At 53.9% G+C, this 142,225-nt stretch overlaps 1 protein-coding gene across 3 annotated transcripts; it reads right to left on the reverse strand.

Moving 5' to 3' along the window:
* Positions 1-11,862: 11,862 nt before the first annotated feature.
* Sh3bp4 (SH3 domain binding protein 4) lies at positions 11,863-77,999 on the reverse strand. 3 transcript variants are annotated; one of them, XM_076866123.2, is made up of 5 exons: positions 77,837-77,999; positions 25,502-25,744; positions 19,555-21,914; positions 14,095-14,283; positions 11,863-13,776 (listed from the first exon to the last, which is right to left on the reverse strand). In XM_076866123.2, the coding sequence occupies exons 2-5, from the start codon at positions 25,617-25,619 to the stop codon at positions 13,552-13,554; spliced, it is 2,892 nt and encodes a 963-aa protein (XP_076722238.2). In that variant the 5' UTR covers positions 25,620-25,744; positions 77,837-77,999; the 3' UTR covers positions 11,863-13,551. The 3 variants fall into 3 exon arrangements, with proteins under 3 accessions (XP_076722238.2, XP_076722239.2, XP_076722240.2); XM_076866124.2 differs by lacking the exon at positions 77,837-77,999 and adding an exon at positions 75,677-75,726; XM_076866125.2 differs by lacking the exon at positions 77,837-77,999 and adding an exon at positions 26,530-26,550.
* Positions 78,000-142,225: the final 64,226 nt, after the last annotated feature.

Here is a 142,225-nt window from a genome sequence, read left to right on the forward strand (position 1 = left end):
CATCTCTTTAATATTCATGCAGCTCCCCCAGGGCCCTTTTAAAGATTCACAAGCTGCTTCGATGTCGTCTAAAGGATCGAGCTGCGGGAAACAGACCCCTTTTCAGATGTTTCAGAGCTGTGATAACAAAGGATATTCATTTTAAGGAAACCCGGATTTCAATTTATCCTCAGAACTTTAAAGAAAGGACCCACAATTCCCAGAATCACAGCTTCCGAAATACTTCCTGGTTTTTCCCTTGCGTGGATAGAAAATAAAAATCAAAGCTACTTTGGATGATGTAAAAAATGCCATCTGTGTAACCATGAAAGAGCAGCATGATCCAGAACCATCCCGGAGCACTAACCGGAGCTGAGCGGAGGTTCGCGTGTTCAGAGCTTTCTCTTTTTTTGGAGACTAAGAAAATTTTCCTCTTCTTGGACTGTGGGTAATAACTTCTTTCTCCGTGCGCTAAACGCGGTCTAGACAGTGTCCACCATGCTTGGGACGGCCATTCTGTTGTGAGAAGAGGGCGACAAGGGAAGGCTGTCCTTTACTGTAGTGTCTCTTTAAAATATGAGGTTTTCAAATTAATACTGCTGGAGTCCATGTAGAGATGGCAGAGGATGTTCAAGGGGGAGAGAGCTTTTACTTTTATATTATATATATATATATATATTATATACTTTTATGTTGGAGCTTTGCTATGCACTGGAGAAACATCATGCTGCACAAAAACAAGGCAGCCTGCAGGTTCCCGGGGGCCTGGGGCTGTTTGCAGGGGGTGACGGGAGCGGGTGAGCCCAGGAGGCCAGCTGTGTCACAGAGGGAGGCACCGTCCCTTAGCGTCTCAGACAGCACGGCAGGAATAAGTGGGTTTCCCCTTCTCAGACTTGAGTTCTGTGCTCAGGGAGACCTGCTGCTGTGACATGGGCACTCCTCCTACCTTGCAGGCCTGTTGACCCCCAGCCCCAGACTCTCCCCGACTCTGCCCACTGCTCCTTCCAACGGCCCGGCTGGCGAGCGTGCTCCTACCCTGCCCACCTCCAGTCCCTGGTGTCCTGGTGGCTTCCAGCAGAAGGGCTCAGAGACACCTGTTTTCTTCATAATGAGGTTGGTGATCAGAGGCCTGTCTCGGGCCGGGGACTTGTAGACAGCAGAGGTAGGCTGTGACAGTCGGTGCCCAGAGTCGAAGTGACCCAGGCACGCTTGGTTACTTCATTTCTTCTTTTCTTGCACCTCAGTTTTACTAAAGTGCGTTTTGCTTCCATCAGGACCCTTCATGCAGTCCCAGCTGTCCTGTGCTGGTGTCAGAATGAGACCTGAAGAGGGAAACGTCACGTCACGGCTCTCATTCTGGATTCCAGGAGCCTGGGTGCAGCCAGGGGTGGTGACTCAGGCTGCACTCTCACAGTGCAGGTATTGGGCCAGTTTTAGGCCCAACTGATCCTCTGATCCACGCTCCAGCTCTGGAGAAGACAGACTCAGGCACACTCCCCCAAGCCACAGGGGCAGACTCAACGCGGGGCCCACAGTCTCTGCTGGCCCCTGTCCTTCCACATTAAAGGAGTCTCTGCCGTTTAGGGTGACTTTCAGTCAACCAGAGGCCCTCCCCACCCAACCCAGGCTTTCTGTAACCAGGGGGCTGCACGTGCTGCAGTCCCGCCCGACCACGTGCAGGGGACTCTGGGCAGTGCTATCAAGGATTGAACCCAGGTGCACTCAGCCACTGAACCACACCCCCATCCCTCTTTGTATTTATTTAGAGACAGGGTCTTGTTAAGTTGCTTAGGGCCTCCCTTTTGCTAAGGCTGGCTTTGAACTTGTGATCCTCCTGCTTCAGCCTCCTGAACTGCTGGCTTCACAGTGTGCACCACCTTTGCCTTTCTTCCTACCTGTAAAGTGGACCCAATGCCCAGGGGTGCTGTAGTCACATCAAGTGTGGATCAAAGCCAGATCCTATGGACAACCTGTTAGATGTGAAGAATAAGCCCCTTCCACCACAGAGGGCTGGATGAGGTTCCTGGTGCACCCCACCAACACAGTCCTGCAGCCTGGTGCGACCATATGTCACAGGTAAGAACTGCATAAGAGCCATGGGCAGCATGTCAAGGCAGCCAGCATTGACCTGGGGACCGTGGTCTCCCACCTGACTGGGCGTGGCTGCTGGCTCACCCAAGAACTAAGCTTGGAATGCTAGTTTTTTCTATCCAGGTCATTTCCCCAGCACCTTGGCTGGTGGTTAGCTTTTATGCATCATGAACCTGTGTAAGAATTAACTAAAAGCCTTGGATACCCTCCTTATAAGCTAATCAGGCCAAAATTAACAAAATATCTGTGCACCATTCTGAGGGTTCCAAAGACTCCTAAAACCCCCCGTGGGCCCTGGCTGGAAAAAAACTCTTGCTCTAAACACACACAATCAATTTTGATTATCTGACTACATATGCCCACTTTGTTGATTAACAGCATGTAAATTAGGTACTTGTTTGATTTTTAATTTTGCAAATTGGGGTATTCGTTCTGTTCCTTGGGTGCTTACAGCCAGTTTCCAATTGCTCTCATTTCATAAATTATGATCTGTAGCAAAAAATATGGAATGATGAAAATGATGTTGGCTCAGAGTAAGAGACTAAACAGGACGACAGAAACTGGGCCCCTCAAATCCTGATCTCTGGGCCCCGGGACCGAGCTTCTCATTCTGGAAGTGCTGCGTGGGCCTGAGAGATGACGGGTGCCACACTCCTGTACTCAGTGTGCTCCTCCCCTGCTGACTTGGAGACCCCTGCACATGGTGACGGGATCTGCTTCTCCCTCTTGGTAGTAGTATTCCATTGTGTAAAAGTACCCACTGGATATATGTGCTGCAGCTGTTTATTAGATCGTCCTGTGATTGACAGATGTTTATGTTGTAACAAATTTTAAAACTACTGTTGCTCCCTAGGACTCTGTCCCAACTCCATGCAGCCCCTGGAATGTCAGAGAGAATTCAGACCAACTGCCTCTGCTTGGCGAAAGGGAATTAAAACCACTAGACTTTGGCAAACCCTGCTCTACCTACCTTCACTAAAACATCCAAAGTCCAATATTATGATTTTTTATATTTGCCATTTTTGATTATGCAAGTCACCATTTCCTTGTCATGCTGGGGTTTCTGACTCACAGAAAGCATCACCTGGGTAGGGTAGGAAAGGGGCACAGCAAGGACCTGGGAGCCAGGCTGCCTGAGGGTGGATGTCAATCACACTTGCTAGCTGTGTGAGCTTGGGAAAGTTCTTAGCCTCTCTGTGCTTCCCTTCCTGATCTGTAAAATGAGGATAGTAAATGTGCCTACTTCATACCACATTGTCAAGATCAAATGAGGAAAAATCTCTAAAGTGTCAGGACTCTGTTGGCCAAGGAAGTGTCTAGAAGTCTTTTTAGCCTGGGTGCCTAGGAATAAGCTTGGGTGGGGAGTGCCTGTGCGGGTGCCCAGGAGGCCCTCTGCACAGCCCGGGGAGGACCAGCACAAACCACAGGGAACCAGGCCTCTGCCCACACGGTGCCTCCATGGAGACAGCAGCCCATTCCCCAATTCACAGCTGTGGAAGAGCGGCAGACGTCCCCCTGGTGGGCACAGGCTGTCCTGCTGGGACTTCCTGCTAAGGAGATGAAGTCTCTTCCCAGGACTGCAAAGCACAGCCTGAGGCAGCGGAGGCGGGACTGTTGCTAGGTGCAGAGGGCGGGACTGTTGCTAGGTGCAGAGGGCGGGACTGTTGCTAGGCGCTGGAGGCGGGACTGTTGCTAGGCGCTGGAGACCTGCTAATCCCTCTTACTGGGCAGCCCAGGAGTCCAGCGACCTGTTTGGGTGGGAGAAGACTCCCTGAAAACAATGGCTGGGTTTGAATGAAAGTTCAGCAGGAAGCGACTGCAAACAGGGACAGGGATGGAAGGCAGGAGGCTCAGAGCCCGAGAGCTGTCTGCAGGGCTGCAGCTGAAACAGGAGCCAGACTCGGGGACCCACAGCCCGCCCCCGTGCAGAAGAGGAAGTCCATAACCTGAGCTTGTCCTCACACGCTGGGGCTCCTAGGAATCCAAGAAGGCTTGCTGACAGGCAGATTCCCGAGCCCACGAGCACCCAAATCAGCAGGCTGGAGAGCCTGGGCCATCTGACGCTCCTCCTGGCGCCTCTTATTCAGGTGGCTCAGGGACTGCCCGTAAAGAAAGGAGCAAGCCAACGGTCTGATTCCTAGGCTGGTGTCCAGGGCGGCTCCTCCCAGAGCTGAGGGCAAAATTATATGGGAGCCCAAGATAAAAATCATATTTCATTCAGCCAGAGCTCTGTTTAGACCTGATTGGTCTGCAAAATGCCCAAGTAAGACAGAACAGCGCACACTTACATGGTGAAGCAACGACGCGGACAAGCTGCTTTCTTTGGAGAGAAATGTGAGTTCGATGCAGAGCAGAGCCTTATCTTTGAGGGAGAGAGATCTGCTGACTACACCAAGGGACTCCAGTGATATTCAGGGCAGAATTTTGGAATGTCACAAACATGGGTATGGATCTCAAGCACGAGGCACAGGTGTTCTTGTTTGGACAGTGTGAGGCCCCTGGGCATGGCACAGTGCTGCCAGTTGCCAGAGCCTCTGTATGTTTTACACAAACCCAATATTTGAAAGGTGAGGGCCAGCTCCGGGGGTCCTGGAGCGTGCACCCACCTCCAGGGCCTGGGGGAGTCTCTAACTAGGTCATGGGCCAGAGCCTCTCCACACAGGCATTACCTTTCCTGTCTGATTTCCTAACTCATCATCATGTGGAAAAGTGATAATTAAGAATAAAGGTGGTGTTCAAAATGCCCTGCAGAACCGCAATCTGATTTTCCTAAGAGGTTTTTAATGCACAATTCTATCTGGAGGAATTCACTGGCAGCACAAAGAATCCCCCACCCCCACCAGCCTCTACATACGTGCACAGGGCTGCGTTGGTGTAGTTCAGGCTGCTATGCCGACGTCAGTGTGGAGTCTACTATCAACTCCTTTTTGTGCTCAATTGTTCCAACCAGGCTCAGAGTCAAAAATGAAAGTGAGGCGATTCTCTAGGTCTTTCCTCTCCCAGGAAGGCAGGCCTGAGCTCTGCAGTTGCCAGGCAACCACCCGCTCCTACTCCTACCTCTTGCTGGGCTCAGGTGTCAGGGCCACTGTCCAGGGAGGACCTGGACAACCGCTCACTGGGGGCTGCAGGTGATGGCGATGCACCCAGGACTGCTGATCACACCTAAGTGGGGTGATCTACACCTTGGGTGTGAGCTGATTTTGCACTTGGAGTGCAGAAAAAAATGTGTGGGTGTGTGAAAAACAGAACAAGAACTTGTCATCCCAAAGTGTGAGTTCCAGCTGAGCCAAACACGTAACATCATGGTGGGAAGAGCAGTAGACACAGAACTTTCTAGAAAACTTCCTACTCTTCAACACAAAACTTGCACTTGTTGAAGAAAACAAAGAATAGTGCCGGTGAAGCCAGAATCAGACAGGGAGTCGGTAGGTAGGTGAACCGAGTCAGGTCAGATCAAGGAGGCCAGTGTGAGAGAGTCTGGGAAGTTGGAGAGGAATCGAAATGCCTTCAGAGTCCTTCCTCCACCCTGTCAAGACAACCTGTGCTCCGCTCCGACTGTTGCTACGGTAACCTGTCTCAGGAATCGCCCCTCCCTACAGGGAGTTATCAAGTTATTAATTAATGTGTCCTGGGCCGCTCCATCCGGTCCTTACCTGGCCCATCTGCTTCTCACCTTTTGGCCATCCCACCCAGCGACTTCTGGGCCTGGGGAGGAACGCAGGAAGGAGAAGAGAACAAAGGAAGCCTAGGACACTAAAAAGACAGAACACCTCGCCTCTGGGGACACCAGGACACCAGTTATGGCCCCTCCTCCCTTCCCAGAGAAGTCTCTCTCCCCTTTTAAATACACCCTGCTCTCTATGCCTGCCTCCGCATGCTTCTGTAAGGTTACACTTCAACATGGGGGAGCAGCACTCGTCCCTGGTAGCCCACGGTGTCACCAGGTACACAGAAAGCCATCTAGGCACTAATACCCTGAGTGGCTCTGTCATCCATCCCAGGACTGATTGACGATTTGCATCCACTCGTTGAGGTCCCCCTTGCCTGCGTCTCTCAAGCACGCTGCTGTGAGACAGACCTGGATTCTCTAAATGGTAAGGACTGAGGTTATGGGAAGTCAAAGGATGGGGTCTTCCTGGGGATGGGGGAGACCCCCGAGGAGCCTGGCTTTCAGAGCTGAACCCTGAAGAGGTCAGCATGATCAAGGTCAAAGTCAAGGTGCTTACCACATGCAGCAGCAGTTGGCCAAGGCTGGTTCTCCACAAAAGGGGTTTAGGATAGGTTAATTGGGTAGTTTGCCAAAGCCCCTCACCCTATGCTCTGCCTCTAGGAAGTGTCCAGAATTGTCCTGATGAGAAAGGTTCTGTGGCCCAAGGACAAACTGCCACAGCCATGTGTCCCAGTGATGCCGTAGCAGGGCCAGGAGCCTGCACCCACAACCTTGTGGCCCTACAAGGTGAATGCTTCTGGCAACTTCCCCACGTCCTTCTGCAGGCTGCTGACCTCCCCAGGGGACAGCTGGGCACATCTCTGCAAGGGAAGCTCCCAGTTTGTGCTTCAAGGGCTCCAGACATAGGATGCAGGTCTCCAAGACGCAGAGCGGCCTGAGGACAGATGAAGACCCTCCTAGGGAGGAGGGGTGCAGGGAAATGCAGACCATGGGAACAGGAGGGCATACCTGTATCCCTCCCATGACTCACAAGCCACCCTTGAAAGTGGCATGGGTGTGTGCCTGCGGCCAGGGAGGGCGTTAGAACAACGGGCAGCGCGGCTACGACCAGTCACCCAAACAAAGACCAAGTGGAGGCTTAGCCTCCGATCAGGAACGGAGATCTGCATACGCGTGGCTCAGGGGGAGCCTCGGGGGTGTCCATGTGCAGATGAGTCAGGCTGCAGGTGGGCAATGGGCATCCTCCCGTCTGCTCCTGCCAGGGGGCCGCCAAAGGCAAGGGGACATGCAGGGGTGTGAGCTGATATTTGAGGAGGATGCTGTGGTGGCTGTGGGGAGGGGCTGGAGGAACACTACGGGGAGGGGCACAGCCACCGTGAGGGAGAGGAGCCCAGGAGGCTGGAGCAGAAGTCAAAGCGCAATGTGGTGCACGGGGGTGAGCAGCCTGGGGACGCGGTCCAGTTCCCAGCATCTCCTGCCTCTCTCTGCATCTCTGAGGCGCTGACCTCAGGTCTGACGTCTCGGCTCCACCTTCTGTCCTTTACAGAGCCGACCCTAGACCTCCACCCTCCACCCTCCTGTGTATCCTCATCTTACTTGGCTCGTCTAACCACAGCCGCTAACCCTCCTCTCCCCACCGCCAGGCAAAGCTGTCCATCCACCAAGTTCTCCATGTTCTCAGATGTGACCAGCTGGCCACTGCTCTCCTGCCCAATTCAATGTTGATTCTCCTCCTGTCTCCCATATCCTGCCCTTCTCTTTCTGTTCCTGGACCTCCCCAGACCAACTCAGGCCCGCCTCTGGGACCCCCAAAGCCTCCCCACCTCACCTTGAGCAGACTCAAGGATCCTGAGTCGGACATTGAAGGCTATTTACCCCTGGCCCAGCTTCTCATCTGTTTAGTCTGTTTGGGTTGCTATGACAAAATACTTGAGACAGGGAAATTTATAAAGAACAAAACTTCTCAAGTTCTGGAGGCTGGGAAGTTTAAGTCGAGGCAGCAGCAGGTTCAGGGTCTGGTGAGGGCCACTCTCTGCTCTCAAGATGGCGCCTTGTTGCTGCCTACCCCAGAGGGCTGAATGTCATGTGAAGCCATCGCTGCGTGAAGCCTCCTTTGAGGCCCTTGGTCTCCCTCCCCACTCCCAGGGGAGGGCCCCTTCAGACCTAGCATCTCTTAACACCATCACATCGGCCCTGAAGTTCCATTCCTTAGCCCCCCGCCTTGCTCTTTTCAAGCCCCTTAGACTCCAACTTTCCTGAGCTACGGCTGCCCTGAGGGGTTGGTTCTAGGACCCCTCGCCTCAGTAACAAACACACTTAGAGCCCCTCACACCACAGCAGCTGGAGCACCATGTCCGCAGCACCCTGTGCGTCTGGCACCTGGCTTTCCTTCCCATTCTAGCATTTTCTAACTCCCCTCACAACTCTTTGGACTCCTGATTTAAAGCGTGTGATTTCCAAGTATTGGGGGATTTTCCAGAAATCCTTCAGTACAGGATCTGAGGGGTATGCATGGGGGTTGATCCAGGACCCCACAGATCCCAAGATCCCAGGGTGCTTAACCCCACCTATAAAACGGCGTGTTTGCACACAACCTTGGCATATCTCCTGGGGTGCGTGAGACCATCTCCAGATCCAGCTCCAAAGGATGTGGATGCTATGTGAACGAGCAGTCCTGACAGCGTATGGAGAAGAACAATGACAAGAAGTAACCGGGCACCTTCTCAGGACAGATGGGACTTTTCCTCCATGTACCAACCCCCCACGCCCTGTGCTGGGGAGTCAACCCTGCGCCTCAAGCATGACATTCGGGCGCTCCAGCACTGACCACATCCCCAGCCTTCCAAATACTTCCTTTATGTGGTTAGTTGAACCCGTGGACTGGGACCTGCGGGTCCGAGGCCCTCCAGGATTACCCTGCTCCTCTTGCCCTGGGGTCCTTGTAAACCACCTCTTTCCCCACAGCACGTACCTTCACCTGACCTCACACCTACTATGGATCTGATTTATAACGCGGCTCCCATGGGCCACGGCAGGCACCCTCCCCTTGCCTAGCCCGCTCGGCGGACATTGGTGGACCCTGCTTGTGCCCCCGTGTTTGCTCTGGGCCTGAGGGTCGCAAATGCATAAACGCTGGCAGCCAGGAACTGGCCCTTCCTTCCCTGGATGCCCCTTGGATGCCCCACATGCCCAGGAGGGCCATCGGTTAACACAGGCCGAGGAGCAGTGCCTGCCCCCCGCAGCTTCGTCTGGTGGCGTGGCGTGGGCAGACTGTCGCTGCTCCCCAAAGTGAAGAATTTGTCCACATCAGCAGTCAATACACGACTGAGAGCCATACAGGTATTCTTAAAGGAAGTAAACAAATTAAAATGGAAAATTAAGCAAAATGACTTAAGACGCTTCAAAACCCATCCACAGCCAATGAGGTCCTTCTGGCTCCTTCATTAGAAAGCAAATTAAATCAGAAAAACAAATCTTTAAGAAAACCCCCCTTGCCAGTGAGGAGCACAGAATACTGACACCTGCAACTTTGAAACAACGTGCCAGCAAGCCTGGGTGGCTCGTGTCCCTCGGATGAGACCTTTCTTTTTCACAGAAACAAGGGTGAAAGGACATCTTTATTCTCATCAACCTCTAGCTGAACATGAGCATTTCCTTGGAGATGCAGGAGCAGAGAACTTGACATTGCAGACCTGTGCTCTCGGACCTGCCCCGTCTCTGGGTTTTCGGGGAGGCGGGGCCCACGGCTAGCCTGCTCAATTGCACAAGGAAGCACCGCTACTGTAGCACAATTTAAAAAAGAATCTTTGGTAACTGCGTAAATAAGACGGCTCTCCTTTGTTCACCCAGGTTTTAGTTTATGCATTTACATAAATCTGAGGCGCTGTTGCCTTTATCCAATTGCCCAAGAGCTCCACAGCAGGGTTAGGTAACTTCATTTCAATCTATTTTGCATAAAACCAAATCAATGCACCATAAATCATGGACTAAACTTAAAACATTCTCCTTGTGCCAAAAAATGATGTACTAAGAAATGTAGTGTCCTGGTGTGTACTTCATGGAGCTCCCTCCCTGCGATGGCCCTCAGACCTCCTAGAATCTAGGCTGTTCATTGGCAGACACGTCTGCACTTATTTTCCATGTTGGTGGTAAACACAGCATGAAGCCCCACAGTCCGAGCCATTTCACTCTCGAAACTCATTTCTATCACAGTGAGGACCAATTCTCTCCTGCGGCATGTGCTCCTGGGATTCAGAGATGAGGCGTCATCAAAGGGCTCATGTGTGGTCACGTTGGCAGGGACAGGAGAGGGCCACAGGCTGGGCACAGGAGGTGGGTGTTGGGACACTGTGGCAGGGAGGGCAAAGGGAGAAAGAAGAGGTCTTAGGAATGGCTGCGGGACCTGGTGGCCGCTGGAGGAGAGGGGACTTGGGTACAGGCCCACATCTGATTGCTACTGCAGCTGTCGATTCTCAGCAGGTGCTGGCCACTGCAAAATAAATGACTTGGCACGTGCTCTGACTTCACAGGGAAAGATCAAGGTGAGAATCTATCAGGGACACAATCTTCCCTCCACAAACCAGAGAACAAATCTTTTCAACCAAGTCTTTCCCCTGAATATTTGATCCTAAAGAACCCCTACAAATTCCATCACTTGTATTTATGATTATCAGCATCAACAGACTGCAGAGTCTGACGGAGTTCCTTGGGCCAAGAGAGAGAGAGGGTGGTGAACTAAATTGTGACCCAGATGTGTTGGAAGCCTGAACCCTGAGACCTGCAGCTGTTCCATCCTCAGGACCCAGGTCTCTGCAGATGCAGTCAAGTGAAGACGAGGTCATACTGGGTCAGTGTCCTTAGGAGGAAATCTGGACAAAGACAGATGGCCTTGTGACAGTCTGGTTTTGGACTTCTGGCCTCCAGAACCAAGAAAGAATGCATTTCTGGTTTCTCCTAAGCTCCCTTTCTTATCAGCTCCATGCAAGTTATGAGACCACGCGGAAATGTGTCCTTAACCGTAAAATGTGTGTGAGGACATGTAGGAGCTGGTACATCTGGCGATAGCCTCCTGCTACTATAACAAAAATCCAGAAATGATAATTTATAAAGAGAAAAGTTTATTTATTTATTTATTTATTGCCCCAGTTTTTGGTGGTTTTAGTCCTTAATTGATGGGCTCTGCTGCTTTTGGGCAGCACAGCACAACATGGCAGGGGGTGCGTGGTGAAGGAGGCCCATCCACCTCGTGGCCCAGGGATGTCCAATAGGGGAGGAAACCAGTGTATCCCACAATCCCCTCAAGGGTATGCCCCAACAGCCTCACCTCCTCTCACTGGGCCCCACCGCTTGAAGGCTCCTCCTCCTCCCAATTCTGCCACTCTGGGGACCCAGTCCTTACCATGTGGGCCTTTGGGATGCTGCAGATCCAAACTTCAGCAACTGGAATCAAGCTACGTACAGAAGGAGAGCGCCGAGCTCCGGGCTTCTGCTCCTGTGCTGAGCCCTGCCGTGGGGGCGCTCTGGCCCTGCTCACTGCCCCAGGCATCCTGTGTCAACGCTGCTTCTTGTGCCGTACCCGGACCTGCTCTCCCCAGGTCTGTCTTGGTCCAGCTGGTGCCCACCCCAGCTTGGACCCTGGGTTGAAGTCATTCTCAGCAGGCTTTCCATTCAGCACCCGCCCTCCCCTGGCCTCCAGGAGAGGCCCTGTGCCTGTTCTTCCCCCAGCAGCGCAGTACTTCTGGGCTGGGGGCTCTGAGCCTGCTGCAGTGAACACCCCCAGGACTGAGCACCCCCAGGCGATGCCTGGCACACACAGGGACAGCCAGCCAGCCCTGCGGTTCACATAAGGAGCTGGGGGCTGCCACCTCCAGGGACATGGGCCAAGAACAAGGCACGACTCCAACTTGTCTCCTGGTGACACAGATTCCCTCTCAGTGTGGCAGTGACCTGTTTCGGGAGCAGTACAATTAACAGTGGGAAAACAGGGCTCCCCCTCCAGCCGTCACTGCCGTGGGGGCTCAGGGGAGGGGCCGTCAGTCTGCACAGGTGCGCACAGTAGACTGTGCTTTTGTTTTACTTAAAGTTCCACTGGATGGGGACAGAACACACACACACTTAACAGGTTAAAATATCCAAATAAAATTTACTGCAACTTTTGTAGAATTTGATTTGTGCTACAAGACACGTTGCATAGGAAACTATTTAAAGCCCCTGAGGAAAAATATCCATGGTTTAAGGTGCAACTGGTTTGTCTTCTTTGGGGAAAAGGTGAGAGGTGATCTCTGGGCAGATGAGGGTGAGGAGCACGGAGGCAGGACGTAAGGTCATCTGTGCGATGATTGGGGACTTGTGTGGCTTTATTCTTGCAGCATGAAGTATGGAGTGTTTGTATTTCTGTCGGTTGGTCTTGAGTGCCGCAATCAGTGGTGCACGACAGTGTTCCAGCTGAACAGGGGATGACACATCCATTAACTAAGTAACATGTGTCAGGAAAGTGCGAGGCTCGGCGTCCCCAAGGTGGACACCCTTACTGGGGCCATCACTCTGTGACCCACCAGCATGAGTCCTGCCTCTTGCTCCTTCCTAGGGGCTGCAGCTACCGGGTGGCGGCAGGATTCGACCCAGCACAACCCAAGCTCCTCGACAGCCAAGCTCGTGACTATGTGGGAAAATGTTCAACCCACCCGGAGGGTCTTGACCTTGTGCCCAAACTGTTTTTATCGACATGATGCATTTCAGAGGAGATGCGGGTGCACTGGGAAGGGAGAAGTGTTCCACTTAGACAAAATGCACTGTGGAGTTTGGCAGCTGTCACCTCTGCACCCGGTGCACAGCACCACCTGGGAGGTGACCTGGGTCTCTGCTGTGCGTGCAGGAAGAGCATGGAGCCTCCTGGTAGCTGTCCCGGATCTGGTGGCTCCAGATAAGCAAGTCTAAGTGAGTCTTTCTGTCTACCCTGGGGCTGCAGAGCACCCGTGTCCCCAAGGGAGACACCACATGATGGTCAAGAGCTGCAGGACCTCCTCACGTCCAATGGCACTGTCCTTTTGAATGACTCATGGCACACAGGCAGGGGCCACAGGAATGTCACCTTCCAGCTGCTCTCTAAGCTATTAGTGGACACATCTCAAGGGCAGACTGTGGGGTAACTGCCCACCCACCGAAGCCCACAGAGACTGCCATGCTCTGTGGGTGGTCACTGACTACAGCAAGAGGCAAAGGCAGAGGGCCACAGAAAGGTCGGTGGAGTGGCCGCAGGTGGGGAGCACGGGTGGGCTGTCCACTCACTGAAGACCCTCCCGCTGCCCGACTGGCCTGCGTGTGTGGGGGCAGTAAGTGAGAAGGGGCCCACAGAGCTTTCCCTCCCTGTTGGGGTGGAGACGTGGGCTGGGAAGCAGAAGCACCCACGGCCTTTAAATACCTATATACATCTGTAACATAATTTAAAAAGTGGTTCGACAACATAAAGACCTCAACAGCATCTGCCCCTACTAAGATTTTTTTTAATCTTTATAGTCCATTAAAAAATTAGATCCCAACTTTCTCAGGTTCCTTCCCTGGTCTTTTTAAAAAAAGTGATTTAAATTTAATTCACACTTACACAAATAGAAAGCTATCTGATTGGCAACAACCTGCAGCAGAAAGCCCCCTGGCTGTCCCTGCACGCAGAGAAGGGCAGAGCCTCATGTGTCCCTGTCCCCAGCATGGGGCTGGGTGGCGACCCCCTCCGTGGGAGCAGTCTTCCCACTCCCCGCAGCCCCTGGTGGCAGCACGGGGCTCTGCGCTCGCAGCCTTGTGCTCAGGGCGCCTGTTCAGATGACCAGGTCATCGTGGTCAGCGGGGCTGAAGGCGGCTGCTCGCAGGATGTCCAGCGAGTTCACCAGGATCAGCGTCCCCGTGAGGTGTTTCCAGCGCTTGGTGATGGGGTTTTTCATCTTGTCCAGGCCTATGTGCAGTTCCTGGATGACATCCCGGTAGCTGTCCCCGATCTGGTGGCTCCAGGTAAGCAAGAAGTCATATGCGGGTTTCCACATGGCCTGGGAGATGGAGTCCCAAAGAGCAAAAGCAGGGAAAGGAGAGAAAGGTTAGGGTGGGCGTGGGGGGGCAGCGCAGCTGCCTCAGTCCCTAGACACCCCGCAGGGGTGAGAGGAGTCCACGGAGAAACGCACAGAGGTGGACAGCATCCACCCGGCCCATTTCTGCGGGAGGCCTCCCCAGACGACCCCAGGACACCCTGACTGCTTCTGCTCTGGGGGCCAGGCTCGGACGTGGCTCACCTGGTTCCATCGCCACACCTGCCACTACTGCACCCAGGGTCCTGGGAGCCCAGTCACCGGGAGCTAGGCCTCGCTCACCTCACTGTCCACCACCCCATTCCTGTCGCGGTGGGGAGACTCGTAAGCGTCCATCTGTTGCTTGGAGACCTTGGCCAGCTTCTCAGCCAGCTCCCGCCAACGCTGCGCCACCTCCACGGCTGTGGTCAGGAGCACAAAGTCCTGGATGAGCCTGACCACCAGGCCCTGGCAGTCCATCTTCAGTAAGGCCTGGGGAGCGAGAGGCACAGCGTGAGGGGGACAGAGCCGGGCCTGGCTTCACGGGGAATGCCCATGTGGAGGGGTGCTGTCACCCGCAGCTCTGAGGTCATGGAATCCCCTGGCCCCAGGGATTTCCCAGCAGGGACGGGACCGTGTGCAGGGTGGTCAGGGCTGGACACCATTTCCCTCCAAGGTTCAAGTCCCAGAACCTCAGAGTGGGGCCTTACTGGGAAACGGGCTTTGCAGCTAAGATGAGGTCTGTGTGGACTGGGGGCCACCATGACTGAGTCCTTAGGATAAGAGGCCACCCTTTGAAGTAGGTGCCAACTCTGCCCCATTGGGCAGCTCACACAGGGGACAGTGAATGGGCTTCCAGAGCCTGGAAGGTGAGAGTCACATTGGCCTCCAGCTGCTGGTCCCGGGCTTCCCCTCAGGGTGTGGCCCAGTCACCAGGGTCTTATTTAACAGACAAGAAACAGACACGCCTGCCCCCTCCTGTGTCCTGTCCAGGCCCCACAGCTGGGGGCGCAGAGTGGAGGCAGGTCCAGGCCTCCTGGGGCTCGGGCCACTGGCCCTTCCAGCTCTGGGGCCCCAGGTGACATCAGGAATTGAGCCAATAAAACCCTGGTCTGCACAGGTTATGGTTCATTTCAACTACCGACGATTTCAGAAAGTGGTCGATATCCATTTGAACTTTGATATATTAGAACTAAATTGTTTTAAGAAAATAAAATGTTTACTAGGCTTCGAAAGAGAAAGAGATCATCTAAGTGTACGTGCTTGTGTGAGTGGGGGTGGGTGTGCGCAGGGCTGCTGGGGCGCCAGGTGACCGACCACAAGGCCGACACGTAGCCACCAGGTGTTCCCATTCAGCTCTGCTCGCACCACACCAAACGCGGGTGCTCAGCTGCCTGCTCCACAGGTGCCTCACGTTCTAGGTAGCAAGACAAGTCACCTGCTTAGGAGTCGAGCTACTCTTGGCCCAGGCCAGCCAAGCCAGTCTACTCTCTGGTCATCTCTGGAAAGGAGGGTGACCAGGCCCTTGCCTCCACTTATGCCACCAGCCCAGCGTTAGCTCAGATGGTTACGAGGCTGCCCACAGGATCGGGGGCCTTTCTGCATTACCTTAAGGGCACGTGCCACGTCTGAGCAACGGACACGGTTCACAGCAGGAAGCTCCGCTCTGGGACCCCAGCCCCGAGACTTCCTCTTCTTTTTTCACACACAGGTGAGCCAGAAAGTACCCAGTGAAACCACACAATGCCGACTTCACGGGAACTGTGTTAGTTTGTGGGAACTATGATTTAAGTCGGGGTAAGCAAACTTCACCTCCAGAGGGTCAGATCACAAATCCACGGGGCTTTGTGGGCCACAGTCTGTTGTGACTTCTCTGCAGACAAGGCCTGAGGCTGCTCTAGGTGGCAGGCAGACAAAGGGCCCAGTGGGAAGACACTCCCAGGAACAGGCAGCCCCAGGGCCTTCGCACTGGCCTGGTTAAGAGGCTTTAGGAAGCACAGTGAGGTGCCCTTTGGGTTTGCTGGAGGGGACCCTCATGTGCCTGGCAAAGGCACAGTCACTGGGTACTGCCTCCTCTGCAGGATAAGGTGGGTTTCCCGACTCACAGGCATCCCCCGGCCCTCTACAGCCCCTCCCCTCTAGCTTTCCAGTGTCTGGGGGACACCTCAGTCCCTGCTCCGCTCTGCAGACGACACCCTCCTGGATGTGCGTCCTGCAGTGACGCCTTCCCCTTCTCTCTCACAGGAGCGTTGTCTCCAGGACGCCCGTGTCACCCCGTTTATCTCCCACAGCTGGATGAGGCAGCCACCGGCTACGGCCCGGCACCGAGACAGAGCTTTCCCGTCGTGGCTGGTTGGGGGCCAAGAAAGGCCAGGGCAGCAGGGCCCTCACCCCGACCGCCAGGAGGGAAGTGAGAGGGAGAAAAGCCGCCGCAGGCGCCTGCACCAGCCTGCCAGGGTCAAGGGGCAGGGACGGTCCTGGACTCAAAAGCTGCGGGGGACCAGGAACAGATCTCGTCACGTCCCCTGCCTCCCCTTCGACACGGACCCCTCCCAGGGCCCTCAGGTGCCAGGGAGAACACTCACCACCCAGGGGGCTCCACCCTGGCCCCCAGCCCCTGATTCCAGGACCACAGCCCCCACCCTGCCAAGCCGCAGGGCCTCAGCCCCGCTCCACAGCTCTTAGCCTGCCTGGCCCCTGCCCAGGCTGTGACTGCAAGCTGACGCCTTCCCATGGCCACCCCATCCCCAGGCCCCACTGGCCTCTCATCTCCTCGGCCAGGGCCTTCATCTGTCCTGGGCTCCCACAGAAGTTCATGCCAAGATTTTCTCACAGGAAAGCCCAGCAGCAGGCAGTGACGTCCAGTGGGCCCCGAGCCCAGCACCCACTCCTGGCTCTGCCTGAAGCTGTGGCCAAGACCCCTCACCACCCCTGGGTGGCCCCAGCCCACCTCAATGACACTCTGACTTCACAGTTCTTCAAACCCACGGTGCCCACGTCAGTGCCCACCCAGCCGGAGACCCTCGTCAGCAGAGGCCCCAGCGGCCCCTCCCAGGCCTTCTCCACCCCAGGGGCTCCAGGGCTGTCCACCCTGGTGCCACTCCCCCAGCATCATCCCCCCTCCATCAACAAGGCCTGGGTTGTCATCAGGGTTGGGTCTCATCCTCTGCCATTCTGGACAGTCATGGCCCCTGCTGGGCAGCTGGGTGGCCAGGATGGGGGGGCATCCTCTGAGGCACAAGCACCGTGAGGAGTGGGCAGAGACCCTGGGTCACAGGAGTTCCCCCAACCCCCAAACGGTGGGCGACGGACGGCAGTGTGAGGGATGAGAAGCTGAGGTTCGCAGTGCAGCCTGGACCTGCCACAGAGCCACTGCCCCCCACCCCCACAACGTCTTCAGTCACTTGCTGTCTCAGTCACTGAATCCTGAGCGTTTCCCAAGCCAGGTCCTCACTCCATGGAGCCAACAGACCCTACCGTGGGCGGGCACACGAGGACAATTGCATGGAGCTGGACATGGGTCCACCCTGGTCCAGGAGCTGCTTCCCTGTGAGATGGCTTGGACGTGGTGGTGGTGGGGGAGGACAGGCTTGGGGGCAGGAAGAGTTGGTAGACAACCCTGGCTGGTGGCACCTTCTTCTTCCCTGTGTGGCAACCTCTGCCTTCCTAGGTCACTTAGACACCCCTTACTAAGCCAGGGATCCCAGAGACCACACAGAAGGCATCTTGAAGACGGGAAGTGGGTGGGGGTCTGGCTGGAGCTCCTGGGAGTGGGACTACGGCTGGAGGAGCCCGACTCACCAGTGATTAGAAGCCTGGGCAGTGCCGCCCGCTGCCAGTGCCCGGAGAAGCCAGCCGTGGCTTTGGGACTGTGGCCAACATTAAGAATTTCCGGCTCCAGGGTGGTGGCTGTGCCAGGCAATGGTGGGAGGGCACTGCAAGGTCAGTTTCACTTGACTGGCAGAGACTCACCTTGCCTCAGCAAAAGTAAGACAAGGTCAAGATGGTCTCCTGTCCTTGGGCAGAGGAGGGTGGAGGGGGCTCAGAGGCACACAAAACCCCCAACCCTCCCGACTAACTCAAGGAGACAGAAATCCTCTCCAAAGTCACCAATGGAATATAACGAGTTTGGTCATTTAAGTCACTGGAACTGAGCACAAAAGCCACCCCGTCACTGTCCTCAGTGGGAGGAACTGTGTGCCTTCTCGTCTCTCACCTCTGCCCACTCACATTCTCAGCTTCAGCAAAGAACAATCAATATCGTTTATGTTCCATGAAGGCACCTAATTCCACAATCAACAGGAACGCGGCCTAAGGGCTCTCCCGGGGAGCACAGTGGAGCCAGGTGCAGCCACGGAGACCCAGACCTCAAAGTCTGCATGTTTCCCAACATGACCAACTACGAGGTCAAGGCCAGCAAGCAGGCCCGAGTGGTGAGAGGGTTCCAGTGAAGCTGGGCAAGGTGAGCCGCCTCCTTCCCCATCACCTGCCAGAGCCCCAGCGAGCTCTCGGACTTCACGCTGTGCCTGATGCTCCGGGATCTGCTCGGGGGTGTGCTGCAGGGCAGAGGGGTGGCAGCTGGAGAGAGCCACTGCGTTGGCCCTGGGGGTGAGCCACCCAGGTCCCACAGAGGTTCCCTGCTGCCTCCACTCACTAACCAGCCTCGGCTTCCTTCCACTGAAGCCACTGCCACTGCTGCCCGGGACCTCCTGGCTGCCCAGGCTGCCCTTTGAACTGCCCGTCTCCCTCCTGGCAACCTCCGCAGTTGGCCCCATGCACCCTGCAGTACTGAGGGCCACTGTCCAGGGTCTCCTCCTGTGCCGCTGCCTACCAGGCTGCCACACATGCTCTCTGCAAACAGAGGTCCGTGGCTCCGAGGGGGCAGCTGGGTGTGGGGGGCGTGACCCTTGGGTGCTCAGGTAGGTCAGTTCAGGTGCACCTGCCGGGTGTGGAGATGCACTGCAGAGGGCAGGTGTGGGGCGAAGGCAGTGAGGCTGGCACGGGGAGCGGCTCCTACTAGGACAGGGGGCGGGATGGCTGCTGGATCAGCAGAACCTGGGAGAGGACCCGCAAGGTCACGACTGCTTCCCACAGAGGGACGGGTCCCCACCTGCAGGACGCAGCTGAATCCACTTCTGTCACATAGAGAGCTCAGGGGACACTGTCCATCCCAGGGACAACCAGGGAGCCAAGGGTGACTACCAGTCAGGGGTGGGGTCCTGTAGGGAGCGGAATTGGGAAGCCCGGGCCACTGGAGGACTTGCAAACAGCTCTGGAAGCGCCTCCAGGTGGCCTGTGGTCAGCGCACATCCACAGTGTGACCTGTCCCCTGTTCGTTCCTTAGAACTTGGGACTGATGGAGGGGTGAGGTTTCAGGTGATCAATCAGAGGTGATCCCTGAAACTTAAAACTCAGGACTCTCCCTGTGGTCTGCCATTTGTGCCGGCCAAGCAAAGGCTGTCCCCACCCCAAATCCAAGGCACCCAGGAAAGGGAGGAGGGAGAGCAGTGGAGAGGGAGCTGGAGGAGACAGGGTGAGAACTCACCCGGACAAACCGGGCAGCGGAGAGGGGTCCTGGCCACTGCTGCCCCCACCCACTGGCTCCATTCCAAGACCACCAAGGGGCCACGAAGGCAGTGGGGTCTCCTCCTGGGCAGCTCTGGACCCTGCAAGCATCCCCCAGCCCAGCCACAGCTCTGCCCCAGGGACGCCGCCCCAGAGTGGCCAGGGGTGGAGAGGGGCCCACTCCCACCACACACTCACCATCACGAGCTCCTTCTGGAAGGACTTCCGGTCTTTGTTCTCGGGGTTGTTACAGTCCTCCTTCAGCTTCTCCAGGACACAGGCCACACGCTCGGGCTCGCTGTCCAGCTCCGCCCGGCAGAAGAAGGTGAGCGGCAGGCTCCCGTAGCCCAGGGCGTCCGCGAAGGAGCGCCAGCTGCTGATGTTCTCCATGAGTAGGGTCCGCACTGAGGCGTAGATGTAGGTGAGGAACTTGCAGGGCCGGAGGATCTGCTCCAGCAGCACCGAGGTGCTCAGCTCGGGGCCCGAGAGCAGGCTGGGCCTGGCCCTCCCGACCACCAGCACGTTCTTGGCGTGCACCAGGCCCACCTTGCCCTGGTAGTAGCCTATGTACCACTCCTTGGTCCACAGCTGCCCCTTCAGCCGGATGCGCTCCTCGCTCAGCAGAGCCACCGTGTCCCCCTTCTTGTACTCCAGCAGGTAGTGGTTCTTGCTCTGCCTCACCACCGTCTTGAGCAGCTTGCCGAACTTGAGGCTGGACACGGGCCGGTCCTGAAACATCGGGTACTTGGTGGTGGCGGCAAACGGGGACAGGATGATCTTCCCCACCTCGTTCTTCTTGAGAAACCGCCTCTGCCCAGACGGCTTGATGGCACTCTTGGGTGGAGGCTGTGGCGTCTGGATGCAGAACTGGGTCAGGATGGCCTCCTGGTCATCCTTCACCTGCACCCGCAGCGTGAAGTCCGAGAGCTCGCCGGGGCTCTGGCAGGTGATGGGGAAGACGAGACGGCTCACCTTGCCCAGCTTCACTTGGAACCCTCTCACCACTCTGGCCTGCTCACTGGCCTTGACCTCGTAGTTGGTCATATTGGAAAACATGCAGACTTTGAGGTCCTGGGGCCTGGACAGGAGGAACTGGTGTTTTCCCCACAGATGCAGAGCCACAGGGGCAGGGCTGGGGGCCTGCCGTGTGACCTCGCTCACCAGGAGCATCTTGGGGGCGCAGTCGTGCCCGAAAATGGTCACTACCGTCTTGAAGGAGGGGTGGATGTGTTTGGGACCGTAGAGACCCACGGTGACCTTCTTATTGATGAAATCCCACACAGTGGAAGGGTAGAGAATGTTTGGGCCGTGGGCCACAATGGCCAGGTACATGCAGGGCTCCAGGTTGTCCAGCTGCACCTGGACGGTGTCCCCATGGCTGTAGGTGAGTGGGATGGGCAGATATGGCCCTTCTTTCAAGTCGCTCCTCAGACACTGGAGACCTACTGTGCTTTTGCTAAAAATGTCATTTTTCACCTCAGCAGAAACCTTCATCTCCAAGATGAGGAAGGTGTTCACCTCCAGGTTGCTGAGCTTGACCTCCAGCACGGGGCTGATGCTGCTGGACTTGTCGCTGTTGAGCTCCAGCGGGGGGTCCAGTAGGGCTCTCATGGAGATCTGCTGCGTCTCCCCAGGGGCGACGTGGCCCTCGGGCACGTGGATGCTGATGTTGGTGTCTGGGAGCTGCACGGCGCCCCCAGAACTATCCAGCTTGTATACAATGTTCGTCTCCACAGCTTGTGTCTGGCCCCAGCCTGGGCTCTGGCCGAGCAGATCCAAGTCGTGGCAAGACCGGGCCAGCTTCCGGTGGTTTAGCCACGCAGTCCTAAAGTCCTCCCGGCTCTGAAATTGCTCGGGAGCAGGGGATTTCAAACCTGTGAAAAAACTCGATGTGGTGGGCGCATCTGACTTGGCTTGCAGAACGGAAAGCTCTGAAAGGCTATAGGATCGCTTGCTTCTAAAGAAGGGGTTGTCCCGTTTGACCGGCTGCTCGGTGTGGAGTCCATTGGTGGCCGGGAGCTCGTCGAAGATGTTGCCGGTGCTGTTGGTGGTCGCAGAACTAGATTCAGTGAACGAGGATGTTCCGGTATCAAACAGCAGCAGGTCCACGGTGCTTCTGGGAGTCAGCTCGTCCAAGCCGGGCATCACCGGCACGTTCCCGTTCAGGAAAGGGTTTGTTTGGACCCCGCTCCAAAAAGGGTTATTACTGTGCGCTTTGCTGGATCCCTTCTGATCATCTGTCCACCCCCCGAGCAGATCCAGCTCCGTGGCCACCTCGTCTGGGCTGTCTGGAAGATTGTCTATCATGCCGCTGTCGCTCAAGGTGGAGTTCCGGTAGTTCAAGGGCTGCACGTAGGAGGAGGGAATGTAGCCCATCTCGGTGGTGTTATGTGCGTACCACCACTCCCCACCCGACGTGTCCAGGACGTAGAGGTGGTCGCCCTTGGAGAACTTCAAGGTGGTGAAGTTGGTGGGGCAGTAGTCCTTGATGGCGATCACTTCCTTTGCATTTCCAAAAGGGGTGGGGGTATCGGCCAGCAAGGCACTGGGAGAAGGCACTGCACAGACACAACAGAGACGTGAGGCAGGAGAAAACACATAGAAAAAGGCTGATGTGCGAAGGGGGAAGGCCTACAGGGGAGACCACGGCCTGGAGCACACAGAACTTTCTGCACCCCGTTCTATATAGCAGGGGCGGGGTGCAGGTGAGTTTAGGGGAAACAGCAAATGGCTTTTAGGGAAAGCCAATGGGGCGGGAGAATGTACAGTGGCCTGGGACAGTGCTGGGTCCTGTGGAACGCCATCGGCTGTACGTGTTATCTGTGGGACCGAGACAGAGGACAGCACTGTGTGACAGAGGCCCAATGGGTGTGTGGACAGGGGAAGGCACGGGGCGGGGCGTGGGGAGCTGTGGGCTGTCGAGGGTGGGCCTGCGGCTTTACAGCTTCCCCCAGCTACAGTCATGGGGCGCAGTCCCCGCCTCTTTCATTGCTGCCAACCACAGCGTTATGTAACCACTGGGGTTCAGCCCACGGCTCCCCCACCCTAGCATCTGGAGTTTGTGAAGCTGAGGATCTGAGGAGCCTCCATTGCAGCAGGGCCTGGGAACATCCTGTGGGGCCTTCCCACTCCTGTCCCCAAGAGCATCCTCATCTCCAGGCCCAGGGACCGGCTCCCACAGGCCTGGCCGCTGCCGCCCGTCCATCCTGAGCCTACACCTTGTCCCACTGCGCCCCTCCACACTCTGTGGAGCCCTCACAGACACCTCTGGGTCAGAGCTTTCACGTGGGCCTTCTCCCCAGGAAGGCTCCGTGTCCGCCAGAACACCTATGCTCTGTACCTGTCACAGAGGCCTGGCAGGGAAGGGAGGCGAAAGGCCCTCCCCGACAATTGGACATTCTGTTTGTTTGGGGGTGTCCCCGGCCCTAGCAGGGCCAGACCCTTGCTCCTGGATCAAGGTGTTGGCCCGAGGCCAAGTCAGAATTGCCCCTGGCTGGGCCCTTCTGCTGCGGGATCACAACAGAGCAGATCTGCACCAAGGGGGGCGGGGGGAAACGAGAGGAAGACAGCGGGGAGGGGGCAGGAAGCCCACTTTCCTCGGGAGGCCTGCTGCCCGAGTCTACTGAAGCAGACCAACAAGAGAGAAGCACCACTAACTCTGGGGTAGCGCAGTTCTACGGGACCCGGGAGTCTTCAGGTTAAGGCCCAAAGACCCGCAGTTACAGTGGGTGAGCAGACACCGCCACGCAGAGGCAGGCGCGCTAGGGTGAGCGCCGGGGAGCCCAGAGAGCCAGCGGCTGTCCGCAGACCCTTCCTGGCCCCTTGGCTATACTCCTTTCCCCTTCTGGAGGGAGCACCCTAAATTCTTCCACCCAGCAAGGTCAGGGTGGTACCTTCCCGGCTGGCTGGGGGCTCTGGCTCCTCTGACCCACCCGAGGGGAGAGGGATTGTAGCTTCTCCCCGCTCCTTGGGAGAGGAAGGACGAGAGGGGAGGGCAGAGGCCAGGCAGTCTGTGCTTCCTTTTGAGGTCTCATTTTCTCAGCCCCAAGAATGGCTTTGAGGGAACAGGGAGTTCAGGCTGAGATCAGTGGACTTCTGTGACCACCAGCCTCTCTCCTGTTCCTGTGGCTGGTCATGGTCTCCGGCCACACAGACCCTACCATTTCCTCGACACATCCACTGGAAATAAAAATGAAAATCAAATGAGACTTGCATAAAGCTCGCCAGCCTTTAAAATCCTGTTACGGTCCCTCCAAAGTTATAGCCTCATTATTGTTCCTCTGGAGTAATTAATTCCCCTACAGTAATATCTCCAGTATTAAAAAAAAAAAAAAGCCAAAGCAATTAGGCATGCGTTGTGCATAGCCCAACGCGTATCAATGCGAATTATCGTGTTCGTTTTGCCAGACTGAAGAATGAGATGGCTTTACTTAAAATTCCAAGCACTCTCCTCGGAAGAGGAGCACAACAGACTTCGCCCAAGGATCAGATGCAGCCGAGGGGAAGGGCCCTCCTCCCGTGGGGACCCCACCGAGGTGGGCTGTGGTGGGACTCTCTGTGTGTGGCCTCCATCAGTCACTGCCAAGGGGCACCCGGGGACACATCCCATCCAGTGCCAGAAATCCCTGTCGAATCCCATTTAATAAAGTCTGGGGAGCGTGCCCATACTCACAGTTACCTTGATTTTAATACCAAAACTTCCCTGAGCGTTACAAGTTTGGTGCACTGAATGATACATTTTCTCTCCTCTGCCCAGGTGGTCACAGCAAAGCACTGATGAGGGGAGAAGACTTCCCGGCAGGAAGCCTGGCTGCAGTGTGCACTCCCCTGGAAGTCTGCACCTGGATGGTGCATGGGCGGCTGTCGGCCGGCCCTGGCCATCAGACTCCAGAGGGTCTCACGTGGGTAGGGGTCCTGAGGTCCCATCTGACCCGATTCTTGGCTGCCTTCTCCGCCACTGAACCGGCCCTGCTCACGCTCAGGATTATTATCATTATTTTAAAACACTGGGCTCTGTTCACTGCTTACTTTAAGGCCTATAGCACCCAAGTTAGCCTCCCGTTCTCCAGCTTTAAACCTGCCTGCTTGGCTATAAAGGAAGAAAACAATGCCCGCTATCAGGCTGAGAAGTGACTGGCTTGGTTGTTTATGGTGACCCACACGAACCCTGCTGCCGACTGCCCTGGCAGTTCCAGGTGCTGGTCTTATTCAAAGTGATGCTTGGGGCAGCAAGTGTGAACCGGGGACAGGATGAGGGAGATGCTAGGGATGCGGTGGAGGGCAGCTGCCAATCAACGGGCAAGCAGCCAGGCTGCTGCGGACTGCAGAGTGGGGGCACACATGCATCTGGAGGACTGTGGGAAAGTCCCTCCTGCCCAGCCGTGCTCCAGGGAGGACCTGGGTGATCCACTGCGTCAACGGCTCAGAAGGCCAAAGCCCGTGACAACAGACCACTGCTGCAGCTGCCAGGGCACCAGGGAGCACGCGATACCGGATGTGGCCTAGTGAGGGCAGGGTGGCTGCCGAGGAAGCCGGGAGTCTCCAAAGGGTCTCAAGATCGGGGTCCTCCTCAACCCAGCCCTATGGGGCCACCCGCCAGCGAGCCCAGCGACTGAACCCTGTGGCCACCTTCTAGGCACGGGGACACGCGATTCAATGTGGCTGGCCGGCTGGTTCTGTAAAGCTGAACCAGCACCCAGGCATGTCCACCTGGTCACCCCGTCTGTGGGTGCTTTCACGGACCGGCTGTGGCAGAGAGCCGGAGGCCAGGGCGAGACTCGAACAAAGGACAGACCCTGCGAGGACAGGTCTCTCCGCTGCCCCAGGGCACCTCCTTCTCTTCTGGTGGTTCCCAATATTTCACCTACTTAACACCCTCCTTGCCCTAGATGTCAGAACCACCAAGCTACTTACTGTCACCAATACCGTCCCCAAGAGAAGAGACATGTGGACAAAGGAGGGGTCCCATCAAAACCGCCTCCCCACACCAAACACCCAGACCCGGGGCCGCTGCAGGGGGAATTTGCAACAGGATCCAGAGCTGCAGTCCAGCTGAGCGTGAAGCCGGTGCCCGCTGGGTAGAGGGGCCCTTGGGTCTGAGGCCCCGGCAGCCCCAGTCCTCCCCTCCGGGCTGACCAGGGCTCACCTTTGACATCATTAAAGCTGGTCTCTGAAAACCCTTCACTCAGGTCGACCAGGGTCCCCTCCGACTTGCACCGAGGGAGGCCACTGGAGTTGGCTGCTCGGATCCGCTGGGCCGCCATCTGGAAACCCTGGGCCAGGGGTCCACTAAGGGCACATGTCTCTTCCTCTGCTTCCTGGAGCAGCAACGGTGCTTCTGTCTCAAGCAACCCAGCTGCGCAGCGGCAACTCGGCAGCGTGCTTCTTCCTGAAAGGACAGGAGGAAGAAAGTTCCCCTGAGCAAGAGCAGCGTGGCTTCGAGGGTCCCTTCAGGGGAGGAGGGAACGCCCCAGGCCATTCCATGAGAGGCCGTTTCTCTCCTCCTGGCCCGGGAGCACAGCGGCCTGCACTATGCCCACTTTGTGCCATCTCCTCAGCCCGCTGGGCATGCGGCCACTCCTCCCGGGGCACAATGGCGCTTGTGAGATGTGCCCCAGCACCTGGTCAGCCCGTTCAGCAGTCAAAGGATGACACAGGACCGTGCAGGCCACGCTGCCAGATCCAGGGCTCTGGAAAGCACAAATGGCCTCATCTGTCCGGAGGGCAGCTGGTCCCCTGGGAGGAGCAGTGTGAGTGACCTGGCACCTGGGCAGCAGTGAGCGGGCAGCACAGCTGCTCTCAGGGCCTGGAGGGGTGCTCCCTGCCACATCCCCAGCCTCGGGCCCCAAATGAATGTGGGAAGCACAGTGGCCACAGGGATCTGCAGCTTGGCACGTGCACGTGAAAACAGGGGCGTTTACTGACCCTTGTGCTGCTACCAGGCAGGGGAAGGGGCTCTGTGGGAGGCGTCTGCCCTCGTGAGACAGGGACACAGGAAGGAAGCACCGGGAGAGGGTCTGGACACAAAGAAGGTGGCTGGTGGCTTGTGACACCGGCAGCTGACAGAGGGCAACTTTCACCCCACGTGGCCCCAGGTTCCCTCTGCCAAGTTGGCCACTCAGGAGCACCCGAACAACGCGGGTGTGCCTCGGGGACACGCAGGCCGCAGCGCACCTCTGCAGGAGAAGAGCGGCTTACACGGCAGCCTGTGGCTCTGGCACGCTGTGTGCTCAGCGCGAAACCTGCTGAGCTTCCGCCCCATCTGTGACCTGGGGCACAACAGCACTGACAGAGCAGGTCTGTGTGAAGAGCGAACAGGGTGATCCATGTGAGCCAGGTGCAGGGAGAGGGAGCAGCGTCTCCGCGATCGTCACCTCTGTCACCACCGCCAGCCCCAGTGGGCGAGAGACCCCGTAATTGCAAGACCCCAGAAGGACACCTGCACCAAAAGCTCTCCAGGAGGGTGAGGGCCGTGCGGAGAAGTGCATGCAGCCCCCGAGCTCCCGGGCTGGAGCTCCATGCTCTCTGTACAAGAGGACTCCAACTTGGTGCTGGCACAGGGACAGGTCCCGGAGCAGGGGCAGCCTCCTGGTGGGGGCCAGAGGCTGCCCAGGAGGTGCGACGGCGAGCTGACATCTGGTGGGGCCAGCAGGGAAGGATGGAGCTGGGTGGGCTGGCCTGGCTCTTCCCTGCGGTGCGGAGAAGCAGCTGAGAAGCCACTGGCAGGGGATGGACCTGTTGCCCCGAGTCAGTGCTGAGACAGAGGCAGCAGAGGCCTGCAGTCCTCCAAGAGATTGGTGGCACTCACAGAGGCTGGTGCCTGGGGCCTGTAAGCCATCCTCTCCTGCCCTTGGCTGGAGAGGAGCCAGGTGCTGAGGCTGCATTCACAGCACCGACGCTGGCCTCAACGCACCCGTTCACACACAGCCCTCCTCCCAGCCGTGGGCATGTGTCCTGCGGTCCTCAGTGCTGTGTCCCCAGAATGACAGCTTTTTCTCCAGGGCTGGTAGCAGACTGCCCTGGGACAGAGTCCTGACACTACCTCCAAGCAAGGGCAGGGACACTCAACTCCTAAACAGCAAAGAAAGAGGCAGCCAGCCCCAGTGTGGAAGAGGCCTGGCTGGCTGTGTCCTCCAGAGACCTTCCCTGACCAGTAGGAGGAGGATGGGGGTCAAAGGTGAAGCTGGGCACATCCCCAAACCAGAGCCAGGTGCAGGTGGAGAAGCCCACTGAGCAGCCCCCGGCCTCCCTGGTGGTGGAGTCCTCTAGCCTCTCCTGCTCCTCAGGCTCCTCGGTGCCCGCCTGCTGACCTTCTCCCCAGCTCGGAGCTCACCTCTCCTTCCTGCCATCCATCCCTTGCGGCCTCTGGTTGCTCAAAGCTGTCCTCTGAGGTCATGCCACTCCCCTGCACAAAACCCTCCAGAGGCTGTCCACATCTTTACAGAGCCAGGCTCTGCGGGGCCTGCGTGCTCCTGCCTGCCCTCCGGTGCGTCTGAGGCTTCCCTCCACCACACACCCCACCCACGCTCTGCCCTGCCCTGCCAGTCCCAAGGTGGGCCACGTGGGCCCTGGACCAGCCCAACCCCCATGGGCTTCCAGGAAACCCAGGGCCTCTCCCCCTCCTCCCAGCTCTGCGAGTCCCGTGACTCAGGATGCTGCCCCTGTGAGCAGAGGCTCCAGACCACTAGGTGCCACACCCCTGAGTGCTGTTGCTCTGGGAGAGTGACAGGGCCACGGTGCTCACCCAGCTTCAGTAGGAGCACAAGAAGGCTTGCTAACCTGTCTGCCCTGTATGGAGACGTGTGTGTGTGAAAATGTCTGCATACAGCACTTTCTAACATCAGGAAGGCAACATGAAGAGGCACTTAGCACCTGCCCTCCGGAACTCGTGCCAGGAGTGAGCAGGCGTGTGACCAGAACAACCCCAGGAGCCGTGAACTGACGCCTGGGCAGTCTGGGCCCCTCGCGGCACAGGCGGACCCGGCTGGGCTCCAACAGGCTGAACCACAGCCAAAAGGGTGGCTTGAGTTTCCAGGGCGCAAACCAGATCCTGGGGCCGGTCCCAAAGCTCCTCCCCCAGCCCGCCACCTGTCACTGGCAACTTCTGCAACCAGCCCAGAAGCCAGAGCTCTCTCCTGGTCACACACACCCTGGCTGCCTGACATTCCGCATGACCTCCCCCTGCCCGCTCTGAGCACTTGCACCCCGGCTTTGACCTCGATCAGTCATCTGCTCCTTCCTGCGCCCAGCTCTGTGCTCCCCCCAATCAGTGGTCACCACCAGGCCCCACCCCCACCAGGACTTCTGAGCTCTCCAGGCCCCGTGTGGCTGCTCCTGCAGTCTCTGCCCCGCTCCGCCTGGCTCCGTGCGGTCCCTGCAGGCCCCAGCCCCCAAGCCCGTCCACTCCAGGGCCTCTGCACAGGCTCTTCCTGTAGCTGGGAAGGCCCTGCCCAGACATTCTCCAAACTCCATCGCTCACCACACAGGGCCCTGCTGAAATGTGTGGGCCCCAGAGCACCCTCACCCCACCTTTTTCCTTGCTTACCACCTCTAGGGTGCTGTCTCTGGCCCATTTCCCCAGGAACCCAAGCCTAGGAGACCCAGGACTGTGTGCTTCGGTTCCTGCCCTGTGTGCAGCTGGGGCTTAGACACAGGGAATGAGTCTAAGTACAGAGATCAGCGGTGCAGAGGCTCTTCGGTGGCTACCCTGGGGTGATCTGCAGGCACCCGATGGCTGATGCGGGTTGACCACGCCGCAGGCTGAACCCAGGAACCCTCCTGTTCTTGAAATCTAGGCTGCATTTCTAAAACACCAACAGGGTTCACGTCCCCGGATGGCCCGGCTCTATAGGCCTGGTGATCACTTGTCCTGAAACCTGCAGCCACACGGCCTACTCTTGGTCAGCGCGGCCAGCGTGGGTCTCAAGGCCCCGAGGAGAGCAGGCAGCCGCTCCGTGGGCCTCTGAGGGGTGGAGGAGCAGGAAGGGGCACAGTCCCATCAAAGTCCCAGTCCCACTTAACACTGGTGAGTTTTTCTCCCTTGTGTCCAGGTCAACACATTCAGAGAAAAGATAGACCCCAAGAACGAGGCCCCTGAGCAGTGGCACCGCGTGCAAAGACAGAACCACTCGGGCTCCAGTGAGAAACCCAGGTGGCCCTTCTGCCCTGGCTCTGCCTGAGACACAGTCCACCAAGCCGACCCAGAAGAGGCACAGGACGTGGGCAGGCAGTGAAGGAGGCCTCGTGGGCCTGTGTGCCCGGGGCGGGTCCCGTGTCCCACAGCCGTGAGGAGGGTGCGCAGAGGGCAGCGCTATGCTGGGGAGCACGGGAACACTGCCCTGGGTGCCGGTTCCATTCATGCCCTGAGACCACCGGTGCCCACGTCTGCTCACGACACGGGAGCACCCTGCCGTTCCTCAGGCTTCCTCCAGGTTAGCAGCGCAGCCTGGGCTTCCTGGGCTCCAGGCACCAGCCTCTGCCCACAGAACCCCTCACTCCCCAAACAAGGTGCTCCAAGGAACGCCTGTTTCCAGGAAGTCACTCTACAGGACCACAGGGCCACCGACCACCACAGGTCAACACCCCAGCTACCTCCCGCAGAACGACAGCAGAGCCATGGGTAGACCTCCAAGTCTACGACTCAGGCATCGACCCAAGTGGAGAGCCCCCTGCTGCAGAGGGGCCCCACCCCAGGATGCTGGATGCCGCCTCCTTCTGAGAAGAGCAAGGCTGGGGACAGATTTGGGTACCACTGCCCATCTGGTGAGTGTTCGACCCATGCCCTGCCCTCTGGGTGAAAGAGGGAGCCTCCGAGGCAGAACCAGGCTCTCCAGCCCCTGGGCCCTTGTACAAGGCCACGTCAAGGTCACTGGGCACCCACTTCTAGGAACCGGGCTCTGTGGTTGTCACTAGGTCCGGGGAATTAAGCACAGCTGGTTCTGAGGAGCCCACATCTAAGGCTGGCTGGTGACTCGCTGTCCCTGCAGAGCTGGCAACAAGGATGACCTGCTGCAGGCTCTCGGGAGGCAGAGGCCAGTAAGCCTGGCCAGGCAGTGCCCCCACTGGCTCTCCCCACCTTGGAAGGTGAGGAGGCTGGGGGGCTGGGACACCAGGAAATCCGAGTGGGGGTGGGGTCACAGGGTGGTGGTGGGGGTCACAGAGAGGAGGGGAGGAGGGTGACGTGCCTCCATAGTGCAGCCTCCTCTGCCCGCGTGGTGCCTAGCTGCGGGGCTGCTACCACCAGCACACTGGGCTCCCCGTGCCTGAAGGACAGGAAGACCTCGGGACTCCCCTCCCGGCAGTCTGCAGGAGGCAACCCCAACTCCCGCCTGGACACGCCCGGCTCCCCCTCCCGTCCCTGCTCTGCAACCCTCTCATTTGCCAACGACCCCCGATCAGTGCCCCTTGCAAAGAGAAGGCCTCCTCGGGCCTGCGCACTCCTGGCTTCACCTCGGCCTTCTCCGCATATGAGCTGCCCTCGCCCCGAGCACCACAGCGGCTTCGTTCCCAACTCCCGGTGCCCTTGAAAGCTGGTCACCTGGCTGCTCTCCCCACACCCAGCACGTGCTGCTTGGGACCCTCCGTGGGTGGACGGAGGTCTCCTGTCTGTCCATGCTTTAGGGACCACGGAGACCCCGGGGAGTGAGGCGCCTCCCTTCCCTCACTGCCATCAGCTGGGGAGACCCCAAAGGACACCCACAGAAGAGCAAGGGGCTCCCGCTGGACAGGACACCAAGGGCAGGGTTCCCCCGCATCTTCTGGGCCCTCGGGAGACTGAAGCCCAGCGCCATGGCGGTTGCTGATCGTGTCATGTGTCCCATGCAGGGCGCTCTGCACTGACGCCCAGTCTGTCCCCAGCGCCCTGCTGCTCAGTGAAAACCAGAGTCTAGGGACTAAGCCACGTGTGGCCCAGAGAGGGCCGTCAAGTGTGAGATTCGGAGGACACTAGCTGCGATTGGTGGCTCGCGGTCTGCCCAGTCCGGTCATGGGAAGGCCGACCCACCCTGTGATGCAGCCCACGGCCCACCGGCCAGCAAGAGGGTCGTGTAATCAGCCCAGACTAGAACTCCCCAGCTCTGGTCCCCAGCCAGCGACCAGGAAGAAAAAGCACAATCATCTCTGAATCCTAGAGGTGGCGAGAGGGGCTGGTCACGTGCCTGGGCTGGCTGGCGCTGTCCAGGGCTCCTGGCTCCTAGACACACAGCTCAAGGCTGCACCAGGGCACAGGAGGACTTGTTTCCGGCCCCAGTCGCCGATGTGCCAAGTTCCCTAAAAATTACTACCGTGCTCCAAGTTCACACGTGTTTGACAACTGTTTTCTACCTCCACCTCAGACAGACGGACAGCTGTCCTAGGACTTGAGTGATGTTGACAGCTGCTCCCCTCTGGAAGCGCACAGCAGCCCCACCCCACCCAGGTGCAGAAACTGAGCTGCACTGAAAGGGGCGTCCTGGGCGTGGCTGGGGCTCAGGGGCAGAGCGCTTGCCCTGCACGAGTGCGGCACTGGGTTCCGTCCTCAGAACCGCGTAAAAATAAAATAAAGGCTGGGGGTGGGGGTGCATCTCCAAGGGTCTTTCCTGGGCAGAGCCCACCCAGGAAAACAGCTGAAGGGGAACAGACCCGCACCCCAGCATGCCGACGCCTTGATTGCATGCAGTCTGTGGGGCACTGCCTGGTCGAGGGGACAGTGCAGGGAGAAGGGTCCCACGGCCTCATGCCTTGGTTGGTGGGCTGACCAGCCTACTGAGAATCCAGCCTCCAGCACAGTAAGCAGCGGACCAGATCCTGCGATGAAGGACAGAATTTCACTCCTGAAGGGGCCCTGACCAGGATCCTAGCCAAGATCTCCACAGGAGTGAACGTCAGCAGGCCACACCTCACCAGGAGTCACTGAGGGACGAAGGACCGCAGGTTCCTGTCCCTCCTCCCACCCCACTGCCCTCAAGGACAACCGTGACGTACGAGTGGAAGCAGCCAATCACCCCAGGCGCACTGACGTGCCAGCTGGGGCCACGGCACCCGTCATCGAGATGCCACTCATCTTAGAATACTTAATAGAATGGGAAAACCCGTACAGTGCCATGCGGAGAAAAGTCCAAATTTTACAGTGAAACCTATTCTAAGAGGTGTGCGTCTGCTGGAATCAGCAAACTCCGCACAGGATGCTGACATTACTAGTGACAAATGGGGTTAACCTCCTTCTCCTCAAGTTTTCTTCCTTCTTATAATTAGAAAGTGCTTCTTATGGCATAAGGGCCCATTCGTGTTCCCACACAGCAAGCCTTGTCCCCGGCAGGCTGTGACCCCACAAGGCCATTTCTGCGCAGGCACAGAGGTCGGCTGGAGCAGTGATCCTGAGCGCTTTCAAACACCCTCTGAGTGCGCGGATGGAAACTGGCCTCCCAGTCCAGCTCTGCGGTCTGGGACGAGTACGTCTGTCCTTCGGCTCACGCCTGTTTCTCTGGGCATTATGATTCCACCACCCGTGGTCACAGGCCACCAGAGAGAGCAGATCTGGGAGCGACAAAGCGAAGTCAACAGAGGAAGTCTCCCAAGCCAGCCAGGCCGACCCAGCCAGCTGGCCCGCGTCGCAGCTCTGCTGCCTGCTTCCCCGGCAGCTCCACGAGGCTCGCGGCCACACGGCCAGCAGTGGCCTTCGTCATGCCTAAATGCACACGGCACTCTGGGCCACTTCTGTGGACGCTTTTCTGTGGAGTGTGAAGCCGTGCCAAATGCTGCCTGGAAGGTCGTGGTCACTCACCCTCGACAGCGGTTCCAGAAAACCTTGCCAATCTCCCGAGGGGGAGCAGAACAGCAAAGGGAGACTCACCTTCCTGTGACCGTGGGTCAGGAATGGTTCACGCGGTCTTGTGCCACGTGCTGTCCCTCCATGGACACACACGCACACCAGCGGTGGCCCGTGACAGCCTATGGCTGGTGAGGCTGCCACCTGGGGTGTGTGAGCACTTGCTGGGCTGCCCAAGTGACGCCAAGGTCATCCAAGGACAGACTTCTCAGAAACTGTCCCCTGGAGCGATGGGTGGCTGTCTGCCACTAATTTCCTGCCCGTCCACGGCCATTGTGTGTCCTCTGCTCTGTTGTTTTAAACTTCCTCTCCTCAGCTGCCACAGCCTCCCTCCCTCCCTCCCTGCCCACACTCATCTGTCTGCTGATCTCAACGTGCCCACGATGCCCCCTCCCCAGCAGGTGAGGGGCTCCCTCAGTGAGTGAAGCACCTCGGACTCTCACAGCTGTTTACTTCCCTTTGCCTAAAGACGGGTCTGTGTGCTGACATCGGTGGACAAGGAATTTATTCTCTTTTCAGCCAGGAACTTCACAAAATTAATGAGTGAAGAGCAAAGCGATCACTCCTGCACAGAGTCCCTGGTCACACGTCCCTTCTGACCCACACGATGTCACCTCCATGCACGCTGGTGCATAGAGACACAGGGCTATGCTGGGCTGCCCTGGGTCACTGTCTGCCGACGTTCACAGCAGTAACCACTCTTGTGGGACCACGACAGCCACCCAACGTGGAAGAACTAGTTCCCATGGGCCCTTCTCCTGCAAAGCCCTGTCAGTTGTTTTTGCCTGTTTTTTCCTTCCAGATGAATTTTAGGATAATGCCATTAAATGTTTCCCCACCACTACAAAAAAAGCAACCCGTAGTCACTCGAGGGTGAATGACCACGACCTTCCAGAAAGCATTTGGCAAGTGGTTTTTTTTTTTTTTAAATTCCACTGGTAAAAACTAACATCTTTATGCTATTTCATCTTTTCTTCAAGAAATATGGTGGTTAAACGGTGGGGGTCAAACAACCTCTATTGCAAAGACTCAGTTCTGCTGTTGTGGTCCAAAAAGAGGCAAATGTCTGCGGCCATGTTCCATTAAAACTTTATTTATAAGCTTAAGTGGTGGGCCCTGATGTCAAGGCTAAGAGCGTGTGTGACTGATGGACTCAGCGCTTGGCTCCCCCAGCTCCTGGCTGGGAGGCTCAGGGCAAAAATAAAAGAAAACATCTCCAGAGCATTTGAACTAGATGGGGGTTTTGCTGCTGTTGCCCCGGGTGCCATCTTTTTCATATTTTATTTTTAGGGAATCACTGCTGCAAAAGAGAAGTCGATGACTTCTACATCTAGGCATCTTCAATGCAGCACCTAAATCCTGCCTTAAGGAAACTCCCGTGGAGCATCAGCACCCACATGGACGGCCTCTGCCCTCTGCCTCTTGGCCCTGGGCCTGCCCTTCCGTGGGTCTCTGCATGGCCGCCGTTCACCATCTCTGACTCCCTCCACCTTCCTGGACCTGTGGCTTCTCCCTCCAAGGACCATAGATCGCACCTTTGGTTTCTTTCCCGTAGTCTGGTCAGTTATCAATTAAAAATATCACATAACATTTCCAACTTGAAAATTTAATTTTCTGTTCTTTGAAACGGGCCTCTATCCAGCGGCCATGTCTGCCATGGCATGCGGCTCTGGGCCCAGAGGACATTCCTTCCTCTTCCTCCAGCTGTCAGGTCCAGGCCCCCGGCCCTGGCACTACTGCAGCCAGGACTGATATGCCAGCAACCGGAGGGAAACCTGGGGCCACAGCAAAGCAGTTGTAGCCCCTCTGGCCAGCCCCACCCACCCCCTGCTCTGATGAAGGGGAACGGCCACGTGTGAACTACCCACAGAGTAGAAGCTTCATCCCAGGTAACCGTGTGTCCCCATCCTGCAGCTCTGCGCCACTCGGACACAGGATTCCTGTGCACGGCACCCTGGGGTGCGTCTCTATGTGGTGGCACCATCCTGGAGAGCTACCTTGATGGACAACGCGCTACAGACAGGCTACCCCTGAGTTCTGGTGTGGCCAGAGCTTCACTCCACCCTTCAGACCACTGGCCTCCGCTGAGGCACACATTTGTTTCAGCCCCCACCCCCAACCGTCCCCTTGGGTCCCCCCAGAACACCCCAAGAAGCTGCCATCAGCTCCTCTGTCACCCACCCCTCGCCTGCCAGAGTGGCCTGGTGGCTTACACAGGCTCGCAGTAAGTTCTTTGGGCTGAGACTGGGCTCAAACCATCCTTGCATTCCCACTAGCCCGGAGGAGACCCCCAGGGCAGCAGCGAGCACTGGCCCACGCTCTCTGCAGCAAGGCCGAGGTTGGCAGCTCTCAGCCATTGCCACCCGGGGAAGCCTGGCCTATGTGCCTCATGGTTCCCATCTACCAGATGGAGGGACAGACCAGCGAGCTGTCCATAGACAGGGCACTGTGCCAGTGAGCAGGACTGGCTCACACCTGGGCCCCGTGCTTCCCGCAGCCCTCCTGCTCTCCCGCGGCACCTGCGAGGTCTGCAACGCAAAGGATTCATCCAGGCTGGGCTCCCAGGGGCCACAGAAACGGGGCCGTCGAATTTCTCTAGGGCCACTGTGGGAAAGCCCAGTGGTGCATTTTCAGAATACAGAATGTAGCCTTAAATGTCAACGTGGGATAAGGGGGCAGGTGGAGGGGAGAGCAGGATGGACAGCTACAGGCAGTTAACACTCGAGTGGAAATTCACAGCCCCTTGACAGGCAGGAGGGGAGAGGAAAGGGCCACCTGGCCATGACCAGCAGCGATGACCTGAGATAACCTGAGCACCTGCCACCACCACTCAGCCCTCAAAGGCCTCTCCACACAAGAGAACAAAGAGGGGGGGACAGCTAGAGGTGTAGTTCTTTAAATAACCCAACAGGAGACAGTAAAACCTGGGTGAGGGACAGGAGGACTGTGCACCCCACAGTACTCAGCAAAGAGGACCCAGGGGAGGGACCTCGCACACTAGGGGATAAAATGCCCAGGTGTCCCGGCCACCCAGCGCTGATCTTGGAGGAGGTCAGTACAGCTCGCTTTCTGCTCCACCCTGTCCGTGCCTCAGTGCATTCTTTGGGTTTCAACAGGTGAGCGTGTTTCTCGGTCACGAATCCTAAGAGCCACCTCCTTCTGTAGCTCCAGCATGGCGGGCTGGGTGCCGGGAAGGCTTCAGGACAGCCACTGCACCTCAGCCCCAACCAGGGGCTCAGGGTAAGGACAAGAAGCAGGCCATGCTGTGACAGCACTGTGGCCAGCCTAACTGCCACCAGGCAGGGAGACCAGCAGTGAGGAGCCAGGGTGTTCCACTGTCCCAGTGCCCCCTGCAGGAGCTGTGTCCCCTGGAAGACACTGATTCCCAAGGCTGTAAACACAATCTCACTTGGAAATAGGCGCTCTGTTGATGACCGTGTTAAGGTGAGATCACTAGGGGCCACTAATCCAGCGCCACCATCATTCTCACTTAGAAGGAGAAAAATGTGGGCGTAACATGCACAGAGGATGGTGTGAAGCCACAGAGAAAAGGTGGCTGAATGCATGCCACGGGGTGCCTGCACCAGAGGCTCCTGCCTCCAGCCTCCTGCCTCCAGGGGCCAGCTGGGTCAACGTGGTTTGGAACTTCAGGCCTCGGGCGGTGAGACGGAGCGGCCCTGCTAGTTGAGCCACCCAATCTGCAGGGCGGCTGCGAGCTGCCCGGGGTTTGGTCAGCAAGGGGCTGTACATCGGACGGGGTGCTGGCCTGGCAATGTGCGGCCATCCTGCTCTGCTCATGGGCCCCCAGCCCGACATCACCCAGGGACCTCTCAGCTCTCACCACTAAGTGGCCACAGGGGAGGCCAGCTCGCACTGCCAAACGCTGGGTTTGGACACAGCCCCCCTCCTGACTGGGTGGCCCCTGCTCCCAGCACGCCTCTCCCTGTCCCTCCTTGTCACCTCTAATAAGACTGAGACTCCAAGATGTGCACAAAGTCAGACTCAGACACAGGACAAACTTCACCCTCCCCATGCTTTCTAGACACACTCTCCTCAGACCCCAAACCACGTCCGTTGCCCAGTCCTGCTCCCCCACATTCCTGAGGGATGAGTCCTGGCAGCTGACCACACTTTGGGCCTAGAGGGCACGAGTTAACGCTTGCTAAGCCGCCTCAAGAGCCACGCAGAGCCGTGTCCTGAATCCCAACCCGGGACACTCACACCACGAGACACCCGCAGGCAGGCACAGCGCAGGCCAAGACCACGGAGCCCCTCGGGCACCACGGCACAGCGGGAAGCGCTTCTTCCAGGATGACCGGGGCTGTTTGGGTAGGCGGCCAGCACAGCAGCACACGTGCCAACCGAGACCCTCACTAGCAGCGAACAAGCTGCCCCGCCTGTCCCTGCACTGCAACCTGCACAGCGGAGGAGGAGCAGGCCGAGGCAGAGCCACAGGACAGTGGGCAGAGACCCCACCTCTGCCCACAGCGGCAGGCATGCCCTGTCGATCGATGGCAGTCAGGATCTAACCGCAGGGCTGGCACGAACCGAATCTCACCTTTACTGAATCAAGAGGCGCCATTCTGGACAGAGGCCAAGGAAGGGGAGAGCTGCCCGGACACCTCTCGTGAGCAGATCCGTCCCCAGCAGGCTGACCCCTGCAGCCTGAGATAAGCCAGACGGAGGCCTGCCACGTGCTTCTGCCCCCAGCCCCTCGGCCCGGCAGGCCCAGCGGCTCCCCTGACCTCGGTGAGGTTAAAATGCCCACATGTCCTCCTCGTCCTCAGATCGTAGTGGGGCCTAGGCTGGGCAGATGGCAAGGCACAAAGTTGTCAGATGGGCGTACAGAGGTGCCCAGGAAAGCAGGGCAGGGACAGGAGGTGCAAAGAGTCAGGGACACCCCATGTGGCCAGCAGGTGCGGCCAGCAGGGATCTGTGAGTGTGCCTGGGCTCAGGAGGGGTCTGGGGGCTCTCCGGGCACAGGCAGAGGAAGAGCCCCCCTCACAACACAGCAGGAAAGGTCCCTGCTCAGCCGGGGGACCCTGGGACGCTCAGCTCATGCCTTCCTCAGGCTGACACGTGGGAACAGGAGAACACGGAGGGAGACCGTGGTGGCCCCGGTGCCTCCTCTGGCCCTGCTGAAGAATCTCAGGGAACAAGTTCCCAACCATCTCCGCCGTCACCAGCGCACACAGAGTCTCCGTCAGCAAACTCAGGCTGTCTGGGAAGACTCGGGGTCCCTCTGTGGCCGTCAACCCCTGAGCTGTGCTGAATGCAGGGGACCCCGGGGACCGGTCTACTCAGGTCCAGGCCCCTCCTGTCTCTGCTCAGTCAGCTGTCCACAGGGTGCTCTGAGCACCGGCCAGCGCCCTGTGACACCCACACTGCAGAAGGAAGTTTCAGGTTCCCAGACGTTTGAAACCCACCAGCTGCTCCGCTGAGGTGAGTCTGGGTCACAGCTCTGATGTCCTGGGCTCCCCTTGTAACAGGGTCTAATCACGTCAACGTAGCTGCTGATTTACTGGCCTGTCTCTCCGGCCACATCACAAGTTCTGGGTCGGCAAGGACTGAGTTGGCCCTCCCGACTCCCACCTCCAGGCCTGCCACATGATGGCCACCACTCCACCTGAGTGGCTGGCACAGAGGGCTGTAGGCCACACGGGAATGGAGGCTGCTGGCCTCCACGGCCCCACTTCCACCTAGGGCAGGCTCAGTCCTGAAGCTCAGGCTGCCAGAGGTGGGGCCCCGAGTTTCAATCCGTGGTACCCAGCATTCACCAGGAACAGAGGAAAGCAAGGCCAGGGCTGCTCCCAATAGCCTACAGACACGCTGAAGGCACAGGCTGAGCAGAGACCAGAACATGGGGGCAGGCTGGACCGTGTCCCCCAAAGCTACCTCCTGAGATGAGGAGTGCTCACCCAAGGCAGGCGCAAAGACAAAGCTCTCAGCTGTGGAGAAACCTCGTCAGATCCTTCCACCTGCCCTCGGGCTGAGGTCTGTGGGGCCCGGAGCTGTGGTCAGTCAGGCCACAGGCCCATGTCCTCATCTCAGGATCCAGCATCGCTAGCAAACCCGGCGTGAATCACAGGTCTTTCAGCGGGGCCTCTGTGACACACCTCTACGCAGCAGAGATGGACAGATGGACACCATCTGGGTTTCCCAGAGGGAGAAGGGCTTGGGGGCCTGTGCTGGGTGCTACCTCAGGCTGGTTTTCCTCACGGTTCTCACAGAAGGGAAAGGGCCCCTGTGACGGAAGCCAGCCTAGGGCAGCCCGGAGAAGCCCTGTGGTCTCCCACTGGAGCTCCTAAGGAACAGTATTCTTTTTGCAGGTAAGAAAGGAACCTGGGCGGAAAGCACTCTCCTCCAGCCCCAGCTGTGGCTCCTCTTGGTTCACACCACACTTCTGGTTCTTTCTGGAACATTCTCTCAGGCCTCTTGGCAGAGTCCAGTGCCTGCAGCCGACAGCCCGTGCAGCGCCAGGGGGCCAGGCCGGCTGGGCAGGGAGCCGCCTTCCTTCCAGGGTATAAACATCCCGCAGTGGCCAGCGGCTGTCCTCCCTCCCCACCTGCCCTGGAAGAGCCCAGCTCAGGACTCACTGAGGCTGAGAGGAGGGCCACAGAGTGCCCGCCCCGAGGGTGCTATCCCGGGTGAGCCTCCCGGGGGACCCCAGCCTCCTGCTCCTGCAGGTGTCCTCTCCCAGCACCAGGGCGTGTCCTCCCACCTCCTCTCTTCTGCCTGCCCGGGGATGTGCAGAGGCCCAAGCACCCGCTCATGCCCGGCCTGTGACCTGGCAGGCATTCTCCTGGGGGCCTGTTCCCAGCCACACCACCCCAGAATGGCTCCTCGCAGCAAGCAGCCCTCTGAGACTTTCTGGACACAGCCATCCTCCCGGCAAAGGGAAAGTGACAAGTGGCTAGGCCATGCACAAAGGACAGGGACAGCAGCCTGGCGGCCGACACGGGTACTGCGTGCTCGGTGGCTCCACTCTCGGGTGTCCTGCATCTTGACTCACCCGCTCCGGGGCCAGGACAGGTGGCTGCAGCCCAGGATTAGTGGTGGAGCCAGAGGGCTGGGACAACAGCTGCAGGGGACATGCCTGTCCTGGCCCTCCCAGGGGTCTCGCCACTACCCAGGTGCCGTCACTCCAGGAACAGACAGCGACAAGACAGTAGGGTTCCAACCGGGGGAGCTAGAAGCAGCCCCTGCCTGGATGTGAGGGACCAGCACAGACCAGTCTTTGATGACTCGCCCTCTGCGAAGCCAATTAGCCCGCTCCCGGCCTCACTGCCTCCCGGCCTCATTGCCTCCCAGCCTCACTGCACTTGTCCCCAGCCGCGCCATCCCCCGGCCTCACCGCACCTGGTAAGATGTGTGTCAACCTCCAAAGCCCGAATCCCAGCAAGGCAGAGGCAGCACTGAGGCCACCGGGGCCATGCCCGTGTCAGGCTGGTGACTCCAAGAGCTGGCAGGGGTTCCTGGGCACCACTGCGGGTGTCCACTCCATGGGCGAAGACAACATGTCCTTCAGGATCCCAAAGGGAAGGGGACAACTCACAAGGGGTAGGTGCAGGACACCCTGGGAGAAGTGACATCAGGGGAGAGAGAAGGGTGGGCAGGATCTGGAACCCAACAGGGACCCTCAGTCCAGGGAAGGGCGTTGGCCTCAGGCCCTGCTTTAGCGTGTTGAAGGCTCCCTCCTCCCTCCATCAGCAGCCAGGAGCCACCTGAGGCTGCTTTCCACAGCAAGCCGCCCCGCCTGGCTGTCCTGGCGCAGGTGGTCCAGGGGCACGCAGCCGCCTCAGTCTGGCCACTCCACGTTAACTAAACCCAGTGAGTCTGCAGGGGGCACACCAAGCACAGGGCCCTGTGTGGCATTCAGGGTGACGAGCCCTGGCTCTTGGGAGGGCTGAGATACTTGGGACGGATTGGGGATCTTTCAGGGAACTTGGAAACCAGGCAGCTCTTGGGATGAGATCAGAACACCCACACACCATCAATCCCAGAAACACTACTGAGGTTAGCCAAGGGGACAGCAGCCCGGGTGCAGCAGCAGGTAGCAGGTCACCAGAAGGCAGGCCACCTGGCAGAGGCAGAGCACGGGCCCATGAGAAGGGATGCAATCCTGACGTGAGCCACACAGTGCATGGGGAATGTCATGCCAAGAACCAGGAGGTACTGATGACAGGCCAGACTGGGCCACGGGACTTGCAGGTGTCCCTTGAGGTCCTATAACATCCACTGTGAGCCAGGAGCAGCAGAAGCCAAACCATCCGAAGTGCAGATGGTCCACATCTCATGATGGTGCCGCGTCCCGATAAACCCACCAGGAAGTATGGACGCCACAGGTCAAGCCACCCTACCTGGGGACCATGGCATAAGGAGCATGCAGCGGGCAAACCCAGCGGCAGGAAGGTGGGAAGGAGATCAGCCCTGCCGGGAGGAGGGTGGGGGAGGGAGTGACTGCCGGGGGTCCCGCAGGTGGGTGAGATAGATAGGAGTGGCAGTACACCACACCGTGGATATCCTAAATACCACTGGGTGGGGACACTCTGAAATGGCTCATTACCATGGCAACTTCACCTCAACAAAATTTAAAAAAATAACAGACTCTGTAAAGAAACAGGCACTTCCAGGGTGGGGAGGCGGCTCCGAAGCTTGCTCAGCACATGCAAGGTCTGCGCCGTCCCCAGCATCACAAAAGAAAGAATAAAAGAAGCGGCATCTATGTGGTCCAGAGGCACAGTGCCACCCAGGCTGTGACACGCTGTGACTTGCCTAACTTCAGAACGTGCCCTTCAGGAGCAGCTGGGGCTAAGACATCACGTATGCATATGTATGGAGGGCCATCAGAAAGACGTCTGTATTTAAAAAGGTGTTCATTAGGGCCTGCTCGGTGACCGGGAGCACACCACGGGTAGGGGCCGGCTGGTCCTGCAAAGGGACAAGCCACAGCCAGAGTGCAGCCAACTTCACCCATGTCAGCACCAGGGAGCCGTCGTGGGTCAGAGACGCTGACGGAGCCCAGAGCCCCACGGAGCCCAGAGCCCCACGGCAGCAGCACCCCAGTGGGGCAGCAGCTGGGCCTTTATGGGCCTTCTCAAGACCTAAACCAGCTCAACCCACCAACCAGACTGGTGTGCCTAAAACAGCTGGGGCCCTGGCCCTAGAGGCACCTCAGTGCAGACAGGTGGCACCTGGAGCCTGCAGCTTGTCACTGTGGTTCAGTGCCCCAGGGGTCCTCATGAACCTACCGTGGAGGCGGCCGTCATACAGGTGTTTTGTCAGGTAGGAGCTCAGGGACGCCAAGATGGTGACCACAGGGTACAAGGAAAATGCCACTGGAGGACGAGACAGGGAGGAGTCCTCACGTCCCCAATACGCCAAGTCCCATTACCATGACAACCCCGCCACTGAGGACTTTGCCCATGATGACGCCTACTGCAGGTTCTGCATTTTAAAATGACCAATGGGGGAGAACTGGACAGGACTCCAATCAGGGATCATAAGGAACCAAGAGGAGTAAAGGGGTAAGGTCTTCAATCTGGTCCGTATGGGAAAGAGACCTCTTCACCTACCTTACAGAGCGCGGCTTCCAAATTCCCCTTCAATGCTTCTGTTACTTCAGCTCGATTCTTTGTTCGGGACACAAAGAACCTGGACTCCAAGTGGACACCCCAAGAATAACATTTCTCATTCCGATTTTACAGATGAGCAAACTAAGGCAGAGCAAGGCCTTGCAGCTGTCAGTCACCAAGATTTGAACCCAGACCCACCCAGTGTAGCTCCAGAGTCCAGGCTTCACCCCAAGAACCACACAGGGAAAGAGGGGAGAATACGCCCCCCAAGAAAGGGACTTCTGCTCAGTGAGGACAGCAGCAGCTCATCCTGCTAAAGACCTTTCTGCCACCTTGCCCAACAATCTGCCCAGAGGATGCCCTTTAGTAAAAAAAAAAAAAAAAACAACTCGTCCCTGGCCTCCAGGGTGTCCTTGACCAACTTCAGGAAGTCGGAAGGCAGGGCAATGGCCCTTCTGTGGGAGCCCAGGCTCACTCAGCGTGAATCTGTGTAGAAACTCAGCTGCCCAAACTGTTTCACAGCACCTTGCATGCAGACGCCCTGTGGGCAAATATCGAGGCCGGGCTCAAGTTACACAGAGTCTTTGAACCCCAGAGATCAAAGCCAGCGGGGAATCTGGAGTCCTTCCACGGGAGGCTCCAGAGGCCCTCCCCAGTCGGTTCTGCTGCTATCAGGCAACTCCTTCCTGGCTGGCCAGTGCCAGAACCCCTCCTGGCCTTCCACTGTGGAGCCCATGGTTAGCCTGGGGATGTCAGACTCCACCTGGGCGGTTCCCTGCCAGCAGGCCACCTTGGATGCCTGGCTGTTCAGCCCCTCAGAGGCACACTTAGCTATAAAACAAGGCCTCTAATGAAAACTCAGCTCCACCCACCCGCCCTTGAGAAGATCAAGCAGATAATCCAGGAGAGCTTTGTAAACTGCCAATCTCTGCGCAAATTTAAATACAAAATTCGCCTGCAGAAGAGTTCTTCACACACTGGACGGTACCAAGTGCTCTCTCAAGCTTAGATGTCACCACATCTGGCAACGGCCCCAAATCACATCATGTAAAAACCCTCCTACTTTGGGAGTTTGTACATAATTCCTTTTTAAATCTGCCAGAGCACCCAGGATCCCAAATAACTCAGGAGGGCACCTCTCTCCAGCCACCCGTCCACTGACCATCTTGTAGCAACCTGGACCTGCCCTGGTTCGTATTAAGGATCTGCAAAGCCCCTTCACCTTCCAGGTGTTGTTCAGAGTAAGCCCAAGTCCAAGGAGTCTCCACAGGTAATTTTCATAAGTCAGTCTATCCCCATTCTGTAATCAGACAAATACAAAGGCCAGAGAAGGAGTCACACGTTGGGGGGGGGGGGTCTGTCTCTCGGGAGCATTGAAGCTGGGGGAGACGCTGCTCCTCCCAGAGGCCTCCCCAGCTTATCTTATCTCAAGTTGGACAGGCTTGTCTTGGGCCTCTTCCCAGGCAGTGGCTATTAACTTGCAGGGTACAAACCCTAGAAGGATCTGATAGGGCCCTGGCCAGCTGTGTAGAAAATGCAGCACCTGTAAAGGTGGGTGCTTAACTTCAGGGGCTTCACAGACCCTCTTGAAGGACTGTGCTGGGGATCAAGAGCTCAAGATACCCACCTGGCTGTGTGTTACTGATAAAAATGGCCAAAGCCTGGCCCACTGACCACCAAGGCCTCCGTCAAGCCGGAGCCTCTGCTAGTGCTTTGTGTTCTTCATTAAAGGCTGAAGCCCAAGAGAGGCTCACACACACACACACACACACACACACACACACACACACACAGCAGTGTCGAGGGGACCGGGGGCCAGGACACAGGAAAAGGGAAAGGGCCAAGCTGTGTTTACTAAGAGCAAGGTCCAGGGCTGCCTGCGGATTCTGACAGGGAGCCAAAAGGGACAAAAGCGAGGTGACCTCTGCCCACAAGTAGTCAGGGGGCTGGGCATAAACCCAAGGGCAGAACCAGACAACCCCATGCTGGGTGACAGCAGCAGTGACTCTGGCCTGGTGGGCAGTACCAGAAGGCACAGCGAGACCTCAGCTGGGCCACTGGCCTTGAGTCTTGGCTTCCTCCTCTGCCCAGTGCAGAGCTTGGCCTGGTAGCCTCTGGACTCCTTTCTGGCACACCAACTGTGGGGCTCTGGAACCAGCCTCTACCCTGGGGGCACGTGCCAATGGCTCAGCAAAACCACCCGGACACGACCCCAAGACCCAGTGTTGCCCCTTCCTGCAACCAGCCCTTCCCCAGGCCTCTTGGAAAGAGAGGCCCCGAGGTACCGACTCTGGCCAATGAGTCATGTTATCTCTCCTCTGACCCTGGTGACAGTTGGGACCCAAAGGGCAGCCGGATGGACGGTCAGGGCCTGGACCACCCACACCCTCAGCCTGTCAACACCACGCTCACAGGGAAGGTAAGCATGGCTGCCTGGGACCCTCGATAAACGGATGAGGCCTGGAGAGGATAAAGAATTTACTCAAAGTGATGGGGAAGGGGCAGCCTCTGAAGGACAGCGGGGAACGTGGAAAGGGGACAGGAAGCCCATGGAAAAGGGACAGGAAGCGTGGGCACAGATGAGGACGAGTGCGTGCCACCTCCTCGATTCCCTGGGGGCACTAAATGGGGCACCTGGCCAGACACACCTCCCCAGGCATACTGCCTGTCTAGAGGCCCCTGAGGACCTGTCCCCCTCCCCACCCCGATGGAGCAGCAGGAGGCGCTGCACACAGGGGAACGAATCCACAGCTGAGCCAGCACCGAGGACTGGCTCAGAATGGTGAGCGGGTCCAACCAGCTTCTTCTGAGAACCAAGAATCTCCAAAGCAGCCCGCGGGCAAGTCCTGCAAGGCCTGGCATTCGGTGGCTGGTGGTCATCGCTGCCTGTAGCAGCACAGCTCTCACGGGGAGCAGACAGTAAGGGGCTGGGTCCCCGTACCCCCTTCCAGGGACCTAACTGCTTACCACGGGGCCCCACCACCTCAACAGCTCCAGGGCTGGGACCAAGCCTTCAGCACTCGGGCCTGCAGGAGGCACTCGAGATCCAAACCATAAGAAAACCAATCGGTCAATGACTCCCCACAAGGTCCAGGCAGGAGGCGTCGAGCGAGGGAGAACAGATGAGCCCAGCTGCCGTGGGCTCCTTTAAGACCATCCACCTCACTTCTTAACGGCATTCTTCACTTTCACATACACCCACCATCCCATTAAAGGCAAACAAAACAACTCCACCTGTTCTTTCTCACTTCTGTGTGGTCCATGTGGTGGCTATTTCCACTGGCCGGCATGAGAGTCTGGGGCACAAAACTGCCCACCAGCTGTGTGCCCTCCCAGGTGCCAGTTAAGGAGGCAGCAGGGGCAGCCTGCGGTAACCTGGTAGGCACGGGCGCCATGAGGTCCCGAGGCTCCTTTCCCCACCTCTAACGTGGGCAGGGCAGGCAGCGAGCTTCAGCGCCTGAGCAGTGGGCCGCCACTGCGGTGGCCACAGCTGGAGCTTGGTCCCAGCGCGACAGGGAGGTCAGGCCTTGCAGAATCTCAGCTGCCCACCTGGTGCCCCTGCCAGCTGTGCCCTTTGCTGCCTCAGGGTCCGAGCTCCCCCCAGGGACAGCACTCCACTCCCTCCTGGGCCCCACCTCAGGTGTCGCAGGGACCTATGGTGGGCACAGTGGGACCAGCACAGGGACCTATGGTGGGCACAGCGCAATCAGCACCAGGAAAAGCCCTGGCCCTCGCTGCAGGGATGATGCACAAACCACAGCGAGGCGCCTGCAGAAGAGAGCACAGAGGAGACCCTGGAGACCTGCGCCATGACCTCGGGCGCAGCAGGGTGTGAATTCTAATGAGCACCAAGAACACACTGAATTTATGTGGGGGCAGGGCACAAAAACTGGCCCCAAGCGTCAGAGTCAGTGGATGATCTTTTAAGTCACCGTGATGACCAGCCTTCTCCCCTGAACTTCACCCAGGGACGAATCCTCACGGCGGATCTCTAGTCCCCCTGCTGTCTCCGGGCAGCAAAGGCTACCTCCCCAGAGGGCCCCAGGAAGCCCCCTGCCCATGATGGAGGCCTGTAGCACCACCCTGGCCCAATTCCGCCCTCCAGCTTCCTCTTCCCAGACGTCTTGCTGGCAGAATGCCAGAGAAAGCAACCACAGAAATGCCACCCAGGGGACTGCTGGAGCCAGAGAGGGGCCTCCCTCCATGAGCCTCTCCCGCAGCATTCGGGGTGGGTCGCTGGGCCAAGCTGCACCCCCATGCAAAGTGCAGGGAGGTGAGGCACGTGGGGGCGGGCGGAGTCCTGCTGCAGAGCCTGCTGCTATCTCCAGGGAGAGGCCAGCTCAGCACCTATATGAGAAACCTGCTCTCTGGCCAGTACTGCCAGGCCAGAGGAATGCTAGGCACGAGGGTCCTCCCGAGAGGCTCCACCACAACCCAAACAGCCCACGCATGCAGGGTCAAGGGCTGGGGCCGGCCAGGGCCTCGGAGCCCTGAATTCCCTCATCTCCCCACTAAGAGCGTCTCATGGAACCTGCGGCCACCCCCACACCTTCTCTGCACCAGAGAACAAGTGGACGCTGGAAAACACAACATGGAAGACAGGAGAGAAGCCAAAACTTCCCTCAGCCCCCTCAGTGCAGTCCACCCGGGACCGCCCCCAGCCGTCCACTCTATCTGGAAGGGCTGTAGGCCCAAACATGCCCGGCGAGGAAGCCGAGTACCCCAGCGTGGCCTCTCAGCTCCCCCAGCCCCAGCCTCGGAGCTGCTCAGTGCCTCTGATGCAGCCCAACCTCCTCCACCTGCTAAGTGGCCTCCCTGTCGCTTTTGAATATAGAAAGGTGGCCCCGTCACCAGGACAACCTTGCCCAGGGGGGACCCTGGAGGCAGGCGCTCCTGCAGCCAGCCAAGAGCAAAGGCCAAGAACAGCTAGGAAAACAGCCCACCGGCAACCCAGCCCCTCCCAAGAGTCCTGCTACTGCATTTCAGGGACAAACAAATGCTCTCCTGAGTGATCCCTCCCAACGCCCAGGACAGGGACAGTGAAGGTGACCTTGTAACGGTGGGGCCAGGTGGAGCTGGCTCATCACTGGGTGCCACTGTCGGGAAACTCACAACCTCTTACATTAAGAGAATAACAACCCTTTTGTGCAAACACAGAAGGACGGCCAACCTGTCCCTCGAGACAACAAGCTGGTTCTCGGCAGCGGAGAGCAGGAATCCACGGGCAGTAAACAGGAACAAAGGGCCATTCTGGGGATGCACAGGTGCCAGCTTTGGTGCCGCTGCACGGATGACAACTGCCCTTCCCATGCCGGGGACATTGCGGGCTGCCAAGGATGTGGAGAGAGCCACGAGGGAGTGGCCTTGGTGGCTGCAGAGGCAGGAGTTTTAACAGAAGCTTCTAGAAGCCCCTTCTCCCTTGGGCTCTACACACAAAAGGGGCCTGTCACCCTACAGATCTGCTCACCTCGGGGACAACACAGATGCTGCCAGGAGGCAGGCCAGGCACCAACTCACCTGGTCACAACAGCATCACCACCTCACAGGGGACGGTGGCTATCGATGGCAGAGGAAGAGTACCAGAAGGGACAAGAGAGGGGAGCCACTGTGATCCTGTTCCAAAGCCATCCACAGGTGAGGGCAAGGACCAGGCAGACCTGTGACGTGACACCCAGACGCCCTCTTGGGCCCAAATGCTGGAGTGTTGCCAGCAGCAGGAACTTGGCCACCAGCCTCCTGGGACAGGGGCTGCTAACAAGGTCACAGAGGTCCCTTCTCAGTCATCCTGCATCCAGTGACCAAGGCAGTGGCCACAAGGCCTGCCCCACCCCATGCCCTGCTCAGGACAACTCCCAAGAACCACCCAGGCCAGAGCCGCTGTGGGGTCACCATACTGTGGGGCCTTCACAGAGACAGCAGCGTCACAGGCCCTGCCCCTTTGTCTCCTGCTTCAGCCCCCACCCTCCTCAGGGAGCAGGGAGCCTGGTCTGTGAGGGCAGCTTCCTCTGCCTGCTCCCCCACACTGTCCCGCTGACCTCCTGGCACCTGCCACTGACAATCTGCAGACAACGCTGTGGACTCCTGGGACGGGCAAGGTGGAGCCAGAGCGCACTTGACCCCCAGCGGCAAGACACAGTGGAGTTGAAGGAGGCCCAAGAGCCACCCAGGGCCACCTGCACACAGGCCCACTTTCCAGATGGGCCTTTAGAAGAAGCTGGGACCTCACCTGTTGGGAAAGAGAGGGGAAGGTCCATTCCAGACACTTCCCATCTCTGGGTCACTCCCGCACCATGCGGACGTCCACTGTGCAACTGAGAGAGCATCACAGGCCTTCGGAAGGCAAGGATCCGTCCCAGGGGCCAGGGTGGCTGCTCAGTTTGCAGGACACAGACCCCTTTAGGGCTCCAACTCACGTGCCTCCCACGGGAAAGTCCATTCCAGGTGTGCACAGGTGTGCCAAGTGCAGAGGGAGTCACCCATCAGAACACAGAAAAGGGTCCACTAGGGACCTTTATCTAGGTGACCACGGGCCTTCTAAACACGACAGCATGCGGAATCACAAGGAGCAGGAAATGAGAGTAGATGAACACGCCCAAAAGGCCACCCTGTGAAAGACACATCCCCAGCACAATGGAGGTTCCCACCCAACAGCGGGCAGGAGGGGCTGCGCCCACAGACAGCGGCCTGTCTGCCCAGCAGGGGGGCCGAGAGCCGGCACTGGGCACTGTGGGGAAGAAGGAAGGGCTGCAAGGGGCTGAGGAGGAGAAAATATTCACAGCCAGCAAGCACTTCTGTCTGCCCCGTCCCCTATCAACCAGACCTGGCGCCCCGCTTTCCTTTACCACCCTTGGCCCCGGAGGTAAGACTCTCCCCCTCTCCTGGCACCAGGCAACTGCCTTCAGGTGTCCCACAGAACTCAGTCAACTCAGGTGTAGACAGAGCCGTCAACCCCTCGGGCCTAGGAACATTCTGACAAGGTGCCACGTGGGGACTCTTCATCTGCACCCACCTGTCTGTGCACCCTCTGCACCCTCCTTCCTGAGGGACAGGAAGCCAGTAGAAGGGCAGTGCCTGAAGTGCCACCAGCAGGGGAATCAGGGACAGCGTGTCCCTGAAGAGGGATGGACTACCCCATAGGGATTGAGTATCACCCATGACAGGGACCTCAAGAAACCACCTGCCAGGGCGGCACCAGCTCCTTCCTCCACCCAGGGCAGCTCACACAAGCATACAGAGTGGCCGTCCCAGGCTGTGCCTGGCAGGGCCCAGGACAGAGTCTGCGTGACTCCAGGTCCATCCCCGGAGCCCACCGCACAGACTCTCTCCACTCCACAGGGCAAGAGTCCATGGTTCACGGGGCTGAAGAGCCCGGAGGTCCCCAGAAAGAAATCCAGCAGAACAACCCCACACGGCCCTCCTGCCTGGGCCTCCACGTCTGTGCTGGGCTCGCCCCACCCTGCTGCCACCCAGCCCCCATCTTAGTGCAAAATAATGGCTGGCTGGACAGTTCCAAATGCCACCCAGCGTCTGCTCCAAGGAGTCGCCAGGCTCCTTCCTGTGCAGGGAGAAGCGCTCACCTTCAAGCTGCACTCACCGGCTCTGCACCGCTGCTCCGAGCGCTGGCGGCTCAGCGTTTCCAGATCAGGGCCGAGCAGGCCCCCTGGCACTTCTCAGTGGTTCGCACTGGCGGGTATCCTGGTGGGTATGAACTCCCTCTAGGCATCGAGCCTTTATTTAAGCCCCTGTGGTCTTGAGGCTGAGTTGTATGTCCTTCCCATGGGTCCCAAGAAGCTCCCTGACCAGGCCAGCGTAACTAGATAAAGGTCATCTAGATAAAGGTCCCTAGTGGACCCTTTACTGTGTCCCCGTGGGTGATCCCTCTGCACCTTCCACACCTGTGCACACCTGAAATCCATTTTTCTGTGGGAGGCACGTGAGTTGAAGCCCCAAAGAGGAACTCTGTCCCACCAACTAATCAGCAGCGGGGCCCATGCTGTTGAGCCAGGCCTACCTACCGCTGGGCTCAGGTGCACACCCGAACCACGGGGCTGGGAAGGGGAGGAAGGGCTGCGAGCTGTGGAGGTCCAGGGTGGGCCAGCTGGCTCACTGGACTGGCTTCCCCTGCCCAACGCTCACCTACTCCTGCTCCACCTGAGGCACAGGCCTCTGGACAAGGGCTACTTTTCCTGGAGCATGATGCAGCCACCACATAGGCGTGGGCCCCTATGTCCCCATGGCCTCAAAAGACAGAAAACCACACGGTTTGATGAGGGTGGATGGAATCAGCACCAAGCCTAGCGCACGCCGATTTCTGTTTGCTTGTTTGTTCCAAGAAACGTCCACGTTACCATGGGCTAGAATTGGGGGATCCCTCACCACACTGCCAGGAAGGGCACTCTGGTGCCATCTCAGGAGTCTGAAAACACCAGCGTCTTCTCCTACGGCCTCTGTCAATCTCTGTCAGTCTCCCACTACTCGCTCATCTGCAACAGCTTATGGCCCTGGCAGATGCAAAACCACCCTGTATGCAGCCCAGGGGGCCTGGAGATCAGAGGGATGAAGGACAGGAGGCTCGGGTCCTCACCCTGCCTGACTTAGACAACACTGCATTCACGCGGAGATGGCGGCTGTCCCAAATCCCGGGTCCAGGACAGTCAGTGAGGCCTGGATGGTCCCTCCACTTCCCACGCTGGTGTCCAAACCCCTGTACCTCAGAATGTGACCTTATTCATAGATAGAATCTTTAAGGAATGATGAAGCTAAGAGCAGGTCAGGACCCCAACCAAGCCAACGGGCCGCAGTGACTTGAAAGTGGGAGGCAGGCCTCCTCGCAGGCTGAGGCCTTGTGAACGTTCAGACGGAGGGTGGGTGAGCTTCCACAAGCCGGGGAACACCAGCGATCGCCAGGCAGAGGGGGCCTGATGCCCCTCGCAGCTCCGGAGCCCGTCCTGCTCACGCCTTGGCCATGCCCTGAGGGCTGCAGCGCCCTGAGCAGGACACTTCTGCCGCTCAAGCCCCAGCTGATGTGCTGTTTGCTAGGACCTCCCTAGGGCATGGCGCCTTATGCTCTCCGTCTGCAAACACGGAGAGGAATTCTCAAGGCCCCACCCACACCAGAGGCTGCTCTGGGAACCCTGGTCACCTCAACCAGCAGGCGGCTGGCACCCACCCACCACATGGGGCCAGACCATGGTGCAGGCCAAGTCCTGCATGGTTTCCCAGCCTCCGTGACACCCAGATCTTCGTATTTGTCCCCAGTGACCTCAGGTTCAGCTCCGCAGTCTAACCACTAGCCACGCCCTGCACCCAGATGTAGGAGGGGAGGCGGAGAGAGGAGCAAGATGACAGTGGCTTTGGGGAAGTGGCTTTGGGGAAACCGGAGAACCCAAAATCCTATTCCTTGGGTTCTGAAGCCACCACCTGGGGGTCTGAGTCCATCAGAGAAGTCACTGCCTCTGCGGATACCTGGACTGGAGTCTCTCCAGGCAGGAAGAGGAGCTCCCTCATCCCTGCCCCTCCCACACCCAGGTGCCAAAGGAGCAGCGCCCAGCACAAGGCAGAACAAAAAGAGTTCTCATCCTGCACCAGAGACAAACTGGCTCCCGGGTCAGACCCAACCTGGCCCAACCTGGCCGCCTTCTGTGTGCCCAGAACAAAGAAGGTTTGTGTATGTTAAGTAGTTGGGGGTGGGGTGGGCCGGGATCAAAAGGATATTTCAAGACATGAGAATCACATCAAGCTCCAGCCGCAGTCAGTGCCCGTAAGGCAGTCCCAGGGGTCAGCCGTGCCTGCTCTCCACCTAGGGCATTTTTGGTACCATGGACACGGCAGTTTCAGAGACCCAGTGGCCCCCAAAGCTGAAACATTTGCTCTCTGGCCTTTTACAGAGAGATCTACAGGCCCCTATGTCAGCTCTACTTAGGTGACAGGCAGAGGGCCAGGTGGGTACAGACTCCAGTCAGAGGTCATACAGCTGAGGGTCAGGAGTGAGGAACTGAGAGCAGGAGCTCCGGTCTCTTCTGCAGCACAGGGACAGGTACCTCCAAGCACAGTTTAGTGCGACTGTTCCTCATGCAAGCGACACCCAAGACCCAGGTTCTTCATTGTTCATGGGAGATCATGCCACAGAACAGCATCTACATTAACCGCCACCAGCATCAACACTGTTAAAACTGGTAACAGACATGACAGAGGACTTATGCAAGTGACGGACGATGCGGCTCAGGGAATGTGGAGGAAGCTGGGGCCGGGAGCCGGAACCCTTGCCTGGCACATGCAGGGCCCGGGTGCCATCCTCTGCACAGCAAAGCAAGGAAAAGGGAGGTGAATGGGATCCCCAGCGGCCCAGCTGATCAAACCTTATGCAGAAACAGCACCGCGTCTTCCTTACCACGTGTGATTCAAACCCTACAGAAAGCCTGACGAGGGACAGATTCCCCTTCCTCTGCCCTGCATTAAACCGACATTGAGTATCTAGCACAGAACCAGGTCAGGTGTGGAGAAACCGCCACCTTCACAGCCACCACACCATCATGTCCACTCACTTGCTCCACGATGAGCAAGTCCTACCTGGAACTGCCCAGGGTCACCTTCTCTAAAGCCACCTTCACAGCCACCTTCTCTAAAGGCCCTTCTCTCCTGGCAGTTTGGCCGTGTGTCTGCACCCCGGTCCAGCCCTCATGGTGCCCCCTGGGCTGGCCCCCTATAGCTGGAAGGCTGCCTCCTCCTTCCTCGGGGGCTTCTGCCGTCCTGGCTGGGACTAGGGACCATTGTTATGGAGGTTCCCCTGTCCAGCCCTCATGGTGCCCCCTGGGCCGGCCCCCTATAGCTGGAAGGCCGCCTCCTCCTACCTCTGGGGCTTCTGCCGTCCTGGCTGGGACTGGGGACCATTGTTACGGAGGTTCCAGCAGCGGGCCCCACTCCTACATGCATTAATGGTGGGGAGAGGAGTAACTGCCACAACAACTCAGGTGGAAAATTCCAGAAAGGCTGGGTAAAGGCTTACCACTAGCAACAGCAAATGCTTGCAGAAAACACAGGAAAAACTCCACAACGGCTCTGGACTGGGACTGTGTCACCACAGTCTGTGTGTCCTGGCTCCGCTTTTGCCTGGAAGTCAAAGGAGCTGCATCCCGCCTGTGGCTCCCGGACACTGCCACCAAACCCCACTTGGGAGAGACCCGCACCCCAGGACTGGCAAGGCCAGACACCTGGATGCGGCCCGTGATCCCCTTTTCTAGACGTTGCTCTAGGCGACGAGCTTTCAGGAGTCACTGCCCTGCAGCTGACCAGCCCAGGGCTCCAGCCCAGCCAGCGGGCCGAGGGTGTCTTCGCCATGACCACCTGACAGCTGATGGCCAGCGACTGGGGGGCAAGGAGGGGCCCACGCTCTGACGCTGCCCACACAGGCTTCTCCCACCCAGGACCCCTGCACACAAGCTGAGCACCTGCTGGGACGGTGGCGAGCCGAGGGCTCCAGACTGCCAAGAACCTAAAGTGCGGTTCTGACTGGTGATGACCTTCACAATGACCTTGACAACGACCTCACTTCAGGGCCTCGGGTTCCTCCACTGTCAAACAGCTCTCCGCGCCTCGTGAAAACGCACCCCAGTGGGTCTTCTTCCTTTCCCTTTTCTACCAGCCCAGCGGCCATGAGGGAAGGGACTTGGCCCTCTTCTTGTGGGAAATAGGAACAGTGGACATCTTGCCCAGGTGCACAGCACAAACCTCCCCAAACACAGCGAGACAGAGGCTGGGCGCTGGGGCTCCTGGTGTGGTGGAGGCAGCGGCTGTCACAGGGGCATGTGTGCCTGACGCTGGGGCCAATGGAGGGATGACGCTCTTGGCCAGTGGGCTTTTCCACCTGGCCACTTGGTTACTTTTCTCATCAAGCCTGAAGCGGGTATCCCCAAGTTCAGCCAGGGCTTCAGTGACTTGCCTGGGATCAAGTGAAAAGCCAGGACCATGACCCACAGTGCTGCCACCCCAGCACCTGTGACCTTGATAGACAGCAGAGGCCGACACACAGCCAAGGAGCCAGAGAGCGGGCTGCAGGGCCCAACTCCAGGCCAGGTTCCAGGGACTCCCTCCCTCTCCTCCTTCCGACAGACCCCGGGACTGCCCAGCAGAGAAGCCGCTGAGTCCCAACCAGCGTGTGCCTCTGACTTTAGTCATGTGGAATGAACTCAGAGCAGGACCTGGGCAGCACATGGTCCAGGCAGTGACCAGGAGCCCAGCAGGAGGGCGCTCTCTGTCCCTCACCCAACAGAGCTCGGGAACCTGGTGGTTGACTGCTCTAGGTGGCTCTTCACTCCGACCTCTGCCACAGCGGCCATAAGTTAGGCATGAAAGGTCAGCACAACCCGGCTCGGCCCTCGCAGTGGCTCCCAGGGTGTGAGGGTCAAGTGTCTACCCATCGCTGAGCAAACTCACATCCTCTCAGCGTCCCACGGCTGCATGGCGAGCTCTGAGAGGCCTGCGTCCTGCAGGCCACGAGCTGGAAGTCACCAAAAGACAAGACAGAAAAGAAGCTGCTCAGACAGAACAGCAGCCCCCACCCCCGGGGCAAAGGCCCACCTGGGACCTGGACGCCAGTCAAAGGGAGGGTGCTGCAGGGGCCAGGAACCCTGCGCTCCCACCCTCTCTGCCTGCCTGGCCTTCTCCCTCCTTCTCCACGGCCTCACTCACCCTGATGCTCTGGGCCGCGAGGGCAGACCCCAGCACTGGTGGGAGGCTGGGGAAACATTGGCCTCTCCCCCAACCCACAGGGGACCATCACCAAGCAAGGCCACCCCGTGATGGAGGGACCCTGTCGAGATAATCTCCAACCACAGACAGGGGCAGCCGCTGCCCGGGCTCCGCGCTGCCTTCCGACTTCCAGGAGGCACACTCTGCTGGTTCCAGCAGCGGGTCCCACACGGCGCACCCCACGGCGGCCCTCCGCTCAACAGCCACCCTCCACTGCGGTTCCTCCTTCCTGCCACCCTCTCGGTACTCACTCCTGCTTGCCGGGACCAGTTTCCCAAAACATTTGCACCCAAGTCCTCACTGCAGGCTCTGCCTTCAGGGGTCACAAACCAGAACAGATGACAAAGGCAGAGCTGGCACTAGAGCACTGGGTCTCGGGCCAAGCCTGAGTGACAGAATGGCCACTCTCGGTCAGTCCTGGTCAAAGCCAGTGGGCTATTGTGCATTGTTAGAAAGCCCCAATGTAGAAAGCCAAGCAAATATTTGGTTCCATTAATAGATACATTTATACTCAGCTAAATCTGGGGAAAAAGCAAAAGCAAAGGGTATTCATGTCTCAGTGGACATTGTAACATCAGAAACCTAAAACCACTGCCAATCATTCCACAGAGCCCAGGGCTCAGGGTGCCATGGTGCCAGCCCACGTGGCAGTGAGAAGCCCACACTAGGGATGAGTGCCAGTGGCTCTGCGCCCCACGCTGCAGACCCCCCGGCCCCAGGCCTCTGTTACTTTCTTATGTCTGCTATAACATGTCACCACAAACCACGGCTAAGAAGGCAAGGTTACTCCCTACAGCTCTGGAGGCCAGAGATCTGAAGCTGGTCCCACTGGGCTACAGTCAAGGTGTGGGCAGAGCTGGCCCTTTTGGCAGCTCGGGTGGGGGGACTGGAAACGGACTCCTGCCCGCAGCTTCTGGTGCAGTATGGCCTGCTCCTGGCCCTCCCCTGCACCCAGGGCACGTGGCTCTCTTTCCACCCCTCCACCACTCGGCCGGCTCCATGGTTGGAGGTCCCTTGGCTCCCCCCCACAGAGACGCTCCTGATTACACTGGGGGCAGATTTAGGCCATTGGGAGCGGGTCTCCAGGGCTTGTGAGTAGGAAGCTCAGTCTCCAGCGAGGTGAGGAGTGGGCTCCCAGGGCGTTAGGGTCTTGAGGGGGATGGGGCCTCTGGGGTCGCGAGTGGGAGGTGACCAGGCTGTGGGGTGCTGCCCTCAGAAGTAATGTAGTTCTCACAGGAATAAATCATGGACAGATCAAGCTGCCCTGTGACCCCTGGTTCCTGTGGCACCGTGGGATCTCTCCCCTGCACACACAGCCCTCCCTCGGGGTCACCCATATCGTGAAGCAGCCACATTAAGAGCATCTGTTACCTGGACAGAGAAGAAAGCTGCTCAGACACCTGGGACCCACAGTTCTGTCTAGGGTCAACTGTCCAAATGCATCCCAGCCGGTCTCCGCTGTGTCTCACCCTAACCAAGGGTCCCTCATCTCCCCTTCAGGGTGATGTTCCCTGGCTCATGAACACAGAGTGCCAGGCTTCTCACTGCCCACACCACCTCTCCATCAAGGCCCAACTTGGAGGGCTCCCAACGCCACCTGCCACCCACACAGCGCTTCCTCCCTGAGGGAGTTCCAGGGAAGCCACGGTTCACTTCTCCTGCACCCTCCAGCTCCTGGGATTTGGCTCTCACAGACAAGAATTACCCTGACCCTGCCATTTACCTGCTGCTGACCCTCCATGCCTGCCCTTCCATTCCACATGCACCAAAGGGGCAGTGCCACCCACAGCTGCAGGGCTGAGCCCAGCCACCCAAGACCAAGACCCAGGACAGCAATCTGCAGCCCAGGTACTATGGAATCCAGCAAAACCCAGGGCTCCCAGCTGGATCTGAACCAAGGGTACACAGCAATTCTTAGCATAAGTACAGCCCAAACATCCAAATGCACTAGAGCATCCTACACTTTAATTTGCTAAACCGGGCACCCAAGAAGTCCGCAACACATGCGTGAAGAGCTAGCCCCCAGAGAGTTGGCAGAAAGGGCAGGAGGTGGGGTGAAGGTCAGCAACCAAACTTACAAGGGACACTCCCAGAGAGGGAGTCTTGCATCCCATTAAAGAGCCGCCTTCTAAAAAATAAAATGAAAATCATCTCACTAACTATTGAAAGGGTCGTTCAACAGCACGTTCCACTCCAGTATCACTCTGCAAGGACTCCGAAACAAAGCAACGCCCACAACAAAGATCGCCATGGAAACTGCTCACCTCCATCCTGAAAATCATGACTTCACTCCACATTCTGCCAGAAACCCAAAGAACCCTTGTGCAAACAAACACCAGGGCTGTGACTGAATGGCAGGAAGCGGAGCTGCTTGTTCTAATTTTAACTTCCTCCAGGAACGCAGCACGTGAGCTGAGCTTGCTGGGCAAATGCTCCCCAGACCCACCCACGCCCACATTCCTTCACAGGGGAGCCCCACCTCAGGACAGCCAAATGCAGGCCCCCCACACCAGCAGCGAGGGGTCCCACCTGGGTCCCAGGCCGACTCCTGCGTGATGCTCTCCAGGGTGACCAGGACTAGGACAAGCCGCTGGGAGGGGACAGCCTCCCAGACAAGAGCGGCCACATTCGGGACATGGCTGCACAAAGTCAGGAGGACAGCCCAGCCGTGCCCAGGAAGGGCCTGGGCAGGACTTAGAGTGTGCCTGGTGAGTTTTCAAAAGCCCAGGAGGCAGGGACAGAGAGGCAGCACTTGCAACTCTCAAGACTAAGAAGAGCCGCTTTCCAGGAAGCTCAAAGAACTCCCGCAAAGCAATAAAGAAAATGGGCACAAACCATGGACAGGCTCTCCTCCTGCGGGAAGAGACCAGGGAGGCCTCCTCCCCGCGGGAAGAGGCCAGGGGAGCCCATGAACACTGGCTCATCAAAAGGAGAATCTGAAATAAAACAGACACCATCTTGCTGGCCTCAGGACCCATCCACATGGGCCAGGAATGCAGAGGCCCCGCCTGTGGGAAGAACTAGCAGCCCGGTGGTGTGTGCGCGACACTGTGTGCGCGCTGACCTGCAGGCTGGGTCCCTTGCAGGTAGGTGGCAAGGGCACTGCACTGCTGAGATGGGAACCAGGCAGGAAACCAGCCGGAAGGCTGAGCAGCCACACGTCAGCAGAGAAGAACCCAGAACAAGGCGTGGCCTCTAGCCAAAAGGAGCTCGCAGGACAAGGCCTCAGGTACCCAGCGCTGCACAGAGGACCAAAGGACAGGTGCTGAGACTCACTCCCAGCTCAGGAATCAGGGTGTGGCTGCGCTGGGGCAGAGCTGGGGGCAGAGCTGGGGGCAGAGAAGACGCTTCTTCTCAGGTCCCTCTCAAGGCTGGCGGGAAGGGGTCTGCTCCCGGCTCAGCCAGGGCAGTGCATGTGGGTGTGGGGCCTCAGCCTGGGCTCCTGGCTGTTGGTCCAAGCCACCCTCAGCCCTGGCCACCTGAGCCCCTGTGTCCCCATAGCCACAAAGTCACCATGCAAGAAGCTATCATCTCATGTAACCTAATCAAGGAAGGGACATCACCTCTGTGAGGAATTCTGTCTGAAGCAGGTTGCTAGGACAGCCCAGATCCAAAGGAGGGGAAGACAGTCACAAATAGGCTGAAAGGACAGGAGACATGGCCTGGGACAGAAGGGTAGGTGGTAAAAACAAAAGCAAACAGGGGAATGACCTCAGAAAATTCAGGGCAGGAGCTGCCATTAGACAAAACACGTGGGGGAGGGGCGAAAGGGGCGGGGACCACAAAGCAAGGCTGAGCTTCCACTTCTGGCCTGGCCAGTGGCCACAAGTTGCTGCAAGGTTCCTGTTCCCATGACGGTTAACCACCCCAAGTATTCCAAACTGTACCTGTGTCTCTCCAACAGTTAGGCACCACGTGGCTGGGTCCCTTGCATCCGGGTAAGGACAGGGGCTCTGCACCCAGTGGGTCTCAGAAACCTGCCCAACTTCTGGGCAGCACCTTGTCCTGTTCACCAACCCCAAAGCACAGCCACCCCAGGAATCCTCCTCTTCCTCCTAGTCAAGGCACACCCACTGCCTCGGGCTCTGCAGGGAGGCAAAGCTCTCAGGACGGGGCTGAACTCCAGTGGTCAGCTTGCCCAGCCTCTTGCTCTCCAGCCCAACACTCAGGCCGCAGAACCCTCCCCGCCTTCACTGGGTCATGTCTCCCTCCAGGACCCCGCAGCTCCCCATTGTTGAGGGGTGAGCCTGTGCCTCTCAAGGCAACTGGAACAATGGAGCCGGGAGTGGCCCAGAGCCACATCCTGTTTGGCCTTGCCTGGGTCCACCAAATCAATGTCCCACAGGAAGAAAAGGACTTTGGGATCAGGATTTCGGCAGGGATCCTGTGAGGCCTGAAGAAGGAAATGGCCCGCTGGGAGGTGAGCCACCCAGCCAGGGAGCACAGTGTGGACAGACGGCCAGCTCCGGGCCACGTGGGCGCAGGACGGAGGAGGCTGGCCCTGCAGGGAGAGCGGGTGCCTGGGCCTGCGCCCTCACCTGCCCCCATGTCCAGCAGCAGACCCGCTGGGCCAAGGAGAAGCCCTCCTCCAGACAAGGCGAGAAATGAAGGTACGAATGGATCCCGGCTGAGGGGAACTCCCAGCAACACCAGGACCATGGCTAACAGGCCCCTGGTCCAGGAAGGAGGGTCACAGGGGGCAGCGATGCCCCAGAGTCCAGCACCCTACACATGCAGTCTCCTCCAGAGAGGCCTCCACATCCACACCTGTCCTTGCAAGCGCTGAGGAGCGGGAAAGGGCATGTCCCTCCAGCACAGCTCTTCCGTGTGTTCCTGAGGCTCCCTGGCACTGGTCTGCAGCCCTCCCAGAGGACCAGGGTCCCAATTGTGTGGCTTCCCTTTTCACAGCTCCCGTGGTTCTGAGCTCACCAGGAATATGCACCTATGGCCCAGAAGGCCTACAAAATGCCTGCATGCTGACCACTGCCCAATGTCCTCAGGAGAGCAGGCCAGGTGGCCAACCACCCTGCATGGTCTAAATGGGCCACCCCACTCACCTAGAGCAGGAAAGGTCTGTGTGAATAGGCAGCTGGAACTACACCTGTCCCTCCAGAGCTGCCTGGGAGCAGTGAGGAGAGCAGGCTCTGGGCTGGACCCCTCGCTGCGGAGCCTGCACAAGCCACAGAGCTGCCCACTCCTCTTCTTCAGCTCTGAAAAGGGCAAAATGGCGCTCATCTCAAAAGGTTGCTGAGGATGGACATGGAGTACCCTCAGGGAGCTAGACCACGCTGGATCTGCAGCCAGTGCCACAATAAGTGCTTGCAGCTGTCCCACCCAGTCACCAGGGAGCTGGTGACACATGTACCACCCAGGACCACTGGGCTGGAATCAGCTTTGTGGTGGGATCGCTAGGGAATCCCAGGCACTGGAGCAAGGTGTGCGGGGCACAGGAGGGGCTGAGCTGGGGCTGAGCTAAGGTGAGAAACTCAGGGGCAAAGTCCGGCCCACTGTACCTGCGCAGGTAGGGAGCAGTCACACCTGACCAAGCAGGTGCCTCAAGGCAGCTGTCAGTTGCCTTAGTAGAGTTTTATCAGCCAGTGCTCTCACCCTGTTTCCCACAGGCAGGGCCACAGGCAGCCACTGTCCTGCCTTTCCTCTCCCTGACTCAGGTTCACTCTGAATCTGCAGTGCTTAGAGGCTCCCTCCTGGCTGCTGCGAGAGCAGCTCGCCTCTGACCTGGGCCAGGAGAGAACAAAGGACGCTGGTGGGAGACAGGGGCAGCCTGCCCAGGACACTCTGGCCGGCCGGTCCTGCACACGGGCGTCCCCCCATCCCTTTCTATCCCAGGGTCCCACCCCGGATTCCACACGCACTCCACTGTCCTGTTCTTCTAGGTCCCTCTTCGCTGTGCCACTGCCCCAGACATCCCTGTGTCAACGACCCAGACAGCCTGGCGGAGTCTGTCGGGAGCCTCCGAGGTTCTCCCTGCCAGCGGCGGGCGGGCAGGGGTCACGGGCAGGGGTCACGGGCAGGGGAGGAAGGTGTTGCTGCTCTCACTGCATCACCCTGCCAGCGTGGCTTATCATGGTGTCGACCTTGGTCACTATCTAGCCTCTGCTACCAGCTTCTCCAGGCCCCTTGCTCCCTCTCTGAACAGGGAGCTCCTGAGGGAGACGCTGCAGCCTCCTGCGCACCTGCCCCCCCTGCCCCCTCGTTTAGTTTGGCTACGCAGAACCTGGCATCTGAGTGGCAGGATGAAGACAATAATTCAGTCTGCATTTATAACACAGCACCTCAGACACCACTTGCCCTGCCCAGTTGGCCCTGTACACAATCCTGGCCAGGTGGCGGCACCAGGGTGACTCTTGTCCTCTGCAGCGGTCCCTTAACAGGGTACTTGGGAGAAGTTCCTTGAGTCTGCAAGTGTTCTTCACATGGGCAGCTGAATGAAAGGCAGGCCCCCTGTCCCTAGAAGGTACAGCCACCCACTACGCCCCAGGCACAGACCTCAGGGCTGGAGCCACAGCTGCTGCGCAGGGATCAGTTTCTGTTGGGTCCTGGAAACCCGACCCCTCAGCAAAGGGCAGCTCTGGGAAGGGGAGCCAAGATGGAATGTCAATGTTTGTCCCTCACAGCTCCAGTGACTGACTTCCTGCCTCCGCTTCTCCAAATGAGAGTTGAAGGCACCCACGCTGCCCACCTCCCGGGTCGAATTCCAATCCAGACTACGTGGGTCCCAGGCAGGGCAATGGCGCCACAGCACTGGGAGGTAAGGGACAGCGCGCTCTGGTGTGGCCAGACTTCTGGGCTTGAGTCCCACTGCTGTGACCTCAGCGCAAGGCCCTGGACCCTCCTGGGACTGGCCACCCACCTGCAGAGGGAGCAGGGCAGCTGCGCCAGGCAGAGCACCTGATCCCGCGTGCTGCTGAGGTCACGACTGTGTCTCAGGGACAGGAAAGTCACCTGCAACTAAACACCTGCTTCCAGGAGCTCCCACAGCCAGCTGCTCTGCCGGGCAGGCTCTGTTCCCACACACACGGCTGCACAGACCCCGTCTCACTCCAACAGTCTCCCTTCCTGGCCCTGGAACCCCACGAAGGGCAGCTGCTTGCAGGGCCATGCTGGGCTGGCTCCAAAGCCAGGGCTGAGGCGTGTGCCAGGGGCACTCACAGGGCCTCTAATTGGGGTGTTTTATTATGATCCCCGTTACAAATCGCCACGAGTCAGCAACGGACAGGGCCGGCTGTGGTGAAAGTGTAAACACTGGGACCAGCTCAGATTCCTTCCCTCCTCCCAGAGCCCCCCAGGGAACAGCCGGGGGGAGGGGCTGGGCCAGCAAGGCAGCCCCAGCTTTCTCTGTGCTAAGAAAGCATCCTCAATGTCCTGGGCGGGGGCAGTACTGAGCTGTCCCTGAAAACAGAGCCAGAAGGGCCACACCAGCCCATCCTGAAGGCAGAGCCTGAGGGCAGAACGTTCCACAGCCCTCCTGGGCTTCCACATGGGCCCAGCACTCCAGTCATCCCTCTAGGCCCTCCACGCCTGGCGCAATAAGATGTGTCGCCCTCATGAACCTCCACATGGCCACATCCCAGGGCCAGGGAGGAGCTGCTGAGCTCTGAAACCCCAGCTGGCCAGCAAGAGCACGGAGACGGGCTGACACTTGATGTGGGCAGTGCAGCCTCGCAGCCCCAGCCCAGGCTTCAGAGAAGAGCAGGGCTTGAGCTGGGCCAAGGAACAGTCCTGTCTGCCCAGGAGGGTGAGAGCCCTGTCCATCGCTCCAGAAGCTGAGTCTCCAGGTCTGGCACTGCCGCCCTGCAGGGTGGTCAATCCCTCCTCTGCACCCAACTTCAAGGCAGAGTGCTGCAGCCATTTCTGCAAAGTGAGGCCGGGAGTCACTGAGATGGCGCCGGCTCTAATCTGGAGAAGACAGGAAAGGAAACGAGGCTACAGCAGGGTGCACACCCCAGAAGGCCTCGCCCACTAGGCCACCAAAAGGCCACCAAAGGGTCCCCAAGGGGCACTGAACACAGTTCCCCCAATGGCATCCACCTGCTGCTCAGGATGGCAGCACAGCCAGATGGCCTGCAGGTGACTTCAGCATTGCCCTCAAATGCTGTCCTGTGTCCAGTCAGTGGCCAAAGCAGGTTGCAAAACTGAGCACAGGACTCCAGTTTAAAGGACAGTGTCTACATGGCTCATCTCACAGTAAGGGAATTACAAGGAATCCCTTTCACTGCTGTTCCTCCTGAACACCCTTCCGTGTCACCAGAAGGCTTGTGTTCCCAGAGTTCAGGCTGCACAGGAAGGCTTTCCGTGAGCTCTTCACGTCACCATGCATCATGCTGACCCTTCAAGTGCTATGCAAGGGTGCAGGGGGCTCTGGGAGCAGTGCAGGAAGAGGCCCCTGCAGAAGGACCCCCGCTTCATGTGCTGACACAGAAATCCGTTCCCTACACGGATGTGCGCTGGGAGAAAACACACACGGGAGAAAAAGTCTGGAACAATGCACCCAGGTTTTAATTTTTTCCACCAGGTATTTTTGTAACCTGTAAAGAAAAACACCTACTACCCAAAAACCTTCACCAAAAATGTGTTTGAAAGAAGGCCAAAGAGCATGCTAAACCTCGTCATCTCTGAGGAACTCGAGCTCACAATGGGACGGCTCACACCCATTAGCAGGCTGTTATAAAAAATAAAAACACAATAAATAACAAATGCTGGCAAGGATGCGAGAAAAGGGCCCTCGCGCACCAAGGGGATGTGAAGTGACCAGCTGTTGCGAAAATGGTCTGGAAGCTCCGGGAACAGATTTGGCACGTGATCTGCCATCCTGCCCCTGGGCAAATGCCCAGGGCATCGAGAGCAGGGCATCCTGGGTATTTGGGCACACCCAAGTTCACAGGGGCAGTACTCAGCCAAGGCGAACCAAGTGTCCCCAGGATGGGTGGGTAAACAAACACACAGCCAGCCAGAGAAGGCACAGATGCCACCACACAGGAGACCCTGGAGGATAGGAGGCTCAGTGAGGAAGCCAGATGATCCATCTCAAGGTGGACCCTGCAAAAGGGGGCTGGAAAGGGGGCTGGACGCAGTTCCAGCGTGGTTCTAGGGTCACGGCCACACAGCGGTGAGCACACTGAACACTAGAGGTGGCTACGAGGGGAGCACGCCGTCTTTAGCCTGCAACAGAATGAAAGGCTGAGGATACAGCAGGGGCCAGGGAGGAGCCATCTTGTTTCCTCCCATGGCTCCGGAGGCCTGGTGCAGCATGCAAAAGTAGCCACAAGCTGTCACTCCGGGGGGCAAAAGTGAGCTGGGTCCCCAGAGTCAATAAAACAAGAAATGGATCCCACAGGCAGGGAGCCTGAGCACAGACCGTGCGGGCTGGGGGACGAGCTGGGAGAGGCGGCGGCTCATTTCTCACTGTCTACCCGCCTGCGGTGTCTGGAACGTTTCGAAGGCATTGGTTATTCCTTGGCTGAAACAATTTCTGTGCACACAAGTTCTGAGAAACCATCATCTCAGGAATGACAGGCTCAAGCCACATGACGCAGGGGGACGGGGGGCCCAAGGGATATCCAAAGATGCTCTCAAAATGCAAAAGGCAGGCCCCAGCCCCCCACCCCTGGGCTCAGCCAAGGGCTACAGATGGGCCCGGCCTTCCTTAAAGTCAAGAGCAAAGGAAAGGTGCCTCCAGGCCTGACCCTGTCCGCGGGACCTAAAACAGGACCCCTGGGAGATAAGGGGGAGCTGTCGTGGGGACCAGGTGAGTGACAGTAAGGCAGAAGAAAGCTGAGGGCAGGAAGGCCCAGGGTCACACACAAGCTTTGCAGAAGGGACCCAGATGGCACCCAGAGACCAGGCCCGAGGCTGCGGGAGTGTGCAGGCCAGGTGGCCAGAAGCCATGCGGCTGGCTGGCAAACTTGTGACACAAGAAAGTCCCTGCAAGACTGCAGGCTAGAGTGGTGGGCAAAGGTCAAAGGCCAAGGCAGCCGTGCGGGCACACTCAGGCACTCTGCACACGAGCCACGTGAATCAAGGAACCCAAGAGTGAAGAGAAGGGTGCCTCAAAGCCGCCAGACACAGGTGCTGCCGCACACGCGGTCACAGCACCCGTGGTGACACCAACACTCCAAGCTTAGAGAAGCTGGGCTCTCAGGGGGGCTCTGGGCGTCAAGGTGGAGGCTGGTTCTCACCCCAGGGCCACCCACAGACTAGGGCTTACTGCAGGAGACTGAAACCATCTACGAAATACTGCGAATCAGATTTCCTAAGCAACCCACACACACACAAGCCTCAAGACAGCACATATCCAACAATAAAAATGGAAACTTTACAAGGAAGGCTCCCCTCAAGGTCACGGGGAGAGAGGCTGGATGTCTGAATGTCCTCCTAATTAAAGCCAACGACTAGCCAGGCACCATGGTGCACACCTGTGCTTCCAGAGACTCAGGAGGCTGAGGCAGGAGGGTTGCAAATTTGAGTCCAGTCTCAGCAATTCAGCAAGACCCTGTCACAAAATAAAAAAGGGCTGAGGGGCAGGGGTGTGGCTCAGAGGTACAGCACCCTGGGTTTCATCCCCAGCATCACAAATAAATAAACAAACATAAACAAAGCCAACAACTGAGGGTCAGAGCCTCTTCTCCAGGCTGGACATATTTGGTGGACCCTGTCCACATGAAATGAAACTAAACAAAATGATTCAGGACGGGGACAATTAAAGGAAAACTGAAAAAAGTAAAATTCAGGGCTGAAAACATTGAACGTGCACAGGAGAACTTTCACACTGACAAAACCGGGAGATGTCAGAAATACGCAGGCATCACACTGAAAGAACCCCAAAATGAGGAAAATAGTGCCCGCTCACAGAAGCCAAGATGGACAGCCCGACAGGACGCAGGGCAGGCAGGACGCAGGGCAGGCAGGACACAGGGCAGGCAGGACACAGGGCAGGCAGGACGCAGGGCAGGCAGGACGCAGGGCAGGCAAGATGAAACAGCCTCATCCAGAGTTGACCCCGTCCATGGTACCGCTCCCCATCCCAGGGAGCACAGGACAATCTGACAGAGTCCAAACAAAATCCCAATGGACCCCCCCAAAGCAGGACAGGACCCCACTCAGCCCCAGTGCAAGGGTCCTAGAGGTCAGCCAGGTGAGGAGGGACAGTGTCCAGTGAGGAGGACACGGGAACAAACACCAGAAGCTCCCAGGGAGCAGGTGCCTCCAGAACACCTCTGTGCCCTATCAACCCCTGACCCCTACCTCCTGGTTCTGAAGACCTACCAACTATCCCTCTGAGCAGAGCTCCAAGACCTAGAGAGGAAACACCTAGAACATTCCATCAGTCATCACTGCTAATCACAGGGCTGACTCGACAGCCTGTAGGATCACAGCCTGGGCAGTTTCACCCCTTTGCTCCATCAGCTGTGGACCCATGGGAGCCAAGTGGCCCAGAGGATGGTCACCCTCACCTGAGCGAGGGAAGTGGCCCACAGGTGCCCTGGCCCAGGGTGGGAAGCTCTGGACATGGCTAATCCAAGGAGCACCAAGGAGATGTCCCAGGCAGGTACCTAGGCTGCAGTGATCTCTAAAACACCCACCACGCAGGGTGGGGAGGGTCTGCCCATGATCATGCTGACCAGTGCCAGGCTGTGCGTCAGATACTGAGGTGCACAAGGAATCACACCCTGCTCAGAAGCAGGTGGGCAGTCCCCTGCTTTTATCCACCCCATGACGTTCCCTGGAAGGCCTCTCATTCATCACGGAATTTGGAGACGTGGCGCCCAATGTGGGGCTGAACCTGGCTCCTCTGCCTCCTAGCTCAGACACCTCTCAATGCTTTGTGCCCCAGCCCATCTGTTAAACAAGATGGCAGCAGCCGCCCCGCCCCCATGTGCTGTAAAACGCCAGGCACTTCTAGACCAAAAGCTGAGGATGCCAGGTGGCTCCTCACAAGGCCACTGAGGGCCCACCGCTCTGACCACCAGGAGCCTAAGAGGTGTGTGCTGCGCGGGAACCAGAGACGGCCCAGAAGCCATCTACCCCAAGTCCAGTGTTGGCTGAACTGAGCAGAGCGTTAACCTCCTGTCCCTGGCAGGCTGCGGGCACGTTAGCCTGGCCCCAGGGACATGAGGACTCCTGTAATTCAAGAGTGCTAAGGGGGTCAGAACGGCATCGAGGGCTCAGGCATCCCAGACGCAGAGCCAAAGAGTCACAAGAAACTGAACACGAGATGCCAGTGCCTCTTGTCCTTGGCCCCTCGGTTACCATCTGGGCCTACGTGGCACACACAGCAACCCCACTGTCAGACACTTGCTGGGCCCCTGGGCACACCTGCTGTCCTCTGGGCTCCAACTCTGCCTTCACCACGTTTTGGAGACTCTCCGTGCAAGACCCTGGCACAGGGACACAGGCTGCGGGGCCTTCCCAGCTATGGTGCCCCCCACTGAACACCTTAAATGTATGGTTTGCTCTGTTTCCTGAAAGACAAAGGGGGGGGGTGGGAGTGTGCAGATGACCAAGGGGGCCATCTACATGCCCAAGCTCACGCGCCAACAGCTACCGCTGTTCTGTCCCCTCTCACCCTGACTTCGAGCTGCGGGAGGTACCTGTGCACAGCTCCGGCAGCACAAGCTGAAGGCAAAGGAGGACCCGAACGAGCCCGCATTCTCTGTCACCCCACATTCTCTGTCACGCTGCCCAAGGTTCCCAGGAAGCCTGACTTTCCAGCCTGTGTGGGCGGCACGCGGGCACTTTGTTCCCAGGGAGTCCCTGGCCTGCTACTCAGCCCCCCAGTGGAGTGCTCACCCGGGAGTCACGGCTGCTGTCCCCACTGTCCCGCTCAGCAAGGCAACCCCTCCTCTTCCTGGGGTAACAACCAAACTCCCCATTTAGCAAGCAGCCAATTTCTAGAAAATTTCACTAATGACAAAAAAACCCCCCTGGTGTTTATGACATCACTTTCCAGCTTTTGTCACCTCCTCTGAGCCCTGACAATGGGTGGCTCTGCTCTGGGCATGCTCCGGACGGCTGCTTTTCCGGGGTGGGGGGGGGCGGGGGGCAGGGGCTGTGACGTTCCCCACAAGAGGCGGGATTAGCGGGTGGACGTGGGCTACATGCAGGAATCTCCTGGGTGGCCAGTGAGCCCCCTCCTCAGCACTTGACGCAGCAGAGAAAGTGGCAGTCAGGGAATCTGACAAGGGCCACCATGGGGGCAGCCAGGCTCCGAGGGGGGAGAGGCACTCTGACGCCGGCCCGCTGGACCCCTTGGGTGGGTTTCGGCTAGAGAGCGGGCCTTCCACTCTTCATCAAAGCCTTCCTCTGTCTGAGGTACGGAACGCTGTGGCTCCCGTGGGCCTCGGGCTGTGAGCTTAGTTTCCCAGGTGTTGCTTTTGGTAACAAACGTAACTTTGAAGAACTGTGCAGAGTGGACATTTAATCGGGAGGATCTGATGAAATCTCAATGACAGGCCCAGAGGGACAAGTACATGTGTGGGTCACTTACCGCAGGGGCCCTGGGAGGGGCCACTCCACTGCTGGGGGTGCCAGGCTGTGAGGAAGGGACCCAGGGTGACGAGTTCTGCTGGGCCGCCTCCTGGCCAGGTCACCCCCGGGCAGCTCCCTGGTCAGGACACCCCTGGCTAGCTGACCTCCCGGGTAAGACCACACCCAGCCTCTCAGGGCATGCTCACACATCTGATCAAGTATTCCCAGTGGCCTCAGACGAAAGTTCAAAGCTGATCAAAGCTCAGAAGGGCCCGTCTGACCGGCCACCTGCCTCTGGCGCCCTTCCCGGGGCTCTCAGAAAGCCATTGCCACTGTTTGTTTTGGTTCCTTGAACTCGCCAAGCCACCCTCCCCAAACCCCTCCAAACTCCCCAGCACACCCACCCACCCCCTGGCCTCTGGTCCCTTCACGGGGGGGGGGGGGGGGTTTCAGGGAACCCTGCCCTTCTCCCCTTGGGTACCAAATGCCCTCTCCTGAGCTGTGGCCAATGCCCTGAAGGCAGAGGCTGTCTGGTGGTCCCCCACCCACTCCACCCAGAGCCAAGCAATGAAAGAGCTCGAGTTAAACATGAGCTAATGAAGGGCAGGGAGCCAGTGCTGCACCCCAGCTCTTACAAAAGGGGTCAGCGCCCAGCCTGCCGAGGAGCAGCTGCACCCCAGCCCACAGTACTAATGAGCTGCAAGGGTGTGGGAAACGCAGACAGCCCCTCACCCTTGTTGGGGTTTTATGAGGCCCTCAAAGTACTGCCTCATGTTACCCATAGGTGCATGACTCACGGACACAGTGGGTGCCAAAACCACGCTCAGGAGATGGACCGGCCAAAATATATTCTAACCATAAATTAGTTTTCCTCCCTTGCCAGAAAGAGGCCTGTGACACCAGACCACAGGCGGAATTCAAAATCCCGACCGCCGTCAGTAGGAAGTAGTAAGAACCTGCCCCTCTCAGCGAACCCCAAGTCCGAAAATCAAGCTAGTGCCACCCCCAGTGCCAAGGGGACCGCAGCCCACCGTGTCAGAGCGGATCAAGCCACACAACCCGCGAGGTCCTCCTGACACCCAGCAAGACCCTGAAGAAGCCCGGGCCACGGCTGTCCAAGATGAACACGCTGGAATCATCAACCCCCCCCCCCCCCCCCCCGCCGCGCTGAGGGGAGTGGGCCTGCAGACCCCGCAGAACCTGCGCACCCTGGGATCCAGAGACACAATCCCCCAGATGGTCCCGAAGCCCCCAGGTTTACATTTGGAACCCGCCCTGCCCCTGCCCTTGGGGCTCCTCTGCTCAGCAAGGGCACATGCATCACCCCCCCAGGACTGCGCACTGGGAAGTTCTGCACAGGCCGAACCAGGAAAGGGGCATTCCAGGGGACCCCAGCCACAGACCTCACAAGGCCTGGGCTCCTTTGTTGCGGGGACTTGCTCAACAGAGGGACACCCACACACTCTGACACTGGAAGTGCGGGTGCAAATCTGTGTGTGTTCCTCCAAAAGTGTCACCATTGTAGACGAAAGCTCAGCGCTCATTCAACACGCGGACCACGCTTGCTTGAAATCACGTGTGCCAGGACCACGGAGGCCCCTTTTGCACCAGCCCACCTGGTCTGCAAGGCCGTGCTCACAGGTGAAGACCTCCAACGGCAGAATACCTAGAGGATCCACCCTGGGAACTTCTCCCAAAGAGCTCCAATGTTTCCAAAATGAACATGGAAGTATTTGAGGGGGAGAAAAAAAAACACTCAAGTTAAAAGGGTTTTTGAGAAAAAATAAATTAAAAGAAACTATTCCCCAAACCACTTGTTTTTACCGGTAAAGTACTCACACTAGACACAGGTGCTTTCCCAGGAAAAGGGGGAACCCCAGGTGCTCAGGCAGGCGGGCACTCTTCATGGGGGGCTCAGAAGCCCCCAGCAGCCTTCTGGTCCTTCCACTCTGCCTCCGGAGCACACTCACCCCAGGTCTGGGGGCTGCAGAGCCACCTGCCAGCTCTGTCACTCACAGGTCTCCCCCAGGAGCTTGAGAAACAAAGTAACCATTAAAGGTCAGACTGGACACCTAATATCAAACCCAACACTGCTCAGGTCTAATGCTGAGACCTCCCTGGCCAGGTTGCCCACTGACCAGGGCACCTGTCTGCCCACAAAAACCTGTTTACTTGACAATTAGGAATAAACTGGGGGGCACACACAAGGTTCACTTCACAGGTCACCAAGAGCTGTCAGCCGATAAGTAGAGGCCCAAAGGGGCATAAGGACACAGCCAAATTCATGGGGGACAATGTGGGGATATTATGTAATCCCACCCAAATCTCCCACCTACAGGTCAGTACCATGATCACCACTGTGCAGGCCAAGGCCAAGCCTTGGTCAAAACCAGAAGCCAAAGATTCACACAGGGTGGAAAAGCCCTGGCTCTTTTTCTGTCACAGCGGAACCCCCAAATTAAACAGACCCCCAAAAGGGCCACTGGAGAGACCACCCGGGAAGAGGAGCTTGTCTAGCCATTGGGACAGGCAATGCAGCCACTGTCCCACGCAATGCAGCCACTGTCCCACGGGGTGGGATGGCAGGATGACAGCCAGGCTCCTAACTCTCAGGAAGGCTTCCCTGGGGACTGTCCCCTCATCTCTGAGGGACCACAAAGAGCCACCTCCAGAGGCTGTCAAAGCCTGACAGATGCAGGGAGAATCTGAAGTCACAGAAAAACACTTGTGCTATAAAGGGCAACCTCATGTCCCCAAACCCTCGGTTCCTGATGGAACCCCCTGAGATCAGGAGGCTTGGTAGAACACAATGCAAGTGTGCCCTAGGAGAGCTGCAGAGACCCCCCAAGGCTGGTAACTGGCCACCCGCAGCCACACCACTGTGGGCCTCAAGGGGGTCCAGGTTCAAATTCCGCCCCGCACGGTGAAGGCCATCCCTCAGCAGCTGCCCAGCACCTAAGGAATAGAGTGGTCCTCTTATAAACCCCTCCATCACAGACTTCTGAAAATGTAAGAGAATAAAAGAAAAACCCGGCTTTGGGAAGGGCGAGGGGAGAGCAGATGTGGTGGGCAAAAACTGGGAGCATGTTCACCAGGGCCACCACCTGCAAACCGCGCACGCAGGGGCACAGGCCCTGAACCCAGCGCTGCACACAGACTGTTTCTGTGTACTACAGCGGCTTCAGCTTCAGGGAGAAGTGGAGTTTCCATTTATGCCCAGGACAAAGAAACGCTCAAAGCCACTGCCTATCAAAGCTATGATTCTCAGGTGACTTTAAAGTGCTTAATGCACACGCATTTTTAGACTACTCCATTTGCCTCTTTGTATCCTAAAGCTATTAGAAATTCAAATCCTTTTACAAAGGGCACTAAGTGGAAAATGGGTAAACAAAGGCAGGATAAGCCTGCCTGAATTAAAAATTGGACTGCAAGCAACTCCGACGATGGCCCCCTGGCAGCATTCACAAGTAAGCAGATTACTACTCCTAAGCCCAAATCGCAACGCCAGAAACCACCCTGGTCATATGCTGTAAGTTTTAAAATGTCAAGAGGCCTATGAAGAGAATATTGGAGTCGTCACTCCAAGGTCTGATGAAGTCACCACCCTGTTTTTCTCTTGGCAGGCCTCCCTCTCTCGGCCGGTTCCTCCAGCCCACCGGGGCGCACTGCCTCCGAGGACCTCAGAAGTGAACAGCAGCCCTCACCCAAAAGGCACCAGGAAGGGCGGCTCCACTCTCTTCTTTCTTCTAGAAGCTTCCCCCACTACCACAATTACACGGTTCTTACAAGCCAAACCTAGGGACCCCAGGAACCTCCAGTCCCCCATTACCCAGAACTGTCCGGTTCGCACAGGGGCCCCACTGTTCTAGTGGGCTTCAGAGACACAGCGCTTGTTCTCCCAGCTCTCTGCCCTGACACCCCCTAAGCCTTCCTGCCCCTCATGGCAAGGCACTGGCTCCTGCTTTTCCCTATAAGACTCCTGCATGGAGCCCCTCCTCCCTCAAGGCTCCAGGCCTCTCTCCAAGGGTCCTTCCCTGCCCTGAACACAACCACCTGAGGCCTGGTGCCTGCCCAAAATCTGCACCCAGAGCCCTTGCTCACCCCTTCCCAGCCCAGACCTGAAGACGAAGCCTGGCCCTGAGGTCAAGGGGCACTTCCCTGGCCGTGCTTACCATCTCCCAAGAAAGCACTCACATTTTAAGATGATTTTGCTGCTAATTATGACAGAGAAAAAGTAATCCACTTACGTGTGAAACTAAGCTCAAGGACTTATGAAGTTCTCAGCCATGGCCCACGAAGCGTGAAGTCGGTCCCTTCTCCAGCTGGATGGCCCCAGGAAGCCTCTCCCGAGATCAGCTCCTCACACCCACCCAAGGACTAAGGGCGTCTTCTGGGCTCCATCCACCCTTCCTCTTTTGCACAGGGGAAAGCAAACAAAGCAACGCCAGGCCCCTGAAGTGAGGCAGGCACTAGGGGGCGGGGGCTGCCTGCCTCTCCCCACAGGGAGCCTCTGCTCAAGGCAGGCCTCAAACACTGGCCAAGCCAGCTCTGAACACAACTTCTCCCCTTCCTCAGTGGTCCTCACGCTGAATCCACAGAGCATGGCCTGGGGGACTTGCCAGAGGAGGTTCTCAGCGACGCCCATGTCCTTGTCAGCACAGCTCCTCAGCAGACATGGCCCCAGCACAAGGCGGCCATTATGCCAGGGCCACAGGAGGGGGCTGGTCCCCACCGCCATTCACTATTTAGACATGTCACCGGCCCACACCTGGCTTGCCACCAGCTGTGGCAGGAGTGTTTACACCACAGAAACCAGCAGGTGCGCCACCCAGGCTCTGGGTCTCATCTTCCAGAGCAGGTTCCTGGCACACACCTGGCTCCAACCCTTTTCACGGGAAGCTAGTAAAGCTTGATTCAGGCCTGCGGGCTTCAGTGGGCTCCCACGTTCCCAAGAATGGGGCGATGGGGAAGATTTAGTAAGAAGTTGGAATCATAAATCCCTTTTAAAGAAAGGATTCTTTTCAATCTGTTCAGAAGAGTTGGCTAACAGGCCTCGGCAGGGCTCCTCCGAGATAAGCCTCTATTGAGCAGATAAGAATAATCTCATTAGTATGTCATTCATTTGATTGCGAAGAGGTGGAAGCCTTATCTTACATCTTCCTATAATCTCCTCCTAGTGACCGGTCTGCCCAGGTCACTTCCTCAAGGTACAAGAGGTCTGCATACCAGATCTGAGTTACCCCAACTTCAAAGCAGGCTCTTCTGTGTAGACCCACTTGCTGCTGCAGACAGGCAAAGGCCCTGGCGGGCTGAGGAGTTGCACAGACATCACAGATTGCATCACCTCCAAGCAGAAGCTTGTCTCTAACTGTGTACAGGAGGAGCCACTCTGCCATTTCCACACCTGTCCTAATGCTCCCACATGTATAACTGAGGACATCTGTTTCTTTACCTCAGCACCAGGAGATGTGGCTGAGACCTCTGGGACCTGGGCAGATCCGGCTCTGAACTGCCAAGTGAGAGGGGTCACCCAAACACTCACAGCTTCCCTGAAAAATAAAACCCTCCGGTATCTGTGAGAACTAGAAAGAGCGCACACCTGGCTGGGAGGAGGGGAGTCCCCAATGAGTGACACTGACCTCTACCCTTAAACACCCCAATCTTGAGTCAGATGAACTCGGCACCACTTCACTCCTGGAAGCCCATCTGCTTACTGACAGCTTAAGAAGGTGTCGCCCATCTGGCAGACAGAACAGGAGGTGGCGGCGGGAATGCCCCAAAGAGACCTCAGCCCTTCCTTTCTGAAAAGTCCCGACCTCCAAGGCTAACTACAGACACCCTTTCCCCAGAGCCGGTCCCTCTACCTCGGGTGTGGGTTACACAACAGGCGGATGCCCTCAGGCCTGAGTAGTGGCTTCCTGCAGGACACTGAATCGGGAGTGGATTGTTCTCCGATGCCTTTGGGGCTTGGTAAATTATTTTTTGTCACCCCTCTAAAGGGTAGTGGCTAAATGTGAGGCTCCCATTGTGCCAGGGGCTGAGGAGCCGAGGTTGCAAGTCTGGCTATCTGTTTGGTGACCTTTTCTCAATTCCTGGTTTCAGGCTGCAACCTCAGGACAAAGAAGTCCTGGTGCCTGTCTCCAGGGCCTTGGGAAATGTCGGGGGGTGGGGGTGGGGGGGGCTGACTGTAATTCTCAGAAGAAAAATCACAACACAGCCCAACTCAGGTGGCAGATGAACTTGAAAATCACTGTGACAGGAAACCCAAAGAGCTAGCTGCACAGAGACTTCCACTGGGTGCCTCAAAACAAGGCTCCACGGAGGGTGCCAAGCCGGGGTGAGGTCAGCAAGCAGAGCTCAGTGGCTCTGAACCTAGTCTGAATCAAGGGTTTGCTGAGGGAAGAACGGCCTGTGCCCCAGGAGGAAGACTGCGAGTCTGGGATTGGAGGATTCAAATCCAGGGACCTCCCAGAACCCAAGGAAGTAAACCCAACTCCCCACCGCCCATCTCATAATCGGACTAGAGCCCAACATTAGAATAAGAAGTAAATCTATTCAAACATCCCAGAGGGAAACAATTCCAGGCTGCCGATTTAGCAAAGAGAAATTCCAGGAAGACACCCCCTTCCTCCCTCACGGCAGAAAATTAACAGCACAATGAGAAAATTTACACAATGGGCCCTACCAGGACACCTAAAAAGCAACTCACCCAGCCCACCTTCTGGGTCCTTCCAAATCCCACTGTGAGCGTGGACTACACCCAGGCCAGATCGGAGTGCTGAGTGACAATGAAAAATGAAACTATCCGAGGAGGACCCAGGAGGAGGATCTTCCCGCTGCTTCCTGGGGGGAGAGGGAGAGGACAAAAGGCAGGCTCCGCGCCTCCTCCCCAGCTCGGCTGCAGGCACCTGGAACTCACAAACAGCATGGTGCCACTGACTGTTTTTAAGGACATTAAAGCGTGGTGCCTGAACCTCAGACTACAGGGGGGAAAGGCAAGCTCACAGAAGCCTCTCAGGCTTCCCCGCGGCTGGCCTCCGAGCTCCTCATTGTTCATTCAGTAAACAAGTGAGCGGCCAGACAAACCCCTGGGAAGCCAGGTGGTGCACCCTCCCAGGGCTGGCCATTCCCTCTCCCCAGCAGCCTCGCAGGCATTCCACAGGCCAAAGCCCATCAGGAACGTGCGGCGTGGGCCTCTAATATCAGTGTCCCCTGACTTTAGGAAATCCACCCAGGGGCAGAGGCTGTGGTGGGGGAGGGGATCTGAGAGCCCCAGCTTCCTCCAAACTCCCCACTTTTGAGGGATTTGGCCAGTGCTGAACAGGGAATCAGGAATGTGCTCCAGGGTCCAGTGGACATGCCCGGGGTCTGTTTCCTGGGCAGAAATCTGCAGGTGGGGGAGGCAGCCTGTTTTACTGGATGACAATGTAGAACAGCAAAATGCTCCCCAGCACCTTGAAGTACAGCCGCTGCCATCCAAGTATGTCAAAACGCTCTGCAAACCACCCATTAATTTTTATGGTGGCCTGAGAAGCAGATTGAGAATCATTACCATCATTTTTACAAGACAAGGTACCAAAACCACAGGGGGAGCTGAGAGGCACCAGGTCTACCCTTCTTTCCATCTGGGCTCAAGATTTCACACAGAACCCCAGCCCACTAGAAGGAGACTCTCAGCTTGTGTGGAATGCTAATGCCAAAAACCCAAACTTTGGAGCTCTGAGGCAATTACATTTAGAAGGGAGGGGAGGGCTGCATTAACAAATTTCTTTAGACAAGAAAAGCCTCTGTTGTAATTTGATTAAATCTGCAAGGCTGTGACCTCAACAATGTACATATTAAAGGCTGATAGGAGCTGTTGGATCAGAATGTTTCTGTTTAACTCCATATTTTCTGCTCTGGAATACACTGCTTTTGTTATCAGGACAAAAGTTACCAGAACTTTATTATGATTGACATACCAATCAATGTACTTGCACTTGGAAAGAATGAGCACGAATAAAATCCGGCACAATACTCCTTTTCAAATATCAATGATTAGTGGGGCTCCCCAACCAGCGCTACTACTCCCGGGCAGCACCCCAGGGCGCAGCACACTCGAGAAAAGCCAACGCCGACCAGCCCCGGATCTGCACGGTTCGTGCCCCGATCTGCACGGTAGCACCCCGGGATGCACCGCCTGCTCTGGGCCAGGAGGCCCGGCACTTCAGGCTGAGACCCTAACAGACACCAGCGGCTTCGCGGTAGACACCACTTGGAGAACAACGCGCCTCTATCCACGCCGGTCCCGCCCGCCGGCTGCGAGCGCTGTCACCTCGCCGCTGCTGGGTCACCGCCCGCCAGAAACCGGAGTTTTCCATTTTATCCTCGACCAGGCTCTCCGAAGAAGTTGAAATGTGCATCGTCACCAAGTTTAAGCGGAACCGCGCGCCCTTCCCTCCTCCTCGGAGTCGCGCAAGGGGTCGCCCAGACCCTTCCGCGCCCTCCCGGTGCCCCTCGGCCCCCGCGAGCCGCGCGTGCCCCGGACTCGCGCCCAGAGCACGCGTCCGGTCGCCGCGGGGACGCCCCAGGGCCGCGAGTCTTGCAGACGCCAGCGCCCGGGAGGGGGTCGCCGCCGCTCTGGGGGCTCGAGCGCGCCTGGGGTCCAGGGCCTCACCCGCCTGCCCCGGAGCGGGGGACGCGCGAGGCCGCCCCGAAACAGCCCCGCGCCGGCACCCGGGAGCCCCAACTCAGGCATCGGGGAGCGGTCGGCGCCCGCAGGGCAGAGCGATCTCGCCGAGACGCCCAGCGCGGCGGAGCGAGGCCCGAGGCGACCCGGCGCGCCGCCTCCAGGGCCCCAGTCCCAGGCGCCCCGCCGCCGCGCTCCTACCTGGCTCGCATGGCGTCCCCGCGGGCTCCTGCGGCGCTCTGGTCGTCCAGCGGCTCGCCCGGCCGGGGGCGCGCGCGGCTCCGGGAAGCACCGCGGCGGCGGCGAGGCGGAGAGGGGCCGGGACCGCCGCGAGTGCCCGGAGCGCTCGGCCCCCGCCCCGCGGGCGGAGGGGTGGCCCTGGAGGGGCGGGGCTGCGGGCGGGGCGGAGTCGCGCTCGGACGCGGGCGAGGGGTGGTCCCGGGGGGCGGGGCGAGAGCGGGGTGTGGCCGAGGCGGGGGCGGGGCGAGCGCGGGAGTGGGCGGGGCCGCAGCCTCCCGGGCGGGCCTGCCCGGGCTGGCCGCGTCTCCTAAACCCGCGACTGGGTTCCCGCCTCCGCGTTCGACCTCCCGCCGAAGTAGCTGGGTCGCGGCTGACCTGTATCTTGGTCCCTGGATGCGGCTCCGAGCGCAGCCTCCTGGCCGAGCTCCTGTGCCCCCAGCATAGGGTGACCCCAGGTAGGATATCAGGTTGTGGAACAAATGCAGAAGTTAAAAAGTAGAAACAAGAAAAAAAAGTCACAGCCTAGACAGTTACCGAGGGAGAAAAGCTTCCTGCTAAGAGGAATGCAAACCGAAAACGTCTCGTCCGAATTATTTACACTTGCTCTGACCTGTGCACAGACCAGACCCCCGGCACGTAGATCAGTCAATGTTCCGTGAAAGAACGCATCGCCTATCTGTGTGGCGAAGTCCTCACGCTTGGCTACCCACTTTGGTTCATTTCTCATTTCCGAAGCTTGGAAGATTGGTCTGCGACAGGTAAAGATATAGAAGCTGAATTCCACCCAACTCCGGAGCCTCGGCTTTAACTGTGCATTTACTGCCAGGCGCCGCGCTGCAGGAGGGGAGCCCCTCTGCAATTTAGAGCCCCCTTTCTTTAGAGGAGAAAGAAACTAAAATGTTTACAGGTTCAAAGACGCAGTTTGAGTCAGTTCTCAACATTCCCTCAGGCTGCAGATATGATTCTTCTCGTTTTATAGGTGACTTTAGACGTTCATGCGCTTCGACATGATCACATTGGGGTGTCTCCGAGTCTGAATTCAAACCTGGGATTTTTTTTCCGTCCCCCAAGCCCTTGCCCCACCTTCTGTCTTGGAGACCTCTGTTTATCCAAGGAACCCATTTTCTAAACCCTAGGTGTGAAGCCCTTGTTGAATTTTCAGAGTTAGAGACAGAGACATCTAGGGCTTAGAGGGATGGAGTTCCGTCCTGATCTTGGTGCCTTCTGCATGTAGACTGAATTTCTGAAAATGGGTACAATTTCTCATAAGATATATACTGCAGTTTTCATTTATTTTTTAAGAGAGAATTTTTTAATATTTATTTTTCAGTTTTCGGTGGACACAACATCTTTGTATGTGGTGCTGAGGATCAAACCCGGGCCGCACGCATGCCAGGCGAGCGCGCTACCGCTTGAGCCACATCCCCAGCCCCTATACTGCAGTTTCTGGAAGGAGACAGTGGCCAACCTCCTCAGTGGAGGAGAGATTCCAGCCTGTGGAGGGTGAAAGAGTCCAGATAGTGTGAGTCTCTGCATAGCTCGCCTGTTATGCTTGAATCTCTGGCAAGTTATTTTGCCTCTCTGTGACTCAGTTTCCTAAATGAGTATGAAAGTTAAACAGTATGTTAAGTACTCAGAAGATGCCTGGCACATGGTAGGACTCACTACCATCATTACTGCTACCCCAAATGACCAACAGCTATACTATGTTTTTTTAAAAAAGCTTAAAGCATTGAAAAAAAAAAAAGTAGGTAGAAAATGATCAAAAGCTTTAAAAAGACAATCCCTGAAAGACCACAAATGGCCCAACACATGAAAAGCTCCTCAGACACGCTAATGAGGGAGCTGAGGCAAAACACAAAGAAGCAGTCAAAGAAAGCCAGAGCCCAGCCCAGGCAAAGCTCGGTCCACTGAGCAGTGAAGCAGAAAGATGCACTAAAAATCACAAAGAACAAAGGACCAAGGAAATGCAGGATGCACAGAATGAAGGAGGCATCTGCACCTTGCATCTGGGGGAGCAACGCTCTGGCACCAGCAGAGACAGGCATAGCCACACCACGTCATCTCCCAGGAGAGGAATTTAGAGGTCAGAATCCTTAAAGAAAGATGCAGAAACATCAACACATCGCCTTACACTTTCCCCACAGTAACTGGAATCGCCCTTCTGAATGAACTGGGATGGAAGGTCATGTTAAGGTTGACTCGTCTGCAAATTGCTCTGTCTAGGGTTCTGGAAGGCAGGGAGGTCTCTAGACCTGCTTCCTGTTCAATGGATGCTGTCTTTTTGTACCAGTTTTTGGTGACTTATTCTTCTAAGAGTCTCTAGGGCAAAAGAAGAGGAAAAAAATATGAACTATTCCTAACATCCATAACATTCAGCTATTCAGGAAGCATTTCCAGTGGGAAAACATAATAGCCAAATCAGTAACTTGTTTTTCTAAGTGTAAGAAAAAATGCATGTTTGTTTCAGGGATTAAACTGATTAGAGAAATGTGTGGAATGAATGTAAGCATCCATCTAATTTCATATCCTCTTCCAAGATCCCCGGGCTAAGGTGAATGACACATCTTTCCAGAAGGTTTTCTCTAAGTTTTGCAGATGCATTAATGAGTATGTACATGCATACATAATATATATGTATGAGATGTGCATGTGTGTGTGTATATACACTCATATATATGGTGAAAAGCAGAGTGTAGTGTGTTCTAAAATCAGGCTGCCTGGGTTGAAACAGCAGCTCCACCACCTAAGGATTCAGTAACAAGGCAAGGCTACACTGTATCTGCTGTTTCTATTTAAAATATGTGCAATGCTTGCAAGAATTAATCAAGGTAACACATGGAGATTGTTCAGTTTACTGCTGGGCACACAGCATATCACTTACCAATACAAACATAGTTATCATTATTACACACACATACACACACACACACACACACACACACAGAGATTGACAAGTTTTTCTTTTGTTCAATAAAACCCAAATGAATGAGCCTAACTTTTAAATGAACTCCAAATAGAAATGTCTTTGTCAACAGGGTGTCCATATTGCTTTCAAGAAAAGGATTGGAGAGTCAGTCCGAGACGGTGAATTTCAGACTTCAGAACAGGATCTACCCTGCGCATCTCTCCATGGGCACCAGCTCCAGGTGGGTGTGTGCTCAGTGTACCGTGAAGGTACCATTCCAGAAGTCTCTCATGTCTGGGAGAGTCTGACTCATGGAGAAGAGAGAGAGAAGGAAGGGGCTGGGTTTGGACTGTCGACATGGCACATCTGTTCTTAAATCCAACAAGGGCAGAGGGTCATCTGAGGGGCTTCTCAAAATAGATAAAACACTGCCCAAAACAGCAGATCAGATGAGAACAGCACCCAGGTGGCATGCCACACACCACCCTGGGCTCTTTAGACGTTCTCTAATGTATCATGCCGACCACCATGAAACACATTTCCCACCAGGAAAGAGCTGCGCAGAAATCACACCAGAGCTTTCTCAGGCACGAAATAAAAAGAATAATGTCCTTTGGTGAAAAGAAATCAACAATGACCAAAATACCCATGTTGGGGGAAATAGGATAAAAGCATATAAAACACAGCTAATGGGCAAAGAGAAGCTTAAGGCACACAGTGTTTGATCTCCTTCTAACGAAATCTGTAACAGAAATGGAATCCTATGCGTGGGTAACTGGAATTTCAAATCTGTTGTTTCCCACTCAGAGTGTGGAGCGGCCACCTGTGGTCAGAAGCCTGGTCTTCCTGCTCCAAACTCACCGCTGTGCTACATAAAACATGTCTATTCCTCAGCACAAGGAAGAGAGAGTGGAGAGGGAGTTTAGAACAGAGACACCCTAGGCTTTCTACCTGCGGCCAAGGTGCTCCAGCCTAAGCCACACAGTGGAGAGATTTCCCACTGAGGCATGGACTGAAAACCCACCTATTTTGTTGTGTTTTAATCTGAAAAGATATTTACATGATTCATACAATGTTTTGGATATAAAGTCATATTTGTAGAGCCTATTTGAAGTCATCTCTTATCATTTATTAATTGCTATTGAAGAATTAACTGGGATTCTAAAAAAAAAAAAAAAAAAAAAAACACACACACACACAAAATCCTAGCAGTTTCAGATAATGATGTAAGTCAAATTCAAGTAATATTTGGATTCCAGGAGCTGGGAAATGAGATCGTACCACCCCAAGCACTTTAATCTTTCTTGATGTGGAAAACAATTCCATAAATATTTTAAGCAAGAATTTAATTCAAAATTCAATCTAAAATCTTACGTATTTTATTGTCACAGGACATAACACATGTTGTTTTCATCTTCACACAACCCTAACTGTGAACGTCTTTTTAACTGTCTCTGTGTGCAGGTGCTGAGAACCAGATCCAGGGTCTCCATGCACTGGGCAAGTTCTTTACCACCGAGCTACAACACCAGCCCAGAAATCCTTCTTTTTAAATGCATCTTTAAGCTTAAATATTGAAATACCAGTGCACAGGATTTGCACATTGCTTTCTTATTAAATACTGAATCGTATTTCTTATTAAATACTGATATCCCATCTTTTTCCTTAGATTCCAGATGTGGAGAAATAATTTTTTGCATACTGAGGTATGAAGAAAATGTGCCCCACCCCTCAAAAACAAACAAACAAACAAACAAAAACAACAGACCCACCTAACCTAGGTGAATACCCTCTATGGGTTTTAAGTCAAAGAAGAAGGTGTCCTTCCATAATTCACAAGCCTAAAGAAGGGCACGAGCACAACATCTAACCCTTGCCAGCCCCTGGGCGGCCCTGCAGGTGTGAGCTCTGCTGTTGAGCTGCTGAGACTCTGGTGGGGAGGCAGACAGGAGCCACAAAGTCTGCAGGTGGTGGTGGGTACATTAAAGAAACCACAGGAGCTGGGAAGGGAAGAGAGACCTGCTCCAGGCAGGAGGGCTGGAGAAGCCCTGGGGAGGGGAAGCAGTGGAGAGGCTCATGCCAGGCAGAGGGAACCCAAGTGTGAAGAGCCTGAGGCTCAGAAGGGCTGTGCACTCTTGGGGACTTGAAGTGATGTCGGTGATGTTGCCGAGAAAAGGGCGAGATGGGGAGCAGGTGAGCTGGAGACGGGGGACTCCACGGGGTGGGCAGGGCAGGGAGCAGGTGAGCTGGAGATGGGGGGGGACTCCATGGAGATGGGCAAGACAGGATCAGGTGAGCTGAAGGTGGGGAGATTCCACGGGGTGGGCAGGACAGGGAGCAGGGTGAGCTAAAGATGGAGAGACCCTGAAGACTGTAGGCAACTGAGAGTCACGAGGCTTCCATACACTGTCACATCCTCTGTCACTTCCCTCGCAGCTAGAGTGTTGCTTTGCCAAGAATTTTAGCTGTATGAGACTCTCCATTTTAGCCAGAAAATGTTAAGTGATCCGTTTGCTACACAGGAAGCCTCTGTTCTCTGCTATGTCCCTCCATCCTGCTGGCTGTCCTTCATGAACTCACAGGTGTAACTGGGCATCACAGCAGCACTGTGCTCTCTGTGCACAGTCCAGAGGGCCGTGCAGAATCCAGAAGGGGTGCAGAGACAAAATGGCTGACTTTAAAGAAATTTTGGAAATAGCTTTCTGTTGGTCCATTTTACACTGCTGTGACTAAAATACCTGACAAGAAAGAACTTAGTTTTATTTGGGTTCATGGTGTCAGAAGTTCAGTCCCTGGTTGGCTAAGTTCCTTGTTCTGGGCCCAAGGTAAGGGAGCAGAACATCATGGAAGAAGGGTGTGGTGGAGGAGAACTGCTCCATTAATGGCAGAAAAGGGGGAAGGAAGGAAGGAAGGAAGGAAGGGAGGGAGGGAGGGAGGGAGGGAGGGAGGGAGGGAGGAAGGAAGGGGAGAGAGAGAGAGAAAGAGGAAGGTGGTAGAGGGAAAATGGACTTTTCCAGTCAGGCTCCCACTGACCCCCCCCCCCCCCCAGCCACGTCCTACCTGCATTTCACCTTTGAGCATTTCTGCATTGACACAGGAGTTTTAGAGGGGGCACCTTTATCCAAACTATAACAATCTCTAAATAAATATTCATTACTCTGCTTTTTTATTCACTTACACATTCAACAAATGCACCTGAAGTGCTTATTGTGTACCAGGCAGTGTACTAGTCGCTGAGGAAAGGGAGATACATGTGTCCTTGATCTTTCTAAGGAGTATCTACCTGTGGGAGTCAATAATTATTTTAAAGAATAGTAAGTAATTGGGTAGGTGACAGGGGCTTCACTGTTGAATTCTATCAAATATTTAAAGAAGAGCTAGCACTATTATTCACAAATTCTTCAAAAAAAAATTGAAATGATAGAATACTACCAAACTCAGTTTTTCGAGAATATCTTTATCCATATACTAAAGCCAGAAATGGATGTCCCAAGAAAAGAAAACTATGGGCAAATATTCTTGATGAACAGATGCAAAGATCCTCAACAAAATACTAGAAAACTAAATTCATTTAAAAGGATCATTCACCGTGATCAAGTGGGATTTATTCCTAGAATGCAAGGATGGTTCAATCTACAGGATCCATTCGACACAATGCATCACATTAACAGAATGAAGGACCAAAACCACATGATCATTTCATTAAATATAGAAAAGCATTTGACAAAAGTCAGCATCATGTTTGATAAAAAGGCATACATTTGATTAAAACTAGGTCTAACTTTTTGAGGGCTGCAATCAAGTCAAGATGGCGCCTGGCAGTTTGCCAAGAGGAGTGGTTTGTGAGGCAAGGCCACGGAGCCATTAGGATGGAGGGATTCCTTACTGGCTGACTGCTGTATCTAGATGATGCTAACTGAGTCAAGCTGTGTGTAATCAATTAGGTATATATACCTCTGCTGTCCCACAATAAAGTGGCTCCTGCTATCTTGGGTGCCCGCTACCTTGAGTTCCCGCTCAGTTCCTGTTGAGTTTTCCCACAATAAAGCAGTTCCCGCTTCAACCTTCAAGTTGCTTGTCACCTCCCGGTTATTTTGCCCAGCCGGACTGCGGCAATAACTTTTTACTGCAACTTGAATTTCTAATATATGATAAGCCTACAATATTCCATGGTGAAAAATTGAAAGCCTTTACCCTAAGATTGAGAACCAGAAAATGATGCCCATTCTTACTGCAGTACTGGCAGTTCTTGCCAGAGGAATTAAGCAAGAAAAAAATGAAAGTCATCTAAATAGGAATGAACCAAGTGAAATTGTCATGTTTGCTGACAACACAGACTATGTACAGATACCTCTAAAATTCCATCCAAAAACTGTTGGAACCAATAAAAGAGTCTAATAAAATTTCAGGGTTCAAAGTCAACACACAAACATCAGTAGTGTTTCCCCACATTGATAACAAACTTTTTGAAAATGAAGCCGAAAGAACAATCTGATTTATAATAGCTTCACTAAATACTTAATAAATCTATCCAAGGAAGCCAAAGACCTATATGCTGAAAACTAAAAAAGTTTGAAAGAAGTTGAGGAGAACACAAATGCATGAAAAGACATCCTGTATCCATGGATTGGAAGAATTAATATTAAAATGTCCAAACTACCCAAAGTCATCTACAGATTCTACACAATCTCGATCAAAATGCCAATGTCATTTTAATAGAAATAGATAAGAACAATCTTAAAATTTATATAAAACTACAAAAAAAAAAATCCCTAATAGAAAAGGCAATCATGAGCAAAAGTGGAAAGCTAGAGACATCCCACTATCTGAGTTGAAACTACGCTACAAAGCATAGAACAATATGATGCTCACCTAGTAACAGACACACAGTAACCAATGGAACAGAACAGAGAGCCCAGAAATTAACTCATGCATCTACAGGCAATTGATTCCTGACAGTGGTGTCAAGAATACACAATGAGAAAGGACAGTGTCTTCAATAAACAGTTCCAGGGCAACTGATGTCCTCATGCAGAAGAATGAAATTGGACCCTTACCTCACATCTTATAAAGAATCCACTCAAAATGGATTCAAAATTTAAAAATAAGCCCTATAAAGCTTGTGGATGAAAACGGGGGATTGAGGAAAACTCCCGGGTGAGCATTTTTAAGATTTGATTCAAAAGCACAGATAATAAAATCAAAACTAGGCAGTGGGGTTATGTCAGACTAAATAGCTCCTGCAAAGCAAAGGAGACAGCTAGGAATTGGGAGAATACTTGTAGGCCATGCAGGTGATCAGGGATTAATAGCCAGAATACACAAGGAACTCAAACCACTCTATAGGAGAAAAGCAAATGATCCAATTAAGGAATGTGCCAAGGACCTGAATAGACACAGCTGAAAGTAGGACGTACAATCAACAGATGTAGGAAAAAATGCTCAACGTCACTTGGCATTAGGGAAATGCAAACCACAAATGAGATACTAACTCAAGCCCATCATAATGACTGTTATCTAAAAAAAACGATGACAGTTTTCAGGGATGAGGAGAAAATAGAACTTTTGTCCACTGCTGGTAGAAATGGAATGACGTGCAGCCATTGGGCAAACAGCATGGAGATTCCTCAGAAAACTAAAACCCCACCCCTGGTATTTCCCTGAAAGATCTGAAATGCGTACGTCCAGGGGTGCCTGCACTCTGGAGCTCGCTGTAGCACTAAGGACAGCCGCTAAGTTCCACAATCAAAGTGTCCACCAGCAGAGAGAGGTAAGGAAACTGTGGGGCAAATCCACAGTGGGATGCTAGTCAGAAGGACATTCTGCCATTTGGTGCAACATGGAATTGGAGGCAGTTATGCCAAGTGAAGTAAACCAGGCTTAGAAAGACAAATAGCACATGTTCCTGCTCATCCGTGGAATATGAAACAATGGAACTCGGAACAGAGAGGAGAGGGGGGCTACACAGGCTGGGGTGGAGGGATGGCGGGATGATGGGCAGAGAATGCAAAGCCTCGGACAAGAGGCATGAGGTTGGGTTTTTTGGTTTGTTTATTTGTTTGTTTCAGGTCCGGGCACAGCATGGTAAGTATTGTAAACAATGGTGTGCTATACATTTTGAAATCACTTAGAGTAGATTTCAAAGGTTCTCCCCACAAAAAGGACAACTATTGGAGGTGGACACGCTAATTAGCTTGATTCAATTATTCCACATTATATTCATAAATCACTTTGTATCCCATAAGTATATGTAATTATAGTTTTCAATTTATAATAAAATTATAATTAGATATGGTGGAAAAAAATAGATTCTTGTTTCAAGTGTGTCAGTGGGGTGTAGACACAGTTTCCTTAGAAAATCTGTAAGTCTTTCTTCTGCTTTGTGGCTGCTTCTGCTGAGATGTCGGAGGGCCTTGTTTCTCTCTCCTCCCTCCTTCTTCCCCTTCTCCTCCTGCGTGTTAAGAAGCTTGCTTCACCTCTCACCCCGCTTCTCCATGCTTCTGTGTTCATCACCCACTTGGGGTCAGACAGGACAGACCTGGGTTAGTATTGAATAGCCTGCTTCTCCCCGGGGAAGCTCCCTCTGGTCAGCATGTGGTTTTCAGCAGCAAAGGCTCTCACCAGGCAGGACACCTGGCACCCCTGGCCCTGGGATGGCCACCCCCCATCAGCTCCCCTCGGCTCCATTAGAGAATTTCACTCTGCAGGGCTGAGGGCACCTAACTGCAGGCCCAGCCGGCCAGAGCCCCCAGACCTGCAGGACAGCCAGGAGACCCAAGTCAGGACAAGTGGACAGAGTGTGAGTGTGTTTCTGAAGGGTCCTGGGAGAGTGCTTGGTGACCTTTTGTCATTGGGGTTGGGAGTGGGAGTGCCTGAGCCCACAGAAGGGCAGGAGGGGGCTGGGCAGGAAAGAGGTGAGTCCTGGAAGCCCATGTGGAGCTCTGAACGTGGGGGGCTGCGGGTCCCATGGCTAGGCCCTGTCAGGGACCTAGCCTCAGGTACCTTAGGAGGAAGACGAGTCTCATTCTCTTTCGGTGGTCATGGCCCCGTCACCCCCACTTTGAACATAAGGAACCTGAGGCTCCGAGAGGTTGCACAACTAGGCTGCAGTATGACTAGAGCTCTGCTGAGACAGGGGCCTCCGGGGCCGCCCACTCCCACCCCCAGGCTCCGCTGCGGCTCGGAGGCTGCCTGCAGAGCACAGGCATGAGAGTGTGTCAGTGAGGTGTGGTCAGTGGGGTGTAGACACAAGTTTCCACCTCAAATACTTGTCTTTTTTTGTGGGGAGAACCTTTGAAATCTACTCTAAGTGATTTCAAAATGTATAGCACACCATTATTTACAATATTTACCATGCTGTGCCCTGGATCTGAAACAAACAAACAAAAAAACCCAACCTCTACTTCCTTCCTACGGACTGGTTATAAAAGGTAGGGGTACACACATCCGAGAAGGAGCACAATTCACTCACCCATGTCCACCTGTGCATCAGGTGTGGTTGCAAAGAAAGTTGTGGATGGTAATGGAAAGGGCTGGGGTGCAGCTCAGAGGGAGGGCACGTGCTTGGCGTGCTGGACTCCTGGGTTCAATCCTCGGCACCAGTAAACAAACAAACAAATACATTAAATGAAAAGAAAAAACTGCAGGTACTGAGGTGGCTGCTTGTTTTGCCCAGAAACCCATCTCTCCAGTCCACACATGCTTGTTGGGACTCCAAGATGGTCTCAGGCTTGACCTCATCATTCACTCTCCCTTAGCTGGCAAGAGACCTCCCTGTGGTCTGGAGGCAGAGAGCCCAGTCCTGTCAGGCAGCCCCTGTCCTCTGGCCTGCTGGAACCAGAGGAGGCAGGGCCAGGAGGTGGCCTGCTGGGACTTGGCTTTGGAGTGGTCTCTTCATGATCCTGATGAATTGACTAATTTCTGTATCAGCTCCAGAGACTCCAGCCACTGTCCCCAGAGGCCCCGGGAGAGCAGGGGGCAGCTGGCAGTGGGCCTGAGGAGATAGCCTGCTCCCTCTCCAGGTAAGTGGGCATGTCAGAGAGGGCACCATGGGTGGTAAGCAGGCAGGCTCTGAAAGAGGGGGGTGGTGCTTCCTTGGTCTGCCTTGTGAACATCAGCATCTGAACTCTAACAGGCAGGGGGAGTGTAACACGTGAGTGTAACACGCTAGACAGCCACAAAGGACCCATTCTCAAAGTAGAGACCAAGACTGTAACGTGTTCATGTAAAATTATATATTGCATATTAAAAGGTGAATGTTTCTGGTATCAATGGCCCCCAGGTGTCTGATTCCAATTTGTGGTTCCTCCTGGTGGAGGCTGTGGGAAACGGGTTTCCGTCTTCTATGTCCTTGATGCGCCTGATTTATTTCATCTGCACAAAGACCCCATGATCCATGTCTCCAGCAAGGACTCCCCGGGCCTGGTGATTGGCACTCTGTTTATGAGCTGTTACCAGTTGTTCTCATGGGAGGCTCTTCCTGTGGTTTATTCTGGTCTGCGCCTTGCAGGTGGACCACCCAGCCTGAGTGTGGAGACTCTCTGGCCCCAAGCTTTGGGTGTAGCTTCCTGGGCATGGTACAGACTGTCTGCACCACCTGAGACTCACCTGTGCTTCCCAGCACCCACCTTCCCAGGAAAGCAGAGAGTCCAGCTGAACTCAGGCCCGTCATGCTCTCCAGCAGGTCCTGGCACGTGGCACATGTCTCATGTTGTTTTCATTGCAGAAATCATTCTCAGGAGTGACACACAGCTAGGAGGTGGCATCTCAGAGACGCCAACCTGGGTGTCCCCAACGTCAGATGTTCTTCAGGCACCTTCTGCTCCCTCCTGGGAGGGAGCTGTACGTCCAAGGCCTGCGGCTCCCTGGGTGACACACACAGCACCCACTGGACATGTCGGGGAAGGAGTGACAGAATAGAGGGAGACGTCCTTCTGCTGATTCTCAGGCGTGTGTCTCCAGGAGGGTCTGACGGTGTCTGATAGATGATACCAAGACCGTAAAGCCACTGAAAGGAAAATAAATGTTGAAGAGACTGCAAGATGAATTAAGATCTTCATCCCAGCGAAATCTGCTGAGACCACTGGCAATCGAACAGGGATTTTAACACTAAGCTTCTAGGCAACCCAAGAAAAGGGGCAAGGCTGTAAATTCTGAATAATTTCATTATCTACTCTTCTCATCCAGAGCGAGAGACCAACTTTGGCCACACCCACTGTGCAGAATCCACCTTGTGGAGATACATTCTCTCTTTCAGTGTTCTTAGATATTTGTTAGATATCCTAGGTATCTTTGTTCCCAGGGTGGTAGAATTTCCTTGTGCTGTTTTCCACCTATTATGATCTGTGATGGTCAGTTTAACAGTCCTGCAGTCTCCAAACACGTGTCTTCAAATTATGGTACATTTTCCTTTAATAAATTGAATGACTCCAATTTTTTTCATTTTCTCTTGTCAAATCTCCTGGTTTTTAGATATTTAATCTCCTGGGCCAAGGTTCTATTTTCCTTAACTTTTTTTCCTTAGTTATTTTCTATTTCTTTGCCTATTTATTCATTCTCTTTCTCTCTCTCTCTCTCTCTCTCTCTCTCTCTCTCTCTCTCTCTCTCTCTCTCTCTCCTTTGTAGGGGAGGTACTGGGAACTAAACCCAGAGTGCTTTGCCACTAATCTACACCTCCAACATTTTTTATTTTGAGACAGGGTCTTGCTAAATTGCTGAGGCTGGCTTTGAACTTATGATCCTTCTGCCTCAGCCTCCCTAGTAGCTGGGATTATAGGCATGGGCCACTGTGCCTGGCTGCTCTGCCTCTTTGAGGTATTTCTTCCATTTTACCTTCGACTGAATGTTTAAGCTTCTGTGAGTTTATGTCTATTATTCTGCTTCTGTGCCTGGCGACAGCATCCATACACCCTGCTCTGCACTTTGCTTTTCTAGTAAACAGACATCCTGAAGAAGGTTCAGAGTGGTTCACAGAATGCAACCTCCTTCTTTCAAACAGAATCAGTCTGCATCGCAGGAAGGTGTGGGTTCATGTAGCCTGGGCAGGGTTGGTTGCTCTGAAGCCGGACAGGTGTGCGCCGATGGAGGTTCACTGCCAGCAGAGGTGGGAAGACATGGGGTGTGGAAAAGCAAGGGCATTGCAAGGCTAAGCACAGGCAGCTCACCAGGATGGAGGGTGTCTGTGTGCATTGGGAAGAACGTGCTTGACCTCAGAGTCAAATGAAAGACTGATCACTTTCCCAAGGGCTTTTACCAAAATAAGGTAGAGGAGGAACATGGTGACGTCTGTCCTTCAGAAGTGTCCAGGATGCAGGATAGTACAGAAGGGGAGAAGGCTCAGGTCGGGAGATAGTTAAGTGCTTGTTTCACACTTCAGTGCAAGAAGTGATGAGAGTTGGGATGAGGAAAAACCCACATAACCCTCTGGCTTCACCTGCTCAGTTGACTTAAAACCTCTGGTTTTGGAGGTCACGCAGCTGGGCATGGCTGGTCTCCCCCCAGCTCTGCTACAGATGGCACCTCTGACTCATGGCTTCGGTGATAGTGTTGTCCAGGTCACTCTTCAGGGACCTGAGGCAACTTTTGCTGAAAACACTGACCCTTCACTTGGGCCCGAGGATGCCTCGTGGGGGCCTGGACCTGGATGAAAGGCTGGGCCTCTGTCCTCCTGCTGTGTCTGTGCCCTTGGCTGCCTTCACCTTGGGTCAGATTCTACTCAGCCCTGCATCAGGGCTGTGGGACATCGGAGAAGTGTTTTATCGAAACTATACTATAGGGTTAGCTTGACCTGGACTTGCCTAGGCTCTGTCTTCTCCACCTTCAAGGCAAAAGACATCGATCGGCCACCATGACCAGAAACCTGACCACGAGAGGAGTGAAAAGCGGTGGCTCTTGAGCTCCAGGAAGATCTCCGCCTGTCCCCAGGAAAAACGTGAGTACTGTCTTTCTTAGTGGCCTGTTATCTTCCTCCTTACCCAACCCTCCGTCTCACCCTCAACCCCAGAGCCGAGGAGCTGCTTTGTGAGCCGAGCGCCCTCTTCTCCATTCTTTGGCACCGAGAATGGTCTTTCCTTTCCCCACACCCATCTCTCTGACGCTGGATTTTTCCATGGGATGAGCCTCTGAACCTGGAAGAACTGTTTACACCGTGACCGTGGGAGTCGAGCAGAGGACAGAGGTGGTGATTTGGGATACCACGGAGGTGGGAGCTGTCCAGTGCAGGGGCTGTGTGGAGGAACAGGTGATGAGGAGAGGCCCACAATGATGCATCAGGTCCCACCTGGTCCTCACAGGACGGAGGATCCCACAGGAGGAGGAGTCCTGGGGAAATGGTGGCGTCAGGCTGGGCGCATGGAGTCTGAAGTACTTACAGATCATCCACGTGAAAGTGCTTGGCCTGGAGAGCGCTGAGTCTTAACTGGGAGGCGTGGGCTCAAGTGATAGATTTGGATTCATGGGGACACAGGTGGACATGGTCATTTATCTATGAATGCCTTGGCTCTCCCTCTCCCACCAGGCTCCTGCCACCCCCCATCTCCTCAAGCACATCAGTTAAGCAGCCCTCTCCCAGGTATCTGTGGACATGCTGTTCTGTTTGACAGGTGGCTCCCCGGGGTCTTGTGACAGCCACCTTGCCACCTCCTTCCATCTCTGGAAACATCTCTCTGGGGTCACTTGTCTTGCTGGAGTCTCCCGACTGTGACTCTGTCAGCTTTGCCTGCTTTAGCGAAGCTGCCGTTAACATTGCATGACCTCGTGTCGTCACTCACTCACTAATGTGTCTGCTGCTTGGTCCTTGTCCTCTCTCCCCTGCATCAGGACGTAAGTTCCATAAGAGGGGAGACTGCTGTACTGTCCTACCCACAGGCCCCGCAACACTCCCTGCAAGTACAATGCTCCAGAGACATTGTACAGAAAGTGGAAGAGCAACCAAAGAGGAACTGAGACGTGGCTGAGGAGGTGCGGTCAGAGAAATAGAAGAAAGTAAGAGTGGACGGGGCCCTGGAGGCCAGAGGAGAAAGGGTTTCGAGGAGAAGAGAAGGGTGGGCTGCGTCAGGCGGCAGTGAATAGCAGCAGAGTAGCACCTAGTGGACAGGCAACAGGAAGGCCCTGGGTCACCTTAGCAGGGCCATGTCAGAGGGGCAGTGGACGGGGCAAGGAGTCGGGGGTGATTCTTGTGGATGGACAAGAGCCTGGCTCCAGGTGGATGAAGACAGGATGGTAGCTAGAGGGTGACCGAGCTTTTTGATTTTGTTTTCCAAATTGTTTATTGGTTTCGGGTGCAACAGACAAATAAATGACAGAAGGTGGACCGAACAGAATTATGGGATGTTGTCCTTTCAAAGGTGGACGCCACTGGGAGGGCGGCAAGAGCGGAGGTGTGGCCATGCAGGTAGGACGGAGGATCTGTCTCCCCGTCTTCACATTCAGCCGTTGCTCAGTCTGAAGTCGGATCTGGGTTGGATTCTCCCCCTGCCCCTCCCCTTCTGCGGCTCCAGGTTGCTCTTAAGTGTGTCCTGACAAGACTGGCCTCCGTAGCTGTCCATTTCCATGCATTTTTAAGTTGCATTTGCAAGTTTAACCAGGTTTGAGGTGGCGTGAGGGGAGCCTCCCACCATGACTTGTCAGGTCTGAGTCCTCACATTGGCCACTTAACTGAGTTGTGCCTTTCCTCCCTTGTGAGTCTGGCCATCTGTCACAGCTGCAGACCACTGGTGTCCCTTCCTCTCCCTGCCCCACAGAACCCAGTCAGCCAGTTAGAGAATCAGTTGGAGAGACAAAGATGAGATGTCCAATCTCCTTTCATTTGTAAACTTCCCCAAAAGATGGCGGAATGTGCACAGGAGCCGCTGTCTCAGGTTCCCATCTGTCCCCAAGTCATCTGCAGAACACAGAGAAGGAGTCCACGTCAGCCCAGGGAGATGAAGGAGGGAGGCTGTGAGGTGAACAGGCCTCCTCTGCTGCTGTGCTTTGCTGCCATGAGGCTCTGTGCTGCCACAGGCCAAAGCCACAGGCCAAGCGGCCAGGGACGGAACGCTTCCCTCCCTTCAGTAGTTCAGCTTAGCATTTTGTCACCCTGATGGAAAACCAGCTAATACACAGGCTGACAAAAGTGATCGTGATCATGGGTCCAGATTAATGCATCATAGGTTTGTATGGCAGGGGGAGGCAGAGGAAGAAATCTCCTGACAAATCCACTGTTTTCCTTATAGAAGGAAAAATAAAGCTCATTTTCTTATTGACTTTGATGATTAGTTTCCATTAACTTCAAGGATGTCTTTTTAAATCTTTCATGCAGCCATTATTAGAATTAAAAGAATGTTTGCTTTACAGACCTCTACTGAAGTCCATTCAAGGAAAGAAAATGGTGGGGCGGAGCACCCCTCTCAAGTACAATAAAATGGAATGGAAAGGGAGCGCCAGGAAGCAGACAACAGAGCAAGACCAGCTACAAATGGCGATGATGTGCAGTGATGGGTTAGCTCTCCTTAAGAAAGAGGGGAAAACTGAACTAATAAATTGCAGGGATCGGCTGCTTCCAAGTCCAACCTACACCATGATGAGAAAAGGCGCGATCATTAAAGGCAGGCATACATCAGGCAGTGGAACCCAGGAGGCCAGGGAGGGTGTGTTAGCGTCACTCAGAGTTCAAAGTGAAAGCCCGCCTGGGAAGGTGGCGGTGGCTTGCTCTGATTGATAAGAGGCAATCAACGCTCTCTCCAGGGGATCTCATCTTACTCCAGGTCAATTATCATCTCTATGCTAATGAACCCCAGTTTACATCTCAGGCTGATCCAGTCTGTCACCTCCACACCCCAGTTTCAGTTGTCTGTTAACCACCTCTACCAAGCCAGGACTTTCCTCCCTGGTGCAAGTTCCAGACGGGCTCTATACAATCCCCCAGGACCGAGGGTTCTCCAGGATCATGGGGGTTTCAGCGCAGACTGTGACAATCCTAGGAAAGCCAAGACAGTTGGTCATTCCAAGTCCCTCTGTCCAGGGACGCCTGTGGCTGTGCTCTGTGATGCCCAGCACGGACGGGAATCCGAGACTCGCTCCTGTCTCCTTTATCTGGAATCCAGGAGGACGAAGGCTGTGCCAGGGGCTGCTTTCCTCCGTCTGCTCCTCACAGGTCTGCGGCTCAGTGGACATGGAGCACCAGCAAGAGGGTCAAGGCCTGTCCTGTCCTGCTGAGCATCCTCAGAACATGCAGGACAACTTCCAAACAACTTATTCATTCAAGTATTTTTTTAAAAAAATTATGAAACAACAAAATGCAAATCCATTTTTTGTGTGTGCACACACGTGCACGGCCCTGTGCAGACTTCTACTAGGCCATTCTCTACAGAAATCCTTCTGAACCCTCTGCTCCTAACAACCCTGCTAAATCCTCCCATTTACTTTGCTCACAAGGGTTTAACTCTTACAGAACATTTTCGTTTCCTAGGATACTAGCCTCTGTTCAACTTTGTTGAATGTCTTTGGATTCCTAAATAATAAATTAAAATAAATCCGTCATTATTACTAACCAACTTGCTTTTCTTTTTCTTTTTTCTTTCTTTCTCAGAACACTGGGATGGAGCCCAGGGCCTCATGTGTGCCGGGCAAGTGACCTACCACCCAGCCACATTCCAGCCCTGTTTTTCCCTCTTGATCCAGGCATCACGGCTCATGGGACCATTTATAGAAACACTTTCTCTTCCCTAAATATTTATTAATGAAATATTTTTATTGCCAAACATGCCTTCTAAATATTTACTCCAAAGGGGTCCTCTTGCAAAGTTCTGTTTAAAAAACCGCTAGGAGAGAGTGTGAGCAACTTTGACTGGAATCACTCAGCGCTGGAGTGATTTTAACAGCAGCAGCGAGAGGCTGTTTGGTTATTGGCTGTGTTGCAAGATGATGGATCTGGTTCTGTTACGTTCTGTGTGGTTCTAAAGTTTACAACGCTTAGCCAAGAATAATAGATGCATATGAATAATCTTCAAGAAGGGATCTTGCTGTAACCGTCGAGTGAAACCAGAGAAGCAGAATGGGATCCCTAGTTTGGTTCTCAGTGAGTGAAGGCTGAGGGACACAACCCCCGCTACAGCCGCTATGGGGTTCTTCTGCTCGGTTAGGGATAGGAAGACTGCAAAGGCACCTCTCGACGTCATTGCCCTTTTTGGAGCTACCAGTTCCTGGTGTTACGGGCCCCAGCTCCTGTGTTAACAGTCACCCAAGGTAGAAATCGTGAAGAGGCAAAGCAGCAGCCTTCCAATGAGGCTTTCCTGGGGCTCGTGCTGGGGCACGGTGGAGGCAGTGCATGGACGGCTGGGGGATGGTTGGTCGAGGACGACAGGGCATAGGTCACGAGGTGGCTCCTGCGGGTGCATGGTCAGCGGCTGCACACAGTTCAGGATTTCTGCACCACGGGATCTTTGTTCTTGGCACCCGGGTTTGCACTTGGTGTGTAGATCTGCACATGTGGGCTGGTCCATCTCGTCTGCTTGCAGAGGGCCTTGGAGGTGCTCACTCCTGCCTCCCCAGGAAGTCTTGTGTGGGTCAAGTTCAGGTGTATGGCTCAGGCTGAGGTGGCAGGGAGGCTTGGGGAGGAGTCTGCAGCTCCTGAACCACAGTCACTGATTTCAGATTTTTGAAAGCAGCTTGAGTTCGGCAGGACACTTGGTGAAGGCATCAGGGCTCTTCCTGCTGTCCCAATGCCAGCCTCAGGGGCTCTGGGGCACGGGTCAGCACACACACGCATGCATCACTCACATGGTAGGCCAGCCCTGGGGTTCCTTGCTGCCTTCCAGTGAATTTTTTTTTTTCTGTTTCTAGTTGTCCACTTGGGTCCCCATTTTGTTCACAGCCTCTGAGCCTCAGGACGGTCACCTTGGATCTAAATATTTAGGCAGCTTTCCGACTGCACGTGGCTGGTTTGGACCAGTCTGGCTGGGGATCCAACATAACTGGGTCAGCACTTCACTTGTGAGAGGGAATGGGCTTGCTCAAGGGAGGTGACACACACATCTCCCAGGAGAGTCTAGACTTGAGTTTTGAGTATGCAGTTAGTGTACCCGATCAAAGCCACCTGTCTTTGGAGGGGATAAGTGTGTTACTTGGAATGATGTGGATCATTTTTATGATGCACTTTAGTCAGCTCTTCTCAGTTGGGTGTTGTAATGGACGATGGCTTCTACAGGGCTGGTGTTTTACTCAGGAAACTTGTCATTGCAATATGAAAAGTACCATGGAGCATGATTTACTTTGAATCAGATCAGAGGCGTCACCTCTTCAGTGCCTCCAGCCTACTCTCCTGCCTTGTTTGGCTCCTCTGGGTGGGGAGAAGATTGGAGGACACCCAGCAGGCAGGGGCTTGCTCCTGTGCCCAGGCAAAGCCCCAGGACTGCCACACTTTGGACTTCATCTGGTCACGTGCAACTGACTCTGGGAGTCAGTGCTGCATTGTGTCACTTATTTCCAAAAAGGCTTCCAGCTCTCATTTCTCTGTGAGGGTGACGGAGGCAGTTCTGGGAAAGGCGCTCGATAGCTGGGTTGGGCCTGGAGACCTGTGAGCAGAGCTACCAGATTGGTTGATTATAAGAGTCATATTTGGTAATGGATTCAGTGTACTTTATAAAACTAAATTATTTGTGCTGATGGACGAGGTAATGAGAAGATAGTGCAAAATGGACACAAAGCCTAATGGTCTTTATTTTTAGCTTTCAAGTCTCTCTGTGTCTCCAGCCCCTTGGCCTGCCCAGCTCCATTTTCCTGGGGCAGTGCTACACAGAGCATGCATGCCTATCTGTGCTGAGAAAGTGCTGGTTCATCCCAGGAATTGCCTCCCAGATGCCTAAAAAGAAAACCTGGAACTTGATATTCCAGGTCAAAGTTCACAAAGTGGCTAATCTATGTTCCCTTTGTTTGGGTATCACAAAGAGTTTATGGAGGCACTAACAGAGAGAAGTCACAGATTTTGTGAAACAGACCACCTAATGGACTGGCCCATTACTTGTCCTGATGGAAAATGTTTCAAGATGTCTGTGGGAGTTTGCTAAAATCAAGTATTCTTTGAACAACAATGTTTACCATTAAAATTCCCAGCAATCACTCTTCACTTGTCCCATGGTGCCCACCAGTTGTTAACTGTTACTGAGAGATTTAATTGTTCAAATTTTGGCTCATTTTTTCTCAATCTTTTCAGTTACCTCTTTCAGTCAGTTTTTTTTGTTGTTGTTGCTGCTGTGACCAAAAGATCTGATAAGGACATAGAGGAGGGAAAGTTTATTTAGGTTCATGGTTTCAGAGGTTCATTCCGTGGCCGGCCAGCTCCACAGCTCTGGGCCCGAGGTGAGGGAAGAGCGTGAAGGAGGAAAGAAGCTCAGCGCATGGCAGCCAGGCAGTGTGGAGAGACAGTCTCACTCACAGGCACAGAATATGAGCCCCAGAGGCACAAGCCAGTGACCTACCTCCGTCAGCCACACCCTGACTGCCTACAGTCACCACCCAGTTAATCCATGCAGGTAGATCAAGCCCCCCGGCTAGGTTACGACTCTCATAATCTCATCATTTCATCTCTCACACAAGGGGTTCTGTGGAACACCACACCTCCAAACTAAAACAGGGACCACGCCTGTTACTACTGGAATTCTCTGGTGTGCCGAGAACAGAGTCAACACAGGGTAGAGTCCGATTTGCTGCTCTTCTCTCAGAAAGAGCCACAGAATAGCTCTTAAGGTCACGTGTTCATGAAACTCTCAAGGGCCAATGCCATCCAGTGCTGAGTCTCCTTTCCTACCTCCCAGACCAGCCTGTGTCTGCACTACAGCTGCACGAGCATCTGCATTGCTGGTGGCCTATGTACCTACGTCAGAGGTAGCTTTTGGCAGGAGTGTTTGGAAATCACCTGTCTGAGGCTTCCAGTACCAATGCTGTGCCTGGCCCCTGGGCATACACAAGATGGCCACCTTCCTCTTCTGAAAAAAGCCCTTTCTTGCGTTCAAGGAGAGCCTCTGTTCCTCCCCCAGGTCCTCTCTGACCTGGGCTGCCCAAAGGCCATGATTTCCTCCCACCCTATTTGAAATCACTCCATCTCAGTTTCCTCTCTGTCTCCTGCTGGAGGTTTTTCAAGGCCGGTTTCCTCGTGGTTGCCCTGCACTGGGGTCTCCTCTGAATATTTCACAAATACCCACCTTTTGAGCATGATAGGAGGACCCACCTCGCACTGCCCCAGCTGGACCCAGGAGAACAGGGCGGCTCCCAGCTCCCAATGCCATCCCTGCTTTCCCGCTGCCTGGTCAGTGATGGAGGCTCCTCCCACCACATGGACCAGCCTGGGTTTTGAGTTGAGAGCCACAGAAGGGCCAGCAGGGTGCTCTTCCCAGGCAGTGAGGGGGCCTGGGCTCCATGGTGGTGGCAGGGCTGTCCTAGCCTGCTTCTTGGGCCACCAGTCCCTGCAAACACCCTGCTTCTCAGCTCCTCCAGTCGCTCTGCTCGACACCATTATTCTGTAAGTGATTTTGCTGCCTAACTCAGCCAGTCAGTTCCTATCCCAGGATCTTGACCCACTGTGCACAGCACAGTGCAGTGCCTGACAGTCCTGGTGTGAAGCCTGAGTCTTTAGTTCCCTGTCACTTGGTGCCCCACCTATGTGACCTCAGATATCAACTACTTCCTATGGAGAATGGAATAATGATAGTAATGCCGGCTTCAAGAGTTTGCCTCTAAATAATCAATAAATCCATTATATAATGACGTATTACACTGGTCTGCTTGGGCTGCTATAACACAGGACCACAGACAAGTTGGGTTAAATATCAGACGTGTGTTCCGTCACAGTCCTGGAGGCTGGGAGTGTGCGGTAAGTGGGGAGGGCTGTTCCTCTAGGACGCTCTCCTTGCCTCACAGGTGACCTCTTGTCCTGGTGTCTCCATCTGGTCCTCTCCCAGTGCCTTTTTCTTAATTCCCTCTTGTTGTGGAGACAATAGGTGGCACTAGGTGGCAATGACCTCATTTTAACATAGTGATCCCCAAATTGCTGTCTCCAAACAGAGTGCTCTTCAGAGGGACAGGGATGGGGCAGGAAGTTTGAGGAGACAAAAATTCTTCCCATGGTACATGTCATTGTGAGTGCAGAGAATGCCCTGCATCTGAGCCATTGGGCGCATTCGATCCTCATTAATACCACCATTTTCCCTGGTGTAGACAGACTGGCCCCTGGGCCTGGGTTTTGGAAACTTCCTCTCACGGTGGAGAATCTCTGCAGGACGGTGCTTGCAGATGGGAACGTGCTGTGCTGTCATTGTCCTTACCTGCCCCCACTCTGCGGGCATTGCCGAGGGGCCTGGAGGCGAGGGCAGCTCTCACAACACGGGGAGGTGGACACTGTCACACTGCCCCCTTCCTTGGACCTGGAGCGTGGATCTTCCTGGGTCCTCCTGAGGACGAGAGCAGCAGCACAGCCCTTCTGTGTCGGGTTGGCTCTGAACTTGGGCAGCCGCGGCGGTCCACTGCCAAACGCAGTGTTGGAAGGAGGCACTGTTCACTGGGCTGTGTATCCAGGACTTGGGAGGCACAGGCCGGGCACCTGGGGCAGCTGTCCACCGCACGAGCCATTGGAGAAGCTGGTTTCTCCTGAGTTGGGCCCCATGGGGCTTCCTCTGGGGTTCTGAGAATAGCAGATAACATTGGGCCGTTTTCTGTGCCAAAGTGATCTCCCAAATCTGGCAGGGGCTCTCGACCACATTCCCAGTGGGCCAGCTCAGCCCTGGAGCACTAGCCAGAGAACTGGGAGGTTGCGGGCTGAGCCTGAGACCTGTGTGGCTTTGCCAGTTCCCTTTCTTCTTTTTAATCCCCCAATGACAAAAGTCATGCCGATGAGCACATTTTTTAGAAAAAATGGAAGGTGAATCAGGAGCCAATCACAAAATGCTCATGATTTCTCATTCTCTATTTCTTAAAATAGGCTGAATAGACAACTCTGCATATTGCAGTCTTGCTGTTCTGGCTACAGGCTTAGAATTCGAGATTATGTTTGGAAGCAAATTCTAAAGGTGGGCCCTCTGACACTCCCAGGAATCTTCCCTCCAAGTGGACTGTGGGTGGCTGCTGCCCATCCCCGCCCCCACTCTGCTGTGGCCAGCTCTGGGTGAGCTCTGCAGAGTGCCAGCACCGCATTCCCACTCTCTGAACACGTAAAACCCCCACATGTGATTGATGTGCAATCTGAATGCACAGCCTTTCGCGTTCCACAGTAAACTACATTGTCAAAATGATGGGCTACTCACTCGGCTGGGTATTGGGGGTTTGAAATCAAATGTCACAGCCCAATTAGGACGGATCTCAGAACAAGTTCGGGATGGCTTGGGGGCGTTTACATCACCACAGAAACTGGAAGACTCACGGAAAGTAAAAGAATTGGGATCCCATTCTCCTAGAATCCTGAAAATTCAAAGTTCTTAAGGAATATCTGTATCTATTATCTATCTATCTATCTAATTTACTTATCCTCTACATAAATAAGAAATTATAAATTTAAGAACACTACTGTAATAAGCTATCTGATGAAATATTTAAAACCTTAAGGCTATTGGCTGGGAAGTATAAAAAGACAAAAAGAGAGCTAATCTGCTGTTTTAGCATGGGAGGAATAGAGGAACTCTAGATAGGGCAGAGGGGTGGGAGGGGAGGGAGGGGCAGGGGGTTAGCAATGATGGTGGACTGTGAGGATCATTATTATCCAAAGTATAGGTATGAAGACATGAATTAGTGTAAATATACTGTGTATACAACCAGAGATATGAAAACTTGTGCTCTATACGTGTAATAAGAATTGTAATGCATTCCGCTGTCATATATTAAAAAAAGAAAGAAAGATAGATAGATAGATAGAAAGGTAGGTAGGTACAGGACAGTAGGAGAGAGCAAGAGAGGTCACGGGGTGTGCAGCAACGTGAGTCTGCGGTGCCGAGACAGCAGACGTGCTTCTAGGAACTGGAATGTTGTGTCATATTTCAAGAACTATTTTTAAATGTTGGAAGATAACATGCATTCAGAAAACAGCACAGAACACGAATGCATGTTTTAATAAATGACTATGAAGTCAACTGTCCTGCCCAGGTGGACAGTGAGAACATTCCAGGACCCCTGAGCCATGGCTGCTTAGAGAAATGTCTAGGAGCAGAGCTTCAGCACAAGGGGAGGTCTTGTTGGACTCCACCAGAAACTGCTAAGCGGTTCACCAACCAGGTGGAGTCATTCTACGTTCCACGGTTGCCCCACCTCCTTCCCAAGATGGGCACTGTCAGTCATTTTAATTGTAGACATTTCAGTGGGTGTGGAATGGTGTTCATGATGCCTTTAATTCACATTCCCCTGGTGAATAAAGATAATGAGCAACTTTTCATAAACTTTTTGTCCATTCATGTGTCTTTTTTGGGGGGGGCAGTACTGGGGATTGAACTCAGAGGCCCTTGACCACCGAGCCCCATCCCCAGCCCTATTTTGTATTTTATTTAGAGACAGGATCTCACTGAGTTGCTTAGCACTTCACAGTTTCTGAGGCTGGCTTTGAACTCCAGATCCTCCTGCCTCAGCCTCTGAACCCACTGGCATTAAAGGTGTCCACCACTGTGCCTCACCCAGATTTTAATTTTGATGAAGTCTAGTTTATTGATCTTTTACTTTATGGTATATGTGTTTTGCGACCCTGAGTCTCATGGAGACTGAGTTGAAGTTCTGTTTTTTTACAAGAGGATATTCTAGCTGATGAGGCACCATTTGCTGAAAAGAATGTCTTTTCTTTACTGCGTTCCTCAGGGCTTTTGTTGAAAGTCAGTCCCCCTTACCTCTGTGTCTGGGCCTCCTTCCATTCCATCTCCCTTGGTGTCTCACCTTGTGCTAATGCCACACTCTTGGTGAACACACCTCATCATCTTGGAGTTAGATGAGGTTAGCCTCCAGCTGCTTCTCTTTTCAATATTGTTTTAGCCATTGTATGCTCTCTTTAAATACCCAAAGAAATCGTAGAATCAGCTTGCGAAATTTTATAGAAATGCTTGTTGGAATTTTGATTGTGGTTGCAATTGAGCTTGTAGGTCAATTTGGGAAAATTGACACTTTAATATTGAGTTATTTAATCCATTTACTTTTTAAAATATACTTACTTTTTAGTTGTAGTGGGACACAACACCTTTATTTTATTTATTTATATTTATGTGGTGCTGAAGATCAAACCAAAGGCTTCACATGTGCTAGGCAAGCGCTCTACTGCTGAGCCACAACCCCAGCCCCCAATCCATTAACTTTCTATGTCTACTTATTTAAGTTTTCTTTAGTTACTCTCATTTCAGATTTTTTCCAATTTTGTGGGTTTTACAATATTCTGTAGTTTTTTAATACAGGGATCTTGCACGCAATTTGTTAAATCTATCTCCCAGTATTTCATGGGTTTTGATGCTGTAAGTGGTGTTTCAGTTTAACATTTTATTTTCTAATCATTAACTGCTGCTATATAGAAACATAACCCGCTTTTCATACGTTTTCTTTTATCCTGTGATCTTGCTTCATTGCTATTGGAATTATTGGAATTTCCCTGTGGATAGCACTATAAGCCACCCTGACCTGATTTGCACCGGAGAACACTGCACTCAGCATCAGCCAGCACACATTCATGCAGTGAAGAAATGCCGGCCCGAACCCAAGGCCTGAGAATGAGGGGAGGTGACGGCGAAAGCCCAGCCCGGATGGGAAAGCCTGAGGACCAGGTGCACTGTGTCTGAGAGAGGAGAAGGTTTCTGGGAGTCTCAGCTCAAGAACAGAGAGCAGCAAATGTGCCCTTCCCCTGCCTTTTGATCCTAGTCAGGCCCTGGGTGTGTTGGGTGAGGTACCCCCACACTGGTGAAGGCAGGTCTTCACCTGACTTGCTGAGTTTAACCTGTCATCTGGGCAGCCCTTAGCCTGGGCAAGTTGACACAGACTAGAGTTCAGTGGAGGAGAAATACTAAGTAACTAAATAGACATCTAATGTACAGGTAGTGACCCAGGTATGGGGACAAAGATGCAGAGCACAGTGGAGATAGTGTGGGGTGAACCTCCAGACAGTGTCACCATGCTCCCAAGGGAAGGCACTTTGCAGAGCTCTGAATGAAGTGCAGAATGTAAATACTGTAAAACAATGTAACAATGTAAACAATGTAAAACATTGCAAATGATTGAAGGGGGAGAAACTATTTCTAGTGTTTCTACTGAACTGTTGGTGACAGGGCTGGGGTGGGAGCTTGTTGGGTCAAGCGGAGTAGGCAGATGTGTCTGAATTTTAGTGTCTTCTGATGCTTGGACAAGAGCTGCCTTCCCCGTTGACCTCCATGTTGGAGTCCCTCTGGGGACACGCATCACCTCGGCTGAAGCCCACAAGGCCTCAGACTATGGAAGTTATGGTTTGCTTATGGGGCAGTGGTGACCCTGCCAGAACATCCTGTCAGTGTAAGAGAGGTAGCGATGGAGTCCTCATGGACATCCATGCTGACTTTTCTCTCTTTTGGGGGCTGGGGACCCAACCCAGGGCCTCGCACATGCTAAGCTCCTCTCTGCCACTCGGCTACTCCTGGAGCCTCATACAGATTGTGAAGGGCAGGATGAGGCGGCTCCAGGAAGGAAACGCTTCACCCTGGGAGTCCTCTGCTGTCTTTGGGTGAAAGTGATAAAGGCCTCTGCCTCAGCCCAGCCTCCCTCTGAGGCAGGAGAGGAAGACACACAGCATTGTCTTGGTTGCCTTGTGTCTAAGTTGCTTCTTGGACACTTCTCAGACAGATGAGGACAGGTTGGTCACTCTCAGTGCAGGCCCAGGCTAGGCAGGCCGTCCTATTATCTTGAGGCTCAGTGCCCTCCTGGAAGGCTCAGACCTGTTGACCACTGTGGCATGCCACCCACTTCTCCAAGCTTGAGTCCCTCACAACAGGGTGGAGCTGAGCCCTGGGGTGAAGATCCAGCCCTCTGTGTGGGCCCCGCTTATGCAAGCGGCCTCAGAGTTTCCTGATGTGTCTCAAAAGAGTCCCCCATTCACCCCAACCGTGTTCCGGAGTCAGTGCCCCAGGCAGAACAACTGAGAATCCATTGTAGAGATTGTCAGTTTTCATTCCTTCCATGCAGAAAAGGATTGTGGGTAGGGAAAGGAATATTTGCAAGGATTACCAAATTTCACTTGGGCAGGGGGCCCTGGAGGCTGAGCTGGAATCTGACAGGTGGTGGTCAAAGGAAAACAAAGAGTTCTGTGCAAGAACATCACCATGCTCATATTTTGACTTCTAGGGTGGTATTATCTGAACCATTCACCTTGTATAGCTCTTTAAAATTTCTTTTTACTATTTTTTTCTTCTGAGGTGTAAATACAAGGGTACAACATGATGTTTGGTATACATAGTGAAAAGGTCACTGTAGCCAAGCAAATCAACATACCCATTGCCTTGCATAATGACCTAGTTTGTGTTGTAGAAACTTCAATGTGTGTCCAGAATACAATACTATATTGCAACTGTAGTCCTCCCGTTGAACCATAAGTTTCTGGACCAGTTCATTCCACATATCTGCAATTTAGTCCCCTCTACCCTCCACTTCCCACTTCCTCCTGCTCTTCACCTGCCCTCCTGCGTGGTAGGGACCATTTCATTGTCTAAGTAGGTTTTTGTGCATTACCCCCACCCCGCTCATTTAGGCATACAGTCTACCCCTTCATCCATATTGCACACAGGAGCGACTTGTTTCAAGGTCGAACAGTAAGTATTCCATTATATAGACAGGAATGCTCATGGAGCAAACATCTGACAAGCTCCTTCTGTCAGCAGACTTCACCCTTGGGACCTGGAAGCTCTGGGCCAGCTGTGTATTTAGAATAACCCAAGGACAGCCACACACGGACACCAGCAGGGTCTCCCAAGGGGAAGCAGCATCTCTGGGTGCTTTTATATATATATATATTAGTAAAATTTACAAGATTAAAATCATCCATGTGTCTAGGCACAGTAGAGTCTGGCTATGTGTCCACATACAGGCATGTAGACACCTCTGTGGGGACAGTGCCTTTCTTTTGGGTACATGCGCCCAGAGGGATTACTGGTGTCCCCCGTATCTCTCCAGGTGTAACGAGCACAGCCTGAAAGCTAATGTTTGCTCCCTAACACATTTTTGAGTCCAGAAGATGACTTTGAAGGGGGACACCTAGAATTAGAGACTGAAGACAGAATCAAAAGAAATAGGGAAATGTTGCCAAAGGAGAGTGGCTAAACCAAGGCCAGGCTGCTGCTGGACGCGGCTGGAGACCCCACAGGGGAGCTGGGAGCGCGGCGCAGGCAGACCAGGGCAGCGCGGCCGCCAGATGCTGGGGAATGAGGCCCATCTGCTGGTGAGCATCGCTCTAGTTAATGGTTCCTCCTCCACAGAAGATTTAGGGCCTGTTAACAGGAACCAGGCATGAAATATGGGCAGGTTCTAGGACCAGGAGTTTAATGGCTCTAGGGACAATTTAAACTTCTGCCAGTGAGCTTCCCTAGATAAAATGTGATTTTTCCAGGCTAGTGAATGTGCTGGGAATGTGACTTTCCTTAAGGAGTCATTTCAAACCATATTTCATCTTGATTCATGAAGCAAAGTGAGAGGACTATAAAATCTCGGCGTCTTATTTGAACTGTGAATATGCAAATGACTCGACATTGTTCTCATGGGAAACAAAAATGGAAGATAGAAAATGAAGCCAAGACGGAATGGTACATAAGGTTGGAGGAGCTTCACGGTGGCTTTGGGACTCTGTCTGACTCTCACCTATGTGCACCTGCCTGGCTCTCTGACCAGTGTGGCTTTTACAGTGCGGAGCTGGGTCACTGCTCCCAGCTGTCCTGTGGACCTCAATGGCTGGCCCTAACAGAGCCTGCCTCATGCTCTCTCCCCACCTTCCACCCACACTGAGTGTCTCTTGTTGTCACTGAGGAGAGACCCTGTGGGCCCTCTAGGCTAGTGCGTCCCTGTCCCCAGAGCTTAGCAAGGCCCTGGTGTGTGAGCTTTGACCGACGGGGTGGAGACTGGATCATGCATTCTTCTCACCTGCCTGCTGTGGATGGGTGGTTTGGAACTGCAGTCACCTCAAAAAGTCTCTCTAAAGCCATCCCGTGACACAGCAACCAACTTACCCCAAAGCTGTGGCCAGCCGGCAAAGCTCTTTTGCCTACTTGCCTTTGGGCTCCGTTAAATCTAGGCCTATATGTGCACAGCAAAGACTCGTGAATGAGCAGCTTCTCAAAATTTCATACTGTTTGGAATGTTTTCACTGTAAGCAGGAAAAAAGAGAATATATATATGTGCGTGTGTGTGTGTGTGTATATATATATATGTATATACACACACTCGCACATACACACATATGTGCATATATATTCTGAATATGTATATACGTATATATTGCATATGCATGAAAATAATGAACATCAGTTTGTGAATTCAGTTGTCTCCTTTTTTTTCCAAATTGAACACGCTACTCCTTGAGCCATATCCTCAGCCCCTAGGAAGCTGTATTTTAACTCAGCTTTTGACATTTGACCTTCATAGCTCTGGGGGGAAGCTGAGACCCAGAGAGGTACGTGGATCTGTGCAGGGCCACTGGGACAATGCCAGAGCTGGGTGAGGCCAGCCTTCCAACGACTGGCTCATGGTTCCTCCGCCACAAACGCTGCCTTTCAACCTCATTTCTTCTTGTTCTAGTCCACAGAAGCACAGCCTTCTATCTTTCCTTTGACTATTTTCAGCACTTCTACCAGAATCTTTAAGCCCTGATACAAAAACTTTAAGAGAGGATTTGATCATGATTCCTATGCTGATATAAAATGAACACATCAAAGATTTTGTTGAAGTCATTAAGGAATGAGGGGACCAGTAAGATGTAACAACTTGTGAAAAAAGAGAGTCCAAAATGCCACCAGTGTAGAGGCAGATGGGGGAGGGGCAGAGATGGTTGTATAAATGGGTGCACCTGCTACAGCTAATTTACATTTCTATGAGCAGAAATAATTTGTATGGATATCAATTTTCTACTTGCAGAGTTGTAGCTCAAAATGGCTCAAAAACTGTGAATGGACACAGAAAGGACACATAGTAATCCTTAAATTTTTTTTTTTAATTTCAAAGTCTTTCATCATTTTTCCTAACAGTAGTGGGAACTGATAACTGTGAATAATAAGTAAGGGTCTGCAGTAACATGTTTTAAAACAAAAGTTTCCTTGTGCTTATCTTGTCTTGTCTACCAGGAAGGAGCCTGATATAAAAAGCGACCAAGTTTGCTACATAAGCACCCCGCCCCCGCCCCCGCCTCTTGTTCTTATAACTGGCGATTCTACAATCTTCTTGGGTTGGGGTCAACAGTTTCCTAATGCTGGTGGAATAACTTCAGACCAATTGTGATCACGTGTGTCCCTCTTCCCTGCAGCTCAGACTCAGAGGCCACAGTGACGTTCCTTCTTCTCTTTTCTTTGTTGACCAGTGCGACCCTGAGAGACTTGGCCTCCTTTTTTGCAACCAGCCCAACTCTGAATCTTGCCTTATTTCTGAGCCACGAGCCATTATATCTGCTGCAGGTGCACATAAACCCGTCTAGACTTCAGCCTTGGTCCTTGGTCTTGTTCCAGTAATGGGACCAGTGTGCGTCCCACTCCATGCATGGCCTGGCCTTGCTGGGGCTGGTGATTCCATCCCAGGCACCCAACTCTGGCTCCCCTCGTGTCTGACCACTTTCCACCCCATGTCAACAACCCCGATCTACAGCCCTGTCTTGGGCTTCCTGAGCATAGTCTGGGTAGCTTTCTATCCCTTGAACACAGCAGGCCCGCTGCACTGGCTTTCCCAGAAGCTCCCACAGAGCAGAGCGGAATGCCGAAGCTCAGGCTCCTCCCCTTCACCATGAGCCAGCTCTAGCTCCTCCCCTTCACCATGAGCCAGCTCTAGCTCCTCCCCTTTACCATCAACCAGCTCTAGCTCCTCCCCCTTCACCATGAGCCAGCTCTAGCTCCTCCCCTTCACCATCAGCCAGCTCTAGCTCCTCCCCTTCACCATCAGCCAGCTCTAGCTCCTCCCCTTCACCATCAGCCAGCTCTAGCTCCTCCCCTTCACCATCAGCCAGCTCTAGCTCCTCCCCTTCACCATCAGCCAGCTCTAGCTCCTCCCCTTCACCATCAGCCAGCTCTAGCTCCTCCCCTTCACCATCAGCCAGCTCTAGCTCCTCCCCTTCACCATCAGCCAGCTCTAGCTCCTCCCCCTTCACCATGAGCCAGCTCTAGCTCCTCCCCCTTCACCATGAGCCAGCTCTACCTCCTCCCCCTTCACCATGAGCCAGCTCTAGCTCCTCCCCTTCACCATGAGCCAGCTCTAGCTCCTCCCCTTCACCAACAGCCAGCTCTAGCTCCTCCCCTTCACCATGAGCCAGCTCTAGCTCCTCCCCCTTCACCATGAGCCAGCTCTAGCCAGAGACTGGGGCTGGGGGTGAATCCTGAGACAGTGCGGAAGCTGTTACAAATTCAAGATCTTACACACCTGTTGTGCTATGTCTCAGGCACAATCACAAAGACCCAGTGGTCTAGGCAAATCCATGTTCAGTAAGATTCATGAAGCAGCCATTTATAACATGCCTACAATAACCCACTCCCTGCTGATCAGCATCCTTTCCCCTTGGAGCTCAGAAGCTTTGGGGGTGTTGTGAATTTAGATTCACTGGAGGATAGCCACCATGGACACCAGCAGTGTGACCCACGAAGACGCAGCATTCCCCTCTCTCTCTCTCTCTCTCTCTCTCTCTCTCTTTTTTTTTTTTTTAGTTTTATGGATTTTATTTTATTTTTTAATACACGACAGCTGAATGCATTACAGTTCTTATTACACATATAGAGTACAAGTTTTCATATCTTCGTATATTCACGTCAATTCATGCCTTTATACATGCACTTTTCTCTTGCATTACAATTCATATTAATATATATACCACAATTTTTCATATCTGTTTATATATAAAGTATGTTAACAATTCAAGTCTTCATACATGTACTTTGGATAATGATGTCCATCACATTCCACCATCCTTGATAATCCCCTACCCCCTCCCTTTCCCTCCCACCCCTCTGCTCTATCTATAATTCATCTATTCCTCCCATGCTCCCCCTCCCTACTCCACTATGAGTCAGCCTCCTGATATCAGAAAAAACATTTGGCATTTGTTTTCTTGGGATTGGCTAATTTAGCATTATCTTCTCCAATGCCATCCATTTACCTGAAATGCCATGATTTTATTCTCTTTTATTGCTTAGTAAAATTCTATTGTGTCTATATGCCACATTTTTTTAATCCATTCATCTACTGAAGGGCATCTAGGTTGGCTCCACAGTTTAGCTATTGTGAATTGTGCAAGAAGCAGCATCTCTGCATGCTTTAAAAAGTTGTCACAGCAGTATTTAAAAAGTTAAAATAATTGCTGTGTCTAGAGTATTAGTGGTCTGGATGTGTATACCACATCCCCTCTCATGAAAACGCTTTGGCCTTGCTGTCTCAGGAGCAGAACAGGACAGAGCACCACCACCACCAGATGGGCTTCAAGAAGCTCAGTGCAGAGGTGAGAAGGGGCCAGGCCTTGGAATCTGCATGCCTTAGAATGGCCCAAGGCCTTCTATAGAGGAAGCAGAGGAAAATGACCTTGGCCAGAACCAACTGCTCCCTGAGGGGCCTTTAAACTCCCTCTGGGTACTGCTCTACTGGACCCTGGAAGAGTATAAATGTGCTTATTTGGCAAAATCAAGTACAACAGAAATTCTGCTTTCAAGACCACCTGTAAAAGCGGCAGACAATTCACACCTGTGGAATGTTCTTTGCAGGTAAAGGGTCCAGGAGAGACAGAGAGGCAATAATCCACAGGGAAAGAGTTTTTTTAAAAAAGCTAAAACAGAGCATTGCAATTATTTGTTTAGTTAAATCTAAGATGAAATTAGGGCCACTTACTCTGTCCTGTCTTCTCCCCTAGGGGAAGAGTGGCTTGGGAGGGGTTACCTTTTATCTGGGCTTCTGTTATTTACTATATGCAGTTGGTCCTCCATCCTCAGACTCCAAGGGTGGGTTCCCTAGCCTCAGTTTCAACCAGCCATAGATCACACACATTCAGAAAGGAACATCTATGCTGAACAGGTACAGAGTTCTCTCCTGTTGTTCCCTCAACGTAGTGTGACATCTCTGTGGACAGCATTTATGTTGCACTAGGTGTTAAAAATAATCTGCAGGTGATGTGAAGCTTTTGGGAGCAGGTACAAATACTGTCTTGGATATAAGGGGTCTGAGCATCCTTGGAGTTTGGTATCTGAGTGGAATCTGGAACCAAGCCCCCGAGGACACTGAGGGTGACAGTAAATCCACATTAAGTTGGCAAATGGGATGGTTTCCAAAGCTCGCCTCTTGAAATATTTTCTTTTAATAATGACTTATAAAGTCTCTTGTTAAGCAGAAAGGTGCTTTAGCTCTGTTAATGGCAAATAAAATTAAGTTATTTTTAGATGTATCTGGCCTCTCACTTGGCTACTTGTTCTGAAATTCTAATTCCATGTTTGTTGCCAGTTTAAGTTAATAATGGTATCGGAAAAGTTTTAGCTACATGGTTTATAAAAGAAGAAGTGATATTTTAGATGTGAAGTTCACTCAGTTGAAGCAAAGGCTGGTCACTTGGTCCCTGTGTGGGTAGAGGTGGGCTTCAGTCTGATTTGGAACAGGCTGCTGAGGGTGCCTGCCGGGGGTCCCATGGCAAAAGGTGCGACTCATGCAGTCGAGGGGGAGAAATAAAGAATGTCCACTAGCTTCTGCCTTTGTCAATGCTTTATTCACTCAAATTACTCAATATACTTTCACTCTATAGGTTCTTAATCAAGAAAATGACAATCCTTAATGCTGGGCACTGCAATAGACAAAATCAATTCACAGCAAACAATTCTAGATTAATTCTAAGCACTGCAAACACACTGAATCAGGACAGGCTCATGAAGACATTCCCTCTGCGGGCTAAGTTCAGGTGTCAGATCAAAAGTTTCAAGCCCTCGGCTCTGAGTCCAGCAGATGCCCACTCACTCAGACATGGTGATCAGATCAGGAACCAAGGCAGGCTTCTCCTGGGGTGGAGCTGACGGCCGAGGAGAGGGTGGTAGGGAGAAGCTGTGGCTCTCACCAGGGTCAGGGTGTGGCTGTAGAGTTTGAGAGAGGTGAGGAGGACGCAGAGGGTCAGGCAAATGATAAGAAGAGTTGGGAGGTCAGTCCAGGTCCTCATCAGGCTCTCAGTGTGAGGGCTCAGTGTCGCTGGCTGAATGCTCATTTGCTCCCTTATTTATACCAAATTTGGGGGATTTTGAGCCCTCTGTTAATCCTTATCAGCTGCCACTGGGTGTCTCAGTGACATCGTTTACCCTGGGGTTAAAACATCTGGTCTGGTGGTCCCACCCTGATCCTTTTGCCTTTCCCTTTCATGGGGGGGACAGCCTTAGGGGCTTCACTCTGAGTTTATCAGGGTGGGAAGAAGTGACTTGTTTGCGCCTGAAGGCCGCACTGGAGGCTCTGTTAGGCAGAGCCTGGTGGGACTCCAGGTTTCAAACTAGAGTTTCAAAATGAAGTTGCTTAGGCTCAGGCCTCGGGCCACCCTCACACCTGGCAGGACTCCTCAACCCTAGCACGGGCCCTGAGAAGCCCAGGATGCCTGGCCCCTTGCTCTGGAAGGCCACGTCTTCTGGTGAGCTTGAGTCACTTCTTTGGGGCCATATGTAGGTTTTCTTCTGTGAATTGTTTGACATCAGTATCTGCACACATTTTCCCAGGGGGGCCGCTTAAAATCTATTTGAACCTAGGAATGACACCCTGGTTTGTACCCTTGCTTTGTCATGTAAGTTGCAAATGTGGTTTTTTTTTTTTTTAAATTTTATTCATGGATTTCATGTTTTGTTATTTGTTTTTTTTTTTTATAAACAAGTGTCTTTTTATTTATTTATTTTAGTACTGGGGGTTGAACTCAGGGGCATGCAATCACTGAGCCCCATCCCCAGCCCTATTTTGTATTTTATTTAGAGACAAGGTCTCACTGAGTTGCTCAGCACCTTGCCCTTGCTGAGGCTGGCTTTGAACTCCGATCCTCCTGCCTCAGCCTCCGGAGCCACTGGGATTACAGGCGTGTGTGGCACCACGCCCGGCAATAAGAGGCTTTTGAAAGTTGTCAAAGTCATGTCCTCTTAGGGACCTCGGGTGCCCAGCACTGGTACATCAAGGTCCACACCCTAAATGACATCGGGTTTGGTTGACAGCATCAGGTTCCTGGAAACAATCTAGCCCTCCTGCCCCATGTCCCTGACACCAAAGGGGATCCTGTTCCAGCAGCAGGCAGGGTGTCCTGCAGCTGCAGCCCTAGAGTGGGGAGAGCCGGCGGGGGAGGTGCTTTGGTGGGAAGAAGGTGGGGGAGGGATTGAGGACCTGCTCAAACTCATACATTTTAAGCACATACACAGACCTCTATAAAGATTAAATTTATTTCTGCATGTTTTATGGCAATCACAATTATCCCCAGAAGGATTAAAATAATTACTATACCTACAGTTTTTAATATACACAGTCACTACTTTCTATAAGGATTGACATCATTTTTATATACTGCATATGGTATTTTACATACACACTGACATAGCAGGGTATAAAGCATAATTCCACTTCCTATATTAGCAACAAGAACTGCAAACACTAAGTTTGTAGATAGTGTTATTTTTCTTAAAATGCTTAATAAGATTTAATTAATGAAAATCAATTTATAACTTCACTTTTACAGAAGAAATTTTGATTTAAAATTCTGATATTCTGACAGCTACTCATTAAAATTTTACCTTTCCATTTGGTGGACAATCTTAGATATTTTAGAAGAAAAATACATTTGGAAAACCCATGAAAATAATTTTAGATTTTTTATCTTCATTCAAGTTGTGTTTTTTAAGAAAATAACTCAAAATTTGTACACTTAAAAGGCAATTAAATTTTAGCTTTCAAACCTTTAAATCAGTGTCAATGTAATAAAATTACATGGAAATTGAAAAATAACAGTGATTTTTGCTGCAATGAAGATAAAAATAATTTTTATGGACTAAATATGACATTTTACCAGTTTTGTATATATTTGCTTTATGATTTTGCCCAATGTTGCTGGCTCAGCAACTGTGTGCCCTCATACAACCCAGTAATTATTGAGTATTTGACATTTTGCTAACTTCCAGTTGTAAGAACTTTAAACAGCTTTTACATATTTTTTTGTTTTTGTTGTTAGGATGGTATTACAGAACGATACAACATGTTAAATCTAACAATCTGCATGATTTACGACTTCTAGGTTGTTATGTGTGTGATCCATGGGCCGCCATTTTGTTCCACCCTTGGCCTTGCCAGGGCTGGGCAGTCCTGGTCCATGCCCAGGCTCTGGGAGGACTTCACAGTCTTGTCCTCAGAGTCCCCACCACACCTTGCTGTGGTAGGAATCTCTCACCCACATTTTTTCCTTTTTGTATGACTTTGTTCCATGCCTTGGAATTCTTAGCCCTTCTGGAGCCCTTCTCATTCAGGATGCAAAGGAAAGACTTCATGTTGCCCTAAACTCTCAGCCAATGGTACAAATAGGATGTGCTGAAGGTTTTGTTTCCTTGATAATTCATAATTTTGCCTTCATGGTTTGGACATGGATTTACAACCTGCGTCTGTGTTCTGTTTATTTTGAGCCATCACTGTATTCCTGCTTTGATTGTTGGAGACTTTTGTTGTTGTTGTTTTGCCTTCGGGTTTTATTGGTCATTGTTCCTTTGTTTGGGCTTCATAATATTCTTTGGAATATGAATCACCTCATACAATTTTTCAAAAATATAATAGATAGGAACATAACTTCCAAATGTACTTTAGAAATACATCTAAATACTTTTTTTATTTGTTAAAACAAGGATGAAATATTTGTGGAATTTTGGGGAAAGGGGGAAAATCACAGGACACCTTATCTACATCTGATAGCACTATTTTCTTTTTTCTTTTGGGCTTTAGAGATGGTGAAAATGTATTTTTGCATATGTGTGAGGTCTATGGTTGTTGCTTTGTAAGGAGAAACTGCTCGAGATGCTGGAGATGTGAGATGCTGGAGATGTGGGTCAGGGTTATAGCCCTGTACAGGAGCCAGAGGCTCTCCCCGGTCAGCCAGGCTGGCATTGGCAGTGTTCTCCTAAGCCCAGGGTCCAGTGTGAAAAGTCCAGGCCAGGAGGGAACTGGACAGCCCCAGCTGAGCAATGAAACAGTCTCTGAGAAATCACTCATCAGAGAGCAGGTGACGCTGTGCTGTGAGGACCATCTTGCGGAGGTAGGTACACAGGGGAAGGGGTTGCATGCAGCGTTCCCGAGAGAGGCAGACTAGAAGGTCAGGATGGACCTCCGGCCTAAGAGGGAGTTAGCTAGTAAGGCAGCCAGAGAGCATGGTGGAAAGCGGCTGAGCCACATCTGGGCCTGTGGTGGACTTGGGGGTTGAAGCCTTTCAGAATGTACATGGGGACATTCTGCTGTACATGGGGCTGCTGCGCATGCTGGATCCTGAGCCCACTGGGTCTTGGTAGACCTGCAGTCTGAGTGCATGTCCCAGAGAGGGCAGGACTGGTCACCCAGCAGCCCAGCAGCCTTCTGATCTTCCATTGATTATAGAAACGTTTTTGCATATTGAAGAGGCCCAGAGTTCCAGCCCTAAGGGAAGCATCCTGCTTTGGGGGCAGGCTGTCTAGAACCACTTTCAAGCCTGACCACAGAGCTTCTCCTGGGCTCCCCTCTGTAAAACCAGTGGAAGGTCCAGTGCCATCCCGCCAGGCCTCACATGAACAGTCTTCTCTTGGCAGGCCTGGGGTTGCAAAGCATCAAATTCGTGCAACTTTCTCAGCATCTGATGGTTATAGGTATATGGGTTTTGAAAACTGCTCCTCTCTGAGCAGAACTGGCTGTGTAGCCTTCGGGACCTGGAGCAGAAATTATCAAGAAGCTTGCTGGGAGCCATCAGCCAAGTAGGTATGACAAATTCCTTGCCAGCTTACTCCCATGCTGTCTAGTGGAAGGACTTCTGAAAGGTGACCTTGCTCAAGGACCAGGGCAGGATCCGTGTTTAGGGTGTTCCCCCTTTAGAATAGGGCGTATCCTGCTGCTGAGTTCCTCTTGAGTGCTTAGGGTCAGACAGTATATTTTGGGAGACAGAAGCCCATGCGGAGTGGATTTGGGCAGAGTAGTGGATTTGGGCAGAGAACGTGGATTCCCCCAGAACGTGTTTGTAGACGGCCGGTGTGAGTTCGGGAATAAAGAATTGCTGTTTGAATCTACAAGCTGTGTGGAGACTCGTGATTTGTGCCCAGCCAGAGACTGCGGCAGAAGCTCAAGATGATGAGCACAGGGCACTAACCCCAGCCCTGAGCTCATGTCCAGCAAGTGACTCCAGAAGGGGCTAGAAGGTGCAGGACATATGAAAATAACACGTTCCAACATTCAAATGTTTAATCTGTGCCAGGAGAATCCCAATAGTCCAAGGAAAAATTGTTTGGCTTGGGAAGATAAAAAAAAAAACAAGTTGGGAAGAGATGGAGTGAGCACTGCGGGAGGTGGGAGGTCCAGCAAGGAAGCTGGAGAGTGGAGAGGAAGGGGGACAGAGGCTGCCCCCCCCCCCCGCCCCGTGCTTGTTGGGTGTGCGCTGTGATGGCCGTCCCTGTGCCCTGTGACACAAAATGTAACATACTGGTGCGGACACTCACCAGGTTAGTAAGACCAACCTGGTAAACTGTGGAGGGGACAAATATTGGATCTGAAGTGTGAAGAACAAAGTTAACAAAATCAGGAAGCAAGGGGAAAAAAGTTTGAAAAAATTAAAAAATTCTAATATTCAGAAAGACAAAATGAGATTTTAAGAAATGGAAGCAAAGTAATAATTCAATACTAAAAGAAGGGTGACATAAAGTAAAAGGGAAAGGACATCAAGATGCCATATTTTGGGTGTCATGCTAGTTTGCGGGTACTGATGGGGTGCTGGAAGCTGGCAGCCGAACCAGAGACAGAGGCCGTCGCCCAGTGACCGGGGGTCTGGAGTCCAAATCCAGATGCGGCTCCCCGCCAGAGGCTGGGAGGAAGGGCCTGCTCCAGCCTCAGCTCTGTGCTGTGGCAGTGACCAGTGCTCCCGGGCTGGAGGAAGCATCAACCCTCTGTCTTCCTCTGCGTCTGGCCTCTCCCCATGTCTCTGTGTCAGTGTTGCCCTCTCCTTTGGCCAGGACACCAGTCATGTTGAATGGGAGGCCCACACTTCCCCAGGACCTCTTCATCTTCAGGGATCACATGGGCCACCACCCGGCTTCCTGGCTCTGAGGTGCTGGGAATAGGATTCCACATGTGGACTTGGGACCAATCCAACCCATAACAGTGACAAACAAGACCGCCTTGAGACCAGAGCCGGGAAGAGATCCTTGAAAAGAAAAGGGGGAGAGAGTCGTCTCATAAACGCAGGCCACACAGTGACCGGCCTGTGCTAGAATTTTAAAATTAGGATATTAAACAGAAAGCTTTTATGTAAACAAAACAACAAAAATCAAATCAAGTCAAAAATTTCTGAAAAATAGAGCAAACAAATAAATAAAACAGCAACATCGTCTTTCCCACTTTGTAGGTCTTCTTCAAACGCCCCACAGAGAGTGCAGAGGGCTGTGTGACCGGAACACCGCGGGGGCCGACCTCCTCCAGGGCAGCCAACAGTCCTGCTCATCTCCTTGTCTTTCTTAGTCCCCGCACCAGCGACAAGGTGTCCCTGATTATGCATAGTACAAATCTGTCCCCCAGTTCTGCCTAGGAATTCTTGCCAAACCTCCCAGCTCCTCCTTCCAACTTGATTACTCTCTGTGTGCATGAGTATGTGTGTGTGCGCGCGTGCGCGCGCGCGCGTGCACAGGTGGGCATGGCGTGTGTGCCTGTGTGTGGGTGCACTGCTCACAGCCTGGATCCGACGTGTGGTGTGTGGGTGCCACTCCACGCAGCCTGCACCCGGGGGCCTTCTTCCATCCTCACTGCCATTGCTGGGTGTCACTGATGGAGCGCCTGCTGGTGCCCGAGAGGGATGGACACAAGTGGGTGTGTGTGCCTTGCTCACAGGGCGGTGCTGCTGGTGAGGAAGACACACCGCCTCGTGCAGGGTGGGCAAAAGCCGCACCCACAGCCAGCTTTTACTCATTACCTTGGAACCATTTGTTCACTGACACCTCTGACACCAGATGTAGGTGCTTGGTCTCCCACACCAGCCCGGCCTCCTCCACCAACCAGGGGCTGTACAGTTCAGCTCAGCTCTGGTACTCTCTCCTTGGCATACTGACAGCCCCAGGACTACGTGGTTCATTTCCCCAGGACCACCCGCATCCAGGGGATCACAAGTCCTGGACCATGAAGTGGGGATGCCCGAGATCCCCTCCTCAGGTTGGGTAATCTGCTAGAATGACGCAAAGAACTCAGGTGCTTTACGTACTGTTATTTTTTTATTTTTACTTCTTAAAGAAAGGAAATGAGTCAGGAATGGGCAAATGGAAGAGACGCATGGCACGAGGAATGGGGAGGGGACATGGAGCACCCACACCCTCTCCAGGGGCTCCATCTCCAGGGGCACTATTGCCAGCACCCGGATGTGTTCTCCACAGGCGAGTTCTCTGAACCAAGCTCAGGGCCTCATGAAGTTCCCTTCACCCAGGACAGAATCCTCAGATCCCGGGCCATGGGGACTGACCCATCTCCAGCCCTGTTGGAAGCGGTGCACAAGAGTCACCTCCTTAACACAGACTCAGGTCTGGTTGCCAGGGCTCATTATGAATAATAAAAGACACTTGTCTCACCCTAGAACTTGGGAAATTCCAAGGGTTTCAGGAGCTCTGTCTGTGCCAGGAACTGGGGACAAGGCCAAATATGTTTCTTATATAACAATGTCACCTACGAAAGTGAGTTCCACCAAGTTCCCAAAACTTCTCATTTCTTTTTTTTCCTCATTTGACATATGGGGACAGATCATATCACTTATTAAGGTACTTAATGAATAATAGCTCTCCAGCATGTCGTGGGTGGTCAAGCTGAAATTCAGTTGCTGTTGTCTAAGGCGAGGTGAAATGCACAGGGTATTTACGGTGACTCCGAATCTGTGGTGTTCGGCATTCCTAGTCTGTGCCTGAGTTGGCTGGTACAATCTAGCTCTCCTTTTGGGGGGCCCATGACCCCTGAGATGGGTTCCACCTGTGTGGATCCAACAAGGGAAGTTCCAGACATTAGTCTTGGCTAATTATCATTATTTTACAACCTCCGGCTTCCAAACATGAGTGGTCATGCACGGAGTGTAATGCCACGACAGATGTGGGTTGGGGCACAGGGCGTGGGATCTGTGGGTTCAGGAGACCCCGGTCATGGCCAACCGCCCCTCAGCCAAGACGTTCTTGTGCTTGAGATTGAAGGAGCATTTGCCAGCTTAGAGCCGAGGGAAAAGGTGGGAGAAGGGAGAGAGAGAGGGTGTGTGTGTGTGGGAAACTTACCCTCTTCTGCCTCTCCTCCATAGTCACCTCCAACTCCAGGCTCTCGCTGGGCCTTCCAGGAGGAGAATAAGAGATGCTCCAGGAAGCAGAGTGAGCCGGCAGAGTGGGTAAGAAACTGTTACCAAACAGAAAGACTGGAATGTATTTATACAGGGGAAACATTCACTTTTGTCTTCTAGAGCATTTGAAGTTCAGGATGACTGACATGGGTAGGCCCTTAAGCATATTTTACAGGAGGGGAAAGCACACTGGCCTGCTGACCGCCTGGCTTGGCCAGCACTCTGCAGAGTCCATTGCTCACCAGGGGATCACGAGGCACCTGGGAGCTGCTGCTGCTGCTGCTGCCCGGCTTCACCCGAGAGGACTGGACCGTGTGGCTCACCTAGGAAGAGAGGGAATCAGCATTGGAAGCACAGTGTTTACTGAACGTCTGTCACTTCTGCACATGGCAATACTGAAAAATTGTAAGTTGAGCCACTGTACGTCGGGGACCATCCTCTAGGGCTCAGCCACGGGTACCAGGTGGAAGGTGTGTTATCTAACTGGAGTCGAGTGCAGGGGTGCTCTGTGATGGCGCTGCACTCCCCTATCCTCCCGTAGCCCCTCTTCCAGCCACGCCCACCTGCCCACATCCAGTGCTTGACCACACTGTGCAGAGCAGCCGGGGGAAGCCCTGGGGACGACAACCCACAGAGTCCTACCCGCCCTCACCCCCCGTCAGCTGGGGTACGTAGGCCCCGTGTTTGTTAAGCAATAAGGATTTTTCTTTCTGGCTCATATTTTTGCCTTTATAAACAGACTTATTTCTGTTATGATGGTGCTAACATTTTTATAGCTTCTTGTGGCAGCCACTGAAAGAAAATTTATTTTGAGTGTACTTGTCCTGGTTGGAAACTACGTGAAAACGAAGGTAATTTCCCCCCAGTGAATTTATTCAATTTTCTGCCGTTCCTAAATGTTTTCGACACAGAGATGATTTTCCCAGATACCTGGTGATTTCAATCTTATTGCACATTGGAGACTAAAGGGGGCTATTTAGAAAGTAACTATATTTAACATAACATTTCCTCATCAGATATTTTTGTAGACTGTCTGCAATGTCCACTTATCCTGGTCTACTTTGTGTTGCTATAATAAAATACTGGGGCTGGGTACTTTATAAAGAAAAGAGGTGTATTTAGCTCACAGTTCTGGAGGACCAACAGCACAGTGTGTGCCTCTTATTTCTGTACCGGGCCTCCTGGCAGATGGCAGCCGGTGGCAGGATCATGTGCGAGAAGGAAAGCTAATTCTATGAGTGAGGAACCAAGAGACAAGGGAGGCCAGGCTTGCTGGTTAACCACCTGTTCTTGGGAGCTAATCCACTCCTGGGCAGCTGCACTAATCCCTCCAGCAGCCGTCATGACCAGTCTCGCCCTACTGAGGCCCCACAGCTTAAGGGTCCCATTACCTCTCTGTACCGTTACTTTGGGGGCCGAGGGGACAAGCTGTGGTTAGACTGTGCACCACTTCTCCCCTGAGCTACAGTCTCGCACCATCATTGTGATGACGAGGGCTGGCTCTGCTGACGCTGATTTCCGTGTCACTTGTGTTGGTTTTTAAAAGCGACTCCCAGGTAACGGTCTCTTTGGGACACGCCGGGTGTGTGGCTCTCCCTCCTGCGCCTGTCGGGCTCCTGCCCAGAGCAATGCTGAACCCGTTGACCTCGTGGGAAGGTCCAGCCTCCTGCCTCCACCAGGCTGAGGCATTCTGTAGGTGAGGGTGACCGGCAGCTGGCACGCAGGTGGGCGCAGAGGTGAGGTTGGTGCTGAGCTGCTGTGGCCTCCGCTTCCCGATGCCCCGGACGCTCAGGGCTCTTCTGCTCTCCCTCAGCATGTGCCCTGGGGCCACCAGGCTGCCACAACCCCTGGAACCCGTCCTTTACCAGCGGTCTCTCCCTGGAGCTGCCTGGGGAGAGGTTAGAGCCCCTCCCAGGTCAGCACCACTCCTTGGCCACCAGTGTCCCTCTCCTGTCCTGGGGGGCCGCCTGTGGAGCCAGCATGAGCTCTTCCTACAGGACGCCCAGGGAGCCCACCGGGGCTGCCCCAGGGTGGAGTTTGTGCCCCTGGCAGAGGCTTCCCGAGTCCTAGGACAAGAGCTTTGGGAACCACAGATGCGAACAGGGCTCCGCGGGCCTCTCCCCAGAACCTTCAGATCTAAGAGTTGGAATCGGCCCTCGGGCAGAGCAGCTGAAATCTCCACTGAGACAGCAGTTCAGCCTGGGGGTCAAAGTCCCAGCTCTGGGGACAGAGGTCCTACCACTGCTGCCTGGCCTTGGGCATCACAGCACCACGCCCAACCTGCTTCTCACCTTCTGAAACCAAGATAATGAGAGTGGACACAGAGCTGGCTGGGGCGGTCGGTGAGATGAGATAACACTCCTGGTTTCTGTGCCTGGACCTGGGCCTGCTCAGGAAAAGCCAAGGGGGGTGTTGTGGGACCTTGGGGAGATAGAGGTATGTCACTTGTTCCCCTGGTGAGACACATGCTGTCAGTCTCCTGCGGAAGGAGGAGGTCTGGAGGAGGCAGTCAGCAGAGAGGTAGAGGTTGTACACTGTGCAAGACCCCACCCCGCCCAACCGACTGTCACCAGCCTCCTAACCGGGGGAGATATGGCAGGTGCTCCTCAACCCTCCCAGGGCAGGCTTGGTGTCCAGGGCGTTGGGTGGAGTTCCTTTGATTGATTTGTCATGAAGATGCTGTGATAGGCTCAGCTGAGAGCTCACAATTCACATATTGAAGCAGCAGCCCCCATACTTATGTGACTGTATTTGAAGTTAGGGTTTGTAAAAGGTGGTCACTTTACAGTGAGGTTATCAGGGTTTCCCTGAATCCCATAGGATCCTTTTAACAGGGGGCGATGAGGACTCAGAGACCAAGGACCCTGTGAGGACAAGAGAAGGTGGCCCCTTCAAGAGGGGGAGAGGGACTTGGAAGAATCCCACCGGGCGGCTCCTGGGTTTCTCACTTCCGGCTCCAGGCGCTAGCAGCAAGGGTCTGCTGTCGGAGCCCCCGTCTGCGCAGGAGCCCTGGGGGCAGTGGTGGTGTTCCAAGCCTGGAGCCAGCAGATGTCTCCCCGAGTGTCCCGCGGGTGCGCACAGCCCGCCAGCAGGACTTCTCAAATGGCCTTCTTGGTCCTCGGCTGGTTCAGAGCCCCTCCTGCCATCTTGGCTGAACATCTCAGGGCCCCTCAAGGCCGGCTGCCGGGGAGTCACCTGAGTCACCTCCACAGACTCATTGGAACCCTTGCCTCATGTTGGGATGGTCTGGGTGGACTCCAGTGTCTGGGTGGAGTCCAGCCCTGTGTGACTCAGTGGGCGCTGGGGTTGTGAGCCCCAGTGCCACCTTGTTGGCCTCCTCCCCCTCCAAGGCCGAGGGCCTCTTGGCTGGACTTTCAAGCCCACTGTGTTGGCTTCTGCATGTGTCTGCTATCTCCTGTGTCACGTCTCCAGGAGGTCGGAGGAAAAGGGGTTCCGTGGCACCCACCCGGCCACGCGTCTCCTCCGTCCCCTTCAAGCCTAGCATGAGGCCGAGGCTCCTGTCTTCCCCGGGCCGTCCCTACCCACTCCCCTGCTCCTTCTCCTGTCACAGACCCTTTCTGCTGCCACACTGCTCTTTCCACATCTGCACCGCGGGAGCCTTCAGGCCTCCACCTTGGCTCCCGGGACTCCTCGGCCAGAGCTCCACCATCCCGCCCTGCTGGGGACGCCCGGGACAAGACCCCGCTCCGTGAGGCCTTCCTCAACCTTCCCCACTCACGTCTCTGGGCTCCGTGGCTCTCCTGCCCACACACAAGGGCACCCGGTCAAACTAAAGAGCAAACAGACGCCTGGGGATCCCGACTGTGATCAGGAGTGAGCATTGTGACGCGGAGGACCAGGGCCAGAGTGAACTGTGAATGCGTTCAGGGAGGCCAAGGCCGCCGAGATGTCCAGAGGCCGAATTAGGAGGGCCTAGTCCTTGGCTGCAAGGGCCAGCAGCAAGGATGGAGTCAGACGAGGACCCGGCAGGTGGCTGCTGGGGACGTCCTCATGGAGGGGCTTGGGGTGGAGCTGCGGGGCCATGGGCAGGGCCGTGTCCCCGCAGTCTCTCGTGCCAGTTCCTGTCGTCAGACCCACGTGCGGGGACCTCCTCCCTCGCCACCCGGGCCTTGCTTACTTGGTCACCTGTTTGGTTTTAGTCAGGGTCTGACACCAGTGACTCCACTTTGAATCTGACAATTCTCACAGTGCATGCATTCTCTCAGTTCAGGCTGCAATAACCAACTCTCCTATACTGGGTCCCCTGTGAATAGCAGAAGTTGATTTCCCGCAGTTCTGGGGCTGGGAAGTCCAAGATCAGGGCGCTGGAGGGTCTGTCTCCACCAAGGGCTGCTCTCTGCCTCCAAGATGGCAATGGAGAAGTGGAGCGCAGAGTGGGCGGAGAGATGAGCTCACCTCCGAGGCCACCCCACCCTCGAGAGTCTGACCACTTCCTAAGGGCCCCTCTTCTCCATACCATCACCTAAGTTCCAACACGTGAGCATATGTACACACGTGCATGCACACACATACATAGATGTGTACATATGTGTACATACGCCTACAGGTCTGATGCACCTGTCTCATTACCGTGAGCTCTGTCCTGTCTTGCTCATCCCTATTTGGTCTTGTAGAATTTACCTACATTAGACCTACAAACACATTAATTAAGTATTTTCACATGAAAAGGTATAAAAATATAAAATATTAGTGCATTGAGAGAAACATGCTTTTGTGTCAACTATACAAACATAAAGATATAAAGCATGTGATGATAAGTGAATATCTTGATATATAAATAAATAAACCTAATTATATTTTTTTTCAAATTGAAAACCGAATTCACCCCTAGTCAGGAGGGGAAATATTTCAAAAGCTATCTCTGTATTAAACTAGGTTTCCATATATATGTGAGTCTGTGTGAAATTTCTCTTCTGTCCTGTTAATACAAGTCCTTTCTTGTGCTGTATCAGACTATTTTAATTATAGCTTTATATTGCATTTTGATACTTGGTGGGATAATTTCCTCCCCATTCAGTTTGGTTTTTAGATTTCATTGCTATTCCTGTGGATTCTATTTTCCCATGAACTTTAGAATCAGCCAATCAAGTTACTTGAAGACTGGAGCAGCGGGGGCTCTATTGGCATCACAGGGAATTTGCAGATGGACTGGGTGGAGATCCGTGTCTTCCTGGTAACCAAGCTCCCGCCCGGGGCCTTTGTCTGTTAGGTCTTTTGCTTTCTCAGTGAGATGGTGCAGGTCTCCGTGTGCAGGCACAGCACACTTCTGGGTAGATTTCATTTGATGTGTTTTATGATTTTTGGGGAGAAACCTAAAAGAAAAAAACCCAAGCTTTGTAAAGTGGTTAGTTTCAAAAGTATAGGCAGCTTGGGACGGGAGCATAAGGAACCTTTGGGTACCCCAAACTGTACTTGGAGAATAATTCGCTCATGGCCAATCTTGCTTTCTCAGGCTCCACCTAAGCCCCCCTCCCTACCCAATTATTTTGAAGCAAATCCTGAATTTCATTGGTTTTCATCATCGACTCTTCTGTGTCAGCTGGGGCCTGACAGTGCACTTGAATTCCTTGTTTGCTTCAGGGCATTGTTAATTTATTCACTGGCTCATGTAGAGAAGCGTCCCCTGTCCCTGGCCAGTCCTCCAGAGAGCATGCCAGGGACAGGTCCCTCATGCTGGTATACCCCTGGTTAAGACAGGAACGTGTTCCTGGAGAACCTTCCCCATCACATCTCTCAGCTACTGGTGTCCCCTCAGAGGTCAATAAAAGCCAGTGTCATATGATGCCACCAGAATCCCCAAGAGTCACATTTAGGTTTAGCGAGGGCCATGTCAGCGCCCGGTGTGGTCTGACATTCCATAGCGGTGGAGAAGCCCCGGGTCTCAGGCCTCAGTGGCCGATGTCTCTGGCTGCTTCTTGCAGCAGCAGCAGCAGCAGCAGCAGCAGCAGCAGCAGCTGGAAGTGGACAAGTTTCATCTGAGCACGCAGCTTCTCACAGCCTGGCTAATAATTGATGTTGAGTTTTTGTTGCTCAGAACCCGAATCCAGCATTCCCTTGCACCAGGAATAAAACCTGCAAATGCAGCACCCAGGGGCACACACGCAGCACCCACATGTCCTGCTTTGGCAACCGCTAGGCGCCAGGGCTTCAGAAAGAGGCCCTTCAATTCCTCCACCAGAGAGTCCGCAGAAGAGGTGGAACCTTAGCCAGGGCTGCAGTCCCTTGCACAGGAGCAAGGGACTTCATCTCTAGGCCTGGCCTTTGCAGGCGTCTGCACTGGACAGGGCAGCAGAGAACACAGGCCAGCCTCCGGGGCGGGGCTCGGGTCTGCACGGCCCCGTGGTGCCCTGGAGAGGGAAACGTGCTCTCGGGTGTCCGCTTCAGATGCAGGGATGTGCCCTTCTCAATTCCATCCCCTTGGAGAGTACTCTAAGGGAATGTCGCCCTATATTGACATAAATCCCCTTTGATGTTTTTTGTTTGACAATTTGGGTTACCCCGTTCCGCTGCCTCCTGGGTGAGGTAGACATGTTCTCTTTACTCTAATGTTGGACCTATCAGGTAGGCTACTGGGAAAAAGTGGACCCTCACCTGCCCACTGCAGGCACCATCGGAGGTCCACAGTGCAGCCTTGATTGTTCTTCGTTTTAGGAACTCGTCCTGTGAAAACTCACTTGGTGTCCTCCACCTGGCTTCCCCGCTGGTTCTTCTCCAGCTCTGGGACAGCACCCTTGCTTTTCTCGTTCCGGATAGGACTAGCTTGGTGGTAGAGTCTGGCTGGGAAGATTTAATCTCATTTTAAAAGTATCTGTTGTTTAGTGAACAGAGGGCTGAATTTGTGATTTGAGACATGGGCTCAGAGCCTCGGGGTTCAACTTCTTATGGGGCCACCCTGATGGAGTCCTTTCATGTCCTGAAGCCTTCAGGGTGATGGGGTAACATTAGCTCAGACTGTTGTGGCAAGAGTCAGACGGGATGATGGGCGGGGAGGTATTTGGCAAGCTGCATTGTTTATCCCAATTTTGCTAGGGCTCTCCCGCTGCCGAGCACCAGAGCACGGGCCGGGCCGGTTCCCAGCACTTCGGTCCTGCTAGTGTTTTGGTCCTGGTTCACACAAGGCCACCTTCCCACGCCCACTCCTGCTCCTTCCCCCTCCCCACACCCACTTTCCTGAGACAAAAGGTCTCCTCAAGCCTGGTAATATTCCAAAGATTCAGTGTTCTGCCTTTGGCCCGGAGCAACACAAATTTATTTTCAGCATTAACTAGAGCTTAACCTCAGTGTTAAAAATTAGAAAATGTGGAAATTAAAATTGGCTGCTTTAGGCACATTCTCTTTCCTTCCCTCTGAATGACTGCTTCTGCCTTCTGGGTAAGATGAGTGGAATATAATAGCCCAGATCTTGTTTGTTCCAATAGACTATTTCATCGGGTAGAAGCTGGCTAAATTATGTGTTGTGAAATTCCCTGAAGCTGCAATTCAAGAAACGTATAATTAAGCCTCAGCATTATCAAAGAGCAGAAAATATTTTTCTTCCAATTTTCCTGTGATTTAAAAACGATTCAGGGTTTTTATTTTTGTGACAGTACGATAGGTAATACACCAAAACTCCGAACCTGTAAATGGGAGCAATTATCATGAGCTGATAAAAAAAAATTTAAAAAAATGTTTAAAGAGATGGAAATGTTAACTACCCTGGTTTGATCATCATCACACCCTGTGTATGTGCATTGAATTATCACACAGTACCCCATAAATATGTATAATTAAAATAGTAATTAATTAAGAAAAAAATTCAGAGAACGGCTGTTAAGTGTTCAACGCCAGGTAAGGAGGGTGGCCCTGCCTCTGGCACCAGGACACTTCCTCACAGCTCCTGTGTGGGGACCAGGCCATCTCTGAGGTGGCCCTCAGGATCCATGGCAGGTGTGAACCTTGTTGGCCTGTGTAGTGGATGGGTGGACCGTCAGCCCCCTCTGGGTTGAGGTCAGACCCCAGCAGGCTGCAGGGACCATTGAAACGGTTTGCTGCTCCTGTGAGACCCATCACCTACCTGAGGACGGTCTGTGTGTCTCTGCAGAGCTGATGTCACCAACAGGTGAATCCTTTTAACATGACAATTGACACAAAGGAATGTATTTCCTGATGTCGTTCACTTAGATGTTGCATTGGTTTCCCAAGACGGCATAACAACTGACCCAAACTTAGGGGCTTGGAAACTGAATTTCATTCTGTCACAATTCTGCAGGTCAGAAGTCCAAACCCAGGTGTCAGAGGGCTGCACCACCCGGGGGGGTTCAGGGGAAGGTCCTCTATGCGTTTTCCAGCTCCAGACTCCCTGGCTGCAGGCTCCTTGGCTGCAGGCTCCCTGGCTCGTGGCCATATCACTGCTGTTCTTGCCTGAATCTCCACAAAGGCATCTCAGCGTCTCTGCTTTCCTTCTGCCCACCCACCCCCGCCTCTTTCTTTCTGCTGGGAATTGAACCCAAGGGTGTTCTGACACTGAGCTACACCCACAGCCCTTTTTATCTTTCCTGTTGAGACAGGTATTGCTGTGTTTCCCAGGCTCTCTAGCTCGAGGTCCTCCTGCCTCAGCTTACCGAGTTGCTGGAGCCACCATGTCCCAGTTCTTTCTCTTTTCTTAAAAGGACATTTTTCATGGGATGTAGGTTCTATCTTACTAATCTTATCTTGAGCACGTAAGAGACTGGTAGTATCTTGAGATACTTAATTACATCTGCAAGGATGCTTTTTTCCAAGGTGCACTCATACATTGCTGGTGGGACTGCAAATTGATCCAATCACTATGGAAAGCAGTATGGAGATTCCTCAGAAAACTCTGAGTGGAACCACCATTTGACCCAGTTATCCCACTCCTTGGTATACACCCCAAAGTCTTAAAAACAGCATACTACAGTGACACAGTCACATCAGTGTTTATAGCAGCTCATTTCACAATAGCCAAACTATAGAACCAACCTGTGTGCCCCTCAACAGATAAATGGATAAAGAATGGCATATATACACAATGGAATATAATTCTACCATAAAGAAGAATGGAATTATGATTTTCCAGTAAATGGATGGAACTAGAGACTATCATACTCAGTGAAATAAGCCAATTCTCAAAAAACTAAAGGCCGAATATTCTCTCTGATATGTGGATGCTAACACATAATAAGTGAGTGGAGACAGAAGAATAGAAGTTTATTGGATTAGACAGAGGGGAGTAAAGAGAATGGAGAGGGGATGAGAATAGGACAGACAGTAGTATGAATCGGTCGTGACTTTCCTGTGTTCATACATGACTACATGACCATGTACAGCCACAAGAATGAGATCCTAATTAGAATAAGTCATTCTTTCTGTGTGTATAATATGTCGAAATATACTCTACTGTCATGTATATTTAAAAATAACAATTGGAGAGAAAGAAAGATAAGGAACGCGCAGAGCTGGAGGTTAAAGCAGTCTGCCCAACGTCTATCACACAGGAGTCATGGCAGTTGTGAGTCATTAACTTCGATTACCTGGTTCTAAATTTGAAGACCGTGGAAGGGAACAATTTCTGTTTTCAGACCTACAGCCTAAGTGGCCTAACACAAATAAAGCTTCTTGGAAAAAAAAAAAAAGGATGTCATGCAAGTTATATCAAAATAAAACATTTTAGTTTTTTTTTAAAAAAAGACTGTTTTTTCCAAGTAAAGTCACATGCACATTGATGGTGGGGTTAAGATAGGACATAGTTTTGGGGTACAATTTAACAGGCTATAAAGGTACATAAAAATTCTCAGGTAAGCACTGAAGAGGCTGGTAGTATCCACCTGGAGGAGGTAGTGGGGAGAGGGGAGAACAGGGGAGGAAGGGGAAATTTTGCCTCCATTTAATTTTTAAACTACTTGAACATTTGATTCAGTTACTTTTACATATGTGACATGTTACGTTTACATATTTTATAAACTAATAAATCTAATTTTAAATTACAAGGTGGGGTATTACCCAGAAAACTCTCAGCTTAGATCTTGAACACAAAGCCTGAAGACAAACATGAATTCTTAACTATTGTGATGAAACATATCAATATTAAGAATTGTTACTAAAAAAGGTACAATTTAAAAAAAAATTGACATGTACCTTTACATATCACAAGCTACACAAAGTGCCAGCAAAAACAAAACAAAAAAAACCCCAACAGTAGAAAAGTGAAATTTTATTGTCCCTATGATTCTGTGCCAATACCTTAGACATTTACCCAGCCAGCAAGTTACTGTGACTGAGCAGGCAGGGGGTGCAGGTGGCCTGAGCGGCCATGCTTCCTGTACCATCCGGATCTTCCTCGGAATGCGGGGGACGCCCGTGCCCTGCGATGACCGAGGAACCCCAGTAGGTTCTTAGTCACGTGGCTTCTCTGGGTTAGCAACCATGATGCTGACAGTCAGGACGCAGAGGGAAAGAGCAAAAGAGGAAAATCTCCTCCCTTTCCACCCCACCCCACCGGTCAGCAAGCGCGTGCGTATCAACAAGTGAGACAGAACCAGCAGAGCTAACGTTTCTCAGCATTTCCTACGTTCCAGTAAAACCCAAATTTATATGAATATGTGAGCTCCCAAATACAAACCCTGTAATTTGGAGATCTGCATGTGAGATAAATGTACTTATATTTGCTTTTAAAGCTGAAATTGCACAGTATAAAGAGTAATGGCAAAGTTTATGCTTCTAACTTAAACTTTCAGTTTTACTTTACTAAAAATAACATTAGATAGCAAATAAAAAATACCACAACAAGTCGACAGGATGGCTGGAGTAATGGAGAAGGGTTTACATTTTATTGCATTTACTTTCCCCAACTTCTGAACAAGAGGATCCACATTTTCATTTTGCACTGGGCCACTTGAGTCACGTGGCTCCTGCAGGGAGCTGAATCCCAGGGTCCTGATGAGACCCCGGAGGTGTGTCTTCCTCTGCTCCAGTCAGCTCTAGACCGAGGGTCCCAGGACACAGACAGGGCTTCCTGTGAATGACCCCAGGGCAGCTTACCTGGGTAATTCAATCTGGAGGGAGAGTCCTCCTGTCTTCCTCGTGGTATGTCTGGGCTCTGGCCTAGGGGGCTCCAGGCTTGGGGCCTGAGTCCTCAGCCTGCTCACCTGCAGGGCTACTTCTAACTTCTCTGAGAAACTGAGTGTTTTAATGTCGGTCACCTCCCCTTTTAGTGGCCCAAACTACACTACCTGCCTAGGCTGTGTATTCATTAGAAAGTAACCACTTACTTGAAGTAAGGGCAAAAAAGGAACCAGTTTGGGGCAGTTAAAGCCTGCAGGTGACGCTCAGGACAAGGAATTATTTCAACAGCCTGATTCATGTGTTCTCTTGGGAGAAGAACGGACCTTCTCGGAATGAGGGACTCCAGGCCCTTTTCCGTTCGTCTCTGCTGTGTGTAGACGTTACACTGACCAACTCGCTCCCTCTCTCCCTGGGCAGTGGCTCTGACCTTAGTCCTTCCTGGGCACAAAGCACGGAAGCTGCTCTAAGCTTCGCTTGCTGGCCCTGGCGCTGGCCTGTGCACTGACCGTTCCCTGGCCAGCCCGGCTGGGTCAGCCACTGTGGCCCGCGTGTTCAGCCCAGGCTCCCCCGCTCCTCCGCCCCCTCTCACTCTACCACTGTCCCCCAATAGCACTGCAGGCTGGGACCGCCGACCCAACCCGAGCCCTCTTAGCGGAGGAGAGAGCTCCCAGTTTGAAGGGAAATAGGTCCCCCCTTCCAGGGAGCCCTGGCAGCAGATGTTCTGCAACTCACCATCCCAGAGGTCACACGCTCACCCCTGCTGTTTCAGGGAAGAAAGAGAAGTCCTGGGCTCCTGGGTTTCCCCACCAGGCCCCCATCAGCTTTTTGCAAGTCCAGGAGGAGTCGGGCCCATCTCTTGGAACCCACGGATGGCCTTCCCTGGGTTTTCGCAGCTTGCTCTCAGCTCTTTGAACTACATCCAAATGCCTAGCTCATGGCGTCATGATTGCTCACCTGGGAGGAGTGTGGAGATCTGATTTCATATCGAAAAATTCAGTGCACCTGGGACCACATCATAGCTCTGCTAAGATGCACGTTACATCAGCTCTGATTCATTCCTGGGATCTGGTTTCAGGCCAGAATCTGATAACATTGGCCAAATACTTCAACGGTTAGTTGATGTTTACCTGGGAAAATGAAAACAAACTCTTAGTTTTCATTTTTACTTTAGTCTAAAACATTATATGTGCATATATTTCAAATATTACATATGACTTTTGAAGAACAACAAAAACACAGGAAAATAGGCTCTCAAATACACTTTCCACGTAGAACTTGGATGGACTTCAGGGCCATCAACAAGTTGTGCCAAGCAGCATATGAAGTCACGCTTGGATGCATGAGCTGTGTGACCTTAGGCAAATGACTCATGCTCTCTGAGCCAAAGTTTACTTATCTGTGAAATAATGAGTGTAATGCCTGTTCCAGAGATTGCTTTTAGGATTAAGTTAAACCGTAAAAGCCCCTTCTTCTGTGCTCGGTATGGGTTCAGTACCTGTTGGTTCTTTCTCCTTTCCACCATGGAGAATACTGATATGGGCTTCTCCCTACTCTCCTTGCCAAGCAGTTTAGTTGGGATTGGGTCCCACTGGGCTGTAGGGATGTGTCTTGATGGATCTCAGCCAATGACAGTTATCCAGTTCTGGTAACTGTCAACCACTGGGTCGTTGGTTCAGGGGTGAGTGCTCAATGCAAAACCCAGCAACTTATTTTTCTCCACCCAGATACGTGCAAAGAAGTTGCTGCCCTGAGCACCGTGGAAGCCATCCGTGGCTCTCAGAGACGCCCAGGGAAGGCCAAGGCCAGGGCCTGGGGAGGGTGGACAGAAGATCTGTAAGGAACAGGCGGGAGGCCTGCCCAATAGGCCCGAGGGGAGGGCTTGCGTCCACCAGGCCAACCCCGACTTGCAAGGAGACACAGCCATTGGCGCTCGGCCCTGGGCTTTGATCCTGAACTACTACCAGACTGGAAATGCAGCTGCATCACAGGGGCCACCCAGCTTCCCCCCCAGCGGGGCCTCCTCCAGTGGATCTTGAGACCCACCCCCTCGCACAGCTGCCTGGGCCAACCGTCCACTGTCAGGCCAACACCACCGACGAGGTTGCTTCTGTTTCTGCTCCTGGGGGAACCACCTGCAGAGTCTGAAGTCGCCAGACCTGGGGAGATGGCACTTCTCCTGGTCCAGTGGCCTGACTTGTAGGCACTTTTGAGACACAGCCGCAGGGAGAAAGAGACCGTGAAGAGGCTACCGCGGCACCGTGCCTCTCCAGGTTCAGCTGAAATTAGAAACCTTCCCATGTGGCTGTAGAAACCCAGGGTAGGAAAGCACAGGGCTCCTCCTTGCCACAGGGCCCCTCCCTGACCTGCTCCTGGGGGGACCATTGCTCACAACACTGTTCACGACATGAATAAGCACATCAGAGGTATTTTGTAATACCTAATTTGGATTTCAAAAAGGCTTAAGGAGTTACTGAGATAATAAGAGATCCAAAAAATAACACTGAAAGAAAAACTAGAGTTAGACCAACCCATCAACCAACCCCGGCACAACCCAAGTGACTTTAGGATGGGGTTGGTTCGTGAATTTGGTGCCTTTAGGTGGAAGGTTAGCCTCCATGACAAAGAACGGCATGTTCTGGAGCGCAGAGGTGTCCAAGGAACACCACGTACACTGCTAAGTGAGAGAGCGAGTTACAAGAGTCCGTGCAGTTTTTTCCCCTTCACGGCATCATCGTATGGTGTTGCATGATTCATCGACTGATTTTCACCAGTCAAGATACTGTTGGATGGGAGGGTCTTCAAAAAATTGAAACCAGAACTATCATAGAATCCAGTAACCCCACTACTGGGTGTGTCCAAAGATGAACGAGGCATGGGGGAGAGCTACATTGGCCCTCCCAGGTTCACCAGGGGTGAGAGGCGGGGCACACACGTGCATATGTCCATCACGTGCATATGTCCATCCAGCTCCGACTGGATCCATGCTCCAGTTTCCAGGCCACCTGGTAGAAGTGGTTAGTGTTCAGGGTGACTGTCCTAGGGAATGTCCTCTGTCCCTCACCTGGCACCCATTAGCGGGGAGCCAAGCAGGCCTCTCATCTGAACTCTGCCGTTGGAACATCAAGGGCAAGGTGTGAAGCCCCTTTGGGCCTCAGTTTCCTCATCTGTATTAAGAAACTGAGATCATCACTTAGGATTGCGGTGAGCCGCAGGCGGGCGCAAACATGTAGCGGCTTCGGGGAGACTCCATCAATCACGTCCTTCTCTTTCCCTGCCAGGTCCCAGGGGCCTGAGTCTAGCAATTCACTCAGAGACCCAGAGATTCTGGTGTTGATTTTTAAAATACTCTGATCAGCTTTGATGTGAAACTGTTTTATATTTGTAAAATATTGTTATTCACAAGGCAGAAATGACCACCTTAGTGGGTCTGGCAAACACGATTCTGCTTGCATTTTCTGAGACTTGACCTTTCATGTGGGAAATCCAGAGGGGGAAATCGCACGGCTGAGAAACCTAGGGAGCCAGGAGGGGAGCCAGGTCTGCCCCAGCCTTGCAGGCTTTTTAGGTGGGCCTTGTAGGGGTACCCCGGAAACCAGCTGTGAGACATTGTCTAGTTCCAAAGGAGGCAGAAATTGGCTACGTGTAACAGGAAAACCCAGGGAAGGTCATTCCGAGGTAGTCAGCGCAGAAGAAACAGTGACCTTGAGATTCCAGGGACCCACATCTTGACCATCCACTTGAGAAGAGAGCGGGGAGACCGTGGTGGGGGTGGGGTGGGCGTCCTGCCTCTGGGCCTCCCACAGTCAGGAGATCAGAGCCCACGGAAAATGAGAAGATCAGCTTCAGTCCAGACTCCAGCGGCAGAAGCTTCTCCGTGTCCTGCAATTAGAAAACAACGTCCAAACTACAAGGTGCAGCCATGCCTCAAGATTGACTTACACTCCTCCTGAGAAATGCCGCTGGCCGGGGTGCAGAGCTTCAAAAGGGTGTCAACAGTCGGTCTCCTGCACCCCCTCCCCCTGGCTCCGAAGACTTGCTTTGGATATATTCCTTATGTATTTATTTTTCTATAAAGACGACTAGGTAAATCCTGCAGAGTCAAAGTTACTGACAGCAAATGGGGCAAATCCTTGCAGATTTGAAACAGTCTTAAAAGGGCAGCGTTCCGGAGCCTGTGGTCCCTGCTCAATGTGACTTGGAGGTGAAAGCCGGAGCCTTGGGCACTATTTTGGGCAGGAAAAAAAGGTGCTGCTGGCAGTGTGGAAGGCCGGGGTGGGTGGATCCCTGGAACTGCCCAGGTCTTGTGGTTCAGGCACAGTGTTTATGGACAGAAGATGCGATGTAGAACACAGGTCCGCCCTGAAGGTCAGCCAAGTCTGCCACTTGGGCTCTGGTCCTGGGAATTTGAGAATGTCGTGGGGACCAGAGGCACGGAGACCCCGTGCCACTAGTGATTGAGTCTGAGCACTAAGCAACCATGAGAAGGGCCACCTGGGGGCCAGGGTCACTAGTGTCTGGAGTCGCTGGTGGGCTCCATGATTGGGGGTGACTCTGATCAGGGCCTCCAGCATGTTAAACCTGACAGCAGCCATCTCAAGCCACCCTGCCCAGAGACAGTTGACTTGACTCGGGTCCTGCCACAAAAACCTATTATATCAAGGCCATGGAAATTTTAAGATTAGGATGTCACAGATCCTGAATGATTTCTTGAAAAAATTTTTATTTCACTTCTGTAAAATGTCCAGTTTTTCCTCTCTCCACCAAACATTCTCCTTCCAAGCAGAGTGAAGGGGCTAGTCCTGTGCTTGCTAGAACACAGAATAAAGTAGATGTTAATTGATCATCACAACCCAGTAGGGGGTGGTGAGGGGAGACCGTCTCTGGAGTCAGAGAAACAGTGAAGTACCAAAGGGTCAGGGAGGGGAAGTTTTGACCTTTGAACCTCACCAGTTTAATCGGGATGCAGATTGGTTCTGAGTCACCAGCACAAGTGGCAGTGGAGAGGAAGGTGAGTGAGCTGTTTGGATGAGTCTGAGCAGCCCAGGACAGAGCCAGCGATGGAATCAGGGACTAGGCCATGTGGAGGGGTGAGTTCTCGGGCATAAAAACTGGCATGAAACTTCCTGAGGTGGACACGCCTGTATGGTGATGGCCCAGAGGCAAGTCACCGTCCTGACCCAGGGGTCTGTGTTGCCCTTGTAAGGTGGGACAGCGCGCACACAAGCACATGCCTTGCTTGCTGATGCGGAAGCCGTGGCCGGCCTGGCTGGTTGATTGACCGGGCTGTGGCAGACGCACGTCTCAGGACAGAGCAGGGGCAGCTTCGTCACTGCCTCAAATCACTTGGGAAGAGTCACCGCGTCCTCAACAGGAGGAAGTTACGATGTATTCATCCTCTTTCAGAAGGCCTTAAATGCAGAATAACAATTTTAAAAAGCACAAATGAATCCCAGTTAGGAAAAGAATCAAGCATAATAAATTCAAATAAGCTATAGCAAGAGCCACTTCTGAAAGGCTTCATCGCATTCGTCAAGGGATCATCAATCATTGTGGACACATCATCAGATTTTTACAAAAGGGCAGTCCTGGGATGGCCAGATCTCCTGGACAGTTTGCAGAGCTTTGTGAACCAGGTCTGCTCAAGGTGCCTTCACAGGAGGAGGGGGCTGGGGCCCTCTGGAAGCAACGTGCATCACAAATGGAGAGACACGACTCATTACCCCCAAGCCAACCCTGCCAAGGTCCTGGCTTTACATTTATTACAAACGCTGCCACAGATGGGGGTCCCAGTTTGCCTTGGCAGTCCTGCCACAGCCTGTGTCCCAGCGTGACAAACAGTGTCCCTTTCACTCTAAACAAAATCTATCTAGTCGCATGATAAATGATCTGTCTTTTTATTTATGGAGCAAACAGAAAAGACTATGTCAAATTGGATAAAGACAGACTTGTGTAAAAGGGAGTGATTTGGTGATACTTATTTTCTAAATATATTTCTGCTGATAATTTCTTAAGGGACCAATATAGAATAGTAACATTCAAAAATGGACATCTTTAAAGTCTTTTAAATTAGATTATAAAACAATTTTATGATTTTTGTATCATGATCCTTGTGCTCAAAAGAGCACAGTTGAAAAGAGAAAGGACATATAGTAGCATGGATCTTTTCAGTAAGTTTTTGCTACTAAACAAACCACAGAATTCTCCTAGGCCTTGGAATCAGGAATGCACAGTAACACACTTTAGTTACAGATGATGCTTCAAGACACAATCCCACCCAGATGGGTCCATTTTGAGGAAGATCAGGAAATACACAATAAGAAATGCGGTTGCCCGAGGGCCGGCACGTTGGAGAGGCTACACCATGACCTCCCCGCCACAGTCCCGGATGTAACTGACCTTCACTATTCACAGTCTGTGCATGTGAAAATTTATCTGCTCTTTCAAATAATTTGTAACCCCAAATCCGTACCCACAGGGTTTTGCAGGTGTTCCTGGACACGTGCAGACCTGCAAATTTGAGTTTCCCCGCACACGCTTCCCACTGAGGCTGAGCACAGGACACTCTGCCTTCCTAGCGCCACTCTCAGCACCGCCAAGGGTCCTTGTCATGGTCTTTTTAGCGCCATGGCTTCTGAAGTTGGGACCTTTCTACTGGTGAGTTCCTGTCTAAAGTGGCTCCTGAGTGCAGTGCCGGAGAGCTGCGCGCCTGGTGCTGCTGAGGTGAGAAGGCGGTGGGGTGCCTGGGAGACAGTTCCTGCGTTCAGGGAGCTTCCTTAGGGCCGGGCGCAGTGGCCCACCCTGTAATCCCAGCGGCTTGGGAAGCTGAGAGGAGGATGGAGAGTTCAAAGCCAGCCTCAGCAAAAGTGAGGTGCTCAGTATCTCAGTGAGATCCTGTCTCTAAATAAAACACAAAATAGGGCTGGGGGTGTGGCTCAGGGGTGGAGTGCCCCTGGTCAACCCTGGTGCACCTCCCCACCAAAAAAAAAAAAAAAAAAAAAAAAAGCTTTCTTTGGGCAGGAGCTTGGGTGCTGCTGGCCATGAGTTCCTCGCAGATGAGTCAGCAGCATGATCTCTGGGGAGCAGGGAGGAAACTGGCCAGGCTGTGAGGCTGTCACAGGGCACGAGGGAGCTGGGGAAAGACGGGGAAACGGTGCAATGGGCAGATTCACGAGATGGTGACTAATAAGAACAGAGCCGTGGGCAGCATCATTCTGAGGCTGAAGAAATTTATGGTCATATTCCCAGGGTCAGAAAAGCGCTGACCCTTGGTGGCTAGTGTTTTATTATAAGGAAGGCAGTGCCCTAATTGTTTTAAAGAAGCATGCATTCAATAAGCTGTCTTTAAATAAACTCACAGAAAGCAAAGTGCATGTTGATCAGTCTGCAAAAGCAGTGACCTGAAGTCCATGGGAAGCTGACCCCGAGGTCCCCTGGGAGCAAAGGCTCAGCGTTAGATCATTCGGTGCTTGTGGAAGTTGCGTGGAACCTGACCGCTGGGAATAGCGAGAAGGCTGTCTCAGCCGCACTGTCGGGCACCTTCCTTCCCGGTCTGCCTCCCACTGTGTGCCAGGGAGCCCTGAGGGTGGGCACAGGAGCAGAGGGGTCTCAGGCCAGCCCTCTGGACCACCTCACAGACTGAGGTATAGTCCACAGGCTGCTGCTCCAGCTGCTGTTTGGGATCAGGTCAGATGCAGCCAGAGCTCCTCAGAACACAGCTGGGCACCACACTGGGACTTTGACAGATATTTTTTTGTTTCGAGCTATGATACTGCAAAGAGGGTTGTTCTCACACTTGATCAGTGATGTACGGAGATGCGGGGTTTAATGAGCCCAAGTTCACATGCTCACGGCAGGTGGAGCACTGACCTGACCCACACTGACCTGTGAGGCAGCTCTTGCCTCCTCCCTGGGCCGCCTCACCCCGCCCGCGGCAGCCACTCACTCTGTACCTCCCATGTCCTTGAAGTCACCAAGCTCCGTCACTGAAATACTACAGCCCTTCCTGTCTCCACAGACTCTTTAGTGGGGACTTTTAGCAGCCCCTTTATGCAGTCACGGGGTCTCTGTGGACCGTGAGCACCGTGCACGCACTCAGCAGAGGGGGCTCTGGGTGAAGGAGTGTTCAGGCTGCCAAGGCCAAGGCCAGCTTGAGGATGGAGCTCCTGAGAACCCTGGGAATGGCCACAGGGAGGAAAGGCCCTCAGAGTGAGAATCAGGTGTTATCCTAGGGCCTGGTCAGCTCACGTCCACGTGGGGGCTTCCTGCATTGCCACCAGGTCAGGGAAGAGACCAGCCATGCCACCATCTCCCGAGAGCAAGGCCGAGTCGCTCCAGGTTACACAGAAGAGGAGCCTGTGCTCCTGAAGGGCCTGGTATTGACTCCAAGGCGTCCCTAGGGAGTGCTGGTGGCCTCCTGGGTTCTGGCGTCCAGTGGGCCTGTGGTGGGAGTGAGAGTGACCCTCTGGCCTAGAGCACAGAGCTGGTCTGTAATTTCTACTACAGGCAAACAAAGACGGAGGGCGGTTGGCTGAACCCTGATGGGTGGTTTTGCCTGGTGGGTGGGCAGGGGTTGGAGGGGCTCCTCAGTGGGATGCGCAGGGCCTACAGGGCCATGCGAGGTGGTGCCCACCTTCCCACTGCCCCAAGCATGTGTGTCCCGGTGCAAGTAGCTGCTGGAGAAGGCCACTCGGCTGCACTGTCAGGGCCGAGCTGCTCGGTCTCGCCCCCCACCACCGCACTCCAGGGGGGGCTGTAAGACAGGAGCTGGGTTGTCCTAAACTGCATGCCTGTGACAGTGTGTTAGAGCAGGCGAGGACACTTGCTGCATATTGTGAGAATTAGAAGGTCTGGTGGTTCATTTTCAGATCTCAGGGTGTAGCCGTAAGTGTAAAATGACTTGGGATGTAAGACGGGCATGGGGTGGGGGGCAGGGTGGAAAGTTCCAAGCAGGTTCCACGGAGTGTGAAGTCCACGGCCCCTTGACAGACAGGAGGGGAGAAAGAAGGGTCACCTGACCCAGAGAGATAAACCCTGTAGGTGCCAAGAGACTCAATCCAAGGGGACTCTCCCACCACGAGAGAACAAAGGAGGTGGGAACAATAAAGGGGTATTTCTCTAAATGACCCAATAGGACACAGTAAAACTAGGTGACCTTCCCGGAGACTGCACCCCACAGTACTCAGCCACCAAGGAACTGGGGGAGGGATCTTGTGCTCCAGGGGATAAAAACTGGTTGACCCCACTCTGTGTGTCCCTGATCACCAGGCACCTGCTCTGGAAGCCGTCATTAAAGCAAAGCCAGGCTTTGGCTGTACCTCGCGTCTCATTCTTTGGGTTTAGACAGGTGAGCGGGTTTCTCCGGTACCCACACTGGGGAGATGTTGACTGAGACTCAGAGGAGCCAGGAAGTTGCCCAAATTAGCAACATTCACAGGTGAAATTCTCGGACCGTCTGCACCGCGGCCTCTGGTGCTGGCTCTGCAGCCGGAACCAGCGCTCTCCCTGGGAATCAGACTTGTCAGGTGTTGGGGTTGCCCACGTGAGGGGAGCTAGCGGATTACCTCAGTGGCTTGGGATGCGTCCTGACAGGGACATTGTGACATTGCCACTAGATATGGTCGGGAATAACTCAATAGAAATGCAAAACCTGAGTTTGGGGAGGGAGGGATGAAATAATAATAGAATTAAACTCAACACTTTCTGAAACTGCAAGGGCGGCATCTTGATTCAACCTGGCTGTTTGTCCCGGAAGCGTTGAGGCAGAGCTCAAACTTAGGGACACGCAGAAACTGCTGAGCCAACCAACGCCCATTAATATTCACGGAGTGTCAGGGCTCTGGTCTGAGGCGCTGGCGGCAGGAGAGAGATGTTCAGCTCTGTCCTCCAGGGTTGCATAATGAAGTGGATGCCCTCCCTGACCTCTCCATCGACCCGTGGGCTCGGCTTGTGTTAGTTAATGCTGTCCCCAGGAGGCCTCTCTTATCACTCAGGTTCTTTCCAAAAGGAAAGGACACCTGGACATCTTGGTCAGCTTCCAGTTTTACAAAATGACCATATTTGGGTTCCAAACTCCTTTTTCTTGTCCTTCCTAGCCCCAGGGGTGGCTGGAGAATTCTCAGGAGCAGACAGAGGGCTGGCCCCCCCCTCCCCCAGGGTAAATTTACACTTGTCGGTTTTGTATTTTGAGCCTCCCCAGGAGGTCTTGTTTCAACAGAGCCACCCTCTGCTACAAAAAGCTGAAGAACTGTCCATCTGAAGGTCTTGAGTGAGTATCTGGTCACTAAAATGAAAGGTTAATAAAGGAGACGAGGACCCCTGCCCTGAGACGCTTGCGGCTGCACCAAGGAGCATCTCGGTCCCCGAGCCTTGTCATCAGGGCACTCTTTGGACGTTCCTGGGCCTGTGCTGTCCTGGGGTCCCAGACTTGAGGTTAGACTTGTGGGGTTTCCACCCCTAGAGCCAGTACTTATTTGCCCTGGCCATTATCTGATGGCCTTAGGATGCCCCTCCCCAGCAATTCCTGGGGCCTCCAGACGCTGTCCTTGTGCTCCTTGTGCTCCGACCCTGCTGGCCCCTGCTGCTTCCTGGGCCCTCCCTGCCCTGCTGGCCCTGGATGCTGGGCCTGTAGCCCCTTCCTGGGAGTGGGGGTTTCTGGGGGGCCCAGCTGAGGCAGCTCTAGGGAGAAGTGGGGAGGAAGCCCCCTCCTCTCTGGCGCCTCTAGGGAACACCTGACTTGTGACGAGGACGCCTCTTTCCAACTCGACACCACCTCTGCTCCCCAGGATTTTGGCCGAGGCCGTGGGCTGGACCAGGGTCATGCGGGCTGGACCTTGTCATTCTCCGGTGACTCAGGCGTCTTCCCGCCTGGCTCTCTTCCCTTGGAAGACTCGTCGGCCAGTGCCTCCTGTGAATGCCTTCTGCTGGGTGCCAGGGGGCCTGGGCCTGCCCTCGGTCACCAGCCAACTTAGTGTGTCCTCACAACAGGCCCCTCCCCTGTGAGTCTGCCCTTGACCCAACGGGCAGTCCCTGTCCCCCAGACTGGCTGTGAAGGGGACCAGCTGCACTCCTCACCTGACCGTGATGTTCCCAGATGGCGCTGTCAGTGATAGGGCAGGCACCCTGAGGACCTGGGCAGTCGCAGCAGCAGAGGCCACCTTAGGGAAAGCATCCGCAGGCTGTGGATGACCAGGCGAGGAATGGCTGGCCACCCATCCTGGATGGAACGGAAAGAGCTTCCATCCAGCCAACAGACTCATCCCAACGGCCCAAGGCTCGGCAAGGTCACCTTGATTCAAACACAGCAGGTCAGGAGTTTTTAAAAAACGTTTAAATAAAAGATTAATTTTTTTTTTTCCCTCAGGAAAAGTAGGCAGTTAGGAAACACCTACATCTCACGACCCACTTTGATTTGTAGTTGGTCGGAGTGCTTCATGGCATGGCGTCAGAGCCCGAGCCGGGGCTAGGGATGTGGCTCGTGGTGAAGCTGGTGTCTGGTGTCCATCCCAGCACCAAAAAAAAAAAAAGGTGCAAGATGTGTAGCCAGAACCATGTTCCATCACCGGCTGGAACATGCCGGAGGACGCGGAGGACTCATGCCTCCCCAGGGGAAGCAGATGTCACAGAGAGGGCCCTGTCCAAGCTGGCTCCATTTCCATTTTGGAGGATTTGCCTGAACCGTGCGGCTGGT

This window comes from Callospermophilus lateralis, chromosome 9, assembly GCF_048772815.1.
Source record: "Callospermophilus lateralis isolate mCalLat2 chromosome 9, mCalLat2.hap1, whole genome shotgun sequence".
In the NCBI taxonomy this organism is placed as follows: Eukaryota; Metazoa; Chordata; class Mammalia; order Rodentia; family Sciuridae; genus Callospermophilus; species Callospermophilus lateralis.

Coding starts and splice junctions, on each gene's coding strand:
- Sh3bp4 (XM_076866123.2), bottom strand. CDS start 25,619: ATGGCGGCCCAGCGGATCCGAGCAGCCAACTCCAGTGGCCTCCCTCGG. Junction 21,915..25,501: donor CAGCTTTAATGATGTCAAAG/GTGAGCCCTGGT, acceptor GTGTCTGTGCAG/TGCCTTCTCCCAGTGCCTTG. Junction 14,284..19,554: donor TCCAGAAGGAGCTCGTGATG/GTGAGTGTGTGG, acceptor CTCGCTCCCCAG/GCCTTACTGAAGATGGACTG.